This window comes from Mesoplodon densirostris (genome assembly GCF_025265405.1).
Source record: "Mesoplodon densirostris isolate mMesDen1 chromosome Y unlocalized genomic scaffold, mMesDen1 primary haplotype SUPER_Y_unloc_1, whole genome shotgun sequence".
Lineage (NCBI taxonomy): Eukaryota > Metazoa > Chordata > Mammalia > Artiodactyla > Ziphiidae > Mesoplodon > Mesoplodon densirostris.
The window spans coordinates 1191075-1335253 of record NW_026778236.1 but is presented as its reverse complement, the minus strand read 5'-3'; the positions used below and the strand labels follow the sequence as shown (position 1 = coordinate 1335253).

Sequence of the window (144179 nt, the reverse complement as noted above, 5' to 3'; positions counted from 1 at the left end):
ATGGATTATACTCCGCCACATAGAAACTATGCACACGGTTATTATGGACATTTAAGTTCTTGGAATGATCATCCCTCTAGAGGACATAGGTAATAAAAAATTTTGTGTTTATATCAAATAAAAACATTCTTTTAAATTATGTGATCGTGACACATAACTTAAATTTATCACATAATTTATGACATTCTTTTAAATTTAGTGATCGTGATGGCCATGGTGGAAGTTGTGATAGAGATTATTCTGCATATCGAAGTGGAAGCTCTAACAGGGATTCATATGGGAGTAACGGTAGGAGCCCAGCTACACCTTGTAAATCATAGAATTAGACTTAACCAGATCATTGTTTACTGTAATTTTATTTCAGTTCCTTAAAGGTAGAACTATGTTTAGCATAGACTTTTTTATAAGTTAAAAACCATTGAATTGTTTTCTTAATAGCTCACTTAAAATAAAATGCTATGAAGGGTAAATGGGCAGTCTCATCTTTTTTTCTCATTACAGAAAAATTATTTTAACATTATTATTATTATTATTTATTTATTTATTTTGCAGAACTTGTGCCTCTCCCCATAGTGGCCTGTCCAGTTGCGGAGCACAGGCTCCTGTCGCTCAGGCCCAGCGGTCGTGGCCCACGGTCCCAACCTCTCCGCGGCATGTGGGATCTTCCCGGACCGGGGCACGAACCCGTGTCCCATGCATCGGCAGGCGGACTGTCAACCACTGCGCCACCAGGGAAGCCCTACTAAATCTTGTTAAAAGTTGCCACTCTACTGATTATTTAAAAATGCTAAAATAGAGGCTTTTACTGTCCAAGAAACTACTTAGGCTGAAAACTATTGCTCTCTCTTTTAAATAAATATGAAAGCCCTTCACCCTTGCTACATAGTTTATATTTTCATAGCAGAGACAGATAAAGCTTATCTTTTCCAATATTTAGCACTTTGAGTCATGTTATATGATACCAGAAAAATTTGTAATGTTTAAAGTTTGTTTCTCAATCATTAACTTCCCAGTTGACTCCCGTGTTGCACCAGCAGCACGAAGGGTCCCGCTGACATATGGAGGAATCAGTTGCTGTGATAGCAATACGAGAGGTGTATATGGAGGAGGTCCGGAAGGTTACTCAAGCAGCCAAAGTAATATTTATTCAAGTGCTTGTGAGCGTGGAAGACAGGAACAATGAGGGTTTCCACCCTCCGTGAATAGGGAGTACCTTGCTCCCTGTGACTCTCATACAGTAGCTCAGGTTGTGGGGCATCCAGATGAGGTTATGTGGGAAGCCAATCTGAAAGAGAGGGCCGAAGCAGATATTAAAAATAACACTCAGTTATGTACCAAATGTTCTTTACAAAGGAAAAGTTTAAGTTCTTTTCTTTAATTGATGCTTGAATACTACTAAAAGAAAAATGTTGGTTTGTGGGGACGAGGCATATATTACCTTTTCCTCTATGAATTTTCAGACAAAGTGAAAACATGGAATTATTCAAAGTACTTGCATAGTTGTTAATATTAATTGAAATATAGAATTTGTGTTTAAAATGTTCAAAATTTTCAGAATAAAAAAATCAGAATTTTCTTGAAACCTATGTCCTGTGAGAGAATGTTCTGGTCTGTAGACTAGTTTAGCTATGTATATTGGCCACCTGGTTTTTTATTTAATTATTATAAACAATAATTGAAACTTGCCATATGAACTGTAGTTTGTGCTCTTAACTTTTTTAGCAGTTTTCTGATCCTTAATATGGTACAGACTTGAAACAGCCATTATCAAATTGCCATTTTACCTGTAGAATATGAATGAAGCCAAATGTAGCACGATATTGACTTCAAAACACAACAGAAGCTAAGAAGCCTACCCTTTCCATTATTAGATGGTTAGCCTAGTGAACAAACAAGAGAAGAGAGCAAACAAGGTCCTAGTGACCTCCAGGAATGAGGAATAAGAATTAATACATGAAGAGAACATTATTTATGGGAGATAGTTTCATATTTTGGAAGCGGTACAGTGTTTTTCAAATGAGCCCTTTATTGCTAATAAACAAGAGAAGTCACTACTGCTATCATCATACAAGGTCAATAATTAAGGTTGTGCACTTAAAGGAGAGAGCCAACCACTTGGTGATTGAATATGTGACAGTAGTTACCAAAACTTAATGTTTTGCTCCAAGTTTGAGAAGTGTTCCCTACTGCTGGTAATTTAAAGGTTATGCCAAATGTATGGGGAACGGGAGATGTCAGAAAAGACAATGTTCAGTGGTAACATTGAAAGGGAAACGAAAATGTGCGTAAATGGAATTTTAGAAGGAGTAGTTTTTTAAAATGATTTTGGAGAGTGGAAGGATATCAGACTTTGGGATTTTTCTTTGAAACATTACTGTCAATTTTGAGATACTTACATAAGCATTCTTAAATTAAAGGTTCAGTATCACATGGAAGAGAAAATTATGGAGGTCCTCCTCGTAGAGAGCCAGTCTCTTTTCAGAGAGTTGGCTATATGTCACAAAGAGATGGTGGTTATGCTACTAGAGACAGGTAAGGGAAAACACAGTATATGAATTAAGTCATGGTTAATTTTGTTGTTCTTGTTGAAATTTACCTAACACAAAATTGAACCTTTAAAAGTGAACAAGTCAGTAACATTTAGTACACTTAACAGTGTTATGCAACCACCAGCTCTGTTCAGTTCCAAAACATTTCATTACCCCAAAATAAAATTAATAAGCAGTCACTCCCATTTTCTCCCCCCTTGTCCCTGGTAGGTACCCACCTGTGTCCTTATCTATGAATTTATCTAATCCTGACTATACCATACTAATGGAAGCAAACAATATGTGACCTTTATTATCCAGCTTCCCCTTAGCATAAATGTTTTCAAAGATCATTCATGCTCTAGCATGAATCAGTACTTCAGACCTTGTTTTTTTTTTTGGCTGACTAAATATTCCATTTTATGTGCGATTAACATGGTTTGTTTATCCATCTGTGTGAGTTATTCCCATCATTGTGCTGTCATGAATACTCCTGTACAAGCATTTGGGTACCTGTTTTCAATTCTTTTTGAGTGTATATATACTTAGGAGTGGAATTCCTGGGACATATAGTAATTCTTTAATTTTTTAAGGAACTGCTGATCTGTTCCACAGAGCCGGTAGTATTTTACATTTCTGCCACGCACATATACTTGATTTGTTTCTCTGCATCTGCACCAACACTTGATATATTCAGATTGTTTATTTTTAATTATAGCCAGTCTGATAAGTGGAAAGTGGATATTTCCTTTTGGTTTTGAATTTCATTTTCCTAATAAATATGTTGAGCAGCTTTTCATGTCCTTGTTGGTCATTGTATATCTTCTTTGAACAAAAGTATATTCAAGTCCTTTGCCCGTTTAAAATTTTTTGTCTTTTTGCTGTCTGAATTCTTTCTATATTCTGGATATGATAAGTTGCATTTAAAGTTTCATCTGCTTTATTTAATTTATTCAAGGAGAAATTATCCAAGCTCCCGAGCCAGCATGGATTATACTCCGCCACATAGAATCTATGCACACGGTTATTATGGACATTTAAGTTCTTGGAATGATCATCCCTCTAGAGGACATAGGTAATAAAAAATTTTGTGTTTATATCAAATAAAAACATTCTTTTAAATTATGTGATCGTGACACATAACTTAAATTTATCACATAATTTATGACATTCTTTTAAATTTAGTGATCGTGATGGCCATGGTGGAAGTTGTGATAGAGATTATTCTGCATATCGAAGTGGAAGCTCTAACAGGAATACATATGGGAGTAACGGTAGGAGCCCAGTTACACCTTGTAAATCATAGAATTAGACTTAACCAGATCATTGTTTACTCTAATTTTATTTCAGTTCCTTAAAGGTAGAACTATGTTTAGCATAGACTTTTTTATAAGTTAAAGACCTTTGAATTGTTTTCTTAATAGCTCACTTAAAATAAAATGCTATGAAGGGTAAATGGGCAGTCTCATCTTTTTTTCTCATTACAGAAAAATTATTTTAACATTATTATTATTATTTATTTATTTATTTATTTTGCAGAACTTGTGCCTCTCCCCATAGTGGCCTGTCCAGTTGCGGAGCACAGGCTCCTGTCGCTCAGGCCCAGCGGTCGTGGCCCACGGTCCCAACCTCTCCGCGGCATGTGGGATCTTCCCGGACCGGGGCACGAACCCGTGTCCCATGCATCGGCAGGCGGACTGTCAACCACTGCGCCACCAGGGAAGCCCTACTAAATCTTGTTAAAAGTTGCCACTCTACTGATTATTTAAAAATGCTAAAATAGAGGCTTTTACTGTCCAAGAAACTACTTAGGCTGAAAACTATTGCTCTCTCTTTTAAATAAATATGAAAGCCCTTCACCCTTGCTACATAGTTTATATTTTCATAGCAGAGACAGATAAAGCTTATCTTTTCCAATATTTAGCACTTTGAGTCATGTTATATGATACCAGAAAAATTTGTAATGTTTAAAGTTTGTTTCTCAATCATTAACTTCCCAGTTGACTCCCGTGTTGCACCAGCAGCACGAAGGGTCCCGCTGACATATGGAGGAATCAGTTGCTGTGATAGCAATACGAGAGGTGTATATGGAGGAGGTCCGGAAGGTTACTCAAGCAGCCAAAGTAATACTTATTCAAGTGGTTGTGAGCGTGGAAGACAGGAACAATGAGGGTTTCCACCCTCCGTGAATAGGGAGTACCTTGCTCCCTGTGACTCTCATACAGTAGCTCAGGTTGTGGGGCATCCAGATGAGGTTATGTGGGAAGCCAATCTGAAAGAGAGGGCCGAAGCAGATATTAAAAATAACACTCAGTTATGTACCAAATGTTCTTTACAAAGGAAAAGTTTAAGTTCTTTTCTTTAATTGATGCTTGAATACTACTAAAAGAAAAATGTTGGTTTGTGGGGACGAGGCATATATTACCTTTTCCTCTATGAATTTTCAGACAAAGTGAAAACATGGAATTATTCAAAGTACTTGCATAGTTGTTAATATTAATTGAAATATAGAATTTGTGTTTAAAATGTTCAAAATTTTCAGAATAAAAAAATCAGAATTTTCTTGAAACCTATGTCCTGTGAGAGAATGTTCTGGTCTGTAGACTAGTTTAGCTATGTATATTGGCCACCTGGTTTTTTATTTAATTATTATAAACAATAATTGAAACTTGCCATATGAACTGTAGTTTGTGCTCTTAACTTTTTTAGCAGTTTTCTGATCCTTAATATGGTACAGACTTGAAACAGCCATTATCAAATTGCCATTTTACCTGTAGAATATGAATGAAGCCAAATGTAGCACGATATTGACTTCAAAACACAACAGAGGCTAAGAAGCCTACCCTTTCCATTATTAGATGGTTAGCCTAGTGAACAAACAAGAGAAGAGAGCAAACAAGGTCCTAGTGACCTCCAGGAATGAGGAATAAGAATTAACACATGAAGAGAACATTATTTATGGGAGATAGTTTCATATTTTGGAAGCGGTACAGTGTTTTTCAAATGAGCCCTTTATTGCTAATAAACAAGAGAAGTCACTACTGCTATCATCATACAAGGTCAATAATTAAGGTTGTGCACTTAAAGGAGAGAGCCAACCACTTGGTGATTGAATATGTGACAGTAGTTACCAAAAATTAATGTTTTGCTCCAAGTTTGAGAAGTGTTCCCTACTGCTGGTAATTTAAAGGTTATGCCAAATGTATGGGGAACGGGAGATGTCAGAAAAGACAATGTTCAGTGGTAACATTGAAAGGGAAACGAAAATGTGCGTAAATGGAATTTTAGAAGGAGTAGTTTTTTTAAATGATTTTGGAGAGTGGAAGGATATCAGACTTTGGGATTTTTCTTTGAAACATTACTGTCAATTTTGAGATACTTACATAAGCATTCTTAAATTAAAGGTTCAGTATCACATGGAAGAGAAAATTATGGAGGTCCTCCTCGTAGAGAGCCAGTCTCTTTTCAGAGAGTTGGCTATATGTCACAAAGAGATGGTGGTTATGCTACTAGAGACAGGTAAGGGAAAACACAGTATATGAATTAAGTCATGGTTAATTTTGTTGTTCTTGTTGAAATTTACCTAACACAAAATTGAACCTTTAAAAGTGAACAAGTCAGTAACATTTAGTACACTTAACAGTGTTATGCAACCACCAGCTCTGTTCAGTTCCAAAACATTTCATTACCCCAAAATAAAATTAATAAGCAGTCACTCCCATTTTCTCCCCCCTTGTCCCTGGTAGGTACCCACCTGTGTCCTTATCTATGAATTTATCTAATCCTGAATATACCATACTAATGGAAGCAAACAATATGTGACCTTTATTATCCAGCTTCCCCTTAGCATAAATGTTTTCAAAGATCATTCATGCTCTAGCATGAATCAGTACTTCAGACCTTGTTATTTTTTTTGGCTGACTAAATATTCCATTTTATGTGCGATTAACATGGTTTGTTTATCCATCTGTGTGAGTTATTCCCATCATTGTGCTGTCATGAATACTCCTGTACAAGCATTTGGGTACCTGTTTTCAATTCTTTTTGAGTGTATATATACTTAGGAGTGGAATTCCTGGGACATATAGTAATTCTTTAATTTTTTAAGGAACTGCTGATCTGTTCCACAGAGCCGGTACTATTTTACATTTCTGCCACGCACATATACTTGATTTGTTTCTCTGCATCTGCACCAACACTTGATATATTCAGATTGTTTATTTTTAATTATAGCCAGTCTGATAAGTGGAAAGTGGATATTTCCTTTTGGTTTTGAATTTCATTTTCCTAATAAATATGTTGAGCAGCTTTTCATGTCCTTGTTGGTCATTGTATATCTTCTTTGAACAAAAGTATATTCAAGTCCTTTGCCCGTTTAAAATTTTTTGTCTTTTTGCTGTCTGAATTCTTTCTATATTCTGGATATGATAAGTTGCATTTAAAGTTTCATCTGCTTTATTTAATTTATTCAAGGAGAAATTATCCAAGCTCCCGAGCCAGCATGGATTATACTCCGCCACATAGAATCTATGCACACGGTTATTATGGACATTTAAGTTCTTGGAATGATCATCCCTCTAGAGGACATAGGTAATAAAAAATTTTGTGTTTATATCAAATAAAAACATTCTTTTAAATTATGTGATCGTGACACATAACTTAAATTTATCACATAATTTATGACATTCTTTTAAATTTAGTGATCGTGATGGCCATGGTGGAAGTTGTGATAGAGATTATTCTGCATATCGAAGTGGAAGCTCTAACAGGAATACATATGGGAGTAACGGTAGGAGCCCAGTTACACCTTGTAAATCATAGAATTAGACTTAACCAGATCATTGTTTACTCTAATTTTATTTCAGTTCCTTAAAGGTAGAACTATGTTTAGCATAGACTTTTTTATAAGTTAAAGACCTTTGAATTGTTTTCTTAATAGCTCACTTAAAATAAAATGCTATGAAGGGTAAATGGGCAGTCTCATCTTTTTTTCTCATTACAGAAAAATTATTTTAACATTATTATTATTATTTATTTATTTATTTATTTTGCAGAACTTGTGCCTCTCCCCATAGTGGCCTGTCCAGTTGCGGAGCACAGGCTCCTGTCGCTCAGGCCCAGCGGTCGTGGCCCACGGTCCCAACCTCTCCGCGGCATGTGGGATCTTCCCGGACCGGGGCACGAACCCGTGTCCCATGCATCGGCAGGCGGACTGTCAACCACTGCGCCACCAGGGAAGCCCTACTAAATCTTGTTAAAAGTTGCCACTCTACTGATTATTTAAAAATGCTAAAATAGAGGCTTTTACTGTCCAAGAAACTACTTAGGCTGAAAACTATTGCTCTCTCTTTTAAATAAATATGAAAGCCCTTCACCCTTGCTACATAGTTTATATTTTCATAGCAGAGACAGATAAAGCTTATCTTTTCCAATATTTAGCACTTTGAGTCATGTTATATGATACCAGAAAAATTTGTAATGTTTAAAGTTTGTTTCTCAATCATTAACTTCCCAGTTGACTCCCGTGTTGCACCAGCAGCACGAAGGGTCCCGCTGACATATGGAGGAATCAGTTGCTGTGATAGCAATACGAGAGGTGTATATGGAGGAGGTCCGGAAGGTTACTCAAGCAGCCAAAGTAATACTTATTCAAGTGGTTGTGAGCGTGGAAGACAGGAACAATGAGGGTTTCCACCCTCCGTGAATAGGGAGTACCTTGCTCCCTGTGACTCTCATACAGTAGCTCAGGTTGTGGGGCATCCAGATGAGGTTATGTGGGAAGCCAATCTGAAAGAGAGGGCCGAAGCAGATATTAAAAATAACACTCAGTTATGTACCAAATGTTCTTTACAAAGGAAAAGTTTAAGTTCTTTTCTTTAATTGATGCTTGAATACTACTAAAAGAAAAATGTTGGTTTGTGGGGACGAGGCATATATTACCTTTTCCTCTATGAATTTTCAGACAAAGTGAAAACATGGAATTATTCAAAGTACTTGCATAGTTGTTACTATTAATTGAAATATAGAATTTGTGTTTAAAATGTTCAAAATTTTCAGAATAAAAAAATCAGAATTTTCTTGAAACCTATGTCCTGTGAGAGAATGTTCTGGTCTGTAGACTAGTTTAGCTATGTATATTGGCCACCTGGTTTTTTATTTAATTATTATAAACAATAATTGAAACTTGCCATATGAACTGTAGTTTGTGCTCTTAACTTTTTTAGCAGTTTTCTGATCCTTAATATGGTACAGACTTGAAACAGCCATTATCAAATTGCCATTTTACCTGTAGAATATGAATGAAGCCAAATGTAGCACGATATTGACTTCAAAACACAACAGAGGCTAAGAAGCCTACCCTTTCCATTATTAGATGGTTAGCCTAGTGAACAAACAAGAGAAGAGAGCAAACAAGGTCCTAGTGACCTCCAGGAATGAGGAATAAGAATTAACACATGAAGAGAACATTATTTATGGGAGATAGTTTCATATTTTGGAAGCGGTACAGTGTTTTTCAAATGAGCCCTTTATTGCTAATAAACAAGAGAAGTCACTACTGCTATCATCATACAAGGTCAATAATTAAGGTTGTGCACTTAAAGGAGAGAGCCAACCACTTGGTGATTGAATATGTGACAGTAGTTACCAAAAATTAATGTTTTGCTCCAAGTTTGAGAAGTGTTCCCTACTGCTGGTAATTTAAAGGTTATGCCAAATGTATGGGGAACGGGAGATGTCAGAAAATACAATGTTCAGTGGTAACATTGAAAGGGAAACGAAAATGTGCGTAAATGGAATTTTAGAAGGAGTAGTTTTTTTAAATGATTTTGGAGAGTGGAAGGATATCAGACTTTGGGATTTTTCTTTGAAACATTACTGTCAATTTTGAGATACTTACATAAGCATTCTTAAATTAAAGGTTCAGTATCACATGGAAGAGAAAATTATGGAGGTCCTCCTCGTAGAGAGCCAGTCTCTTTTCAGAGAGTTGGCTATATGTCACAAAGAGATGGTGGTTATGCTACTAGAGACAGGTAAGGGAAAACACAGTATATGAATTAAGTCATGGTTAATTTTGTTGTTCTTGTTGAAATTTACCTAACACAAAATTGAACCTTTAAAAGTGAACAAGTCAGTAACATTTAGTACACTTAACAGTGTTATGCAACCACCAGCTCTGTTCAGTTCCAAAACATTTCATTACCCCAAAATAAAATTAATAAGCAGTCACTCCCATTTTCTCCCCCCTTGTCCCTGGTAGGTACCCACCTGTGTCCTTATCTATGAATTTATCTAATCCTGAATATACCATACTAATGGAAGCAAACAATATGTGACCTTTATTATCCAGCTTCCCCTTAGCATAAATGTTTTCAAAGATCATTCATGCTCTAGCATGAATCAGTACTTCAGACCTTGTTATTTTTTTTGGCTGACTAAATATTCCATTTTATGTGCGATTAACATGGTTTGTTTATCCATCTGTGTGAGTTATTCCCATCATTGTGCTGTCATGAATACTCCTGTACAAGCATTTGGGTACCTGTTTTCAATTCTTTTTGAGTGTATATATACTTAGGAGTGGAATTCCTGGGACATATAGTAATTCTTTAATTTTTTAAGGAACTGCTGATCTGTTCCACAGAGCCGGTACTATTTTACATTTCTGCCACGCACATATACTTGATTTGTTTCTCTGCATCTGCACCAACACTTGATATATTCAGATTGTTTATTTTTAATTATAGCCAGTCTGATAAGTGGAAAGTGGATATTTCCTTTTGGTTTTGAATTTCATTTTCCTAATAAATATGTTGAGCAGCTTTTCATGTCCTTGTTGGTCATTGTATATCTTCTTTGAACAAAAGTATATTCAAGTCCTTTGCCCGTTTAAAATTTTTTGTCTTTTTGCTGTCTGAATTCTTTCTATATTCTGGATATGATAAGTTGCATTTAAAGTTTCATCTGCTTTATTTAATTTATTCAAGGAGAAATTATCCAAGCTCCCGAGCCAGCATGGATTATACTCTGCCACATGGAATCTATGCACACGGTTATTATGGACATTTAAGTTCTTGGAATGATCATCCCTCTAGAGGACATAGGTAATAAAAAATTTTGTGTTTATATCAAATAAAAACATTCTTTTAAATTATGTGATCGTGACACATAACTTAAATTTCTCACATAATTTATGACATTCTTTTAAATTTAGTGATCGTGATGGCCATGGTGGAAGTTGTGATAGAGATTATTCTGCATATCGAAGTGGAAGCTCTAACAGGGATTCATATGGGAGTAACGGTAGGAGCCCAGCTACACCTTGTAAATCATAGAATTAGACTTAACCAGATCATTGTTTACTGTAATTTTATTTCAGTTCCTTAAAGGTAGAACTATGTTTAGCATAGACTTTTTTATAAGTTAAAAACCATTGAATTGTTTTCTTAATAGCTCACTTAAAATAAAATGCTATGAAGGGTAAATGGGCAGTCTCATCTTTTTTTCTCATTACAGAAAAATTATTTTAACATTATTATTATTATTATTTATTTATTTATTTTGCAGAACTTGTGCCTCTCCCCATAGTGGCCTGTCCAGTTGCGGAGCACAGGCTCCTGTCGCTCAGGCCCAGCGGTCGTGGCCCACGGTCCCAACCTCTCCGCGGCATGTGGGATCTTCCCGGACCGGGGCACGAACCCGTGTCCCATGCATCGGCAGGCGGACTGTCAACCACTGCGCCACCAGGGAAGCCCTACTAAATCTTGTTAAAAGTTGCCACTCTACTGATTATTTAAAAATGCTAAAATAGAGGCTTTTACTGTCCAAGAAACTACTTAGGCTGAAAACTATTGCTCTCTCTTTTAAATAAATATGAAAGCCCTTCACCCTTGCTACATAGTTTATATTTTCATAGCAGAGACAGATAAAGCTTATCTTTTCCAATATTTAGCACTTTGAGTCATGTTATATGATACCAGAAAAATTTGTAATGTTTAAAGTTTGTTTCTCAATCATTAACTTCCCAGTTGACTCCCGTGTTGCACCAGCAGCACGAAGGGTCCCGCTGACATACGCTGGAAGCAGTTGCTGTGATAGCAATACGAGAGGTGTATATGGAGGAGGTCCGGAAGGTTACTCAAGCAGCCAAAGTAATATTTATTCAAGTGGTTGTGAGCGTGGAAGACAGGAACAATGAGGGTTTCCACCCTCCGTGAATAGGGAGTACCTTGCTCCCTGTGACTCTCATACAGTAGCTCAGGTTGTGGGGCATCCAGATGAGGTTATGTGGGAAGCCAATCTGAAAGAGAGGGCCGAAGCAGATATTAAAAATAACACTCAGTTATGTACCAAATGTTCTTTACAAAGGAAAAGTTTAAGTTCTTTTCTTTAATTGATGCTTGAATACTACTAAAAGAAAAATGTTGGTTTGTGGGGACGAGGCATATATTACCTTTTCCTCTATGAATTTTCAGACAAAGTGAAAACATGGAATTATTCAAAGTACTTGCATAGTTGTTAATATTAATTGAAATATAGAATTTGTGTTTAAAATGTTCAAAATTTTCAGAATAAAAAAATCAGAATTTTCTTGAAACCTATGTCCTGTGAGAGAATGTTCTGGTCTGTAGACTAGTTTAGCTATGTATATTGGCCACCTGGTTTTTTATTTAATTATTATAAACAATAATTGAAACTTGCCATATGAACTGTAGTTTGTGCTCTTAACTTTTTTAGCAGTTTTCTGATCCTTAATATGGTACAGACTTGAAACAGCCATTATCAAATTGCCATTTTACCTGTAGAATATGAATGAAGCCAAATGTAGCACGATATTGACTTCAAAACACAACAGAAGCTAAGAAGCCTACCCTTTCCATTATTAGATGGTTAGCCTAGTGAACAAACAAGAGAAGAGAGCAAACAAGGTCCTAGTGACCTCCAGGAATGAGGAATAAGAATTAACACATGAAGAGAACATTATTTATGGGAGATAGTTTCATATTTTGGAAGCGGTACAGTGTTTTTCAAATGAGCCCTTTATTGCTAATAAACAAGAGAAGTCACTACTGCTATCATCATACAAGGTCAATAATTAAGGTTGTGCACTTAAAGGAGAGAGCCAACCACTTGGTGATTGAATATGTGACAGTAGTTACCAAAAATTAATGTTTTGCTCCAAGTTTGAGAAGTGTTCCCTACTGCTGGTAATTTAAAGGTTATGCCAAATGTATGGGGAACGGGAGATGTCAGAAAAGACAATGTTCAGTGGTAACATTGAAAGGGAAACGAAAATGTGCGTAAATGGAATTTTAGAAGGAGTAGTTTTTTTAAATGATTTTGGAGAGTGGAAGGATATCAGACTTTGGGATTTTTCTTTGAAACATTACTGTCAATTTTGAGATACTTACATAAGCATTCTTAAATTAAAGGTTCAGTATCACATGGAAGAGAAAATTATGGAGGTCCTCCTCGTAGAGAGCCAGTCTCTTTTCAGAGAGTTGGCTATATGTCACAAAGAGATGGTGGTTATGCTACTAGAGACAGGTAAGGGAAAACACAGTATATGAATTAAGTCATGGTTAATTTTGTTGTTCTTGTTGAAATTTACCTAACACAAAATTGAACCTTTAAAAGTGAACAAGTCAGTAACATTTAGTACACTTAACAGTGTTATGCAACCACCAGCTCTGTTCAGTTCCAAAACATTTCATTACCCCAAAATAAAATTAATAAGCAGTCACTCCCATTTTCTCCCCCCTTGTCCCTGGTAGGTACCCACCTGTGTCCTTATCTATGAATTTATCTAATCCTGAATATACCATACTAATGGAAGCAAACAATATGTGACCTTTATTATCCAGCTTCCCCTTAGCATAAATGTTTTCAAAGATCATTCATGCTCTAGCATGAATCAGTACTTCAGACCTTGTTTTTTTTTTTTTTTTGGCTGACTAAATATTCCATTTTATGTGCGATTAACATGGTTTGTTTATCCATCTGTGTGAGTTATTCCCATCATTGTGCTGTCATGAATACTCCTGTACAAGCATTTGGGTACCTGTTTTCAATTCTTTTTGAGTGTATATATACTTAGGAGTGGAATTCCTGGGACATATAGTAATTCTTTAATTTTTTAAGGAACTGCTGATCTGTTCCACAGAGCCGGTACTATTTTACATTTCTGCCACGCACATATACTTGATTTGTTTCTCTGCATCTGCACCAACACTTGATATATTCAGATTGTTTATTTTTAATTATAGCCAGTCTGATAAGTGGAAAGTGGATATTTCCTTTTGGTTTTGAATTTCATTTTCCTAATAAATATGTTGAGCAGCTTTTCATGTCCTTGTTGGTCATTGTATATCTTCTTTGAACAAAAGTATATTCAAGTCCTTTGCCCGTTTAAAATTTTTTGTCTTTTTGCTGTCTGAATTCTTTCTATATTCTGGATATGATAAGTTGCATTTAAAGTTTCATCTGCTTTATTTAATTTATTCAAGGAGAAATTATCCAAGCTCCCGAGCCAGCATGGATTATACTCCGCCACATGGAATCTATGCACACGGTTATTATGGACATTTAAGTTCTTGGAATGATCATCCCTCTAGAGGACATAGGTAATAAAAAATTTTGTGTTTATATCAAATAAAAACATTCTTTTAAATTATGTGATCGTGACACATAACTTAAATTTCTCACATAATTTATGACATTCTTTTAAATTTAGTGATCGTGATGGCCATGGTGGAAGTTGTGATAGAGATTATTCTGCATATCGAAGTGGAAGCTCTAACAGGGATTCATATGGGAGTAACGGTAGGAGCCCAGCTACACCTTGTAAATCATAGAATTAGACTTAACCAGATCATTGTTTACTGTAATTTTATTTCAGTTCCTTAAAGGTAGAACTATGTTTAGCATAGACTTTTTTATAAGTTAAAGACCATTGAATTGTTTTCTTAATACCTCACTTAAAATAAAATGCTATGAAGGGTAAATGGGCAGTCTCATCTTTTTTTCTCATTACAGAAAAATTATTTTAACATTATTATTATTATTATTTATTTATTTATTTTGCAGAACTTGTGCCTCTCCCCATAGTGGCCTGTCCAGTTGCGGAGCACAGGCTCCTGTCGCTCAGGCCCAGCGGTCGTGGCCCACGGTCCCAACCTCTCCGCGGCATGTGGGATCTTCCCGGACCGGGGCACGAACCCGTGTCCCATGCATCGGCAGGCGGACTGTCAACCACTGCGCCACCAGGGAAGCCCTACTAAATCTTGTTAAAAGTTGCCACTCTACTGATTATTTAAAAATGCTAAAATAGAGGCTTTTACTGTCCAAGAAACTACTTAGGCTGAAAACTATTGCTCTCTCTTTTAAATAAATATGAAAGCCCTTCACCCTTGCTACATAGTTTATATTTTCATAGCAGAGACAGATAAAGCTTATCTTTTCCAATATTTAGCACTTTGAGTCATGTTATATGATACCAGAAAAATTTGTAATGTTTAAAGTTTGTTTCTCAATCATTAACTTCCCAGTTGACTCCCGTGTTGCACCAGCAGCACGAAGGGTCCCGCTGACATACGCTGGAAGCAGTTGCTGTGATAGCAATACGAGAGGTGTATATGGAGGAGGTCCGGAAGGTTACTCAAGCAGCCAAAGTAATATTTATTCAAGTGGTTGTGAGCGTGGAAGACAGGAACAATGAGGGTTTCCACCCTCCGTGAATAGGGAGTACCTTGCTCCCTGTGACTCTCATACAGTAGCTCAGGTTGTGGGGCATCCAGATGAGGTTATGTGGGAAGCCAATCTGAAAGAGAGGGCCGAAGCAGATATTAAAAATAACACTCAGTTATGTACCAAATGTTCTTTACAAAGGAAAAGTTTAAGTTCTTTTCTTTAATTGATGCTTGAATACTACTAAAAGAAAAATGTTGGTTTGTGGGGACGAGGCATATATTACCTTTTCCTCTATGAATTTTCAGACAAAGTGAAAACATGGAATTATTCAAAGTACTTGCATAGTTGTTAATATTAATTGAAATATAGAATTTGTGTTTAAAATGTTCAAAATTTTCAGAATAAAAAAATCAGAATTTTCTTGAAACCTATGTCCTGTGAGAGAATGTTCTGGTCTGTAGACTAGTTTAGCTATGTATATTGGCCACCTGGTTTTTTATTTAATTATTATAAACAATAATTGAAACTTGCCATATGAACTGTAGTTTGTGCTCTTAACTTTTTTAGCAGTTTTCTGATCCTTAATATGGTACAGACTTGAAACAGCCATTATCAAATTGCCATTTTACCTGTAGAATATGAATGAAGCCAAATGTAGCACGATATTGACTTCAAAACACAACAGAAGCTAAGAAGCCTACCCTTTCCATTATTAGATGGTTAGCCTAGTGAACAAACAAGAGAAGAGAGCAAACAAGGTCCTAGTGACCTCCAGGAATGAGGAATAAGAATTAACACATGAAGAGAACATTATTTATGGGAGATAGTTTCATATTTTGGAAGCGGTACAGTGTTTTTCAAATGAGCCCTTTATTGCTAATAAACAAGAGAAGTCACTACTGCTATCATCATACAAGGTCAATAATTAAGGTTGTGCACTTAAAGGAGAGAGCCAACCACTTGGTGATTGAATATGTGACAGTAGTTACCAAAAATTAATGTTTTGCTCCAAGTTTGAGAAGTGTTCCCTACTGCTGGTAATTTAAAGGTTATGCCAAATGTATGGGGAACGGGAGATGTCAGAAAAGACAATGTTCAGTGGTAACATTGAAAGGGAAACGAAAATGTGCGTAAATGGAATTTTAGAAGGAGTAGTTTTTTTAAATGATTTTGGAGAGTGGAAGGATATCAGACTTTGGGATTTTTCTTTGAAACATTACTGTCAATTTTGAGATACTTACATAAGCATTCTTAAATTAAAGGTTCAGTATCACATGGAAGAGAAAATTATGGAGGTCCTCCTCGTAGAGAGCCAGTCTCTTTTCAGAGAGTTGGCTATATGTCACAAAGAGATGGTGGTTATGCTACTAGAGACAGGTAAGGGAAAACACAGTATATGAATTAAGTCATGGTTAATTTTGTTGTTCTTGTTGAAATTTACCTAACACAAAATTGAACCTTTAAAAGTGAACAAGTCAGTAACATTTAGTACACTTAACAGTGTTATGCAACCACCAGCTCTGTTCAGTTCCAAAACATTTCATTACCCCAAAATAAAATTAATAAGCAGTCACTCCCATTTTCTCCCCCCTTGTCCCTGGTAGGTACCCACCTGTGTCCTTATCTATGAATTTATCTAATCCTGAATATACCATACTAATGGAAGCAAACAATATGTGACCTTTATTATCCAGCTTCCCCTTAGCATAAATGTTTTCAAAGATCATTCATGCTCTAGCATGAATCAGTACTTCAGACCTTGTTTTTTTTTTTTTTTTGGCTGACTAAATATTCCATTTTATGTGCGATTAACATGGTTTGTTTATCCATCTGTGTGAGTTATTCCCATCATTGTGCTGTCATGAATACTCCTGTACAAGCATTTGGGTACCTGTTTTCAATTCTTTTTGAGTGTATATATACTTAGGAGTGGAATTCCTGGGACATATAGTAATTCTTTAATTTTTTAAGGAACTGCTGATCTGTTCCATAGAGCCGGTACTATTTTACATTTCTGCCACGCACATATACTTGATTTGTTTCTCTGCATCTGCACCAACACTTGATATATTCAGATTGTTTATTTTTAATTATAGCCAGTCTGATAAGTGGAAAGTGGATATTTCCTTTTGGTTTTGAATTTCATTTTCCTAATAAATATGTTGAGCAGCTTTTCATGTCCTTGTTGGTCATTGTATATCTTCTTTGAACAAAAGTATATTCAAGTCCTTTGCCCGTTTAAAATTTTTTGTCTTTTTGCTGTCTGAATTCTTTCTATATTCTGGATATGATAAGTTGCATTTAAAGTTTCATCTGCTTTATTTAATTTATTCAAGGAGAAATTATCCAAGCTCCCGAGCCAGCATGGATTATACTCCGCCACATGGAATCTATGCACACGGTTATTATGGACATTTAAGTTCTTGGAATGATCATCCCTCTAGAGGACATAGGTAATAAAAAATTTTGTGTTTATATCAAATAAAAACATTCTTTTAAATTATGTGATCGTGACACATAACTTAAATTTATCACATAATTTATGACATTCTTTTAAATTTAGTGATCGTGATGGCCATAGTGGAAGTTGTGATAGAGATTATTCTGCATATCGAAGTGGAAGCTCTAACAGGGATTCATATGGGAGTAACGGTAGGAGCCCAGCTACACCTTGTAAATCATAGAATTAGACTTAACCAGATCATTGTTTACTCTAATTTTATTTCAGTTCCTTAAAGGTAGAACTATGTTTAGCATAGACTTTTTTATAAGTTAAAGACCATTGAATTGTTTTCTTAATAGCTCACTTAAAATAAAATGCTATGAAGGGTAAATGGGCAGTCTCATCTTTTTTTCTCATTACAGAAAAATTATTTTAACATTATTATTATTATTATTTATTTATTTATTTTGCAGAACTTGTGCCTCTCCCCATAGTGGCCTGTCCAGTTGCGGAGCACAGGCTCCTGTCGCTCAGGCCCAGCGGTCGTGGCCCACGGTCCCAACCTCTCCGCGGCATGTGGGATCTTCCCGGACCGGGGCACGAACCCGTGTCCCATGCATCGGCAGGCGGACTGTCAACCACTGCGCCACCAGGGAAGCCCTACTAAATCTTGTTAAAAGTTGCCACTCTACTGATTATTTAAAAATGCTAAAATAGAGGCTTTTACTGTCCAAGAAACTACTTAGGCTGAAAACTATTGCTCTCTCTTTTAAATAAATATGAAAGCCCTTCACCCTTGCTACATAGTTTATATTTTCATAGCAGAGACAGATAAAGCTTATCTTTTCCAATATTTAGCACTTTGAGTCATGTTATATGATACCAGAAAAATTTGTAATGTTTAAAGTTTGTTTCTCAATCATTAACTTCCCAGTTGACTCCCGTGTTGCACCAGCAGCACGAAGGGTCCCGCTGACATACGCTGGAAGCAGTTGCTGTGATAGCAATACGAGAGGTGTATATGGAGGAGGTCCGGAAGGTTACTCAAGCAGCCAAAGTAATATTTATTCAAGTGCTTGTGAGCGTGGAAGACAGGAACAATGAGGGTTTCCACCCTCCGTGAATAGGGAGTACCTTGCTCCCTGTGACTCTCATACAGTAGCTCAGGTTGTGGGGCATCCAGATGAGGTTATGTGGGAAGCCAATCTGAAAGAGAGGGCCGAAGCAGATATTAAAAATAACACTCAGTTATGTACCAAATGTTCTTTACAAAGGAAAAGTTTAAGTTCTTTTCTTTAATTGATGCTTGAATACTACTAAAAGAAAAATGTTGGTTTGTGGGGACGAGGCATATATTACCTTTTCCTCTATGAATTTTCAGACAAAGTGAAAACATGGAATTATTCAAAGTACTTGCATAGTTGTTAATATTAATTGAAATATAGAATTTGTGTTTAAAATGTTCAAAATTTTCAGAATAAAAAAATCAGAATTTTCTTGAAACCTATGTCCTGTGAGAGAATGTTCTGGTCTGTAGACTAGTTTAGCTATGTATATTGGCCACCTGGTTTTTTATTTAATTATTATAAACAATAATTGAAACTTGCCATATGAACTGTAGTTTGTGCTCTTAACTTTTTTAGCAGTTTTCTGATCCTTAATATGGTACAGACTTGAAACAGCCATTATCAAATTGCCATTTTACCTGTAGAATATGAATGAAGCCAAATGTAGCACGATATTGACTTCAAAACACAACAGAAGCTAAGAAGCCTACCCTTTCCATTATTAGATGGTTAGCCTAGTGAACAAACAAGAGAAGAGAGCAAACAAGGTCCTAGTGACCTCCAGGAATGAGGAATAAGAATTAACACATGAAGAGAACATTATTTATGGGAGATAGTTTCATATTTTGGAAGCGGTACAGTGTTTTTCAAATGAGCCCTTTATTGCTAATAAACAAGAGAAGTCACTACTGCTATCATCATACAAGGTCAATAATTAAGGTTGTGCACTTAAAGGAGAGAGCCAACCACTTGGTGATTGAATATGTGACAGTAGTTACCAAAAATTAATGTTTTGCTCCAAGTTTGAGAAGTGTTCCCTACTGCTGGTAATTTAAAGGTTATGCCAAATGTATGGGGAACGGGAGATGTCAGAAAAGACAATGTTCAGTGGTAACATTGAAAGGGAAACGAAAATGTGCGTAAATGGAATTTTAGAAGGAGTAGTTTTTTTAAATGATTTTGGAGAGTGGAAGGATATCAGACTTTGGGATTTTTCTTTGAAACATTACTGTCAATTTTGAGATACTTACATAAGCATTCTTAAATTAAAGGTTCAGTATCACATGGAAGAGAAAATTATGGAGGTCCTCCTCGTAGAGAGCCAGTCTCTTTTCAGAGAGTTGGCTATATGTCACAAAGAGATGGTGGTTATGCTACTAGAGACAGGTAAGGGAAAACACAGTATATGAATTAAGTCATGGTTAATTTTGTTGTTCTTGTTGAAATTTACCTAACACAAAATTGAACCTTTAAAAGTGAACAAGTCAGTAACATTTAGTACACTTAACAGTGTTATGCAACCACCAGCTCTGTTCAGTTCCAAAACATTTCATTACCCCAAAATAAAATTAATAAGCAGTCACTCCCATTTTCTCCCCCCTTGTCCCTGGTAGGTACCCACCTGTGTCCTTATCTATGAATTTATCTAATCCTGAATATACCATACTAATGGAAGCAAACAATATGTGACCTTTATTATCCAGCTTCCCCTTAGCATAAATGTTTTCAAAGATCATTCATGCTCTAGCATGAATCAGTACTTCAGACCTTGTTTTTTTTTTTTTTTTGGCTGACTAAATATTCCATTTTATGTGCGATTAACATGGTTTGTTTATCCATCTGTGTGAGTTATTCCCATCATTGTGCTGTCATGAATACTCCTGTACAAGCATTTGGGTACCTGTTTTCAATTCTTTTTGAGTGTATATATACTTAGGAGTGGAATTCCTGGGACATATAGTAATTCTTTAATTTTTTAAGGAACTGCTGATCTGTTCCATAGAGCCGGTACTATTTTACATTTCTGCCACGCACATATACTTGATTTGTTTCTCTGCATCTGCACCAACACTTGATATATTCAGATTGTTTATTTTTAATTATAGCCAGTCTGATAAGTGGAAAGTGGATATTTCCTTTTGGTTTTGAATTTCATTTTCCTAATAAATATGTTGAGCAGCTTTTCATGTCCTTGTTGGTCATTGTATATCTTCTTTGAACAAAAGTATATTCAAGTCCTTTGCCCGTTTAAAATTTTTTGTCTTTTTTCTGTCTGAATTCTTTCTATATTCTGGATATGATAAGTTGCATTTAAAGTTTCATCTGCTTTATTTAATTTATTCAAGGAGAAATTATCCAAGCTCCCGAGCCAGCATGGATTATACTCCGCCACATGGAATCTATGCACACGGTTATTATGGACATTTAAGTTCTTGGAATGATCATCCCTCTAGAGGACATAGGTAATAAAAAATTTTGTGTTTATATCAAATAAAAACATTCTTTTAAATTATGTGATCGTGACACATAACTTAAATTTATCACATAATTTATGACATTCTTTTAAATTTAGTGATCGTGATGGCCATGGTGGAAGTTGTGATAGAGATTATTCTGCATATCGAAGTGGAAGCTCTAACAGGAATACATATGGGAGTAACGGTAGGAGCCCAGTTACACCTTGTAAATCATAGAATTAGACTTAACCAGATCATTGTTTACTCTAATTTTATTTCAGTTCCTTAAAGGTAGAACTATGTTTAGCATAGACTTTTTTATAAGTTAAAGACCTTTGAATTGTTTTCTTAATAGCTCACTTAAAATAAAATGCTATGAAGGGTAAATGGGCAGTCTCATCTTTTTTTCTCATTACAGAAAAATTATTTTAACATTATTATTATTATTTATTTATTTATTTATTTTGCAGAACTTGTGCCTCTCCCCATAGTGGCCTGTCCAGTTGCGGAGCACAGGCTCCTGTCGCTCAGGCCCAGCGGTCGTGGCCCACGGTCCCAACCTCTCCGCGGCATGTGGGATCTTCCCGGACCGGGGCACGAACCCGTGTCCCATGCATCGGCAGGCGGACTGTCAACCACTGCGCCACCAGGGAAGCCCTACTAAATCTTGTTAAAAGTTGCCACTCTACTGATTATTTAAAAATGCTAAAATAGAGGCTTTTACTGTCCAAGAAACTACTTAGGCTGAAAACTATTGCTCTCTCTTTTAAATAAATATGAAAGCCCTTCACCCTTGCTACATAGTTTATATTTTCATAGCAGAGACAGATAAAGCTTATCTTTTCCAATATTTAGCACTTTGAGTCATGTTATATGATACCAGAAAAATTTGTAATGTTTAAAGTTTGTTTCTCAATCATTAACTTCCCAGTTGACTCCCGTGTTGCACCAGCAGCACGAAGGGTCCCGCTGACATATGGAGGAATCAGTTGCTGTGATAGCAATACGAGAGGTGTATATGGAGGAGGTCCGGAAGGTTACTCAAGCAGCCAAAGTAATACTTATTCAAGTGGTTGTGAGCGTGGAAGACAGGAACAATGAGGGTTTCCACCCTCCGTGAATAGGGAGTACCTTGCTCCCTGTGACTCTCATACAGTAGCTCAGGTTGTGGGGCATCCAGATGAGGTTATGTGGGAAGCCAATCTGAAAGAGAGGGCCGAAGCAGATATTAAAAATAACACTCAGTTATGTACCAAATGTTCTTTACAAAGGAAAAGTTTAAGTTCTTTTCTTTAATTGATGCTTGAATACTACTAAAAGAAAAATGTTGGTTTGTGGGGACGAGGCATATATTACCTTTTCCTCTATGAATTTTCAGACAAAGTGAAAACATGGAATTATTCAAAGTACTTGCATAGTTGTTAATATTAATTGAAATATAGAATTTGTGTTTAAAATGTTCAAAATTTTCAGAATAAAAAAATCAGAATTTTCTTGAAACCTATGTCCTGTGAGAGAATGTTCTGGTCTGTAGACTAGTTTAGCTATGTATATTGGCCACCTGGTTTTTTATTTAATTATTATAAACAATAATTGAAACTTGCCATATGAACTGTAGTTTGTGCTCTTAACTTTTTTAGCAGTTTTCTGATCCTTAATATGGTACAGACTTGAAACAGCCATTATCAAATTGCCATTTTACCTGTAGAATATGAATGAAGCCAAATGTAGCACGATATTGACTTCAAAACACAACAGAGGCTAAGAAGCCTACCCTTTCCATTATTAGATGGTTAGCCTAGTGAACAAACAAGAGAAGAGAGCAAACAAGGTCCTAGTGACCTCCAGGAATGAGGAATAAGAATTAACACATGAAGAGAACATTATTTATGGGAGATAGTTTCATATTTTGGAAGCGGTACAGTGTTTTTCAAATGAGCCCTTTATTGCTAATAAACAAGAGAAGTCACTACTGCTATCATCATACAAGGTCAATAATTAAGGTTGTGCACTTAAAGGAGAGAGCCAACCACTTGGTGATTGAATATGTGACAGTAGTTACCAAAAATTAATGTTTTGCTCCAAGTTTGAGAAGTGTTCCCTACTGCTGGTAATTTAAAGGTTATGCCAAATGTATGGGGAACGGGAGATGTCAGAAAAGACAATGTTCAGTGGTAACATTGAAAGGGAAACGAAAATGTGCGTAAATGGAATTTTAGAAGGAGTAGTTTTTTTAAATGATTTTGGAGAGTGGAAGGATATCAGACTTTGGGATTTTTCTTTGAAACATTACTGTCAATTTTGAGATACTTACATAAGCATTCTTAAATTAAAGGTTCAGTATCACATGGAAGAGAAAATTATGGAGGTCCTCCTCGTAGAGAGCCAGTCTCTTTTCAGAGAGTTGGCTATATGTCACAAAGAGATGGTGGTTATGCTACTAGAGACAGGTAAGGGAAAACACAGTATATGAATTAAGTCATGGTTAATTTTGTTGTTCTTGTTGAAATTTACCTAACACAAAATTGAACCTTTAAAAGTGAACAAGTCAGTAACATTTAGTACACTTAACAGTGTTATGCAACCACCAGCTCTGTTCAGTTCCAAAACATTTCATTACCCCAAAATAAAATTAATAAGCAGTCACTCCCATTTTCTCCCCCCTTGTCCCTGGTAGGTACCCACCTGTGTCCTTATCTATGAATTTATCTAATCCTGAATATACCATACTAATGGAAGCAAACAATATGTGACCTTTATTATCCAGCTTCCCCTTAGCATAAATGTTTTCAAAGATCATTCATGCTCTAGCATGAATCAGTACTTCAGACCTTGTTTTTTTTTTTTTTTTGGCTGACTAAATATTCCATTTTATGTGCGATTAACATGGTTTGTTTATCCATCTGTGTGAGTTATTCCCATCATTGTGCTGTCATGAATACTCCTGTACAAGCATTTGGGTACCTGTTTTCAATTCTTTTTGAGTGTATATATACTTAGGAGTGGAATTCCTGGGACATATAGTAATTCTTTAATTTTTTAAGGAACTGCTGATCTGTTCCATAGAGCCGGTACTATTTTACATTTCTGCCACGCACATATACTTGATTTGTTTCTCTGCATCTGCACCAACACTTGATATATTCAGATTGTTTATTTTTAATTATAGCCAGTCTGATAAGTGGAAAGTGGATATTTCCTTTTGGTTTTGAATTTCATTTTCCTAATAAATATGTTGAGCAGCTTTTCATGTCCTTGTTGGTCATTGTATATCTTCTTTGAACAAAAGTATATTCAAGTCCTTTGCCCGTTTAAAATTTTTTGTCTTTTTTCTGTCTGAATTCTTTCTATATTCTGGATATGATAAGTTGCATTTAAAGTTTCATCTGCTTTATTTAATTTATTCAAGGAGAAATTATCCAAGCTCCCGAGCCAGCATGGATTATACTCCGCCACATGGAATCTATGCACACGGTTATTATGGACATTTAAGTTCTTGGAATGATCATCCCTCTAGAGGACATAGGTAATAAAAAATTTTGTGTTTATATCAAATAAAAACATTCTTTTAAATTATGTGATCGTGACACATAACTTAAATTTATCACATAATTTATGACATTCTTTTAAATTTAGTGATCGTGATGGCCATGGTGGAAGTTGTGATAGAGATTATTCTGCATATCGAAGTGGAAGCTCTAACAGGAATACATATGGGAGTAACGGTAGGAGCCCAGTTACACCTTGTAAATCATAGAATTAGACTTAACCAGATCATTGTTTACTCTAATTTTATTTCAGTTCCTTAAAGGTAGAACTATGTTTAGCATAGACTTTTTTATAAGTTAAAGACCTTTGAATTGTTTTCTTAATAGCTCACTTAAAATAAAATGCTATGAAGGGTAAATGGGCAGTCTCATCTTTTTTTCTCATTACAGAAAAATTATTTTAACATTATTATTATTATTTATTTATTTATTTATTTTGCAGAACTTGTGCCTCTCCCCATAGTGGCCTGTCCAGTTGCGGAGCACAGGCTCCTGTCGCTCAGGCCCAGCGGTCGTGGCCCACGGTCCCAACCTCTCCGCGGCATGTGGGATCTTCCCGGACCGGGGCACGAACCCGTGTCCCATGCATCGGCAGGCGGACTGTCAACCACTGCGCCACCAGGGAAGCCCTACTAAATCTTGTTAAAAGTTGCCACTCTACTGATTATTTAAAAATGCTAAAATAGAGGCTTTTACTGTCCAAGAAACTACTTAGGCTGAAAACTATTGCTCTCTCTTTTAAATAAATATGAAAGCCCTTCACCCTTGCTACATAGTTTATATTTTCATAGCAGAGACAGATAAAGCTTATCTTTTCCAATATTTAGCACTTTGAGTCATGTTATATGATACCAGAAAAATTTGTAATGTTTAAAGTTTGTTTCTCAATCATTAACTTCCCAGTTGACTCCCGTGTTGCACCAGCAGCACGAAGGGTCCCGCTGACATATGGAGGAATCAGTTGCTGTGATAGCAATACGAGAGGTGTATATGGAGGAGGTCCGGAAGGTTACTCAAGCAGCCAAAGTAATACTTATTCAAGTGGTTGTGAGCGTGGAAGACAGGAACAATGAGGGTTTCCACCCTCCGTGAATAGGGAGTACCTTGCTCCCTGTGACTCTCATACAGTAGCTCAGGTTGTGGGGCATCCAGATGAGGTTATGTGGGAAGCCAATCTGAAAGAGAGGGCCGAAGCAGATATTAAAAATAACACTCAGTTATGTACCAAATGTTCTTTACAAAGGAAAAGTTTAAGTTCTTTTCTTTAATTGATGCTTGAATACTACTAAAAGAAAAATGTTGGTTTGTGGGGACGAGGCATATATTACCTTTTCCTCTATGAATTTTCAGACAAAGTGAAAACATGGAATTATTCAAAGTACTTGCATAGTTGTTAATATTAATTGAAATATAGAATTTGTGTTTAAAATGTTCAAAATTTTCAGAATAAAAAAATCAGAATTTTCTTGAAACCTATGTCCTGTGAGAGAATGTTCTGGTCTGTAGACTAGTTTAGCTATGTATATTGGCCACCTGGTTTTTTATTTAATTATTATAAACAATAATTGAAACTTGCCATATGAACTGTAGTTTGTGCTCTTAACTTTTTTAGCAGTTTTCTGATCCTTAATATGGTACAGACTTGAAACAGCCATTATCAAATTGCCATTTTACCTGTAGAATATGAATGAAGCCAAATGTAGCACGATATTGACTTCAAAACACAACAGAGGCTAAGAAGCCTACCCTTTCCATTATTAGATGGTTAGCCTAGTGAACAAACAAGAGAAGAGAGCAAACAAGGTCCTAGTGACCTCCAGGAATGAGGAATAAGAATTAACACATGAAGAGAACATTATTTATGGGAGATAGTTTCATATTTTGGAAGCGGTACAGTGTTTTTCAAATGAGCCCTTTATTGCTAATAAACAAGAGAAGTCACTACTGCTATCATCATACAAGGTCAATAATTAAGGTTGTGCACTTAAAGGAGAGAGCCAACCACTTGGTGATTGAATATGTGACAGTAGTTACCAAAAATTAATGTTTTGCTCCAAGTTTGAGAAGTGTTCCCTACTGCTGGTAATTTAAAGGTTATGCCAAATGTATGGGGAACGGGAGATGTCAGAAAAGACAATGTTCAGTGGTAACATTGAAAGGGAAACGAAAATGTGCGTAAATGGAATTTTAGAAGGAGTAGTTTTTTTAAATGATTTTGGAGAGTGGAAGGATATCAGACTTTGGGATTTTTCTTTGAAACATTACTGTCAATTTTGAGATACTTACATAAGCATTCTTAAATTAAAGGTTCAGTATCACATGGAAGAGAAAATTATGGAGGTCCTCCTCGTAGAGAGCCAGTCTCTTTTCAGAGAGTTGGCTATATGTCACAAAGAGATGGTGGTTATGCTACTAGAGACAGGTAAGGGAAAACACAGTATATGAATTAAGTCATGGTTAATTTTGTTGTTCTTGTTGAAATTTACCTAACACAAAATTGAACCTTTAAAAGTGAACAAGTCAGTAACATTTAGTACACTTAACAGTGTTATGCAACCACCAGCTCTGTTCAGTTCCAAAACATTTCATTACCCCAAAATAAAATTAATAAGCAGTCACTCCCATTTTCTCCCCACTTGTCCCTGGTAGGTACCCACCTGTGTCCTTATCTATGAATTTATCTAATCCTGAATATACCATACTAATGGAAGCAAACAATATGTGACCTTTATTATCCAGCTTCCCCTTAGCATAAATGTTTTCAAAGATCATTCATGCTCTAGCATGAATCAGTACTTCAGACCTTGTTATTTTTTTTGGCTGACTAAATATTCCATTTTATGTGCGATTAACATGGTTTGTTTATCCATCTGTGTGAGTTATTCCCATCATTGTGCTGTCATGAATACTCCTGTACAAGCATTTGGGTACCTGTTTTCAATTCTTTTTGAGTGTATATATACTTAGGAGTGGAATTCCTGGGACATATAGTAATTCTTTAATTTTTTAAGGAACTGCTGATCTGTTCCATAGAGCCGGTACTATTTTACATTTCTGCCACGCACATATACTTGATTTGTTTCTCTGCATCTGCACCAACACTTGATATATTCAGATTGTTTATTTTTAATTATAGCCAGTCTGATAAGTGGAAAGTGGATATTTCCTTTTGGTTTTGAATTTCATTTTCCTAATAAATATGTTGAGCAGCTTTTCATGTCCTTGTTGGTCATTGTATATCTTCTTTGAACAAAAGTATATTCAAGTCCTTTGCCCGTTTAAAATTTTTTGTCTTTTTGCTGTCTGAATTCTTTCTATATTCTGGATATGATAAGTTGCATTTAAAGTTTCATCTGCTTTATTTAATTTATTCAAGGAGAAATTATCCAAGCTCCCGAGCCAGCATGGATTATACTCCGCCACATAGAATCTATGCACACGGTTATTATGGACATTTAAGTTCTTGGAATGATCATCCCTCTAGAGGACATAGGTAATAAAAAATTTTGTGTTTATATCAAATAAAAACATTCTTTTAAATTATGTGATCGTGACACATAACTTAAATTTATCACATAATTTATGACATTCTTTTAAATTTAGTGATCGTGATGGCCATGGTGGAAGTTGTGATAGAGATTATTCTGCATATCGAAGTGGAAGCTCTAACAGGAATACATATGGGAGTAACGGTAGGAGCCCAGTTACACCTTGTAAATCATAGAATTAGACTTAACCAGATCATTGTTTACTCTAATTTTATTTCAGTTCCTTAAAGGTAGAACTATGTTTAGCATAGACTTTTTTATAAGTTAAAGACCTTTGAATTGTTTTCTTAATAGCTCACTTAAAATAAAATGCTATGAAGGGTAAATGGGCAGTCTCATCTTTTTTTCTCATTACAGAAAAATTATTTTAACATTATTATTATTATTTATTTATTTATTTATTTTGCAGAACTTGTGCCTCTCCCCATAGTGGCCTGTCCAGTTGCGGAGCACAGGCTCCTGTCGCTCAGGCCCAGCGGTCGTGGCCCACGGTCCCAACCTCTCCGCGGCATGTGGGATCTTCCCGGACCGGGGCACGAACCCGTGTCCCATGCATCGGCAGGCGGACTGTCAACCACTGCGCCACCAGGGAAGCCCTACTAAATCTTGTTAAAAGTTGCCACTCTACTGATTATTTAAAAATGCTAAAATAGAGGCTTTTACTGTCCAAGAAACTACTTAGGCTGAAAACTATTGCTCTCTCTTTTAAATAAATATGAAAGCCCTTCACCCTTGCTACATAGTTTATATTTTCATAGCAGAGACAGATAAAGCTTATCTTTTCCAATATTTAGCACTTTGAGTCATGTTATATGATACCAGAAAAATTTGTAATGTTTAAAGTTTGTTTCTCAATCATTAACTTCCCAGTTGACTCCCGTGTTGCACCAGCAGCACGAAGGGTCCCGCTGACATATGGAGGAATCAGTTGCTGTGATAGCAATACGAGAGGTGTATATGGAGGAGGTCCGGAAGGTTACTCAAGCAGCCAAAGTAATACTTATTCAAGTGGTTGTGAGCGTGGAAGACAGGAACAATGAGGGTTTCCACCCTCCGTGAATAGGGAGTACCTTGCTCCCTGTGACTCTCATACAGTAGCTCAGGTTGTGGGGCATCCAGATGAGGTTATGTGGGAAGCCAATCTGAAAGAGAGGGCCGAAGCAGATATTAAAAATAACACTCAGTTATGTACCAAATGTTCTTTACAAAGGAAAAGTTTAAGTTCTTTTCTTTAATTGATGCTTGAATACTACTAAAAGAAAAATGTTGGTTTGTGGGGACGAGGCATATATTACCTTTTCCTCTATGAATTTTCAGACAAAGTGAAAACATGGAATTATTCAAAGTACTTGCATAGTTGTTAATATTAATTGAAATATAGAATTTGTGTTTAAAATGTTCAAAATTTTCAGAATAAAAAAATCAGAATTTTCTTGAAACCTATGTCCTGTGAGAGAATGTTCTGGTCTGTAGACTAGTTTAGCTATGTATATTGGCCACCTGGTTTTTTATTTAATTATTATAAACAATAATTGAAACTTGCCATATGAACTGTAGTTTGTGCTCTTAACTTTTTTAGCAGTTTTCTGATCCTTAATATGGTACAGACTTGAAACAGCCATTATCAAATTGCCATTTTACCTGTAGAATATGAATGAAGCCAAATGTAGCACGATATTGACTTCAAAACACAACAGAGGCTAAGAAGCCTACCCTTTCCATTATTAGATGGTTAGCCTAGTGAACAAACAAGAGAAGAGAGCAAACAAGGTCCTAGTGACCTCCAGGAATGAGGAATAAGAATTAACACATGAAGAGAACATTATTTATGGGAGATAGTTTCATATTTTGGAAGCGGTACAGTGTTTTTCAAATGAGCCCTTTATTGCTAATAAACAAGAGAAGTCACTACTGCTATCATCATACAAGGTCAATAATTAAGGTTGTGCACTTAAAGGAGAGAGCCAACCACTTGGTGATTGAATATGTGACAGTAGTTACCAAAAATTAATGTTTTGCTCCAAGTTTGAGAAGTGTTCCCTACTGCTGGTAATTTAAAGGTTATGCCAAATGTATGGGGAACGGGAGATGTCAGAAAATACAATGTTCAGTGGTAACATTGAAAGGGAAACGAAAATGTGCGTAAATGGAATTTTAGAAGGAGTAGTTTTTTTAAATGATTTTGGAGAGTGGAAGGATATCAGACTTTGGGATTTTTCTTTGAAACATTACTGTCAATTTTGAGATACTTACATAAGCATTCTTAAATTAAAGGTTCAGTATCACATGGAAGAGAAAATTATGGAGGTCCTCCTCGTAGAGAGCCAGTCTCTTTTCAGAGAGTTGGCTATATGTCACAAAGAGATGGTGGTTATGCTACTAGAGACAGGTAAGGGAAAACACAGTATATGAATTAAGTCATGGTTAATTTTGTTGTTCTTGTTGAAATTTACCTAACACAAAATTGAACCTTTAAAAGTGAACAAGTCAGTAACATTTAGTACACTTAACAGTGTTATGCAACCACCAGCTCTGTTCAGTTCCAAAACATTTCATTACCCCAAAATAAAATTAATAAGCAGTCACTCCCATTTTCTCCCCCCTTGTCCCTGGTAGGTACCCACCTGTGTCCTTATCTATGAATTTATCTAATCCTGACTATACCATACTAATGGAAGCAAACAATATGTGACCTTTATTATCCAGCTTCCCCTTAGCATAAATGTTTTCAAAGATCATTCATGCTCTAGCATGAATCAGTACTTCAGACCTTGTTTTTTTTTTTGGCTGACTAAATATTCCATTTTATGTGCGATTAACATGGTTTGTTTATCCATCTGTGTGAGTTATTCCCATCATTGTGCTGTCATGAATACTCCTGTACAAGCATTTGGGTACCTGTTTTCAATTCTTTTTGAGTGTATATATACTTAGGAGTGGAATTCCTGGGACATATAGTAATTCTTTAATTTTTTAAGGAACTGCTGATCTGTTCCATAGAGCCGGTACTATTTTACATTTCTGCCACGCACATATACTTGATTTGTTTCTCTGCATCTGCACCAACACTTGATATATTCAGATTGTTTATTTTTAATTATAGCCAGTCTGATAAGTGGAAAGTGGATATTTCCTTTTGGTTTTGAATTTCATTTTCCTAATAAATATGTTGAGCAGCTTTTCATGTCCTTGTTGGTCATTGTATATCTTCTTTGAACAAAAGTATATTCAAGTCCTTTGCCCGTTTAAAATTTTTTGTCTTTTTGCTGTCTGAATTCTTTCTATATTCTGGATATGATAAGTTGCATTTAAAGTTTCATCTGCTTTATTTAATTTATTCAAGGAGAAATTATCCAAGCTCCCGAGCCAGCATGGATTATACTCCGCCACATAGAATCTATGCACACGGTTATTATGGACATTTAAGTTCTTGGAATGATCATCCCTCTAGAGGACATAGGTAATATAAAATTTTGTGTTTATATCAAATAAAAACATTCTTTTAAATTATGTGATCGTGACACATAACTTAAATTTATCACATAATTTATGACATTCTTTTAAATTTAGTGATCGTGATGGCCATGGTGGAAGTCGTGATAGAGATTATTCTGCATATCGAAGTGGAAGCTCTAACAGGGATTCATATGGGAGTAACGGTAGGAGCCCAGTTACACCTTGTAAATCATAGAATTAGACTTAACCAGATCATTGTTTACTCTAATTTTATTTCAGTTCCTTAAAGGTAGAACTATGTTTAGCATAGACTTTTTTATAAGTTAAAGACCTTTGAATTGTTTTCTTAATAGCTCACTTAAAATAAAATGCTATGAAGGGTAAATGGGCAGTCTCATCTTTTTTTCTCATTACAGAAAAATTATTTTAACATTATTATTATTATTTATTTATTTATTTATTTTGCAGAACTTGTGCCTCTCCCCATAGTGGCCTGTCCAGTTGCGGAGCACAGGCTCCTGTCGCTCAGGCCCAGCGGTCGTGGCCCACGGTCCCAACCTCTCCGCGGCATGTGGGATCTTCCCGGACCGGGGCACGAACCCGTGTCCCATGCATCGGCAGGCGGACTGTCAACCACTGCGCCACCAGGGAAGCCCTACTAAATCTTGTTAAAAGTTGCCACTCTACTGATTATTTAAAAATGCTAAAATAGAGGCTTTTACTGTCCAAGAAACTACTTAGGCTGAAAACTATTGCTCTCTCTTTTAAATAAATATGAAAGCCCTTCACCCTTGCTACATAGTTTATATTTTCATAGCAGAGACAGATAAAGCTTATCTTTTCCAATATTTAGCACTTTGAGTCATGTTATATGATACCAGAAAAATTTGTAATGTTTAAAGTTTGTTTCTCAATCATTAACTTCCCAGTTGACTCCCGTGTTGCACCAGCAGCACGAAGGGTCCCGCTGACATATGGAGGAATCAGTTGCTGTGATAGCAATACGAGAGGTGTATATGGAGGAGGTCCGGAAGGTTACTCAAGCAGCCAAAGTAATACTTATTCAAGTGGTTGTGAGCGTGGAAGACAGGAACAATGAGGGTTTCCACCCTCCGTGAATAGGGAGTACCTTGCTCCCTGTGACTCTCATACAGTAGCTCAGGTTGTGGGGCATCCAGATGAGGTTATGTGGGAAGCCAATCTGAAAGAGAGGGCCGAAGCAGATATTAAAAATAACACTCAGTTATGTACCAAATGTTCTTTACAAAGGAAAAGTTTAAGTTCTTTTCTTTAATTGATGCTTGAATACTACTAAAAGAAAAATGTTGGTTTGTGGGGACGAGGCATATATTACCTTTTCCTCTATGAATTTTCAGACAAAGTGAAAACATGGAATTATTCAAAGTACTTGCATAGTTGTTAATATTAATTGAAATATAGAATTTGTGTTTAAAATGTTCAAAATTTTCAGAATAAAAAAATCAGAATTTTCTTGAAACCTATGTCCTGTGAGAGAATGTTCTGGTCTGTAGACTAGTTTAGCTATGTATATTGGCCACCTGGTTTTTTATTTAATTATTATAAACAATAATTGAAACTTGCCATATGAACTGTAGTTTGTGCTCTTAACTTTTTTAGCAGTTTTCTGATCCTTAATATGGTACAGACTTGAAACAGCCATTATCAAATTGCCATTTTACCTGTAGAATATGAATGAAGCCAAATGTAGCACGATATTGACTTCAAAACACAACAGAAGCTAAGAAGCCTACCCTTTCCATTATTAGATGGTTAGCCTAGTGAACAAACAAGAGAAGAGAGCAAACAAGGTCCTAGTGACCTCCAGGAATGAGGAATAAGAATTAACACATGAAGAGAACATTATTTATGGGAGATAGTTTCATATTTTGGAAGCGGTACAGTGTTTTTCAAATGAGCCCTTTATTGCTAATAAACAAGAGAAGTCACTACTGCTATCATCATACAAGGTCAATAATTAAGGTTGTGCACTTAAAGGAGAGAGCCAACCACTTGGTGATTGAATATGTGACAGTAGTTACCAAAACTTAATGTTTTGCTCCAAGTTTGAGAAGTGTTCCCTACTGCTGGTAATTTAAAGGTTATGCCAAATGTATGGGGAACGGGAGATGTCAGAAAATACAATGTTCAGTGGTAACATTGAAAGGGAAACGAAAATGTGCGTAAATGGAATTTTAGAAGGAGTAGTTTTTTTAAATGATTTTGGAGAGTGGAAGGATATCAGACTTTGGGATTTTTCTTTGAAACATTACTGTCAATTTTGAGATACTTACATAAGCATTCTTAAATTAAAGGTTCAGTATCACATGGAAGAGAAAATTATGGAGGTCCTCCTCGTAGAGAGCCAGTCTCTTTTCAGAGAGTTGGCTATATGTCACAAAGAGATGGTGGTTATGCTACTAGAGACAGGTAAGGGAAAACACAGTATATGAATTAAGTCATGGTTAATTTTGTTGTTCTTGTTGAAATTTACCTAACACAAAATTGAACCTTTAAAAGTGAACAAGTCAGTAACATTTAGTACACTTAACAGTGTTATGCAACCACCAGCTCTGTTCAGTTCCAAAACATTTCATTACCCCAAAATAAAATTAATAAGCAGTCACTCCCATTTTCTCCCCACTTGTCCCTGGTAGGTACCCACCTGTGTCCTTATCTATGAATTTATCTAATCCTGAATATACCATACTAATGGAAGCAAACAATATGTGACCTTTATTATCCAGCTTCCCCTTAGCATAAATGTTTTCAAAGATCATTCATGCTCTAGCATGAATCAGTACTTCAGACCTTGTTTTTTTTTTTTTTTTGGCTGACTAAATATTCCATTTTATGTGCGATTAACATGGTTTGTTTATCCATCTGTGTGAGTTATTCCCATCATTGTGCTGTCATGAATACTCCTGTACAAGCATTTGGGTACCTGTTTTCAATTCTTTTTGAGTGTATATATACTTAGGAGTGGAATTCCTGGGACATATAGTAATTGTTTAATTTTTTAAGGAACTGCTGATCTGTTCCACAGAGCCGGTACTATTTTACATTTCTGCCACGCACATATACTTGATTTGTTTCTCTGCATCTGCACCAACACTTGATATATTCAGATTGTTTATTTTTAATTATAGCCAGTCTGATAAGTGGAAAGTGGATATTTCCTTTTGGTTTTGAATTTCATTTTCCTAATAAATATGTTGAGCAGCTTTTCATGTCCTTGTTGGTCATTGTATATCTTCTTTGAACAAAAGTATATTCAAGTCCTTTGCCCGTTTAAAATTTTTTGTCTTTTTGCTGTCTGAATTCTTTCTATATTCTGGATATGATAAGTTGCATTTATTGTTTTTTTTGTTTTTGTTTTTGTTTTTTTTTTTTTTTTTTTTTTTTTGCGGTATGCGGGCCTCTCACTGTTGTGGCCTCCCCCGTCGCGGAGCGCAGGCTCCGGACGCGCAGGCTCCGGACGCGCAGGCTCAGCGGCCATGGCTCACGGGCCCAGCCGCTCCGCGGCATATGGGATCCTCCCAGACCGGGGCACGAACCCGTATCCCCTGCATCGGCAGGCGGACTCTCAACCACTTGCGCCACCAGGGAGGCCCGATAAGTTGCATTTAAAGTTTCATCTGCTTTATTTAATTTATTCAAGGAGAAATTATCCAAGCTCCCGAGCCAGCATGGATTATACTCCGCCACATAGAATCTATGCACACGGTTATTATGGACATTTAAGTTCTTGGAATGATCATCCCTCTAGAGGACATAGGTAATATAAAATTTTGTGTTTATATCAAATAAAAACATTCTTTTAAATTATGTGATCGTGACACATAACTTAAATTTATCACATAATTTATGACATTCTTTTAAATTTAGTGATCGTTATGGCCATGGTGGAAGTCGTGATAGAGATTATTCTGCATATCGAAGTGGAAGCTCTAACAGGGATTCATATGGGAGTAACGGTAGGAGCCCAGTTACACCTTGTAAATCATAGAATTAGACTTAACCAGATCATTGTTTACTCTAATTTTATTTCAGTTCCTTAAAGGTAGAACTATGTTTAGCATAGACTTTTTTATAAGTTAAAGACCTTTGAATTGTTTTCTTAATAGCTCACTTAAAATAAAATGCTATGAAGGGTAAATGGGCAGTCTCATCTTTTTTTCTCATTACAGAAAAATTATTTTAACATTATTATTATTATTTATTTATTTATTTATTTTGCAGAACTTGTGCCTCTCCCCATAGTGGCCTGTCCAGTTGCGGAGCACAGGCTCCTGTCGCTCAGGCCCAGCGGTCGTGGCCCACGGTCCCAACCTCTCCGCGGCATGTGGGATCTTCCCGGACCGGGGCACGAACCCGTGTCCCATGCATCGGCAGGCGGACTGTCAACCACTGCGCCACCAGGGAAGCCCTACTAAATCTTGTTAAAAGTTGCCACTCTACTGATTATTTAAAAATGCTAAAATAGAGGCTTTTACTGTCCAAGAAACTACTTAGGCTGAAAACTATTGCTCTCTCTTTTAAATAAATATGAAAGCCCTTCACCCTTGCTACATAGTTTATATTTTCATAGCAGAGACAGATAAAGCTTATCTTTTCCAATATTTAGCACTTTGAGTCATGTTATATGATACCAGAAAAATTTGTAATGTTTAAAGTTTGTTTCTCAATCATTAACTTCCCAGTTGACTCCCGTGTTGCACCAGCAGCACGAAGGGTCCCGCTGACATATGGAGGAATCAGTTGCTGTGATAGCAATACGAGAGGTGTATATGGAGGAGGTCCGGAAGGTTACTCAAGCAGCCAAAGTAATACTTATTCAAGTGGTTGTGAGCGTGGAAGACAGGAACAATGAGGGTTTCCACCCTCCGTGAATAGGGAGTACCTTGCTCCCTGTGACTCTCATACAGTAGCTCAGGTTGTGGGGCATCCAGATGAGGTTATGTGGGAAGCCAATCTGAAAGAGAGGGCCGAAGCAGATATTAAAAATAACACTCAGTTATGTACCAAATGTTCTTTACAAAGGAAAAGTTTAAGTTCTTTTCTTTAATTGATGCTTGAATACTACTAAAAGAAAAATGTTGGTTTGTGGGGACGAGGCATATATTACCTTTTCCTCTATGAATTTTCAGACAAAGTGAAAACATGGAATTATTCAAAGTACTTGCATAGTTGTTAATATTAATTGAAATATAGAATTTGTGTTTAAAATGTTCAAAATTTTCAGAATAAAAAAATCAGAATTTTCTTGAAACCTATGTCCTGTGAGAGAATGTTCTGGTCTGTAGACTAGTTTAGCTATGTATATTGGCCACCTGGTTTTTTATTTAATTATTATAAACAATAATTGAAACTTGCCATATGAACTGTAGTTTGTGCTCTTAACTTTTTTAGCAGTTTTCTGATCCTTAATATGGTACAGACTTGAAACAGCCATTATCAAATTGCCATTTTACCTGTAGAATATGAATGAAGCCAAATGTAGCACGATATTGACTTCAAAACACAACAGAAGCTAAGAAGCCTACCCTTTCCATTATTAGATGGTTAGCCTAGTGAACAAACAAGAGAAGAGAGCAAACAAGGTCCTAGTGACCTCCAGGAATGAGGAATAAGAATTAACACATGAAGAGAACATTATTTATGGGAGATAGTTTCATATTTTGGAAGCGGTACAGTGTTTTTCAAATGAGCCCTTTATTGCTAATAAACAAGAGAAGTCACTACTGCTATCATCATACAAGGTCAATAATTAAGGTTGTGCACTTAAAGGAGAGAGCCAACCACTTGGTGATTGAATATGTGACAGTAGTTACCAAAACTTAATGTTTTGCTCCAAGTTTGAGAAGTGTTCCCTACTGCTGGTAATTTAAAGGTTATGCCAAATGTATGGGGAACGGGAGATGTCAGAAAATACAATGTTCAGTGGTAACATTGAAAGGGAAACGAAAATGTGCGTAAATGGAATTTTAGAAGGAGTAGTTTTTTTAAATGATTTTGGAGAGTGGAAGGATATCAGACTTTGGGATTTTTCTTTGAAACATTACTGTCAATTTTGAGATACTTACATAAGCATTCTTAAATTAAAGGTTCAGTATCACATGGAAGAGAAAATTATGGAAGTCCTCCTCATAGAGAGCCAGTCTCTTTTCAGAGAGTTGGCTATATGTCACAAAGAGATGGTGGTTATGCTACTAGAGACAGGTAAGGGAAAACACAGTATATGAATTAAGTCATGGTTAATTTTGTTGTTCTTGTTGAAATTTACCTAACACAAAATTGAACCTTTAAAAGTGAACAAGTCAGTAACATTTAGTACACTTAACAGTGTTATGCAACCACCAGCTCTGTTCAGTTCCAAAACATTTCATTACCCCAAAATAAAATTAATAAGCAGTCACTCCCATTTTCTCCCCCCTTGTCCCTGGTAGGTACCCACCTGTGTCCTTATCTATGAATTTATCTAATCCTGAATATACCATACTAATGGAAGCAAACAATATGTGACCTTTATTATCCAGCTTCCCCTTAGCATAAATGTTTTCAAAGATCATTCATGCTCTAGCATGAATCAGTACTTCAGACCTTGTTTTTTTTTTTTTGGCTGACTAAATATTCCATTTTATGTGCGATTAACATGGTTTGTTTATCCATCTGTGTGAGTTATTCCCATCATGGTGCTGTTATGAATACTCCTGTACAAGCATTTGGGTACCTGTTTTCAATTCTTTTTGAGTGTATATATACTTAGGAGTGGAATTCCTGGGACATATAGTAATTCTTTAATTTTTTAAGGAACTGCTGATCTGTTCCATAGAGCCGGTACTATTTTACATTTCTGCCACGCACATATACTTGATTTGTTTCTCTGCATCTGTACCAACACTTGATATATTCAGTTTGTTTATTTTTAATTATAGCCAGTCTGAGAGGTGCAAAGTAGATATTCCATTTTGGTTTTGAATTTCATTTCCCTAATAAATATGTTGAGCATCTTTTCATGTCCTTGTTGGTCCTTGTATATCTTCTTTGAACAAAAGTATATTCAAGTCCTTTGCCCGTTTAAAATTTTTTGTCTTTTTGCTGTCTGAATTCTTTATATATTCTGGATATGATAAGTTGCCTTTAAAACTTTATCTGCTTTATTTAAGTTATTCACGGAGAAATTATCCAAGCTTCCGAGCCAGCAAGGATTATATTCCGCCACGTAGAGTCTATGCACACGGTTATTATGGACATTCAAGTTCTCGGATTGATCATCCCTCTAGAGGATATAGGTAATATAAAATTTTGTGTTTATATCAAATAAAAACATTCTTTTAAATTATGTGACCATGACACATAATTTAAATTGATGACATAATTTATATCATTCTTTTATATTTAGTGATCGTGATGGCTATGGTGGAAATCCTGATACAGATTATTCTGCATATCGAAGTGGAAGCTCTAACAGGGATTCATATGGGAGTAACGGTAAGAGTCCAGTTACAACTTGTAAATCATAGAATTAGACTTAAGCAAATCGTTGTTTACTCTACTTTTACTTCAGTTCCTTAAAGGTAAAACTATGATTAGCATAGCCTTTTTTATAAGTTAAAGACCTTTGAATTGTTTTCTTAATAGCTCACTTAAAATAAAATGCTATGAAGGGTAAGTGGGCAGTCTCATCTTTTTTTCTCATTACCGACAAACTATTTTAACATTAGTATTATTATTTTATTTATTTATTTTTTTGCAGCTCATGGGCCTCTCACCGTTGTACCCTCTCCCATTGCAGAGCACAGGCTCCTGACGCGCAGGTCCAGTGACCGTGGCCCATGGTCCCAACCGCTCCCTGGCATGTGGGATCCTCCCGGACAAGGTCACGAACCCGTGTCCTCTGCATCGGCAGGCGGACTGTCAACTACTGCGCCACCAGGGAAGCCCCACTAAATCTTGTTAAACTTTGCCACTCTACTGATTATTTAAAAATGCTAAAATAGGGGCTTTTACTTTCAAAGAAACTACTTAGGCTGAAAACTATTGCTCGCTCTTTTAAATAAATGTGAAAGCCCTGCACCGTTGCTACATACTTTATATTTTCATAGCAGAGACAGATAAAGCTTATCTTTTCAAATATTTAGCACTTTGAGTCATGTTATATGATACCAGAAAAATTTGTAATGTGTAAAGTTTGTTTATCAATCATTAACTTTCCTTTTTTTTTTTTTTTTTTTGTTACGTGGGCCTCTCACTGTTGTGGCCTCTCCCCTTTCAGAGCACAGGCTCCGCGGCCATGGCTCACAGGGCCTAGCCACTCCGCGGCATATGGGATCCTCCCAGACCGGGGCACGAACCCGTGTCCCCCGCATCGGCAGGCGGACTCTCAACCACTGCGCCACCAGGGAAGCCCTACTAAATCTTGTTAAAAGTTGCCACTCTACTGATTATTTAAAAATGCTAAAATAGAGGCTTTTACTGTCAAAGAAACTACTTAGGCTGAAAACTATTGCTCTCTCTTTTAAATAAATGTGAAAGACCTGCACCGTTGCTACATACTTTATATTTTCATAGCAGAGACAGATAAAGCTTATCTTTTCAAATATTTAGCACTTCAAGTCATGTTATATGATACCAGAAAAATTTGTAATGTGTAAAGTTTGTTTATCAATCATTAACATTCCTGTTGACTCTCGTGTTAAACCAGCAGCACGAAGGGTCCCGCTGACATACGCTGGAAGCAGTTGCTGTGAGAGCAATACGAGAGATGGATATGGAGGAGGTCCGGAAGGTTTCTCAAGCAGCCAAAGTAATACTTATTCAAGTGGTCGTGAGCATGGAAGACAGGAACAACGAGGGTTTCCACCCTCTGTGAATAGGGAGTACCTTGCTCCCTGTGACTCTCATACAGTAGCTCAGGTTGTGGGGCTTCCAGACAAGGTTATGCGGGAAGCCAATCTGAAAGAGAGGGCCGAAGCAGATACTAAAAATATCACTCAGTTATGTACCAAATGTTCCTTGCAAAGGAAAAGTTTACTTTGTTTTCTTTAATTGATGCTTGAATACTAGTAAAAGAAAAATGTTGGTTTGTGGGGAAGAGGCATATATTAAGTTTTCCTCTATGAATTTTCAGGCAAAATGAAAACATGGAATTATTCAAGGTACTTGCATATTTGTTAATATTATTTGAAACGTAGAATTTGTGTTTAAAATGTTCAGAATTTTCAGAGTAAAAAAGTTTCATGAAATATGTCTTGTTAATTATACTGCTGAGTTAAACAAGCATAAAACTTTTGTTTGGAGGGTGAATTGTGCTGTTTGCCTAAACTTTTCCTTTGTACATGTATGTATTCAAAATTAAGCAATCTGTTATTTCTCCATCGCAAGCTGTGACTGCTTTCCAGTTAAGCTAAAGAAATTATATGTTCCTCTTTGAAAGCTTAAACATATAAAAGGTTTGAGAAGTCTCCAAAAGGGCTGAGAAACAATGCTTGCATTATTAGTGAAATTCTATGTGTCTTTATCCCTTTAAAGCAATAGTATAGATGAAAGGCAAATTTAGACATGTGACTGTAAAGAGTTAAGAAATCTTGAGGTTAAGTATCTATTTTCTGATCCATATTCAAGTGGCAGATGACCAACGTGGGAATAATGGTTATAAAACCAATTTTCCACTAAATGTAAATGGAACCAGTTAACTTTTCTGAGTATATATCTTAGTGAAAGTTAGTACCCGTAGATTTTAAAACATTGGGAAACATTTTAAGTAATACTGATTTTAACTTTATTTTGGTGTGCTTGATGTAACACAAAGGGTTTCGTAATATACTCATAAGTATAGAGTTATCTGGAGGGTTAAGGGTTTTTTGTCAGTGACTTCAGGTGACATTTAATTAGTAATGCTTAAAATTTGGGAAGAAACTTGAGTGTAAAAACTTTAAGCCAAATTGGAATCTGCAAAACTAGTACAGAAATCTGCAATATCTTTTTAAGGGAACAGCAAAAATGAAGTTAAGGGGAAGGAGAGTATTATTTGAGCCAAACTGAGGATTATAACTCAGGAGACAGACTCAGAAAGTTCTGAGGACTGTTCTACCTGTTAGAAGTCAAAGGCATGGTTACATCCATTTTGAAGAGAAAGGACAGTATATCACATCAAAGTGACATACAGATATTTTACATGAAGATCAGCAGGGATACGTAGTCTGGGTAAGCAGGTGCAAAGTGAGCAGCAAGTCAACATGATCCCAGTACAGAGCTGGGAAAGAACAGTATTCTTTTTAAGAAGTTGCAGCATAAGTGTCAGAGGAAGGTAAAATAATTGACCTTTATGATCAGGAAGGCAATCTGTCTTTGAGGAACTCTGGTTAATGTGTAGTGCAGATATTAGGGAGGGAGCGAGGATGTCTCAATGACCACAGAATTTTATGTTTAATTTTTCTTGGCTGGCCTTAAAGTACTGTATTTCATAAAATCCTACGGGACATCAAAGGTTTGCTTTTAGTATCTAACATATCAGATTGATGAGTCAAATCCTTAAAAGGAAGGGTAAAGCAAACGAAGTTTCGAACCCAAAACTGAACCGATTACTTTTTCCTGAGTACATGTTCATGAAAAACCCATAAAACTCTTAAGAGTTTAACAGTTGGGTGATCTTCAAAATACAGGGATACTGTGGGTTTGGTTCCAGAACAGTAAAGCAAGTCATGGTTTTTCTCAATTTCACGGCTTCTTATGTAACCCAGTCTTTCCTGTTAACAGAAAACATGCATTTCTCCACTAGTTTTTAAGAGAACTGTGTTTGTTCCTTTCTTCCTCATGTGTAAATTCTCATTGTGTTCCCAGTGAATTGAAGGTGCTTGCTCTTCATGCCAAGAGTTGGGCATGAGACAGGCGGTTAAGCAAGTAAAGTGAGGATTTATTTAAGCAAGAATATGCCCTCAGGGAGAGCAGGCAGTTAGGTGAGGAGCTGCTGCCCTGGGTTCCACTGGCAAGCCGGTTATGAGGGGCATACAGAGGAAGGGGTGGCATACTCATTGGGGAAGCAGGAGTGTGGGGGTCACATTCCCTGCTTCTTTGCAGCTCCAGAAGGGATTTTTGTCCTTATTTAGCTTAGTCAGAAGTGTCATGGCCTCACTGCATGGTGTGTGCTGCTTGTCTGCAAGGCTAATTTTATTGTAAGGAGAGCATAATGAGCAACAGGTTACATTTGGAAGTAGGAGATTCCTGTCTTTCCTCATCTCTCTTTGTCTGCCTTCAGGACACTTACCACCGAAAATGTGCAGTTTCCTGTCAGTCTGGAGGTTCTTGTTTTTCTTTGTCTGCCCATGGACCTCTGCTCTTTACCAGGTGCTTCATTTCCTGCCACCTGGCCCCTCTTCCATTACTCTGCTCATATCTAGCTACTCGCCTGCTGTAACAATTACAGTAATCTTAACCTCACAGTCCTTTAATTGCATTGCAGTCACTGAAAAACATGCTTAACATCCAGATTTAATTTTGTTCATGAATGAGTGATATCCAAACCTCTGTAAGATGATTTTCTCAGACACCATCTGAGATTTAATATCAATTGTTTTTCCTCTCGTGTTTCTTTCCTGTCAAGCAGAGGACTAAAATAGTAAACAATCATTATTGAAATACCAACAATTCTTTGATTTCCTACTATATACTGAACTTGTCCCTTCCAGTAGACTTGCTTGGAAGCTGCCGGTTGGCCTACATATTAGGTAGAAACCATAAAACCCCTAAATTAGGGAACAGTTATAACTTTGCCTGAATTAAAGATCAGCTTTTGTATAATGCATACAGCTGTTATCTATCTAGACTATGGAAAGTGTCCCAAGAAATACTAACTGATCACCATCAACTGATCAACTGGTGTTTACATGAACACATTTCATTGCAGTTTTCTCAAGTGCTCAATAATAATGGTTAATATACGATTAAGACACTACCAATGCAAAGCATTAACACCACAGGTCTGGGCTTCCCTAGTGGCACAGTGGTTGAGAGACCGCCTGCCGATACACGGGACACAGGTTCGTGCCCCGGTCCGGGAGGATCCCACATGCCGCGGAGCAGCTGGCCCCGTGAGCCATGGCCGCTGAGACTCGCTTCTGGAGCCTGTGCTTTGCAACGGGAGGGGCCACAACGGTGAGAGGCCGGCATACCGCAAAAAAAAAAACCCAAAAACCAAAACAGTTTCATGATTTTGACCAGTCTCCAAAAAAGGCAGGATTACAAATTAACCTCAGGCTCCCACTTAATATAAAAGTAATTACAATATTTTGTTTTGAACCCTGAATTATGTTTTCGGCGTTGTGCTCAATGTATGTGCTCAGTACATCATTTAACCTCACAATAACCCTATCTGATAATTCTTTATCATCTTGTTTTCGTAGACTGGGTAAATTTAAGAGTTTAGGTAGCTTACCCAGTTTCATATAACTACTAAATTTTGAAGTTTAGATTATTTTCTGTCTGCCTGACTTCGTATCATATGAAATCACCAGATGCATTATATCTACTAGACATTCATCTTTCTGTTTCAGATTATTCTAACAGTTTCACTAAAAAAAATTAAGTAAGTAGCATATCTGCATAGCAAGCAAAATGCTTCATGATCTGGTCCTCCCCATTTTTCATCTATCAAGAAATCCCTGCACTCTCCCTACTGACTACCTGGAGCTTCACGTTATTACCCCAAAATGCCTTTCCTTTTTTTTTTTTTTACGGTACGCGGGCATCTCACCGTTGTGGCCTCTCCCGTTGTGGAGCAGAAGCTCCAGACGCGCAGGCTCAGCGGCTATGGCTCAGGGGCCCAGCAGCTCAGGGGCATGTGGGATCCTCCCGGACCAGGGCACGAACCCGCGTCCCCTGCATGGGCAGGGGTACTCTCAACCATTGCGCCACCTGGGAAGCCCTTCTCCTTTATATTGATTAAATTAAAGCAACTGGGGAAAGTATGCAGTAAAAAGTAGAGAACACATTCTGCTGTTGCAGTTTTCTTTAGAGTTTCTCCCGCGAGTTCTCCCGCGAGATTCTCTCGCGACTTTCTCTGTTCACCCCTCCCTCACCTCCACATCTTCCATCTTCCCTACCTCCCCTGCGGCTCATCCCTTCCCCCACCCACCTCTACATCTGGTTCCTTAGCCTCTTTCTAGAAGTAGAGCGCTTGCTCTCGAGCCTTAGTTTAGTTAACGGTCGTCTGAAGAGACGCGGAAGGAGGACTTCTGAAGAGGAGGACAAAATAAGGTAAGAAATTCGGCATTTTAGGGAGGAGAGAATAATTTATACCTCAGGAGAAAGAGTTGACACCTATATGTTCTCCTGTTACCAGAGAAAGCATGGTAATTCAGATTTTGATTTTTCTCTCAGGCTTTTTCTGTAAGAGATAAGAGCCGAGTAAGTGGTTTTTGTATAAATATGTCTGAATAGACAGTGTCTCGAGAAGTCTATCAGTTGTTCTTGAACAGTACGTTTAATGTTTGTTCTCCTGGAGAATCAGTTGCCAAGGCAGCGATGAAAAGCCAGTGAAGTTCCTGGAATTTGTCCGTGAATTGAGAAGTTGGGGGTGGGGGTGGAGCTAGGTTTGAAATGCTGCGGGAGGGAATATTGAGTAGATAACTTAACTGTGATTAGCGGCGTACCCTCTTTGCTGTTGACTCTCACTTGCGGGTAGTGGAGCGTATGCCGGGCGCCAGTTTGTTCCGCTTGCACTTTTGTTTTTTGCGGTATGCGGGCCTCTCACTGCTGTGGCCCCTCCCACCGCGGAGCACGGGCTCGGTACCCAGAGGCTCCAGACGCGCAGGCCCAGCGGCCATGGCTCACGGGCCCAGCCGCTCCGTGGCTCGTGGGATCCTCCCGGAGCGGTGCCGAACCCGTGTCCCCTGGATAGGCAGGCGGACTGTCAACCACTGCGCCACCAGGGAAGCCCTCTCGTGCAGTTTTGACTTTTTCTTTTTTGTTTCCTCGGGTTTTCTTTGTGAAAGCAGAGGTTCTGAGCAATACAAGCAAGATACCTATTTTAGCTTAAATGATTTAAAACTTGTAATTTTAGTTATCAAATGTCAAAATGTTGATTCACTTGACAAACAGCGTCTGATTTAATTTGGCATATAAAGAATGGTACTCTCTTTTGACCAGTGTTTCTTAAAGTCTCTCAATCTAAGTAAACACACTTTACATTTTCCTCAATAAAGGAAGTAACTCCCTCCTTTTCCTTTATGACTTACCACTTTTAAAGTTTGTGGAAAAAAATTATTTTAAACATTATTTGACGCATAGACAAGAAAAATGTGAGTAGATGTGAACAATTTAAAAATATGTTTAAGGTATATTCTGCACAGTTCATAAAACATATTAACTGTTAGATGTGTAGAATCCAGGACCATTTATTATTGCTTATTTTTTTGTTGTGTTTTGGAAAAGAAGCCTTGAACCCTGCAGGTAAAATAATTTACAGTTGCCTTCTAATCTAGTTTTTACATACAGGTTTTTGTAAGATATCTATAAAGAATGGAGCATTTGTTACGCCAGTGCTTGTTTGGCTTTGTGTTACAAGTTTCCTCTCTTTTAAGTAAGAAACGGCAAATATTTTCACTGCTATAGGGTACTTCAGTTGAGTTATAAACAGGTGTAATAGTTTTTGCTTATAATTTATTTTTTGCTATATGTATAAAGATATATTTTTAATTACTTACAGAAAAATGGCGGAAGCAGATCAGGCTGGGAAATTGTTCATAGGAGCCCTCCATGCTGACACCAATGAAAATTCTCTTGAAGTGGTATTTGGGAAATATGGTCACATTATGGAAGGTAGTTTTTAGAACCTATATATATATATATATATATATATATATATATATATATACACATATGCACAGATATATATATATATATATATATATATATATATATATGTATATGTTCGAAGCAAATGTGTATTAAACACACACCATTGAACAGCTAAGTTAAAGTGCTTTTTCTATTTGTAACACATGAGCACTTTTTTTTAAAGTTTCTGTTTTTTATTAGGAAAGCACTGGGCAATGAGGGAAAGTGTACACCTTAGGGGCTCCTACTACTGAGAAGGGCAAAAAGCAGCGTTTCTTTCTTCACCCTAGCCACGCTTTGCAGCATGCTGGGTTTTACTTACCTGACCAGGGATCAAGCCCACGCACAGTGGCATGCAGCATGTGGATCTTAGTTGCCTGACGAGGGATCAGACCCATGTCCCCTTCATTGGGAACGTGGAGTCTTATCCACTGGACCACCAGGGAAGTCCCAGGGCTTTTTAAACATACTGTGGTCATAGGACATGAAATGGGATGAGATATGCTAGCTGTAGAACGGTTGAAATTATTGACTCGATTTTTAAAATACTAGAAATGATATAAAATGGAAAGGGTTTTTTTGCTTTATTTGTTTTTGGTTTTTGTTTTGTTTTTAAGTAACTTCCGGGAGGCTGTTACTGCACTGTGTCCATAACATGAAATTAAGGAGGCCTTATGAGAAAGTGTCAAAGGATTGATTATTTTGAAAATATGAAACGTTCAATTTTATGTGAAATTTAAATTAAAAATATTTATGTATATTACAGTTACGTTGATGAAGGATCAGAAAAAAAAAAAGTCTAGAGGCTTTGCTTTTATTACTTTTGAGAATCCTGCAGATGCAAAGGATGCTGTCCAAGATATGAATGGAAAAGTAAGAGACTTTAATAATATTTTGGGGCCTCCCTGGTGGCGCAGTGATTGAGAGTCCGCCTGCCGATGCAGGGGATGCGGGTTCGTGCCCCGGTCTGGGAGGATCCCATATGCCGCGGAGCGGCTGGGCCCGTGAGCCATGGCCGCTGGGCCTGCGCGTCCGGAGCCTGCGCATCCGGAGCCTGAGCTCCGCAACGGGGGAGGCCACAACAGTGAGAGGCCCGCGTACTACAAAAAATAATAATAATAATAATAATAATAATAATATTTTGTGTTCTCCATTTATTACTATTTCAAGATTTTTTTTCTAATTTTTTAAAGTAACATGTTGCCATATAAGCCTTCACTCTCCATTTTGTCACATAAGTATTGGATTGTCCGGTTGGAAGGAGATTGACATTAACATTAGCTTTAACAATATATTTTAAACCTGTTTTAGCATTCAAATGTAAAAGTAAATGAGTTTTAGCCTGTAGAGCTCTCCCCAATATCCCGTACTGTTATTTTTAAGTCTCGACTTTTTTGTACTTCAGAGTCACTCTTCCTTGTGTCACTGTTACAAATAATCACTTGTCCCTTACAACTGTACTTTTTATTGCATATTTGCTCAAAGAATTTTTTTATATTGTAGGTAGTATTTTTCCCATTTTATATTGCAGGTCATATCTTTTTATATTCATCATCCTGTGAATTGTTCATTGTTAAAAGTACTTCCAGCGCATCTCAGTTCTCATAGTGTGGAACACATACATTAATTCCCTTTGTCCTATAGCTTGGTTTCTGGTATGCTGCAGGCACTTGGCACATGTTGACCCTTTTACTTTACTTTCATATTTTAAGGTATGGTAGTACCTAAAAGTTGATCTTGACTCATGCATGATTTTATTTTGGGTGCAGAGGTAAATTTGTGTCATGAAGGATAGTAGACCCCCATTATCTGTTTGTTTTCAAGCACAAGAACGTGTAGTCTGTGTAGACATTATTCTTCAATTCTTTATTCAACAGATATTTTATTGCCAGGCATTGCTTTAGCAATTGATTAATGGTTGTGGGGAATACAAAATACCTATTTTCTTGGACACTTGTGTTCTAGGGTGAAAGATGAGAAACGTACAAGTAAAACTAAATACAATTTCATATGAAAAACACTAAGGAAAATAAAGTAGGTAATTTCATTAGAGCTTAAGGGGAGTGGCTTTCTATACATATAGATCTAAGAATGTTAAATCCTGAATGTTGGAAGGGAGGCAGCCCTTCATAAGTCTGTGGGAAATATTTTGGACCCAGAAACAGAAAAGGAGGCCCTAACGTGGGACACATGGCTGTTGAGGCTGTTTGTATTGCGCCAGGGCCCATCCATATCCACCAGAAGTCTTAGTAGGAATTCAGCATTTAAAATTGTCTTCCAAGGATAACATGAAACAGCTAGGTTGTTTTACGTAGAGCAATTATATTATGATTTGAATACAGTTTTCAAAAACACTTTGGCATCTATAGAAGGTTAATGTAGGAAGTTGTTGGAAGATTAAGAAGTGTAAGCATTTCTGAAACATAAGAATATGAAGTACTATTATAAGAAGTTACTCTTGGGGGACATGTTTAAACAATTGAATAAGGCAAGAAATGTTGAGGACCAAATAAGTGCTCTATTTAAAAATAAATCAAGGAGATTATTAGAAGTAAATACAGAAGAGCAATCATCTTGGAAAATTTTCTTTCCCTTAATATTTAATAAATGCTAAAAACGATTAGAGTAGGGATAACCATTTTGAATAAATAACTGAATAATTTTATTTTTTTAAATGACACGTATACTTTTATTTACCCTTGGGACACTGAAAACTTTGAATGGTAGAAGTAGAGAAATGAAGTGAGTTTAGTTCTCCATTATAGAAAATAAAAGGGTATATTCTCTCATGATAAGTGAGAGGTATTAATCTTCTTTTAATACCAGAGGACATTTCAGGGAGCTCCAATTGCCAATACGTACACTTTGTGTTGGATGACTTAATGAAAGGCAGTTACTAATTAAGTCTCATTTATCTGGCATGGTGAAGGACACCATCATTTCAGAAGAAAATGTTTGCTTTGGGGAAAAAAGACTGATCTTGGACCAGTGCAGTAGTAAATAAATTTGATGTGATGTTATTAATGTTATACTTAATCTGTTTAGTCTTTGGATGGAAAGGCAATTAAAGTAGAGCAAGCCAACAAACCATCTTTTGAAAGCGGTGGTACACAGAGACCACAACCTCCTGCAAGAAACAGGGGCCATCTGAGAAATCCGAGACATGGAAGAGGAAGAAATCGAAGAGGAGGAAATGGAAGAGGAGGAAATGGAAGAGGAGGAAGTGGGAGCGCAAGAGAGCATCCCTCACCTGGAGGACACCTGGGTAATGTTTTCAAATACAAGGCTGCAACCAGAGGACCGAAAAATAGTAGGTTTAACTGTATAGAAACCTCTCAGTTTTTATTCCATCCTTTATGAGCAACGTAGTGTGTAAGAACTATCAGATGATGAATCACATTGATAGTCAGAAGTATTTCTAAGTGGTGAAGAATTAATGTAGTTATAAAATGACTTAACTAGGTAATGTGCAAAAAGTTAATCACCTTACAGGGGAATAGCATAAATTTTAAAGTAAATTCAGTCTCTTTTACCATTATTACTAATTGCCTCTTTTCTTCGAGAATTTTTCTACAGAGTTTCCTACTGTCGATCATACATTAGAAGTTTTCACTTTAGGAACAATATCTTGATATGAGTTTAAATCAATGATTCATTCATAATCTATTAAAAATACATTGGTTAATTTTATTCTGAGAGTAGCCTTATTGCATCATAAAAATACTAGAGAATCTTGAAAACTCCACAACATTAAATAAAAGTCACTCAGAATATCCACAATTCAGGGCTAAACACTTCATATTTTAGGTTTCACCTTGCAGTATTTGTCTTAAGTATATGTGTTCAGACATCTAAGCAAATCTCCATTGTCATTTTGATATGAGGCTTTTCTACCTGGGTCTGTGGTTTGCATTTGGGAAAATACCTGAGGGAAATAAATAGAGCTTTAGATTCTAAAAGGTGTCTTTGATCCAGGAAAAGAGTAAAAAGCTCTGCTTCAGAAATATGTATGTTTTCTTTGTGTGTGTGTATTAGAGGAGAAAGTCGTTGAAAATGCCTTTTTTTGGATTTTTTCAGAGAAGTTTTCTACTTAGTAAGAAAAGGAGGAAAAGCACTTTGCATTTCAAAAACTTGCATATATTTAACAACCTTTGCTTCATCTATTAACCATAACCAGTCTTCAGAAATAAAACATTTAGTTTCTTTTTGTGATAATTACATGTGTGAATTTTAGGAAATGTTTTTGGAAAGTTCAGTTAAAGGGTGTGCCCATTTTAAGATAACACAGTTTTGTTCTTTTCCCACTATCCTGATCTTGAGAAAAGTTGACCAGTTCATATTCTGCCATGTGTAAGAATACTCACTTTTTTCTTGCCTGTGGCAATACAGGGGAAGTGGAATATACCTAAACATCTTTCTGGTTAGAAAGGTAACACATAAATTTTCAGTATTTAGTGTGCCTTTCTTAAATACTATTAAAATTGAACAGAACATATCCCTTTTCAGTGAGAAGTTAACATGGCAAGCATGAGATAAAGAGGATCTAGATACCAGAATCTTGAAGGGGACGTGCTAAGAAGATTCTACTACAAAATGTGTGTGTGCCGGGGGTTGTGGGGGAGGCAGGCAGGCGCTTTGAAAAGCATGACCTTGGAGTTGAAGTTTGAGAAGAATAGGAGACTCAGAATCAGATGTTAATTAACACAAGAGATCAACATCTCTGAATAAGTTTCTCTCTCAGAAAATAGTAAAATAATGCCAGTAGGTGAGTGAAGTTTTATGTCAGTTCTAAAATGGAATTATCTCCTTGGGAGCTTGGCGTTAACCTTTCAAATTAGAATACACGGTTATTGTTCACAGCATTGCTTCCATTCTGTACTTACTTTTCACAGTTTTGGGACTTCGGTTTTGGTAGCTCTGGAAATGAATTTAAACAATTTGTCTTTCGTTTTGCTTTTATCCTATTTTGAAAACTGGCTGTGTGTTTATGGCTTAGACTTTCAATCTGTCATTTCTCAAATAAAATTTGTACAGTGACACTGATGCCAGGTATCAAATCCAGCTATCTCTAAAATGCCACTGTTCAAACCAGCTGTCTAAACACAGGAGTCATAAAACTTTATTGCTCTGGGGGATTAAAAAATATCCTAGAGTGTTGGCGGGGCTTTTGAGGTCTTGCCATGAATTTGTTGTGATAGCCAAAACAAAGGGGGGATATTTCTGAAGAGTGGCACTTTAAAAAGTCTTTTCCTTGCTCTGCTGCATTTTGGATAGACAATGAAAATGTTTCCTGGGATGCCTTTTTCCAGATCTTACTGGAAAACCTTTCAGTGTTTCGTTGTGGAATATGATATCCGCTGTAGGCTTTTCGTATATGACCTTTGGTATGTTGAGGTAATTACTGTCTATTCCTACTTTCTTGAGAGTTTTTATCATGAAATGGAATTGAATTCTCCCAAATGCTTTTTCTGCATCTACTGAGATAAGCATATGACTTTCACCTTCCATTCTGTCCATGTGGTTTGTCATATTAATTGGTTTTCATATGTTTATGCATATGATTTTCATATGCATCTCAGGGGTAAAATGCACTATATCATGGTGTAGGATCCTTTTACTGTGTTGCTGAATTCAGTTTGCTAGTGTTGTGTTGAGAACTTGTGCACCTATGTTCATCAAGGATATTGCCTGTAGTTTTCTTTTCTCGTGGTGTCTGACTTTGGTATCAGGGTAAGGCTGGCCTCATAAAATGAGTTTGGAAGTGTTCCCTTCTTCAATTTTTTGGAATAGTTGTGGAGTTAATTCTTCTTTAAATATGTGATGGAATTCATATATATACATATATACATGAAAAATGTCACAGTGTGTTATCTGATTTCTGCGGAAACTTTGGATATTCTAATCAAGTTTCTAGGACCTCTTTAAAAATAGCTTGCCGAATGTAAGATCAAGCTTCTGGCATCACCCAGACTTGGTCTTGAGCAAATTATTAATAACTGAAGATAGAAATGTGTGGGATTAAAAGTAAAACTTTCTGTAAACAGAGTATCCGAAGGGCATCTGCAATTATTTGAAAACAGCTTAACATTCCACAGCGAGGGCTGAGCTGTGCTGACCATGGGCAGGAGGTCTGAGCAGTAACAGAGGGCAGCATGAATAAGATACCAGCCACCTGCCGGCTGTATAGTGAAAACACATGAAGGCTGCTGTGGGGATTTAGCAGAAGTCACTCAGTGCTGAAAGAGTTCCAGGCTTCAGCGTGTGCTTCACATTAAACTGTGTGCCAGAGGAGACTCTCAATCCCTAAGATCAGCCAAGTAAGAATAAAGTGAAATTGTCAATAGGATGCTGAATACCTGAACACATTTACTACATTTCAGGTATGTAAGAGAATCCAAAGGAATATATTGTATAAATCCTCAGAGAAATGACAGTAGAGAACAATGTAAGCAATAGCATGTTAAATTAGATTTTAATTTGAGGCTGAATGTCAAGAAAAACTTATATGATTACCAAATTGAGCCTGATTTGCATAGTACCTTAAAATTATATATATATGTATATATATATATATATATATATATATATATATATAGAGAGAGAGAGAGAGAGAGAGAGAGAGAGAGAGAGAGAGAGGCAGGGAGAGGGGGCAGAGAGAGTATGTAATCAACTTAGCTGAGTTAAATTTATAAATATATATATATATATAAATTTTATTCAGCTAGAACTTGATTAAATTTTTTAAAGTTGTAGCAGGCTTTGGGAAAATGCTAAAGTTTGAAGTTCAGCATGTTGTTGCATATATAAAATGGAAACAGACATTAAAAGCCCTGATATAGATGTGTATCCCTGTGTTAGCTTCTTTTTTTTTTTTTTTTTTTTTTTTGTGGTACGCGGGCCTCTCACTGTTGTGGCCTCTCCCGTTGTGGAGCACAGGCTCCGGACGCACAGGCTCAGCGGCCATGGCCCACGGGACCAGCCGCTCTGCGGCATGTGGGATCCTCCCGGACCGGGGCACAAACCCACGTCCCCTGCATCGGCAGGCGGACGCTCAACCACTGCGCCACCAGGGAAGCCCTGTGTTAGCTTCTTAATGTGAGACTCACCTGCATTATGAAACAGGGATTATAATCATTTTTCTCTTTTACAAAACTGTCCTGAGAAGCAGACATGGTAATATATATTCAAATCCTTGGAAAAGTTGTGTGCAGTTGTAGAGGATCACTGAAATGACCCATGATCTTATGTTAAATTATAGTTCTGAAATTTGCCATTTTTGGCCACCCTTTTTTTAAATCAAAGTGCTTGGCCCTTCAGCAGTACCATAAGCTTTGTGAGGGAGAGCCCCGCCCCTATGAAGCCACAGTGATGGGGAAGGTGACCCGAGGCCTTGTCATCACTGATCGGTTCAGGACCCCTCTCTCCAGGGGATAAAACAGTGGCTTCTTCTGGGACTCACCCCGCTGAAGCTGTCAGACATGCAATGTTGTTGGGCTCAGAAGCTGGGCTTGAAGCTGCCGCTGACCCTCTTCCCTCATGTGAGTAAAACACGTGTTAAGTTTTAGCCTAACGGGTGCGGCCAGAGCTGACAGCTCGGCACAGGCCTCTGAGTCTGGTGTCTAACTCTACAAATGAACTGCAGAAAACGGCCAACACTTTCTTGTCTTTTGAGTTGAAAAACAGGATCTTGACACTTTCAGGTGAGACAGTGTGGTCTTGAATCATGTTTTTAATCCTCAAGTGTCCTGTCTTGAGTGTCAGAAGGCCCAGCCCTGGAAATTTGACATGAACAAGGAAAGGGGAAAAGCTGAAATGAAGGCCTACGCTGTCCTCAAATTAAATAGACGGGAGGAGGGGATCCCCAGAAGGTTCAAGGCACCGAGGCCTCGTGGTCATCTGGGAGATGTCAGAAGGAGCCCCAAAGCAGGAGAGACTCCTCCAGGGGATGTTCTGGGAAACTCCACACTTAGAAGAGGTGAGGCAGGGGTAGAGCAGGATCCTGTAGCTCCATGGAAAGGCTTGGGAAAGAATCCACAAAGGCACCCAAGCCTGCTGAGGTCCAGAAGATGTGTCAGGTAGCGTTAACAGCACTGCCCACAGATTCTCAAGAGGAAGGTGGGAGGGTGAGGAGAGGGGTGACGTGCCCCGAGGACGCTCCCAGACTTGGTGAAGGTGCCCGGTGAATTTTCACTGACTAAAAGTCAAGGCTTAACAGCAACCATAGGAATGATGTCATGGGGGGTATAAAACTGATATGCTGAAAAGTGTGGAAAGTGTTTTACCTTGTTGACTACGTGGCATCTGCTATAAGGCAGAAACAAATGCTGTAGAAAAAAGTGTGTATAGTTATAGAAAGATGAGGTTATATTTTGCATTATATGTGGCTTATAAAATTATATATGCTGGGATCAGAAAGTATGGTGGTCTGGTATTGCCTTATTTTTTTTAAGTGTTAAAGTTATGTTTTCACTGTGTTTTCTTTAAAGTTTTAGGCACCAAATTTGAGGCACTTCTAAATTTAAAGAAGAGAACCAAAATAAATACACTGTCTTCACCAAGTGTCCAGATATCGTAGTGCCAAGGTTTCATTTTTTGTTCATTTCTAACACATTTATTTTGACATTCTTTTGAAGAATCCCTGGAGAAACTGATAATTGATCATGTTAGTTTCCAAGTGCCCTTGTTCTCAGTACATTAAATGTATCTGAAAGAATGGTTTGCTTAGCATCCCCCTCAAAGAACCGCCCCCCCCCCAAAAAAATGTGTTTGCATTTTTATGTCTGCCCCATGGTGAGGAGAGGGAGGATGAGGGAGTACTGTCTGCTGACCATGTAATTCAGTGAATAATAAACTATTAGGGACACAAACTAGTTGAATCAAAATTAAGATGTAAAAAGTGAATTAAATGATGGGAGAGAGCAGGAGAGTGGGAAAGTCAGATGGAGCAGGACACAGAGGCACTCAAACCAGCATGTGACACTTCCTGTGTGACCGGGTCGGTCAGCACAGAGAAGCCGCGTCAGCCTGGACACTGGAAAGCTGGGATTCCAGTTTGTTCTTGAAATGACTTGCTAGTTCAGATTTCCCTGTGCATCCTTCCCACGTACATTTGAGGCTTTTTCTCTTGTTCCTCTGTGTCCTTGTAAGTGAGAGCTCAGCGTACACGTGGCTGTGTTCGTCCTAGTAGCGTCTGTGTGCCCTCCTTTCCTAGGGGGTCTGGAGGGCCCTTCCCGGGCAGCCCTAAGACTCATGGATGCTTCTCTTGCAACAGTGCTTGTCGGGAGCACTGAGTTCACCAAAGGGGGTGACATTTCTCAGGGTGATATAACCCTTCCTCTGTGCTTTGACCCCACATTCTGTTCTCTTCTCCTGTAATGTAAGCTTCTCCTGTGATTCCACCAGAGTTAATGTGCATGCTACTCTGAATGCTCCCCCTCCTCCAACAAGGAGACCTGAGCTGCTGCTGGGGGCAACTCGAGGACGGGCTGTACCTCGACTGGATGCGTGTCCAGCAGTGTCCAAGATTAGTCTTTTATATACAAGCACAGAAGAGAATGAGTCAGAGACAGAGAGACAGGCAGAAAGAGGGACCAGGAGACAAAGAGAGATGGAGAGAGAGAGACCAGAGATGCAGAGAGATGCAGAGAGACAGACAGAGCCTGCACAGTAAGCCTTCTTAACACCCCGGATGCCCCCTTTCCCCACACACTGGAAAATCCTCTTCCCTTTAGGTTTCATGTAGAGTTTAATTCCCAAAGGGGAAACAAACATTACCAATACCATCTGGTGTATATATTAGTAAAGGTGTTAAGATGCTCTTTTTTACCTTGTTAAGAAAACATAATTGTATACTTGTGGTTTTGTTCTGCGGTTCCCAAGTGGGACTGGGAACCCTGGAGAGAAGTTAAGCGTGTGACAACGCGAGGCTTGTCAAGAGTCTTTCTCATGAACACCTGGAGGAGGCCCAAGGGAAAGGGCTTGAGGGGTGCATCGACTTCCCTTGTGTCTTCAGCGCTCAGTGATTCTAAACCAGATGAGCAAGCCACCTATGACTGCTAAAAAATTGTCCAACTCTTCCCCTCCTTCACGGCAGCCCCCCTGCCCCCATGCTCTAGGAAGGTGGAGGGATCCACATACCAGCTCTTTGGAGAGCTTGTTCCTGTGTGGAGTCCGTGCATTTGAACTTCTTGAAATCTCAGCTCTCCGATGGGCTCCAGTACAACTAAGGCTTCTGTAGATCATTCAGCATTTTCTGTTTGTTTGTATGGGAGTGATGTTCTTCTGAAACATTTCACCTCGTGAATCCAAGGGCAACTCTGGGTTGGTTTTGAATTGGCAGCACATTTTGAATTTTGTCAACCTCCCTCTGTCCAACCTTTGGTGGCCCCTGACCTCAGTGTTTCAGGCCACGACCCACGAGTCTGAGGGAAGACGCCCTTGGCACCTCAGCGCACCAGCCACCGTTTCCAATTTCAACGTCCTCAGAACTAGGGAAACCTCCACTGCAGGTTTGCTTTGCTGGGGCTCGATCCTGTCCTTGATGTTGGCCACATAGAACTTCAGTACCTCCCCTGTTATCATCAAGCAGATTTTTTTAAACATAGTTTGTCCATTTTTTCTACTTTATTCACTGGAGGATTTTGTCTAAGTTAGCCCACCGTGACTGGCAACAGATCATTTTCTTTATTTTCTCATATAAACGTTGCCGTTTTATGGGGTCCTGTTACGTATACAGATGAATTTAGGAATCAGTTGCCAAGTGTGGTATTGAGACTTCCTGCCAAAAAATGTGTCTTTTTCAGCAGTGGATGGGGAAATAAGCAAATTTTCCAGTTGCTTTTTCTTTTCTTGTCAGAAGTCATCATTTGCAAAATTTAAGATACATTCAAAAGAAGAAATAAATAAAAGTTAAAAAAAAGTAAAAAAGTAAAAGTAAAAAAAATGTAAAAGCTGATAAGGAAAAAAAGTAAAAATAAAAAAATGTTTTTTAAGTGTCTTCTTTTCTAAATTTCTTTCAGGGATTCAGGCATAAGGGCATTGTACCGTCAGTATTGTTCGTTGATACCCTAAGTAAACTCAGCTGCTGGAGATCACAGTGAGGTGCCCCCTTTCTTCACCTTTCCAGACTTGCTGTAATGAGAGTGGATGTCAAATCGATTCATACATTTACAATTAATATTTATATGCAGTACATTTTAGTATTGGGCTAAATGACATGTAAAGCTTCTGCATAGTCGTAGTGGTATTGAATATTTGATCACCACCAAATGGAAACTTTGGATTGTTTATCAAATCAGTCACTAAAGTGAGAGTAAAGATTCGAGGTAAAGGAACAGGCCTGGCATGGCAGAAACAACCTATAAATAGCACTTAGATGCGCACACTAAATTTAGAGAACAGTTATCTTACATACTTGTGTTCAGTACTTACAATGGTATAACCTGCAACTGACAGAAAATGAATTTCTGCTGCAAAGGAAGAAATAAACTCTCCTTGTGGCTAACAAATTGTATGTTAACAGTGAAACAAATATTGAGTTTACATTTTATTCTATAAGTCCCACAGTCTTAAGATCCTTATGTTTTAATTACATTTAATATTTCAAAGGTACTTAAAAACTTTATGGTGACAGTTTACATACTTCTCAGGTGGCAAAAAAAGGGAAAACTTTGAAGCTGTTTTATTGTCATATTCAAATGGGAAAACTTTAAGAAAAAAGTGTCTGGGTTTTAATTAAAGTCAACAGCAATAAAATTGAGGGAGAGAACAATTGTTCTTCATTTTTCTCTACTATGCAAAATGTATTTTTAACTCCAAGCAGGCTTTTATTTTAAAAGAGATTCCTTTGAAGTGCATCTGCTGAACAGACATTATGAACCTCAAAGCTGTCTTCATTTGTGCTGCATACAAGTGACAGGGAGTATGCGGTGCTACACACTATCCAGGGCTTCACGGTGACCAGACCGACGTGAGGCTGTCGGAAGTTCATTTGGAGAAGCGCGGCTTGCAGGCAGGGGCTGTAGGGAACCCAGAGTGCTGAAGGAGACGGCTGGGTGAGTTTCAGTTTCACCCTGAAATCCACCCCCCCCCCCCAAGAGATCTTCCCCTTCACCAGGGCGGAAGGCCCCTAAACCCATGGAAAGCCCACCAAAAATACAGCACTGGAACCAAAAACTGCAGGAGACTTGCCTGCTATATTATTAATTCTCCTGCAGGGCATAAGAGGTCGGAGGACAACCCTAATCCCAAACACAATTCTCTTCGCCTGGGGGATGTCAGGCTGAAAAACAAAGCACAGCCTTCCTTTACCACCCTGATAGCTGTCTCACAGGAACCACCCCCTCTCATAGGTAGGCTCTTGTGTGTCTCTGTTTCTGTATTTCTCTCCTCTGTTTTTCCATCGTTGCAGGTCATAGATGGATGTTCCTCCTTGTCTTCTGGTCTGAGATTGAGTTATTGCAAAAATCCTGTCTCCAGGAGCCGCGGGAAACAGTAGAGCCCAGGTGCAAATCTCCTGTCACTATTTGAATATTGTGCAAAGAACAGTCCAAAATGCCCATAAAAATGTGGCAGCTACCATAGGGCTCAGCTTTCAGGGTCCCAGATAGAGAATGTAAGATGCTTCCAGCAAAAGGTATTTCCAAAGCTATTTTAGGAGAAAAGTAAAACCCAAACTTTGGAGTGTATTAAGTGCTCTCTGAAAAGCACACCACCACTTGGAGTACAGCAATGAGTGTTCCTCTGTGGGACCATCCTGTGCTCATTAAAAAAACAATGCATATTCATCACTGTGCTTAGCCCAGCTGGGCTACACGTAGTCCCTCCCCACTCCTCACCTCTTTTTTTTTCCTAGTATACGTTTTATTTTTAAAAAATCTTTATTTACTTATTTATTTTGGCTGCATTGGTTCTTAGGGCCCTTCATTGCAGTGCGTGGGCTTCTCTCTAGTTGTGGCGCGGGGGCTTAGTTACCCTGCGGCATGTGGGATCTTAGTTCCCTGACCTGGGATTGAACTGGTGTCCCCTGAATTGCAAAGCGGATTCTTAAGTCCTGGACCACCAGGGAAGTTCCCCCACTCCTCACCTCTTTAGGGGCAAACACCCTGGGATGCTTTCCGTGTCAGACCTCGCGTCTCTTTTATGATTGTATCTTATTCTTCATTGAATCTCCAGCCCCAAGGACATTGCTGGCCCACAGCTAATCAGCATTCAATTTTTTCCAATAAAGGGAAGCCACCTAGGAGACAGTGGATTTGGAAATGCTTTGAAAATGTGAAGTTACTTTATCTCTGTTCACTTCATCAAATGTTTAATGAGTGACTAACACATGTTAGACTGTCAGCAGATATCTGAACATAGTTACAAAGATAGAGAAATGCTTTCTACATAGTGTGTCTATAACAAAACTGGGGCTACATTAAAAAACTCATAAAGGACATATCCCAGTATTATAGGATAACAAATCTTAAATTTGAAATAGAGCTCAGAGTACACTGAATTCAAATTCCACCTCATACAGTTTCTCCCTTCTACAACGTTTTGACATATTACTGTTGAAATTCTGGTTAAATACTGTACGTGAAATATTCTGTATTTCTGAATAGCCCCGTAATTGGTCTAAGGCTTTGAATGTTTTAAAGAGGAACTCACCTGAGGGCTGGAAAGTTACACAAGTGACAAACAGATTGTTCTCTACCAGCTTCAGATCCAGAAGTCACAGTGTCCACGTTTACTTAAAAGACGAAGTGATGTTCGAGGGGATGGTGTCAATTCTTCTCTCCTTCAGGCACTGAGCTGAAACGGAGTGTTTTTGAAAGACATCCCCGATTTTCTTTAGGTCTTTAAGGTCAGTTCCTCCCAGAACTGAAGTGACCACGTGTCAGAGGAGAGTTGCTGTTGGAAGTCTTTGTTTCCACACAAGCCTGTCAACCTTGCCATCTGGTTTCTAGAGTGTACAGATATCTCCTTGCCGTTAGGAGTGCTTATTTGCCAGGCTTTCAACAGAGAATGCAGCTTTGAACCATATGCTCTTACTGAAAACTTAAAACTTACTGAAAAAATATGATTGAGGTTTAAAAGTGAGCCCAGCCAGTTGTATTTGTCCAAGTCAAGAGTGAGGATCGGAGAGGGATGGGGACTTTCTGTCACAATGTACCCTCTTCAGCATCTCGGTCACACTGAGCCCGGGTCCCTCCTCTTGGAGTGCTGATCAGGTTCAGAATACCCCCAAATGCTCGACGTTCTCTAGAGAAACAGCCAGGAGTCAGGTGGCCACACTCCCTTTGAGGATTGGAGTGTGTTATTTTGGTGTGTGCTTCTAGAAATTACATCTTTTCCTTCTCACCTCGGAAGTGGCTGGATCCCTGCAGTAGTAAGCCCATGTGTGGTGGCTCTGGCTCCTTTCTTGTCTCGCGGATGCGAGTGGGGCTCCACGTCTCTAACTGACGGAGGTCGCCGTGCAAAGCCCAGCCTCTGGGAAGGAGCCCACATCCGTGTTCCAGGATAACAGCCTCAGAAGCTCTCCCTTCAACCCCTGGAGAACATTCAGCCTCCTCCCAGTTCCCTGCTTGTTTCACGCCTGGTGTGGGGAGGCGATCTGGCTTCTGGTCAGAATCAGCTTTATTGACCTGGATCCGGCTGAGTGGAAAAGCTGCAGAGGTGACAAAAGATCAGGCGAATCGAGCACAACTTGACCCGACCTCTTACAAATGTTGGGGCAGAGATTCTGCTCAAAGAGGGATACCTATCACCGATTTGGTTTTCTCCCTCTGTCCTCTGCAGAGTCATCCCGCTGATAACAGATCTAGTTCAAACCTAGGATAACACAATGCAGCTGCATTGCCTTAAACAGAAATAGAGTGTATTGTTGTGATTTCTTCCAGAACGGTGGCATTAACCCTGAGTGTCGTTTGGCCATGCTCTCAGCTTTGGGGTTGCTGTACTCTGAGTAAAGCACTGGCAGCTGGGTGCTCTATTCGGGGTGGTAGTGGCCAGGGGAAATCCACCCCAAAACGCTCTGCAGCCACTCCAGCCTAAGGAGCGAGTTTTGGGGACAACCTAGGAACTCTCCTTGTCTATCCGAAACCCCTGTGTCACTCACATGCTTTTCATGTCAGTTACTCCTAATGCTCCATAGTTTGTTAACAAGATACTCTTTCCATGTGCGTGAGGAGGAGAGAGGTGGTGGGGGGGGGGAGGCTCAGAGAGGAGGATGGATGGAGGGGAAGGAAAGAAAGTGGAAGGAGAATAAAAGAGAAGAAGGGAATCCCGCCTTTCCTAGCTTTCCCCGGACCACACAGCACCTTCCTACTGTTACAGAGAAAGAATATTCATGACGCACCTTAAAGATAATGAGGCAGGCTTCATTTAGAACCCGAGCGATTGGTGTAGGGACCAGGGTGATGGGATTTTACAAAGGATATGACTCAACTCTGGATGCCGTGTGGGCCAGTGGGGGTCACAGCCAAGGGGCAGGGACGGGGCATGGGTGGGACATTCCTGAGAGGGAACGTCAGGGCTTGGACGGGTTCTGGCTGAACCCACCTACCAGTGGCGGGTGGGGATGAGAAACTGGATCAGATGTTGAGGCTGGAGGGTTCTTGTAGGGTGACTTACCAGGGTGCTTGCTGAAGTCGGCTTTTACAAGGAGGTGCACAGGTGGACTTGAGAGGAGTGTCAGGACCCGGATTAAAGTTTGGTCAGGCAAAGAACCTTTGTCACTCCCCAGCCTTCAACTCACGAAGGACTGAAAATTCCTCTAACTTCCTTCCCCACTTGGAAGCCCTCTGGTACTGAAATTTATCTGACACCCTGTTTGCCAGTGACCTTACATATCAGAGTCCTCACATCAATACTATTTTCCTCCCCTTAAGTGTTGATGTTCACCCCAGTTTTGTCTTTGGGCCCTTTCTTTCCTTGCTGTACACACTCTTCACGGGCGAGCTCAGCCACCTGTTGGGTTTCAGCCTCCATCTGTAATCTAGTTTTTCCTAAATCTGCTCCGTCTGCAGGATGTCCCTCCCCTGAGCTCTGGACTTCTGTGTTTAACTGAGTATGCGACAGTTTCCCCTAGACATCAGTTCAGACATAACTCAAATGGACATTTTCTGAAATTGAACTTATTTTCTGATAGCAGTCCTTCCTTTGGAATTTCACAGATAGTTCAGGAATCTTGGCCTGTCACTGGAGATCCTTCCATCCTTTTCTTTGCTACCCATTTTCTATAAGGTTACAGAACTTATATTAATTCCAAGTGTCTCTTCCTTTCTTATGGCTTTTATTTGGAAATAGAATAAATAGGTAAATAACATAAAATATCAATAAGAAAAATAAGTAAAAGAAATAAATGGAGAAATCATACCTGGGGAAATACCTTTTGACAATTTTATATTTGAACTATTACTTATGTTATCCACAACTGTTAAGAAAAATTAATGAGTTGAAGAAAACTCTTACCAAATAGAATATATATAAGTGGAAAAAATCCCAATAATGTTTGCATTCAGTGCTGTCAATCACTTGACAATAAACTAATTTTGAATGGAGTACTTTTATTATTATTTTTTTTTTTTTTTTTACTGGAGTATATTTGATTTACAATGGTGTGTTAATTTTTTCTGTACAGCATAGTGACCCGGTTATACATATACATATGTATTCTTCTGTATATTCTTTTCCATTCTGGTTTATCCCAGGACGTTGAATAGTGTTCCCTGTGCTATACCGTGGGACTCTGTTGTTTATCCACGAATGTGGTACTTTTATAGAAGACAAGCTCTCCAGCGTGTTTTTGTTGGTTTTGCTTGTTTTTCAGCAGGCCTCTCTCTGCAGCTGCCCGGATCCCATCGTGAACGGCCACATCAGCGGCGACGGCTTCAGTTACAGGGACTCCATGGTTTATCAGTGCCACCCTGGTTTCCGGCTCGTGGGGACTTCCATCCGGATATGCTTGCAAGACCCCAAGTGGTCCGGACACACCCCAGTCTGTGTCCGTAAGTACAGCCTGTGAACTAAGTCAGCGGGTGCTTCCCTTCGTGGTGTTTTCTTTTGTCATTAGGTCATAACACAGACCCGTTTAAGCTCAGAGAAAGGATGGAGAGCTGTCAGAAGAGAGAGAACATGGGCGCTCCTCCCCTTCCGTCTCTGGTCTTCCTCCCATTCCATGTCCTTCCGACGCCTCCTGCAGGCTCCCTCCACATTTAATTTGCTCACCAACTCATCTCAGATGGGTCCCAGGATGAGGGATGTCAGGCACGCATTCCCCCAACGTTATCCCAGGACGACAAGGTGGAAACAGCATCCGACCAGAAGAGGAGAGAGGTGCTGGGTCCGAGTCTGCAGGTTGGCTGTGCAGGGGCCCCACGGTAGCCAGCCCCCCAATCTTTGCTGTTTTGTGTTTTTGTCATTGCTTCATCAAGAGCACAGAGAGTTTGTACGCAATCCTTCCTTTAGTAAAGAGGTGAAATTGTATGTAACCATTGTCCTCAAACTTTATAACTTGAGAGACGAATGCTGACTCCTATTTTCTCTCTCTCTTTTTTTTAAACATCTTTATTGGAGTATAATTGCTTTACAATGGTGTGTTAGTTTCTGCTTTATAACAAAGTGAATCAGCTATGCATATGCATATATCCCCATATCCCCTCCCTCTTGCATCTCCCTCCCTCCCACCCTTCCTATCCCACCCCTCTAGGTGGTCACAAAGCACCGAGCTGATCTCCCTGGGCTATGTGGCTGCTTCCCACTAGCTATCGGTTTTACATTTGGTAGTCTATGTCCATGCCACTCTCTCCCTTTGTCCCAGCTTACCCTTCGCCCTCCCTGTGTCCTCAAGTCCATTCTCTAGTAGGTCTGCGTCTTTATTCCCATCCTGCCTGCAGGTTCTTTGTGACCTTTTTTTGTTTTGTTTTTTAGATTCCATATATATGTGTTAGTATACGGTATTTGTTTTTCTCTTTCTGACTTACTTCACTCTGTGTGACAGACTCTGGGTCCATCCACCTCACTACAGATAACTCAGTTTCGTTTCATGTTATGGCTGAGTACTATTCCATTGTATATATGTGCCACATCTTCTTTATCCATTCATCTGTTGATGGACACTTAGGTTGCTTCCACGTCCTGGCTATTGTAAAAAGAGCTGCAGTGAACATTGTGGTACATGACTCTTTTGAATTATGGTTTTCTCAGGGTATATGCCCAGTAGTGGGATTGCGGGGTCATATGGTAGTTCTGTTTTTAGTTTTTTAAGGAACCTCCATACTGTTCTCCACAGTGGCTGTATCAATTTACATTCCCACCAACAGTGCAAGAGGGTTCCCTTTTTTCCACACCCTCTCCAGCATTTTTTTTTTGTAGATTTTTTGATGATGGCCATTATGACTGGTGTGAGATGATATCTCATTGTAGTTTTGATTTGCATTTCTCTACTGATTAATGATGTTAAGCATCCTTTCATGTGTTTGTTGGCAATCTGTATATCTTTTTTGGAGAAATGTCTGTTTAGGTCTTCTGCCCATTTTTGGATTGAGTTTTTTGTTTTTTTTGATATTGAGCTGCCTGAGCTGCTTGTACATTTTGGACATTAATCCTTTGTCAGTTGCTTCATTTGCAAATATTTTCTCCCAGAGAAATGGAAATAAAAAGAAAAATAAACAAGTGGGACCTAATGAAACTTAAAAGCTTTTGCACAGCAAAGGAAACCATAAACAAGACAAAAAGACAACCCTCAGAATGGAAGAAAATATTTGCAAATGAAGCAACTGACAAAGGATTAATCTCCAGAATTTATAAGCAGCCCATGCAGCTTAATATCATAGTAGTCTCTTATGATTTTTTTGTATTTCTGTGGTTATTAGTTATGTCTGCTAACTCTTTTATTAGTTTAATTATTTGTGATATTTCTGATTTTAATTATTTTAAGTGTTTTTTTTCTTGGTGAGCCTGGCTAAAGGTTTGTCAGTTTTGTTTATCTTTTCAAAGAACTTGCTTTCAGTTTCATTGATAATTTCTACTGTCTTTTTAGCTTCTATTTCATTTATTTCTGCTCTCATCTTCATTATTTCCTCCTTGGGCTAACTTAAGGTTTCATTTGTTCTTCTTTTTCTAATTCCTTGCGGTTCAAATTTAGGTTGTGTATTTGAAGTTTTTCTTATATCTTGTAGTAGGAATTATCACTAAAAACATTGCTCTTAGAACTGCTGTGTAGCATTCCAGAAGTTTGATGTGTGTATTTGATGTGTACAGGTATAGGAGTGTAATTTTCTTTTTCTTGTCGTGTCCTTGTCAGGTTTTGGTAACAGGGTAATGCTGGCATGATAAGTTAGGAAGCATCCCTCATCTTCAACTTTTTCAGCAAGTTTGAGAAAGACAGGTATTAAATCTTCTTTGACTGTTCGGTAAAACTGACCAGCGAAGCCTGCTGGTCCTGAACTTTTTTTGGTGGGAAGTGTTGGATTACTGATTCAGTGATCTTACTAGTTATTGGTATGTTCAGTTTTCTATTTCTTCATAATTCAGTCCTGCCTTGTATGTTTCTAGGATGCATCCATTTCTTTTGTGTTGTTCAATTTGCTGGCATATAATTGTTTATAGCAGCCTCTCATAATGCTTTGTTTTTCCATGGTGTCAGTTATAACGTCTCCACTTTTATTTCTGATTTTATTTATTTAAGCCCTATCCTTTTCTTGATGAGTCTAGCTGAACTTTTGTCAATTTGTCTATCTTTTAAAAGAAAAAAAGCCTCTTAATTTCATTCATCTCTTCTTCATCTATTGTCTCTCGAGTCTTTGTTACATTTATTTCCATCCCGATCTTTGTTATTTCTTTCCTAACAGTACCTTTGGGCTTCATTTGTTCTTCTTTTTCTGTTTTCTTCCTGTGTAAACTTAGTTTGTTTCTTGAGTTAGGCATTTTATCACCAAGAACCTACCTCTTATTTTATCACCAAGAACCTACCTCTTACAACTGCTTTTGCTGCATTCCATAAATCTGTTATGTTGTATTCTCATTTTCTGGAGGTTGTTTTTCTTTAAATTTCTCTTTTGATTTCTTCATTGACCCATGGACAGTTCACTACATGTTGATTGATCTCACACATCTGTGAACTTTCCAGTTTTGTTTCATAATTGATCTTTACTTTTACACGTGTTGCCGAATACACTTGAATCTTCCTTTACTCATTAAGTCTTGTTTTGTAGCCTAAAAAGTAATTTCTTCTCCATAATGTTCCATGTGCTCTTCAGAAAAATGTATGATTCTGCTGATTTTTTGTTTGATGGAATATTCTGTATATATCTGATAAATCTATGTGATCTCACATGTTCTTTAAGGCCAAAGTTTTCTTACTGATTTTCTGTCTGGATGATCTGTATGGTTGATGTAAGTGGAGTATTAGAATCTGCTACTATTATTGTATTAATGTCTATTTCTCCCATTTGGACTGTTAATATTTGCTTATATATTTAGATGGTTCTGTGCTGGGTGCATAAATGTTTACATATGTTATATCCTCTTATTGGATTGACCCCTTTATCATTATGTAATCCCCCTCTTTGTCTCTTAGTACAGTCTTTGTTCATAAACTCTATTTTGCCTGATATATATATATATATATACAATCATTTTGATTTGTAAATGGGTCTTTTGTTATAAAGGCAAGATTAATCAGTCCCCACTGTTCAACAATTATTTATTATATGTGCAGGGCTCTACTCTCGGCAGTAGGCTTACTACAGTAGGAGAAAAATATTCTAGAAAATTATGAAGTAGAAGAAGGCAGAAGGAAGAAGAAATATATACTTCCAACCCATATCAACCCATGACAGTTGATATTTTGTTTTATTTGATTTTGATCTTTTATTCTCTAGATACTAGAATTGCATTTATTTTTTGCCTGGAAGAGGGCCTAGGATGAGGGAATCAGATTTATTCCAAGGAAATCCAGTAGATTTCTATGAGCTCTGCCTTTGAACCCATCTGTGGGATTCCCATCCACCTGTCTATTTACCTGCCTGTCCACCCACTCATCCTCCCATCCGTCCATCTTATCTCTTTATCCACACATTTGTTCCATCACACATGCAACTTCTAGTGTGGATCACTCGCACTGTTCAGGATTCTAGAGGTACAGTGTGAAATAAAACAAAAACAGTTACCTTGGAACTTGTGACATAGGTGTGCTTTTAGAACTGATAGTCATTGATCTGTTTTGGCGGAATATATAGTTGAATTTCTTGTTAGGAAAATATACTTGGCATCTTTGAAATCCACCAGTGGACTGTTTTTGTACCTACAGGATTCTACTTCAGGAAAAAAGAAACTGTCTCCTGATGCAGCTGGAAGAAGCCACCTGCCTAATGTCCTATCTCCAGTCCGAGTTACAAAGGTAGGTAACATGATTATCATGTTATAACATAGTGGCCGTGAACTTCACGATTCATTTAGCCTGGCTTTCTCTCCCAGAACTTAGAACCTGCAGTGGTTGTAAGTACAGGACAGGAAAGTGAAGACAGGATATTTTTAAGATGAGCTGCTTATATGTGACCCAAGGAATATGAGGAGAACCAAGTGTGACTTCAGAATAATGAATCTTAAGTCAGATTTATCGAAGGATTTTGTAACTCACAGCATCAGGAGTGTATATGTCCATCTACATAGATGCACACGTACACTTTTAATTATTTCTCTTTAAGATACTCATTTTAATTAGGCATGAATGTCTTTAAAATCCGAGTTGGATGCTCAGTAAGAGCTCCAGTTCTCAAGCACTTACCGTATCGTGAAGTGTAGTGTTAAGGGCTTTCTGTGTATTATTTTCTCAGTTCTCCCCCCCACAGCGCCTTGAGGCAGGAACCGCTCTCATCCCAGCGCCGGGTGAGAAGGTGGGAGGCTCGGAAAGGGCAAAGCCCTTGACCAAATCAGCTGCATACAGCTAGTCTTGAGTGTGAGCTGGAACTTGAGCTCGAGCAAGAGCCCTTGACGTTAACTACTGCTCTCGACTGACATTCAAAGAAACAAAGGAAATATTTACGAAGGGGCGGGGGCGGGGGTGGGGGTGGGTGTCTTAAAACGCTCAGAGGTGTTGAAGAGGCGCCGGGGTGAACGGGCCCGAGGCAGAGGTTTGCTCCTCGTGGAGCTCGGCTCGCGGTGGGGACGGGCGGGCTCCAGGCTGCTCTTGTCGTTTCAGCCTGTCCGCCAGCACCCTGACCGTCTCCTCGGGGAGCAGCCGCGGCTCCCTGGCCTCGAGCCGGGGCTCCCCGAGCTCCGTCAGCTTCACCGACATCTACGGCCTCCCGCAGTACGCGAGAAGCCCGACGCCGAGGGCGGCCCGCTCCTGCGCTTCGACCTCGTCCCCTTCGACTCCCTGGGCCGGGACGTCCCCTTGGCGGACGCCCCGGGCCCCACAGACCTCCACAAACAGAGGCGCTCCCTGGACACGCCACAGTCCCTGGCGTCCCTGTCCTCGCGCTCCTCGCTGTCCTCGCTGTACCCACCCAGCTCGCCCTTGGACACGCCCTTCCTCCCGGCCTCGCGAGACTCGCCCCTGGCCCAGCTCGGGGACGCCTTCGAGGTGGCGGGCCTGGGCCCCCCTGGACAGGCTGCGTGCTCAGGCCTCCGCCGTGGGGGACGAGGACCCGCCGGGCGCGGCGTCCCTGCCGCCGCACGGGTGCCCCAGGGACGGGGAAGGACCTCGCGAGCGAGGACCCCAAGCCGCTGCCGCTCCCATGGCTGCAAGTACGTACTGATGGGTCCGGTGGGTGCCCCGGGGCCGGGGAGGAAAGGTCTCGAGTTCAGCTGGCTCTGCTGTGGCCTAGTGAGCCCTCAGCTTAGGACCCTCCAGGGCAAGAGGAGGCCCGCCCGCACGCACGCACGCTCGCCCGCCCGCTCCCTTGCTCGTTCCGCGTGCTTTTGCCCTGGGTCCTTGAAATGTCATGGAAAGTAGTCTTTCCCAGCCATTTGGCTTGTTTTCAGAATATACTTAATTGTCGAAAATGAGACAGTTCCTCCGCATTCGGAGGCTGCTAAAGAAGTACTCGGGCCTTAACGAACTCTCCAGGGCGTGTGCCCACATGCAACGTTCTGTGTGTTCCCGCCTCAGACCAGCACTGGCACTGCTGTCTGGCTGTGGCCCGGCAGAAATCTCTACTAACGTTGGCCCTGTGACTTCATCTCTTCATCCTTTGTTCCTGGAATTTTCAAAGACTTAATTCTGTCAAACAGGAAATGACAGTATTTTGGATGATTTCAGAAGTTGTCGCAGTAAGCATTAGTCATTTCTACCAAATTACTTTCTCTGGTGCTCTTCAAATCCTTGCCTACTCAACTCTAACTGCATATCCTTGGGCACACCCTTAGACCTGGTTGACTCTCGGCTTCATTGCTCTTCAACAAATACACCATTTTGTTACCCATGGGTTATAGACACAGTCCTAGTTTCTCTCAGCATTTACATATCTATTGACCAGCTATGTTCTGAATCAGTCCCTTGGCTAATTGGCACCTCCATTGTTTTCCTATCTTTTTTGTTTGCAAATGCTGCTCATACATTATTTCAACATCCCAATATAAATTATTTCCATAGTTCATATGCATATGTAAGCTGTATTTACTTTGTTCTTTTTTATACACATATTCTCTTGTTCATCTTCACTTATTGTCTAACTTTACTCTTTCCTTTTCCCTTTGCAAACGTTCCTTAAAACGTTTCCATTTTCACTTATTGTCTAGCCTTTACTCTTCTTTTCCCTGTGCAAACTTTTCTTTTCCCTATGCAAACAGTCCGAAATATAGAAGTATCAGTCCAGTTATACACAAAGTCAGCAAAAGATTTAAGGACCCCTTTCGGTCCACGGGAGAGACTGGGTGGGAAGGAGAAGAGCTGACTTAATTTCTTTATTTTTCATCCACCACTTGGTGGTGGATGTTAATAGCGCTTCAAGCTTCTTAGACTGGGAGGTCTTTGCTATCGGTACGGTCAGATACTGCCACCTGGTGGTGCATTCACATATGAGTAGAATTGGGCCCTTACAAACTAGAGGTACTTGACTCAGTGAATGGGTCCTGATAGGTGCTTGCGCAGGGCTGGGTGAGCAGCTTCAGGCATGGACGCAGGGTGACTCCTTGCCTCCCTTGATGCTTGTGGGAATGCCTGAGCCTAGAGTCATCGCAGCTTCATAAAATTGGCAAGGATCGCAGTACTCATTACAATAACCCCACCCCTCATTTATGACGCCCGAGGTCATGTAGTTCCCTCCACTCTCCAGTCTAAGAACAGTACAGTCTAAGTTTGACTCAAGCAAGCTTTAGTGAGAAAAATTTTAGTAACATAAAATTCAGAGTTGCCCATTGTGTTTTAAATCAGTCTGAGGGGACAGAGGTGGGGCAGGGGAGTGGGGAAATAAACTGTCATCTTTAACCGTTTTTACATGTTTACTACAGTTTTATCGTCCCCACACTTTAAAAGTCAAATGTGGCACGATTCTGAAATCTGTTTCTGTTTTCATTTCGCACTGGTGTTTGCTAATATAAGTCCATAAATATTTTGACTTTGTTCATCTGTTTATTGATGTTTTTATTACATTCATACCCTGTTTAACATTGTTGGCTTAAATTCTACAGTTTTTTCACTTTGTGCTTTTTTTTTTTTTTTTTTTAAATCTCTTTTCTCATGTGGCTCGACAGAAACGTTCACTGTAAGTGACCTTGGACTTCCACTTCGCCTTGCTGGTCAGGCTGTGCCACATGCTTGTGCAGTGAATCAATGTATTTAGGATGGTCGGGGTGTGGTCAGGAAGGGCATAGCTCATGGCTGTGCTTTAGCTCAACAGTTGCTCTTATTATTGTTGTCGTTTGAATGGTATTCATCCTGGCTCTGAAAGTTGTGTAAGAACTTTTCTAAGAGCTTGACGTATTTTTTCCTTCTTGCGTTTTTTCCCCAGACTTTAGCGCTTTCATTATTTTAATAGGCCAGCTGGCAGCTTTGCCCACGATGTGATTTTCCTTATACTTTCCTCCCTTTTGTCAGGCAGCGTTGCTGTCCTTAGGTCTCAGTGTCTGTTTGTCTGTGTTTCATGATGGAAAGATCAGAGATTTATAACATGAATGTGTGGAAGCTTGTTTATTCCTTAACTCACTGGCGTTGCTCCCCACTTTCCGTCTCGTTGACTAGAAGCCCAAGTGCAGACGGTTGCGGTGTGTACTGTGGGGTGTGCCGTGTGCTTTCTTCCTCACCCAGGGCAAACGCTGAACGTACCTCCTTCTGTCAACTCCTGCATCCAGTTGCTCCGTGAATGTGCTAAGCCCAGGATCACTGAGGATTGATTCCCCCATTTCCTTTCTCTCTTCATCCACTTTCACTGCAATGAGAGAGAAATTGTGTCAGTTACACCATTGGGTTGCCTGGAAGTTAACTGGATCATTGTGCAGTGTTACTTCCTTAAAGGCATGTAAGGCCGAGTGTCAGGGCTGGGAATGGAAGTAGTGAGCCGATGTGTTTGCTGGCGTTCCATGCAGCAAACTGAGCGGTTCTATCTGCAGTTTAGAGCTGGAGGCTCTGGGTCCTTCCGTGGGGCCGGGGTGACGAGCAGAGCTGGACTTGGGAGTCGTCATCTACGATCTGAGAGTCGGTGCCTCCGGCCACCCTAGGAAGAAGCCAGCTTCTGCCGCTGACTGAGCCGGAGCCAGTGGCCCCCACGCTGGGCGCTGCAGACCTTTGAAAGGTCGGCTTTTGTCTGCAGTTAACATTGTGAGACCAAAGGCCACAGCCCTATCTCTTTTTGTTGTTGTTGTTGTTGTTACGCGGGCCTCTCACTGTTGTGGCCTCTCCCCTTGCGGAGCACAGGCTCCGGACGCACAGGCTCAGCGGCCATGGCTCACGGGCCCAGCCGCTCCGCGGCATGTGGGATCTTCCCGGACCAGGGCACGAACTCGTGTCCCCTGCATCGGCAGGCGGACTCTCAACCACTGCGCCACCAGGGAAGCCCGCCCTGTCTGTTTTGTACCCCGATGAATATATCTAGGTTTAATTGTTGCTGTGAATAATAATTTGGCTGAAAAGAGAGATGGTTGGGGACTTCCCTGGTGGCGCAGTGGTTAAGAATCCGCCTTCCAATGCAGGGGACACGGGTTCGAATCCTGGTCCAGGAAGATGCCACGTGCCACGGAGCAACTAAGCCCGTGTGCCACAACTACTGAGCCTGCACTCTAGAGCCCGCGAGCCACAACTACTGAGCCCAGAGCTGCAACTAGTGAAGCCTGCACGCTCTAGGGCCTGTGTGCCACAACTACTGAGCCCATGTGCTGTAACTGTTGAAGCCTGCATGCCTAGAGCCCATGCTCCGCAACAAGAGAAGCCACCGCCCTGAGAAGCCCGTGCACTGGAATGAAGAGTAGCCCCCACTCGCCACAACTAGAGAAGGCCCAGTGCAGCAACGAAGACCCAACGCAGGCAAAAGAAAAAAAAAAAAAAGAAAAGAGATGGTTATTGGTGTCAGGGGTGCACAGATGTCTAGATTTTTAGTTTCTAGAGCTTAGATGGCCAGAGAACAGAGAGAGACAAGAGGGACCTGCATTATTAACAAGAGGCATCATGATGCTGGAGTGAGGCTCACTTTGGGGCTTTACGGCTTAAGCCTGTGTTCTGACTGTGTGTGCCTCTCTCAGAAGCGTTGAGGTTCCTGTGTCCGTCACCACATTTTGCAGCGGGAGACGGCATGCCTGTTTCTGTTGCTTTTGTTAAAAGAAACTTGTTGCTGTGAGGGAAGGAATAGAAAGAGTTGATGAAATGGTAAAAGGGAAAGTGTCAGTGGTTGTCTTTGGCTCTTGGTTAAAACAGATACGAGACAAAAATTAGCTGCCCAGTGAAGGTCCTTTCTAATCCCAGGAGACAGTTCTGGAAGCCAGTCTGGCCCCAGGGCTGCTGAGGAGGACGCTGGGGTTAGAGCGGCAGAGGGGTCACGGAGACGTTGGCAAAGGCCGAGTCTGGGTGCATCTGTGTCCTCTGACTTGAAAGTCCCTCCATTTTGTTGGAGGTTATTTGATGATTTTTAAAAACTCTGTTTTCTGATTATAAAGCAGTGTAGCCTGTGTTCCTTGTATAAAGTGTGGAGAATACCAAGCAGCGTCAAGGAGGAAACAACCCCCTTCCACTTCTCGGAGAGCGCGCTGCCATCCGCGTGCCGGCGAAATCTCTCTCCAGGTCTTCCCGTGTGACACTCTCTCAAAGGGCCACGCCAAGGGCCTTCCCGCCACCTTCTGACCTGTGCACTCATTAAGGAGGTGAAGGGAGATTGATGATCATTTAAAGAGCTTTTAAAGAAGTAGCCAGAAGCCTGTTTCTTCCATTTTCCAATATAAGAAAAGACTCGAGCAGAGTGCATGTAAACACACATCTGCACACGTGCTGGCCTGTCTCTGCCACTTCGTGCCTTTGTCTCTGCTCTGCCCTGGGCTCCCGCGCTGTCGCCTCCTGAGCCCGGCCGTGTCTCTCGTCTGCAGCAGCGACCCCCCGAGAAGACAGCGCCCAGAGGCTGGAGCGGAGAGCGCGCTGCGTGTCCACCTGCCTGTCCGATTACTCGCTGGCCAGCGACAGCGGCGTGTTTGAACCTCCCACCAAAAGGTTAGAAGCTGACCTTCTGGCCTCCCTGGGCTGACTTCCCAGAAGGCACCCCTGCTGAGACCTGTCTGGCTTGACACCCTGTGTGTCTCTGGGGTGCAGCTCTTCTGGCTTCTCTCCATGTGGGAGGGGCCCTGAGCATCCCCACGGACCCCCTCTGGTCCCAGGTGGCGTCTGGGGACTGGCCTGGCTTCGGGCACCTAGGATGACTGCCTTCTCTCCGGCCCCGGGGGTTGGAAGGCGTGAGCCCAGTAGAGCCGGAAAAGGAGAACCAGTGTGCGAGGGAGACCTGCTTTTCTAGAAAGGACGTTCACTAGAAATGGATGTTCCCCCCGTCCCCTTTCCTTAGCTGGAGGAATCACTTTGCAAGGACAAAACCCCTTGTGGGCTTTATTTTGTTTGAGACCTTTAATGTCATTTTTTCAGCTCAGATATCTGTATATGTTTCACTTATTGCCAACTTTTTTTTTTTTTTTTGGCTGTGCCGCTCAGCTTGCGGGATCTTAGTTCCCTGACCGGGGATCGCACCCGCGCCCTCTGCAGTGGAAGCGCGGAGTCTTAACCACTGGACCGCCAGGGAAGTCCCCCCTGCAAAGCTTTTAAGAGTGTATGTTTTTGAACTTTATCGTGAATATCATGTGGTTTTGAGAGGTATTTTCTCAAAAAGGCCACTTTGTCAGCAGGTACCCTGGGAGGTGACGTCATGGATCCTGGGGACCTGCTGTGCCCTGTCAGTCACTTAAAGCATTTATTTATGTCGCAACTTAATAAAGCCCTTCTCAGTAAGAAGCACCCCTAGTGTGAAAGAGCTTCTGCCGAGCCCAAGGTAACCAGGCCCCCTCGGAGTAACACGGTGCCTTTCCGACTGTGTTCAGGAGTGAGGATGCTGACGACCCTGCGCGTGGAGACGCTTCTGGTAACGAGGGCCCCCAGATCCATGTTGGATTTTTGTGAGTACAGAAGACTCCTTCCCTGTTGGTCATAAAGACGATGGGTAGATTGGGGCCCGCCCGGTGACTCACGCCTCCACACACAGGCCAGGAGGGATGGAGGGACCCGCGTGATCTGGGTGCTGCTCCCTGGCCTGGGTACCCCCGGGCCCATCTCGGCGGTCTCAGGTGAAGGGACAGCGGTGGCGGGAAGGAGAGATGGGCAAGAGCGGCTCCACTGCCGTCCTCCAACACCAAGTCACGGCCGGGGACACTCACCCCGTGGGCACAGTCAGGCCCTCAGGAAAGTTCCCGCCGGAGCTGGGGTAGCCAGGTGCTGTGCAACACTAAGCATTTTGGTTTCTAGCTACAGTGTCTAGAAAGGCAGTAACCAGCAGTGTTCAGACGAACAAGGCAGGATGTTCATATCCCAGCAGCTTTCTTTTGCTCACTCTTGTCATCCTAGCGTTTCTCGGCACTCGTGACATTCGGGCTGGGTCATTCTGGTTTGGGGGCTGTCCTGAGCCCCATGGGGTGTTGAGCAGCAGCCTTGGCCTCCACCCACTACATGCAGTAGCCCCCCTCCACTCAGTGTGACAGTAAGGAAAGCCTCTAGACTTTGCACAGGTCCCCTGGGGTGGGGTGAGGACCGCTGCAGTAGTTCAAGCAGGATTTCTGCACTGTGGGGCGTTTGCAGTCTGTGAACGTGCATTTTCTTTTCTAGGCACGACAGTGCCAGCGAGTGTCTCCTCGTGAACGTGCTCCAACTGAAGAACTTTGCCGGGCTGGTGGTGAAGGAAGACTGCAAAATGTAAGGTCCCGTGCCGGTGGGGGCCGTGTCCTCCCCCCGGGCCCTCCTCCACACGGCACCACTGGCCGACCTGCTGCACGTGGCAGTTTGGGGAGGGAAAAGACTGTCGTGGAACCTGAATTTAGAATAAAACGCCAGGGAATGTCTGTCTGAAATCTAAAGGATTGTAAGTTTTAAGAAGAGGCTGGTTTATTATTTGAGGCAGGTGGAGTTACTGGAGCCAGGCTGGTTATGTGCCGTGGCCATGCTCACAAAGTGCCGGGTGCCCAGCATCGGCAGCGTTGGGGCTGAAAACGTCCATCCTGGTCACAAGGCTGGTGGCGACACAGCCACACTCAGCTCTTGCGATCTGATGAGTTGCCTGAAGAGGCCTCAGGCTGGGCTCAGGCATCTTTGTCCGAGCAGGGAGAAGGAAATCTGTATTGTCCCCAGTGGGGAGATGGGTGCCCGATGGGGATGTGAGGTCCCACTCACCCTGGCGGGTGAACCCACCTGTGATGGGTGTTCAGGCCCGACGGTGCCCTCCCTTTCTGTGAGTCGTCTTTGTAAACTGGTCTCCCGAAGGCCTTGGTAGCAGCCTGGTTTTCAGCGGCTGAGGGTTCGCCCTGATGCTGTACTTCACTCCACCGATGCTGGAGCTTCTCCTGGGTGCTGGCTTCCACGCTGGGGGTGGATAGGGCCGGGAGCCCAGCACGGCGGGTGCCTGGGTGGGCAAGTGCTCTGAGAGGCAAGGCGGGCAGAGCTTGGAGAGGGAGCCAAGGGGCTGTGCAGAGATCAGTGCAGATGTTTTGCCACAAAGATGGTGAAAGCAGAAAGTCTGTTTGACTCCCCCTGAAGTTATAATTGCTGATTTTTATGTTTTCTTTTTGCTAATTTTTTCTTTTCTTTTCCTTTCCTTTTTTTTTTTTTTTTTTTTTTTTTTCTCTCCAAAGGTAGGTCTGTTCTTTGGACTTTCTTTTGGTTGAGAAAAGGACTTTTTCCAAAGGACTTTGCAGTTTTACCTATTCACATCCAAAGGGTAACATACAGGGGTGTTCGTGTATGTGGTCCATGCTTTTTTCTCCCTGTCTTGATTCCAGACACGTCTGCATCTGTTTGCCTCTGCTTGACCCCGACACACCAAACACGTTCTGCTCTAAGGCTCTGGAATTGAAAGCCCCCTTGGCGTTTAATGAAGTTTTCAGAATCCCTGTGCATTCAAACATGGTGATGTTGAAGTCCCTTCAGTTATACATGTGCTCAGTGAATCCTCAGTTGCAGGGAGAACTGTTGGTATGGTACCCTCCTCACCCTCTCCTTCCTACCTTCTACCCCTCTCTCCCCCTCTCTTTTTGTCAGTCTCTGACATCAGTCTTTCTGTCCTGTCTTCTCCCTCAATCCTGCTTTTCTTCCTGTCTCTCTTCCTCAGTTTCTGTCTGTTTTTCTGTTTGGTTACAGTTTGTTTCAGAGTAACATACAGATTAAAATCATCAAGAGAGGAAACATATAGGCCAGAGTCTGGGTGAGATCCAATCCTGAAGTGTCCATTTCCTTCACTGTGAGTTACCTTTTGTTCTCTGTCCTTCTTCCCTTCCTAGCAGTTTCTATTAGAGCTGAATAAGCAACATGAGAGCCATCCTCCCTAGGATCCTCCAACACCACTTTAACACTACTTTCATTTTACCTTAGTCCTGTTAGTAAGAATGAAATACTTTCCGTTCTTTCTGCTTAAGATTAAAGGGTAACCTTGATGCCCATTGGTTGTTAAGGTGCAGTCATTCAGGGCCTGTTACGCCTTTTTTTTTTTTTTTTTAAACACTGCACAGGGCATTGGTCAGATTAACTTGGCAGATTACGATGGTTCGAGCGAGATGCAGCTGCGCTGGTACTCGGTGCAGGTGTTCACCGGCCCCGAGCCCCACCGGCGGGACGACGAGTGGCTGGGACACAACGACTCCCGGGACCCTGTGCCCGCCACCTCTCGGAAGTCAGTAGGTGGCCTGGCTTTAAGAGGGGCTTTTCCTGGGGACATTGTTTCTAAGAAACGCGTGTAGACTTAGTCTTAAATAGAACACAGTGGCGACGAAGAAACAGGGTTTCAAGGGAAGTAATAAAAACGGACTGTAGTGATGTATGTGGCCATTCATGGTAATATTCTTTAATGCAACTTGTTCATGATGATGAGTGATGCGTTGGTTGCTTAAAATTTGAGTCCTCAGAGCCACATGGAAAGGCCAAGTTACTGTCTTGCTGCCAGCCCGGGGGGTGAGCTGCTTCCCGCTGGAGAGCAGCCGGGGATGGCCACCAGCCCGGCAGCAGGGATGCTCCCCACGGGCCGTGCAGGCGCCCGCTTTCCGCTTCTTAGCAGCGTCTCTTTGGTCCTGTAGGACGCGGTGACGGTGCTGTTGGCGAGAACCATGGCCCAGCTGCAGGCGGTGGAGAGAGAGCTGGCTGAGGAGCGGGTGAAGCTGGAGTACACGGAGGAGGAGGTCGTGGAGATGGAGCGCAGGGCGGAGCAGGCCGAGGCTGTGTCCAAGAGGTGAGCGCGGCCAGCAGCCCCTCGGGCGAGAGGCCGCCGGGGTGTTGGTCAGACGCCACGCTGCGTGGAATGTGTGCGGCGGCTCTTTGGTACCTTTGCCCAGAAGTCGGGATCCTCACGGGGGATCGTATGCCAGTCTGCACGAGGGCAGTACACTGACCCCAGCTCTACGCGTAGGCTTTTCACCTTTCCTTCTGTTCCCCGAATTTCTCTTAAAGGGGGGGACTGTTGAGGGACTCCCTCAGCCCAGATTGAATACAATAGGGCCCTTTAAGTTTTGTTTTTTTCTTTATTAACTGCTTTATTGGGATATAATCTCCCTACCATACAGTTCACCCATTAAGTGGACAACTAAACGGGGTGGATTTTTACTCCTTCGTGTGCCATCTTCAGGGCCGCGTGTGGCTCAGGGTATTTTGTGGTCCCTAACGTTTGGACGCTTGTCAGTTTTCTCCGTTTCTGACATTAAGAGCAGTGAAGCATCCATTTGGCCCTTCTGTTCACCAGACCCTAGTTGTGCCCATTACCGTATCTCTAGTGAGGAGATCTTTGTTCCGAAACTATTTAGCACATAACAAATGCGGACATGCAGTCCCTCCCTTGGCATTTTCTAAAGTGGATTAAAGTGCATTACATCAGGAATAATTATTTTGGATTAGGCTGCCAATAATTGTGATTGTTCTACTTTATAACATTTTTATTTACAGTCATTGACCCAAATCAGAGTAAGCAGCCATGGGATACAGTTTTGGTATTTCCCCCTCCCCCAACGTTTAAATTATGCCCTAATCACTTTTGTTAATACTTCACATTTCCATTCTTTGTGTGTATACATGTGGGATGTGCACCCAGCTTCTTTTTCCTTCTGAATCATTTGAAAACTAATCCAAGATCATGACACATTCCTCCTAAACAATTCAGTAGAAATCTAAGAACAAGCACATTTTCTTACTTAACAGTAGAGTTATACTCAGAAAATATAACAATGACATCGAGTATAAAGTCCACGTACAAAATTCCTCCATTGTTCCGCTGTGCTTTGTTGACTGCAAAAAAAAAAAAAAAAAAAAAAGCACACTCTAAAAGCTGAGAATTCTGTTTTATTTGGCAGACTTTCTGAGGACTATAGCCTGGGAGACACCCTCTCAGGTACCTCTGAGAGACTGCTCCAAAGAGGTAAGGGAGGAGCCAGGATATATAGGGGTTTTGCAACAAAAACCATGTAGTTGGAACATTGAAAGATTATAGTTAATCGAAGGAAACTAGGCACCTCAAGTTAATGAATTTATAACACCACTTTTCTCATCATAGAGACTTCAGAATTCAGTAGGCTAATAGCATGGTTGCTATCATTTAAGGCCTTTTGACTGAATTCTGTTAAGCCTTCGATGTGGGAAACTATATCTTCCAGACCTACTGAAGGCACAAAAATAGCTGCTAAGTAATCATACCCGTGAGATACAGATCTCTTGGCCCATTGGGCTCATACTGATGGCAAATTTGCTGGACTTATGTCTAAATTTTTATGTAAGTGGCCTTGAGCCCAAGGGAATCCTAAAGTACACCTTTCTAGCCATCCTGGTGGAAGCCAGGGCCGTATATTGGACCCACAAAGCCATTGAGTTCCATTAACGTGCGATCCACTGTATTCTCGTCGCCTGACCCAGTCTGTTCCATACCTATCACTATCTTTAAGGGAAATGATATATTGCCATTTTTCATAATGTACTAGTGTCGTCAGGCTGATGATTTTTAGTGTGATTGAACTGTTCCCAACGTAAGGAAGTCTTTAAACTTAGATGACCATAGCGTATTTGATGACCATTTTCAGCCGTAAAAATCCATCCCGTAGCTGAGGGAGGGTCCCTCCTAATAATTAAAAAGTTACACCTTTTGATTGAAATTCAGTTCATTGTTCTGACTGAGCTTGACTGACCTCAATGGAAAACTCATATTTATGGCTAGTGTCAGAATAAGTATGCTTGATGGGCCAAGTGAGGGGGTCCCATCTAGTAATATCAGGAGTGGCCTGACAGAACTATAATTTCTTTCTTCTAAAATAAATTTCCTGAGGGCCATCCAATTAGACCCTTGGAGTGGAGAAACCCAGCAAGATAACCCAGAAGTACCGGATGCAGGTGATTGACCATAGTCCCAACATTTGGAGTGATTTCTCAAATTTGCACAGAATTGTGCCCATTATAGGAAAACATTTGGTTTGTGTGCAGAAGGCCAAGAAACCAAGAAGAAAATGTTGTAAATAACTGTATGGGTCAGGTCCAGCCTGTTGGGATAGCTGTCTATTTCTGATGTCACCTTCTCATCCTGGTGTTGGTGTTTCTTTCCTATTGGAGCATCACTTTAAGGTGAGTTTGAGGTCATCAGCCCTGTCTATAGACCAGTCTGGTGCAGGAGCCCTTTTTAGGTGGGAAACATGAATCCTAGAGTCAGTTCCCTTCAGTTTTGCTGCACATGAGTTAGTTAAAAGCACCTGATAAGGGACCTTGCATCTAGGGTGGAGGTAGTCTTTTAAATACTGCCTTTTCCAATGTACGTAATCTCCTGGTTGTAAGTCATGGGGCATCTGATCTTCACTTGAGGATAGATTACTATGATATGCTTCAGAAACAAGCTTAGAATATCCTTTGAAAAATGCAGTTAAACCTATGCCATGATGTAATATGTCTCCTTTTAATAATATAAGTTAATATAGTCCATCATTCAATCTCATTGTTCTCCCTGTGATCATCTCAAAGAGAGAGAAGTGATGTTTGCCAAGAGGGGTGGATATGAGGTTGAGAACCAATGGAAGGGCCTTAGGCCAGGTGAGGAATAAGCATCCATAATTTTAGCCAGTTGTTTTTTAATTGTTCCATTTGTTCTTTCTACTAACCAGAAGACTAGGGATTATAAACACAATTAAGTGCTGCGTAGTTGGAAAAATCTTGCAAATTTTCTTAATAATTTGTCCACTAAAATGAGTTCCTTTATCACTATGTATTTCTGAGGGGATTGTCCAAAGAGGTATCACCCTTTCTAAAATTGATTTCTCTACTTACTGCACTGTGGCCTTTCTGCACGGGAATGCCTTAACCCAATGTGAAAACATTCAAATTATAACAAGAATGTATTGATAACCTTCTGAGCGAGACATTTGTATAAAATCAACATACCAAATTTCAAAAAGACCTGCAGGTAATGGGAAATTTCTTTGAGAACTGTGTAAATGCTTCCCTGGGTTATATTTTGGACAGTTGCACATCTTGAGTAAACCTTCTGGGCTATTGTAAAATAGGCTTCGAAAATATTATTTACCTCGTAATACCACCTTATCTGGGTTCCAGTGAGTTAACTCATAAATATATTGTGAAATAGGATATTGAGCTCCAAACAGAAAGATAGGCTTTCCCTTTGGACCTGTCCACAGCTCTTTGTTAGTTGACTCTTCCACCATTCTGTGTTTAGGTGTCTTTTTCCTTTTTCTGAAAGCTTTAACCATTTTCAGAAAACACCATTCCCTGAAACTTCAGCAGTATATCAGTAAGGTTACTGGGTGGCTGAAAGGGAAAGACAGTGGTTGGTTGGTTGTTGTCGTTTTTCAGAGCTGCTATCTTGGGAGCATGATCGACTAGAGAGCTTCCTTTTGCTTCTGCAGTGTCAGCCTTTGAATGGCCCCATGCCTTAGTAACAGCAAGTGCACATGGCAACAGAAATGCATCTAGTAATTCTGCTACTTGTTTCCCAGTTTTGGTAGGCTGTCCTGAGGATGTTAAAAATCCCACCTCTTTTTTTCCAAAAGCATACCAAAATCATGTGCCACCCCAAAAGTATAGTGGCTGTCTGTGTAAATGTTAGCAGATTTTCCTTTTGCCAAATGACAGACAGGCTCTTGTTCGTGCTGTTAGTTCAGCCTGTTGGGCAGAAAAGACATTAGAAAGGGCCCATTTTCAAGGATACACAGTGGAGAAATGACAGCGTTACTAGCCTGGTACATTCCATGAGGTCCTCTTAAATATGAACCATGAGTGCATAGTATAAAGTCAGGATTATCCATTGGGCTTTCTTGACGGTCAATCCTAGAAGATAAAAAGCTGTCAGTTAAAACAATGCAATCATACTTTTCATTATTGCCATTTGATACTTAAGATAAAATACTGTCAGTTAAAACAATGCAATCATACTTTTCATTATTGCTCTTTGATTCTTCTGGGAGCAAGGTCACTGGACTAAGTTCATTACACCTGTGGAGAATTATGTTTGGTGAGAGGAATACAGTCTCATGATTACAATCTCAAGTTAAATGCCTCGCTGAATAAGGTTGTGTGTGAAGAGAGTTTAGTAGAGTTTTCATGGAGTGGGGAACAAAGACGGTGAGAGGGTGACTCATGACTGTCTCCTATGTTGTCTGACAAACAACAGCTATTGCTGTGACAGCTCGGAGGCAAGGGGAAGGCCCTTAGCTACTGGATCTAGCTGCTGGCAGTAATATCCTATTGGTCATTAGTGACTGCCTTACAGTTGAGTTAATATTCCTAGTGTGTCACCCTTGTTTTTATGCACAAAGAGAAAAAAGGGAAAATCATAATCTGGATGCCCCAAGGCTGGGGCCTTTGCCAGGAAGCCCTTTAGAGAAACTAAAGGCTTCGCAATGGTCTGTTCCCCAACCAAGAGGTTCAGGTTCGTATTGTGTAGGCAGATTATTTATGGTCGAGACACTAAAGAAAAATTTGGAATCCAGCTCTGTTGGTAGCCTGCAAGGCCTAGAAGTCCCCTTACTTGCCTTCTTGTTTTAGGAGCAGGGAAAGCCAAATTGCTTCTAGAGCAATTGAAACCCCTTCTTTAGATACCAAACATCCTAAGTATTTTACATTAGCCTCACAAAATTGTAATTACTCTTTGGGTGCTTTATGTCCCTTTGAGGCTAAGTTCTGAAAGAAGTACAGGGTGTCTTGCTGATTATCTATCAAGGGTTTGAACACAACAGCAAATAGTCCACATATTGTATGAAAATTGACTTATGAGGAAAAGCTGGATCACGTTAAGTCCACTTTTTAAAAAAATTATTATTTTTTTAACATCTTTTTTGGAGTATAATTGCTTTACATTGGTGTGTTAGTTTCTGCTGTATAACAAAGTGAGTCAGCTGTAAATATACATATATCCCCATATCTCCTCCCTCTTACGTCTCCCTCCCACCCTCCCTATCCCACCCCTCTAGGTAGACACAGAGCACTGAGCTGATCTCCCTGTGCTATGTGACTGCTTCCCATAGCTATCTGTTTTACATTTGGTAGTGTATGTATGTCCATATCACTCTCTCACTTCGTCCCAGCTTACCCTTCGCCCTCCCTGTGTCCTCAAGTCCATTCTCTACATCTGCATCTTTATTCCTGTCCTGCCCCTAGATTCTTCAGAACCAGTTTTTTTTAATTCCATATATATATGCTAGCATATGGTATTTGTTTTTCTCTTTCTGACTTACTTCACTCTGCATGACAGATTCTAGGTTCATCCACCTCACTACAAATAACTCAAGTTTCGTATATTTTTATGGCTGAGTAATATTCCATTGTATATATGTGCCGCATCTTTATACATTCATCTGTTGATGGACACTTAGGTTGCTTCCATGTCCTGGCTATTGTAAATAGAGCTGCAGTGAACATTATGGTACATGACTCTTTTTGAATTATGGTTTTCTCAGGGTATATGCCCAGTAGTGGGATGGCTGGGTTGTATGCTAGTTCTATTTTTAGTTTTTTAACGAATCTCCATACTGTTCTCCATATTGGGTGTATCAATTTACATTCCCACCAACAGTGCAAGAGAGTTCCCTTTTCTCCACACCCTCTCCAGCATTTATTGTTTGTAGACTTTTTGATGATGGCCATTCTGACCAGTGTGAGGTGATACCTCATTGTAGTTTTCATTTGCATTTCTCTAATGACTAGTGACATTGAGCATCCTTTCATGTGTTTGTTGGCAATCCATATATCTTCTTTGGAGAAATGTCTGTTTAGGTCTTCTACCCATTTTTTGGATTGGGCTGTTTGTTTTTTTGATATGGAGCTGCTTGTAAATTTTGGAGATTAATCATTTGTCAGTTGCTTCATTTGCAAATATTTTCTCCCATTCTGAGGGTTGTCTTTTGGTCTTGTTTATGGTTTCCTTTGCTGTGCAAAAGCTTTTAAGTTTCATTAGGTCCCATTTGTTTGTTGTTGTTTTTATTTCCATTTCTCTAGGAGGTGGGTCAAAAAGTATCTTGCTGTGATTTATGTTATAGAGAGTTCTGCCTATGTTTTCCTCTAAGAGTTTGTCAGTGTCTGGTCTTACATTTAGGTCTTTAATCCATTTTGAGTTTATTTTTGTGTATGGTGTTAGGGAGTGTTCTAATTTCATTCTTTTACATGTAGCTGTCCAGTTTTCCCAACACCACTTAGTGAAGAGGCTGTCTTTTCTCCATTGTATATTCTTGCCTCTTTTAACAAAAATAAGGTGACCATGTGTGCGTGGGTTTATCTTTGGGCTATCTTGTTCCATTGATCTGTATTTGTGTTTTTGTGCCAGAACCATACTGTCTTGATTACTGTAGCTTTGTAGTATAGTCTGAAGTCAGGGAGCCTGATGATTCCTCCAGCTCAGTTTTTCTTTCTCAAGATTGCTTTGGCTATTCGGTATCTTTGGTTGTTCCATACAAACTGTGCAATTCTTTATGCTTGTTCTGTGAAAAATGCCCTTGGTAGTTTGACAGGGATTGCATTGAATCTGTGGCTTGCTTTAGGTAGTAGAGTCATTTTCGCAGTGTTGGTTCTTCCAATCCAAGAACATGGTATATCTCTCCATCTGTTTGTATCATCTTTAATTTCTTTCATCAGTGTCTTACAGTTTTCTGCATACACGTCTTTCATCTCCTTAGGTAGGTTTATTCCAAGGTATTTTATTCTTTCTGTTGCAGTGGTACATGGGAGTGTTTCCTTAAATTCTGTTTTAGATTTTGCATCATTAGTGTATAAGACTGCAAGAGATTTCTGTGCATTAATTGTGTATTGTACTACTTTACCATATGCACTGATTAGCTCCAGTAGTTTTCTTGTAACATCTGTAGGATTCTCTATGTATAGTATCATGTCATCTGCAAAGAGTGACAGCTTAATGTCTTCTTTTCCTATTTGGATTCCATTTATTTATTTTTCTTCTCTGATTGCTGTGGCTAAAACTTCCAAAGTATGATGAATAATAATCGTGAGAGTGGACAACCTTGTCTTGTTCCTGATCTTACAGGAAATGGTTTCATTTTTTCACCATTGAGAACGATGTTGGCTGTGGGTTTGTCATATATGGTCTTTATTATGGTGAGGTAAGTTCCTCTATGCCTACTTCTGGAGTGTTTTTATCATAAATCGGTGTTGAATTTTGTGAAAAGCTTTTTCTGTATCTGTTGAGATGATCATATGGCTTTTCTCCTTCAATTTGTTAATATGGCTTATCACATTGATTGATTTGCATATGTTGGGATAAACCCCAGTTGATCATGGTGTATGCTCCCTTTAATGCGCTGTTGGATGATCTTTGCTAGTATTTTGTGGAGGATTTTTTCATATGTTCATCAGTGATATTGGCCTGTAGTTTTCTTTCTTTGTGACATCTTTGTCTGGTTTTGGTATCAGGATGATGGTTGCCTGGTAGAATGAGTTTGGGAGTGTTTGTCCCTCTGCTGTATTTTGGAAGAGTTTGAGAAGGATAGGTGTTAGTTCTTCTCTAAATGGTAGAATTCGCCTGTTAAGCCATCTGGTCCTGTGAAGCCACCTGAAGCCATCTGTTCTGTGCTTTTGTTTGTTGGAAGATTTTTAATCACACTTTCAATTTCAGTGCTTGTGAGTGGTCTGTTTATATTTTCTGTTTCTTCCTGGTTCAGTCTCAGAAGGTTGTGCTTTTCTAAGAATTTGTCCGTTTCTTCCTGTTTGTCCATTTTATTGGCATATAGTTGCTTATAGTGATTTCTCATGATCCTTTGAATTTCTGCAGTGTCAGTTGTTACTTCTCCTTTTGTCATTTCTAATTCTATTGATTGGAGTCTTCTGTCTTTTATTCTTGATGAGTCTGGCTAATGGTTTATCAATTTTGTGCATCTTCTCAAAGAACCAGCTTTTAGTTTTTTTGATCTTTGCTATTGTTTCTCATTCATTTCTTTTTCATTTATTTCTGATCTGATCTTTATGATTTCCTCCCTCCTGCTAACTTTGGCGTTTTTTTGTTCTTCTCTCTCTAATTGCTTTTGGTGTAAGCTTAGGTTGTTTATTTGGGGTGTTTCTTATTTCTTGACGTAGGATTGAATTGTTATAAACTTCCCTCTTAGAACTGCTTTTGCTGCATCCCATAGGTTTTGGATCGTCGTGTTTTCATTGTTATTTGTTTCTAGGTATTTTTTAACTTCCTCTTTGATTTCTTCAGTGATCTCTGTCTATTAAGTAGTGTATTGTTTAGCCTCCATGTGTTTCTATTTTCTACATATTTTTTTCCTGTAATTGATATCTAGTCTCCTAGCATTGTGGTCAGAAAATATTCTTAATATGATTTCAGTTTTCTTAAATTTACCAAGGCTTGATTTGTGACCCAAGATATGATCTATCCAGGAGAATGTTCCATGAGCACTAGAGAAGAAAGTGTATTCTATTGTTTTTGGATGGAATGTCCTATAAATATCAATTAAGTCCATCTCTGAATTCTTACTCAGGTAGACTGCCTCTTTCCTTTTCATTTGTTCGGTCTGGTGGGTTTTTTACTTTGCTCCTTCATCTGCTGTGTGTTTCTCTGTCTTCTCATTTTGCTTAACTCACTGTGTTTGGGGTCTCCTTTTCTCAGGCTGCAGGTTCATAGTTGCTGTTGTTTTTCGTATCTGCCCACACTGGGTACGGTTGGTTCAGTGGGCTGTGTAGGCTTCCTGGTGTAGGGGACTGGTACCTGTGTTCTGGTGGATGAGGCTGGATCTTGTCTTTCTGGTGGGCAGGTCCACGTCTGCTGGTGTGTTTTGGGTTGTGTGTGAACTTAGTATGATTGTAGGCAGCCTCTCTGCTAATGGGTGGGGTTGTGTTCCTGTCTTGCTAGTTGTTTGGCATGGGGTGTCCAGCACTGTAGCTTGTTGGCCACTGAGTGGAGCTGGGTCTTAGCATTGAGATGGAGATCTCTGGGAGAGCTTTCACCGTTTGATATTACATGGAGCCGGGAGGTCTCTGGTGGACCAGTGTACTAAACTCAGCTCTCCCACCTCAGAGGCACAGGCCTTACACGCGGCCAGAGCACCAAGGCCCTGTCAGCCACACAGCTCAGGAGAAAAAAAAGAAAGAAAGAAAAGAGAGAGAGAGAGAGAGAGACAGAGAGGGAGGGAGGGAGGGAAAGTTATTAAAATTAAAAAAATATTAAAAATTGAAAAAATTATAAAGTAATTAAAAAGAGAAAAATCAAAAAAGAAAGAAAGAAAAGCATAACCAAACCAAAAAAACACATCCACCAATGATAGCAAGTGCTAAAACCGATACTAAAAGACAGACAGAACCCTAGGACAAATGATAAAAGTAAAGCTATACAGAGAAAATCACACCAAGAAGCATTCACGTACACACTCACAAAAAGAGAAAAAGGAAAAAAATATATATCTATATATAAAAAAAGGAAGAGAGCAACCAAATAAATAAATCTACCAATTATAATAAACTCTAAGTACTAAACTAAGATAAACATAAAACCAGAAAGAAATTAGGTGCAGAAAGCACACCCCAAGTCTACAGTTGCTCTCCAAGTCCACCGCCTCAATTTGGGATGATTCATTGCCTATTCAGTTATTCCACAGATGCAGGTACATCAAGTTGACTGGAGATTTAATCCTCTGCTCCTGAGGCTGCGGGGAGAGATTTCCCTTTCTCTTCTTTGTTTGCACAGCTCCTGGGGTTCGGCTTTGGCCCTGCATCTGCACGTAGTCGCCCTCTGGCGTCTGTTCTTCGCTCAGACAGGACGGGGTTAAAGGAGCAGCTGATTCGGGGGCTCTGGCTCCCTCAGGCCAGTGCGGGGAGGGAGGGGTACGGATGCGGGGCGAGCCTGCGGCGGCAGAGGCCGGCGTGACGTTGCAGCAGCCTGAGGCGCGCCATGCATTCTCCCGGGGAAGTTGTCCCTGGATCACGGGACCCTGCCAGTGGCGGGCTGCACAGGCTCCCGGAGGATAGTGACCTGTGCTCGTACACAGGCTTCTTGGTGGCGGCCGCAGCAGCCTTAGCGTCTCATGCCCGTCCCTGGGGTCTGCGCTATTAGCTGAGCCTCGTGCCCATCTCTGGAGCTCGTTTAGCCGGTGCTCTGAATCCCCTCTCCTCGCACGCCCCAAAACAATGGTCACTTGCCTCTTATGCAGGTCCAGACTTTTCCCCAGACTCCCTCCCGGCTAGCTGTGGCACACTAGCCCACTGCAGGCTGTGTTCACGCAGCCAACCCCTGCCCTCTCCCTGGGACCTGCCCTCCGAAGCCAGAGCCTCAGCTCCCAGCCCTCACTGGCCCCCGTGGGTGAGCAGACAAGCCTCTCGGGCTGGTGAGTGCTGCTCGGCGCCGATCCTCTGTGCGGGAATCTCTCTGCTTTGCCCTCTGCACCCCTATTACTGCACTCTCCTTCATGGCTCCGAAGCTTCACCCCACTGCCCACCCGCATCTCCGCCAGTGAAGGGGCTTCCTAGGGTGTGGATGGAAACTTTTCCTCCTTCACAGCTCTCTCACCGAGGTTCAGGTCCCACCCCTATCCTTTTGTCTCTGTTTTTTCTTTTTTCTTTTTCCCCACCCAGGTATGTGGGGTGTTTCTTGCCATTTGGGAAGTCTGAGTTCTTCTGCCAGCGTTCAGTAGGTGTTCTGTAGGAGCTGTTCCACAGGTAGATGTATTTTTGATGTATCTCTGGGGAGGAAGGTGATCTCCGCGTCTTACTCCTCCGCCGTCTTGAAGGTCTTCCCTGTAAGTACACTTTTAATATCTGGGGAAAGTAAGTGGGGCTTTCAGTGTAGCCCTGTGGCATCATAGTCCATGTATATTATAGTTCATTCCAAGCAAAGGCAAAAAGATACTGGGCGTCAGGATGTACAGGGATACTAAAGAATGCACTGCAGAAATCTTTCACAGTAAAGAAGTCACTCTTTTTTTTTTTTTTTTTTTGCGGTATGCGGGCCTCTCACTGTTGTGGCCTCCCCCGTTGCGGAGCACAGGCTCCGGACGCGCAGGCTCCGGATGCGCAGGCTCAGCGGCCATGGCTCACGGGCCCAGCCGCTCCGCGGCATATGGGATCCTCCCAGACCGGGGCACGAACCCATATCCCCTGCATCGGCAGGCGGACTCTCAACCACTTGCGCCACCAGGGAGGCCCAAGAAGTCACTCTTTTAGGGATATAAGACAGTAAGGTATGGGTATTTGGCACTGCAGAATAGCAAGGAAGATAGTAGCACTGATAGATCTCAGATCTTGTACAAAACTCCAACTCTTGCCATTAGATTTTTAACTGGCAGAATGGGAGTGTCACAACCACTAGTGTAAGGCACAATAAGCCCTTTCTTAATCAAGCTGATATCAAAAGTTCTGTTTCTTCTGTGGCTTCCCGCCTTGATAGGTATTGACTAATATTGGACAGGGGTTTATTTTGGTCTGTGGTAATTTTAATGGCTGCTGCAGAATGTATTTTCCCTATGTCAATAGGATCAAGTGACCCCAATTCTTCAGGTACTAAGCCTGGCAGTTTTTCTTGTTCAGCATCACTCTCAGTCACAAACTTTATATGATGAAGAAATCTGAGCAATCTTTTAGGGCTAAAACCATTTCTCCCTTAACAGTAAAAGAAATATGAGCATCATAAGTTTCTAATAAATCTATACCTATCAGGTGCATAGGGGTATTTTCTACTAGGAAAAAGGAGTGCCTTCGTTTAAGTTCTCCTAATTATATTTCTAAAGGTAATGATTTAAGGGTCTTAATATTTGCATTAGAAACGCCTACCATCTGTACCGAGGTATTAGAGAGAGAGAGCCTTTAATTTTGATAGGGTTCAAAATGTAAAAGGTAGCCCCTGTATCTATTACTGCTTTAATTATTTTCTCCTCATATAATAATTTCTATTTCTTCCAGGGTGTTTGAGAGGAGAAGGGGAAAGACTTCCCATGTTCCCTCAGATCAGGCTTCCTCTTGTTTAACTTGAAATTACAGTCTATATCTGGTTTCCCTTCTAGGTCCCTCTTTTCTTTTCTTGCAGTTTCCCCAGTAATGACCCGGTTGTTTTCAGTAAAAGCAAATTTCAGAATTTACCAGTCGCGGATTGAATAGGGTTGGGTTAACTTCAGACTGACATTGATTATTTAATTGTTGCAACTGAATGTTCATAATTTTTATAGAGGCACCTTTTTCTTTTTAATACTTTTGAAAAGTTGGTCAGCCAACATGACAGGGGCATTTGTATGTGATACAGACAAACCATGTCTAAATGATTAACATGCCTAAATCATGTCGTTTAGAGTAGCCGATTCCTCATCCAGACCTTCTAAAAAGATGGAGTTAAGCAAAGAATCATCTTGGTGGTTAAAGAATGATTCATGTGTCATGCTGGAATATTGTTTAAAAGTTTCCTTGAACCTCTCATAGTAATCCAGGATTGAGTCATCTCGTGTTTGTTTACATTGCTGAATCTTTGACCAGTCAGCAGTTTTTGGAAAAAGCTCTGTGATAATTCTGAGTAATTTATGAGCTAACTCCTTGCATTCACCTTGAGCCTGTGGGCTGTATAAATCAAAATTTGTTAAGGGGTCTCTCCATCCTGCTTTCTCTACTTATTCCTTTGTTTGACTTTTAGAAACTAATAGCTGTATTAATTGATATAAATCTGAAAACGTGGGCTCATAGGTTTGGACGATTAGCTCAAATTCCTTAGCAAATCCCAATGGATCTTGACTAGATTCGAGAAAGTCCTTAGCTAAAACTAAGTTCTGCTCGGGTCCAGGATGTGTACGTAAGCGCAGAGTACAGTTCACCTCTTCCTGTAATAGGTTTCTCCTTCAAGGGAGCTATGAATACTTCTGATCTTATGTCTTCCTTTCCTGGGGAAGGGGAAGCAGCAGGAGAATGGGCTGGTGGAAGAGAGAGAGAGCGCGTCTGGGTTAGGCAGTTCGGATAAAGGAGGATATAAAGAAGGAACAGAGTGAGAGACAAGGTCAACGCTAGTGGCTTTTAAAAATTCTAGTATCATTTTGAGCAACCTTTTGTTGATTTTTTGCGAAGAAGTTACTTTATCATTTCCCCTTTTAGAAGCTTCTAAATAGCAATTGAAACAAGCATTCCATTTCTGTTTGATCTTTTTCTACCTGCATATGCACCCCCCCCCCCCCCCCAGTTTTCAAATGTCAAAACAGACCCAATTTGGCCATTTAAGGTTGAGATCTTTTAGTGTAATTTCCCTAATTCTGTTGGTCCTTGTAAGTGTGAGCTCCAAACATATTGTACATGAATCTGGCTAGGGTGTTAGTGTGGAGGCTGGCTTTCTGACACTCCATGTTTCTCTGTTTGAGGGTGTCTGTTTCCCATTTTAAAGTTGAATTTATTGGGGATAAAATTTTCTAGTGAAATTGTGGGGTGGGCCAGTGTGCTGCTTGTGAGTCTAAATCCTCCGGGATTTTGCCCGAAAGTCGTTTTAGCTCCTTTTACGTGTCTTGGGTTTTCCCTCTGGTAGTGTAAAACCACCACAATGCTCAGAACTTATTCGTGTTCCCAGCAGAGCAAGCTTTCATTGAAATGAGTGGGTTTCTGTATAGGGATGGTTGCACAGTACAAGGACTTGCCTCCACCACTCCTGCAAGTTAATTATAGAAAACCGGACATCTCAAGTGAATGAATTTAGCACTTTTCTACATATGGGAAGATACAAGAGTCTGGGCTCGCTGAAAGCATTCCTTTGATGTGCACCTTAGCTATCTAGGGTCAGAATCATGTTCTTTCCCATCCTGAGTCCCCTCTGGGTGCACCACTGGGGGCGGCTGTAGTGGCTGAGGGCTTGATGGTGGGCTTCCTGTTTTTATCTTGAGCTCTCTCTCAGGGCTGAGCATTGGGGGCAGCTGTAGTGGCTGATGGCTGTTGTTCACTGATATGGCAGGTGGCATCCTTAGTCCACAGCTTCATAAGTATTTTTGAAGAGTTAGGTATTTCCTTTGAAGTCCTCTTTGTTTATTATTTAGTTGCATTTTGATTTGTTTCTTTTGTTGTTTATTTGGGATCCAGTTAACAATCAAGTGTTCCATTTACTTAACATGATATAATTTCTTTTCTGATTTGTTTGAGAATACATTATAGATATCATACCCTTTTCTAGTAAAATTCTTCAGTGTAGTTTCCTAAAAACAATGATTCTGCCTCATTACCATATGAGTAATCAAAACCAGAAAATTAACTAATTAGTACTATTATCAAATCTATAGATATATTTAAATTTAACCAATTGAAACACAAATATGGTTTAAAGAAAAAGAAAAAAATGTTTATCAAGGTTCCAGTAAAGGTTTATGCTTTGCTTTTATCTCTCAAGTCCCTTTATCCTCATTATTCTGGAGCATTTTTGTCTTTTATGACCTTAACATGTTTGCCAAATTCAGGCCCATTATTTTGTAGGATGTCCCTCCATGTGGCTTTGTCTGATTCTTCCTCATTAGATTCAGGTTTGTGTTTTTGGCAGAAATATCTAGAAGTGGCATTGAGTTATATGTATACTATCAGGAGACACATGTTGTGAATTTGCTATACTGCTAAAGAAGTCAGCTTTATTCATGTTGTTAAAATGATGTCTGTCAACGTTTCTCCACAATAAAATTAATAGTTTTCCCTTGTAGTTAATAAGTGTCTTGGGGGGAGATCATCCCCCTTAATTTTTAAAAGTAAATTTTTTGTTACAAGTTTGGAATCACAGCTTTGTTTTCCTCTCCTTTGTATCATAATCCAACACTGTCATTTATTTTGATGCTAGTTTTATGGTTTTAAAAGAAAACATGAAGTTGTGAATTTAGTCTTTGCTAAAAATCCTGAAGCAGTCCTAGGATACCATGTCCCTAGAGAGAAAACAGTTTATAGATCTAAAAATCAAAATATCGGTCAGTTTTAGTCCTATTTGATTTATGTGAATGGATCCTTAGTAAAAGTGTCTGATTTTAAGGGTTTTTTTACATTACTTTATTGTAAACTCCAAGATTTAATCATGCCATTTTGTGTTCACAGCCAATTCTTTAGCCTCGGTCTGAGGTCCTCAACCTGATAATCATATGCCAAAGTATATGTATTTTTTTCTTGGGGAGAGGATCCATAGGCTTCAGTATATCTTTAACGGATCATTATGCATAAGTTGCCTTTATTTTCCACCCACATTAGTTTATTTTTCATTTCAGCCTCAGATTGATTCCCTTAAACATCTTTTCCTTAGGTCATCACTTTGCTTAGGATGCTGTATCTTTTTTCTGACTCATCAGTGCAAACCTAGGTACTTTATCCTAACTTTCAGACCTGCTATTAGCTAAATAGATCTAATAGCCTTTTTATGGCTTCCCCTAACCCCCTAGTCTTTTTGGTGCCACTTTAAACTTTTCTCCTGAATTTATACATTTGCTTTGTGCCCACTGTATGCCATTTCAGACTGCATTCTTTTTCCTTTTATGTCACACATTACTCAGATTTTCTTCATGATGATTTTCCCATAGTAATTCATCCTGAATTCCATGAGTATTTACATATCACAGTCAATACTACACTGTTGCATATTGTTTTTATGTTTCTTTGGAATTCTTTAGGTATTTAATGTGTGTAACTGATCTGCTCAATGGATCATACATTTATTGATAGCAGGGACAATATATAGATTTCTTTAATTTTTATAGATACCAGTACCTACTCTCCATATTTATTCTTTCCTCAAGTATTTATTGAACACCTGTTATGTACCACTGATTGCACATGCAACAGCACAGGAAAGAAACAGCCCTGCTTTCAAGAGCATGCATGCAATAGACCAAAAAAATCAGTAAAGTATAATACGGATTCTTTTGAGCTTTTAAAGCTTTATTAAGTTTTTTATGGTGGCAAATATATAACATAAAATTTACCTATTTAACCCTTTCAGGTGTATAATTTAGTGGCATTAAATAAGTGCGTTCATAATGTTGTACAATCATTGCCATTACCTTTCCAGAACTTTTCCATCATCTCAAACTGAAACTCTGTACCCATTGAATAGTAACTCCCAGTTCTTCCCAAACCAGGTCTTAGTAAACACTGTTGTACTTTCCGTTTCTATGAGATTGCCTAGTTTGGCTACCTCATATAAATGCAGTCATACAATATTTATCCTTTTGTGTCTGAATTATTTCACTTAGCATATGTCTTCAGCGTTCATCCATGTTGGTAGCATCAGAATTTCCTTTCTTTTTAAGGCTGAACAATATTCCTCTGTACATATGTAGCACATTTTGTTTATACATTCATCTGTCGATATACACTTGAGTTGCATCCATCTTTTGGCTATCATGAATAATGTTGCTAGAAAATTGTTATACAAATACCTGTTTCAGTCCCTGCTTTCATTTATTTTGGGTATATACGTAGAGATAGAAATGGTTCATCATATGGTAATTCAACAGTAAATTTTTAAAGAATCCATCATATTTTCTTCTACAGTAGCTGCACAATTTTGCATTCCTGTGAGCAGTGCACTTGAAGTTCCATTTTCTCCCAGTCTTTGCCAAAACTTGTTGTTTTCTGTTTCTTTCACAATAATTATCCTAATGGATGTAAAGTAGTATTCATTGTGGATTCATAGTGTGATCATATTTTCATGTAGCTTAATGGCTATTTGTATATCTTCTTTAAGTTCTTTGCCAGTTTTAAAATCAGATTTGTTTGTTTTTGACTTGTAGGAGTTCTTCAGATACTTTGGATATTAATTCTTTACTGGATACCTGGTTTGGGTATACTTTCTCCCATTCAGTGGGCTGTCTTTGAGGTCTGTTGATTGTTCCCTTTTTACTTCTGTGGCCTGTGCTTTTGGTGTCATATCTAGAACATCATTGCCACGTTGTGGCAAGTTTTCCTCCTATGTACTAAGAGAGAAATTAATGGCTATAAGCTCTTACCTTAAAAAGGAAGAAATATCTCAAATCAACAAACCAAAACCTTACAACTTAAAAAACTAGAAAAGAGGAGCAAATAAATGAGAACTAGCAGAAGGAAGGAAATAATGATTAAACCAGACCTAAATAAAATAGAAATCAACCCTGCTAACAACCCTCCTGACCTAGGACTTGAGCTTCCATAACTGTGAAAAAATACTTTTCTGTTGTTTAATCTCCCTAGTCTGTGGTATTTTTTAAATAGATCTTTATTGGAGTATAATTGCTTTACATTGTTGTGTTAGCTTCTGCTGTATAACAAAGTGAATCAGCTCTACATATACATATGTCCCCACATCTCCTCCCTCTTGCGTCTCCCTCCCACCCTCCCTATCCCCCCCCAGGTGGTCACAAAGCACCGAGCTGATCTCCCTGTGCTATGTGGCTGCTTCACACTAGCTATCTATTTTACGTTTGGTAGTGTATATATGTCCATGCCATTCTCTCACTTCGTCCCAGTTTACCCTTCCCCCTCCCCGTGTCCTCAAGTCCATTCTCTACGTCTGTGTCTTTATTCCTGTCCTGCCCCTAGGTTCTTCAGAGGCTTTTTTTTTTTTTTAGATTCCATATATATGTGTTAGCATACAGTATTTGTTTTCCTCTTTCTGACTTACTTTACTTTGTATGACAGACTCTAGGTCCATCCACCTCACTACAAGTAACTCAGTTTCATTTCTTTTTATGGCTGAGTAATATTCCACTGTATATATGTGCCATACCTGTCTTTATCCTTTCATCTGTCAATGGACACTTAGGTGGTTTCCGTGTCCTGGCTATTGTAAACAGAGCTGCAGTGAACATTGTGGTACATGACTCTTTTTGAATTACGGTTTTCTCACAGTATATGCCCAGTAGTGGGATTGTTGGGTCGTATGTTGTTCTATTTTTAGTTTTTTAAGGAACTTACATATTGTTCTCCATAGTGGTTGTATCAATTTACATTCCCGCCAACAGAGAACCTCAGACCCCAGGGAATATTCATCAGAGTGAGGCCTCATGGAGTTCCTCATCTCAGCACCAAGACAGCTCTACCCAATAGCCTACAAACTCCAGTGTTGGAAGCCTCAGGCCAAACAACCAGTAAGACAGGAACACAATCCCACTCATTAAAAAAAAAAAAATGGCAAAAAAATATGTCACAGATGAAGGAACAGGGTAAGAACCTACAAGACCAAATAAATGAAGAGGAAATAGGCAATCTACCCAAAAATGTAACAGCAGACACTGTGGTACTTTTTAAGTGCAGCTGTGGCAAAGTAACACATGAAGAAAAAATGATTTGACCACCATCATGGCCAAAACACTCAAGTACTTAAGTAGAAATAAAATCCCTCAACATATTAAAGTCCATGTATTGAAAATCCATAGCAAACCTCATATCAATGTTTACTTCACATATTATAGAGCTCTTATGTTTGGTTCAAATGTATTTATAATTGTTAAATTTTTCTGAGGAATTGACATTTTTATCAATAGACTTTGCATCAATATGTCAATATTAAATTTACATATATATCAATCTTTGTATTTTGTGATGGTTTTTGGCTTGTATAGTCTCCCTTCTCTCTTCTGGTTACTATTTCCACAGAATATTTTTTCTTTTACTTTCAAGCTATCTGTGTCTTTAGATCAAAAATGGGTCTCCTGAACAATATGTTGTTGGTTTTTGTTATCCGTTCTGTCAGTGCATGTCTTTGGGGAGTTTAGTCTCTTTACATTTAAAGTAATTTCTTACAAGGATGCTTTCTGTTGCTGTTTTGTTACTTGTTTTCTCTGTATCTTACAGGTATTTTTGCCCATCATTTCCTCTTTCTTTTACATTTAGTTGATTTTTTGGCTGTTTGACATGTTTTGTACCCCTTCTCATTTCCCTTTATGTATATCTAATAGGTTTTTTTTGTGTGTATGGTTATCATGGGGATTACATATAAGATCCTAAAGTTTTAACAACCTAATTTGAATTGCTACCAACTTCACTTCAGTCATGTACCAGAGCCACTGATAATAATCCTCAGAGTGAGAAATCAGCAAGATGGCAGATGAGGAAACTCTAGGCTCTCTTCCCCCATGGAAACATCAAGTATATAATATACAGATCAAAGTAGTTTATAAGAACTTTAGAAATGAGTTAAGAACCAAGTACATGTCTAATCAAGAAAAGCTGCATTCAAAACAGAAGGAAATTTCATGCCATTTTGCTCACCTTTATCCCAGACCCTTTCCAATGTAGCACAGCGTGTTTGGGAAGAAAATGCCAATTCTCGTTTCTTCTCTCAGGCAAAGGTAATGAGTGGAACCTGCTTACAGTGTTCTGGCTTATCTGGGGACTACCCTAAGGGCTGGTTCTTGTCTTGCCAGACTCACATCACTAATGGTATAATTTGGATATCAGCTTTGAGGCCACATATATCAGGGCTGGTGCCACAGTATGTTAGAGCTGCAGGGGGTCTGCAGTCCTGCTGTCAGCCAGGAATAAGAGGTTATAGGCAGATGAATATAACAGAAAATATGGTCCAGAAAAGAACCAGGGTGAGACTTTAGTTATATTAAGATATTTAAAGGCAGCTGTATATACTGGTAACAGGAATCAAAGCAAGCACAGTCCTAGGAAAGAAACGTCCTCAGACAACTTTTCTAATTGCCTGTATCCTCCACGCTTCTGCTTATCATCTTACTGTGGTTTCCTTAAATGTGTCCAGGAATTTCTCTCTTGCTGCTTTCAGTTTTACATCATTATCTTTGTTCAGTTTGATAATAATGTGTCTTGTTGTGGGTCACCCTGAGTTTATCCTACTTGTAGTTGTTAAACTTTTTGTATTTATATGTCTATTTTGTCAAATGTGGAAAGTCTTCCTATATCTTCAAACAAATCTTTCTACTACTCTATCTTTTTTCCTTATAAGGATCCCACAGTGGTCCACTGACACAGTGTCCTATAGATCCTATGGGCTGTGTTCACTTTCCTTCAATCTTTTTTCTTTGTTTGTTGGATTCCTTATTTTCAATTGTCCTGTCTTCCAGTTTGCCTCTTGTTTTTACATCTAGTTAAATATGTCATTTTACCTCTTCAGTGAATTTCTTCACTTATTTTATTTTTTCACCTCCTGCTTTGCTTTTTTAAAAAGTAATTTATATCTTTTACTCATTATCATCATTATTACTATATTCTTATATTGTTTCCTGATTTCCTTATTTTTTTGTCCATGTTTTTTTTCCTTTTGCTCTTTGGACATATCTAATACAATTATTTGACATTGTAGATTTGTTGTCTGTGCTTGCTTTGCGATGATTTCTGTTGATTTATTTGCTTCCTTTGAATGGGCCATCTTTCCATGTTTCTTTCTATGCCTTGTGATTTTTTTTTGTTGTTGTTGAAAATTGTGCACTTTTCCCAGATTTTGCAGACTGTGAGCCTCGACATCACCTTGAAGCGAAAGCTTATGACCTCCCCAGTTTTTTCCTTCAGTGTGTGTTGAGTCTTTCCTTCAGCGTGTGTTGACTGACCCTGCTTTCTGCTTTCTCAATTCCCCTATAAAAATAGCTCAATTTTTGAATGTTCAATTTCCCAGATTGTGTGTACCCAGCTTATTCTAGGGCTTTTTGTGGTCTATTGTATGTTTATACCAGTAGGTCAGTCCAGCAGCAGCTTTCAGGAGTACCGCCTGCTGCTTCTGCTCCTTTTCTATGACTAAGATGGGCCATGCTGCTTCTCCTGCACCTGAGATTCAAGTGAGGCAAAACTAGTCCAAACCTTTAGCTCCCTAACATGTTAAAATGTTACAAGTAAGGTCTACCCTACTTTTTCTAGTTTAAGGGAGGGAATTGGGAACTAGGCTGCTGTCTCCTCTAAGCTAAAAGACCATGGTCAAGGGCTAGTAAAAACAAATGCTGTAAAATTTCCTACCACCTGAATATTTTTTCATTTTGAATATTTTATCATTTTTCTTCATTCATTTGCTTACTAAAGACTGCGATTGTTTGCAGAGCTCCTGTCAGTCTATTTCAGCAGTGTATTGTTTTGTTTTGTTTTGAGGTATAGTTGAGTGTTTTTTGATGTTTCCATGAAGAAACAAGGACTTAGAGCTTCCTAGTTCACCATTTTCGCAAAATCACCCTGTTTAAGAAAGCATTTTAACAGAGAGGCTAACGAACAAATAATATCATAAGGGTGTAGATTTTTAGGAATGGTGGTCATTTTAAGGCATCTCTGAGAAGGTGAATTTTGAGTAGAGACCTTAAGGAAGGAAGAGCAGGAGCTGGGGAAGAGCATGAGGCACTGAGGCACTGAGGCACTGAGGAGGAAGGCCTAATATGGTGAGAGAATAGCAAGGAGCATGGTCTGGGGCGATGAGCAGAAGCAGTTGTCACAGCTGAGAGCAGAGTTAGTGAAGGGGCCAAATTATGTAGGGTCCACTCAGGACTCTTGTTTTTTTCTGAAAGGGGTGGGAAATTGAGGAGTAGTTTTGAGCCCAGGGGTGACGTGATTGTATTTCAGTTTTACTGGGATCTCCATTATTGCACTAGAAATAGATTCAAGAGAAGGGTAGGCATGGAATCAGGCAGGGCAATGAGAAGTGTATAGCACTAACGTGCTGAGTAGGAGATTATGGTGACTTGGATGAAGGGTTGGTGACAAGGGGTCAAAAAACGCCTAATTTTTTCTCTCTTCATTTTATTGAGATATAATTGACATAAACACGGTGTAGGTTTAAAGTATATATCATAATGGTTGGACTTACATATACATGTTAGAATGATACCAGAGTAAGTTTAGTGACCATCCATCATCTCACATAGATACAAAATTACAGAAGTAGAAAAAAATTTTTTTCTGTAATGAGAACTCTTAGAAGTTACCCTCTTGACAACTTTCATATATAACATACAGCAGTGTTCATTATATTTATCATGCTGTACAAACATGCTTAGTAGTTGTTTATCTTGTAACTGGAAGTTTGTACCTTTTGACTGCCTTCATTGAATTCCGCCTCCCCCAGTCCCTACCTCTGGTAACCACAGATCTTGTCTGTTTTCAGTGAGCTTGTTGGTTTTTGAAATATAACTGACCTACAACACTTTGTTAGTTCCTGTTATACAACATACTTCTATACATGTCAGAATGATCTCCACAGTAAGTCGAGTTAACATCTGTCACGACACAAAGACAGTGCACAGGTATTGGCTCTGTTCCCCACCCTGTATATGCATACCTATGATTCATTTGTTTTGTGATTGTAAGTTTGTACCTCTTAATCTCCCTCACCTATTTCTTCCCTCCCATCACCTGTCTCCCCTCTGACAATCCCCTGTTTGTTCTCTGGACTTATGACTCTGCTGCTTGTTTTGTTATGTTTGTTCAGTTATTTTGTTTTTTTAGATTCCACATATAAGTGAATTCGTACAGCATTTGTCTTTCTCTGTGTGACTTATTTCACTAAGCCTAATATGCTCTAGGTTCATGCGTGTGCAAAATACTTGTAATTCTGAAAATTGAGCCAACGCAGTTTCTCTTGGTCTAGATAATGGAGTGTGAGAGAAAGACAGGAGTCCAGGATGACACTGAGATTTTTTTGCATGAACAGATGAAAAACTTTTGGTAGAGTACAGAAATTCACGTTTAGACTCATTAAATGTGAAATGCCAGTTAGACCTCCAGTGGAAATGGCAAGGTTGTTTGGTGACTACACTAATTTAATGCTTGTGTTCTAGAAAGAGTCGTGGTAAACCATAAATTACTATCTAGGTTGATAAGGAAACCAACACAGAAGATCTCTTCCCAGAAGAGGTGGCGAGTCTGCCAAAGGAGGGGCCCGGCCGCAGGGCCCGCGGCTCGCCCTTCACGCGGAGCAGCACCATTGTCCGTTCCCAGACTTTCTCGCCCGGAGCACGAAGCCAGTACGTTTGCAGCGTAGGTCGGGAGTCCTTTGCCACCTACCTGGAAGGATTCTTCATCGGTCGCGGGCGGGGCTGGGCAGCAGAGGGTTGGAGCTCCCGGCTGACCCTCACCTGCACGCAGGGTTGAGAACTCTGAGACAAGTGGAGGGGGAGACCCCACCTGCTGTGGTCCGTGGAGACAGGACAGCAGGTTGGAGGTCGGCCGGCCGTGGCCGTGTGACAGTAACAGCACGGACTAGCAGAGACGAGGCGCTGTTGAGGATTAGTGCTCACGGCGCAGCACACTGGGGCGCCATTTGGCTCGAGGAGAGCTTCGACCCTCCCGCTCCTCTGACGGGGCTCGTTGGGAAAAGCATCTTCCCTTGAAGGGGCTACCGTGGAGCCGCTGCATTAGGGCGGAGCCAGAGTTTGATCATATGAGAGAGGCAGACCGTCAGGCCCACGTGGGAGATACTGAGGGGTCGCCAGGCCCACCCTCAGGCTCAGAAACTGGCTAGGACTCACGGAACTCAGAAAAACCGTCGTATCCACGGTGATGGTGCGCCGCAGGGAAGGGGTGCAGGCCGACGCGCAGGGGGAAGAGGCATCGGGCAGCGCTCCGGAGAGACCGGGCGGAGCTTCCAGCCCTTCTCCCGCAGCGGAGTTGTGCGGCAGCTCTCACCTCTCGGCGCAGTGGTAGCGTGCCCGGGGCACAGCCGACCAGGGACGCTCACCCGAGGCTTGGTGCCCAGGGCTTTTGTGGGGGTTGTCACGGGGCACAGCTGGTGGCCGACGTGGCCGACCTTCGTCTGAGCCCCTCCAGGGTCAAGCTGATGGCCCAGGGCCCCCCTCACATTGTCAGCAGAGACTGTGTGGCCGGGCCAAGGTCCCCAGGTAAACAGAGACACTTAGAACGTTCTAGGGACTTACAGGTCACTGCCCAGGAGCTGAGCAGGGAGCCCACCTTCCTTGGGGAGGGAATCCTTTACTCACAGGAGGGAGCAACAGGGGCTGGGCCCCGGGTGGCCACGTTTGTGAGGCCTTCAGCTCCTCTCCCCGCGCAGTGAGGTGTCCCGGTCGTGCTGCCCCGGGCAGCCCAGGGTCAGGCGGGGCACTCCTGCCCCATCAGGCTGCAGCTCTGCGGGGCCTGATGCTTCATCACGCGGCTGGAGGTGCCTGATCGAGGGCCGTCCTTCCTTATCCTAGACTCCTGCCGAACCCCTGAGGAGCAGCCTCCAGCCTGCTTGCTGAGGAGGACGGGGTGGTTAAGGAGGAAGCCCTTCACCTCCCCAGAGACAGGCCTCCAGCCCCTGCCCTGTGCTTTGCGCCCTGCACAAAGGCACGCACTGACCGGCGATGCGTCTAGAGGCCTCTTTGTTTTTATATATGTTTGTGATGATTGGGAGGCACGTAAGTGCAGTGCTGTGACATTCCCTGATATCTGGGGTTCATTGGTATGGCAAGTAAGGCCGTGAAGGCCAAGACTTTGCTTTCACACAGATATACGTTGATCCTGAAATGAAAACCTGCCACCAAATGAAATACGTAATGTCTTGGCTCCCATGAAGTCGGCATTATTTATTTTTCTTTTTAAAGACAGGCCTTTTCCCTTGATGGGCAGGGTGGGTGTTAGTGGTGTGCGCTTGTCCTCCTGCCAGGAACGAGGCTCTTATCTGGAACGCCACTCTTCCAAGCTCTTGCGAAAGCTAGAAACACAGCAAATGAGAATGATTGATAAAAGTAAAAAGCCCTGAGGAGAGTGCGGGTTTTCATGATCGTCACACCATATCAAGAGGCAGTTGGCATTGACAGGACTGAAATTGTGTTGCTCGATTAGCTTGGAAAACCTCAGCTGGTTCAGTTGATGGACCTGAAGGAGGGGTGGGGCTGGGGGTTGGTCTGCTTATTTGGTTTGTCTTTGTTTGGCCTGAAACTCTTTTGTAGGGTTTTCTTGTAAGCGAAACCCAAAGTCTTGGTAAAAGCTTTAAGCGGCATATGTGTTTGAGTACTTGCGCGAGAAACAAAATAATCCAGTTCAGAGTACACAGAGAATGAATGTTGAATTCTTGAGGAAGTGTTTCTGAACCTCAGTCTTTTTGGTGTAGCTTTATCGTAGTGACAGCGACAGTTCAACGCTGTCCCGGAAGTCTCCCTTTGTCTGAAACACTTTGGAAAGACGAACCCTTCGCTATAAGCAGGTATGTGCCACGTAGACTAATATGCCATCCCTACATACCCTGGGAGTTACTTCTACAAACCTGAAGAGGTAATATTTTAGGTAAGATTAATTGAAAGGTAATATGTTTATTTCCTTGTTTACTTAGATATAATTTTTAAAAGTGTATATAATGTCAATGTTACCAATATTTGTTAATTTCCTAAGATAATGTCATAATCTAAGATAATATATGATCTTTACATTTTAAAATATAATAAACAGCCATTCTGTATAAGAGATTCTTCTTTCTTTTTTGACAAGGGAGTATATACAGTTTAGAAATTTTGAGTCTTTCAATGTGGCGCATTCTCCTACATAGGACTTCTACAGTTTTCCTTTATATACACTGAATTTTTTCTCCACATCACGCCAGTTTACACAGTTTTGCTACTTTTAATTTGTAAGGTAGTGGTTCCCTGACTTTGCTGGGCAAGAATTCTTTGAAAGAAAAAGAAATTGCCAGATCTCCTTGTGGTGGTTGTATTTAGAGTAGCCGCTGACTGAGAATGATAAGAAAATACATAACTCAGCAACAAAAGTATTTCTCAGCAGCCATGCTGTTGGCATTTTGGCCTAGGTCTGTCTTTGTTGGAGGCCGTCCTGTGCACTGTGGGCCGTTGTGCTACATCCCTGGCCTTGACCCACTAGTTGCCAGTGTCACCCCCTCCCCCAGTTGTGACAACCAAAAATGTCCCCTGAGGGCCCAAGTCACCCCTGGTTGGGAACCAGTGAGCTCTACCATGAATTCAGCAGAACTTTTAAGTGAGTTTGTGTTTATTAAGTCACTTACAGATGCAGTTAACTTCTGTATATGTGCAAAATAGTGTTATGGGTGTGTAAGACGCATACAGTTACTCAGTCCTCCCGACAACGCTGATAGGCTCGTGGATTTGTGATTTTGTTGCACTAACTACCTTCTCCAGCGTTGTTTGCCATGGGGTGGGAAGTACTGCTCTCAGCTCCGTGTACAAAATTCTATTCTCGTCTTAGAACTTTCTTGAAAACAGGAGACTTGCTTACTTCAGGCTTATATGGGGAGGAATGTTTTTTGTTGTTGTTGTGTTTTGGCCTCGCTGCGCGGCTTGCAGTCATAGTTCTCAGACCAGGGATTGAACTTGCACCCCAGCATTGGAAGCGGGGAGTCCTAACCTTTGGACTACCAGGGAATTCCCTGGGGAGGAACGTTTTTGACAGCTTGTGTGTGTTTAACCAGAAAGCCCTCAACGTGGTTTATAACGTGCTTTTTTCCCGTTACGCAGTAGGTCATTAAGGTTTTGCCGTGTCGGTATATTTTTCATCTTTTTACAATACCTGCATGTTCTGCTGGCCTTATAATGTAGTTGATCACTTTTCTCTTGTTAGGTATTTAGGATTTTTTCTGTCATAAACCTTTTGCTGTGCCTTTCAGATGCAAGTCAAATGAAATTTCAGACCCAAAGAAAACACAACATTTTGTGGCTCTTGCTTATATTGTCAAGTAGCACTTGAGAAAGATGACGCCCTCCTGCCCCGGGTGAGAGGGTCTGTTTCTCTGCGCTTTAGCCAAAGCCTAGGTCGTCATTACAGCGGACAGTTTGCTGTCACTGGCTCGTTACCGGAGTGGAGGTTTGAACCCGTGTCGCCCACATCCGTGTTGTGTTGGCGTCGGGCCACGCTGCGGGTGTCTCCCTCCAGTGGGGTCGGTCACTCGGGGAAGAAGCTGCAGGCAGGGCGCGGGCGGGGTGGGCGCGCTCACGGCCGCGGTCTCGCAGCCCTGCAGGTCCTCCCTGGCGGCGCTGGCGGCGCGCACGTCCCTGGACCTGGAGCTGGACCTGCAGGCGACGCGGACGCGGCAGCGGCAACTGAACGAGGAGCTGTGCGCCCTGCGCGAGCTGCGCCAGCGCCTGGAGGACGCCCAGCTCCGCGGCCACGCCGAGCCCCTGGCCTGGCTGCTGCGCAACGAGCGCTTCCGGAGCCTGCTGCGGGAGGCCGAGAGGCAGGTGAGGCCCCGGCCCGCCAACGGGGGGAGGGGGCAGGCGGGCGAGCCTTTCTCACCTCCCGGTGCCCGGATCTGGCAGGGGCTTCTATCACTCTTCACTACAAATAGAACTACCATATGACCCAGCAATCCCACTACTGGTCATATACCCTGAGAAAACCATAATTCAAAAACAGTCATGTACCAGAATGTTCATTGCAGCTCTATTTACAGTAACCAGGAGATAGGAACAACCTAAGTGTCCATCATCGGATGAATGGATAAAGAAGATGTGGCACATATATACAATGGAATATTACTCAGCCATAAAAAGAAACGAAATTGAGTTATTTGTAGTGAGGTGGATGGACCTAGAGTCTGTCATACAGAGTGAAGTAAGTCAGAAAGAGAAAAGCAATTCTCGTATGCTAACACATATATATGTGTCATGAAGAACCTAGGGATAAGATGGGAATGGACTAGAGAATGGACTTGAGGATATGGGGAGGGGGAAGGGTAAGCTGTGACAAAGAGAGTGGCATGGACATATGTACACTACCAAATGTAAAATAGATAGCTAGTGGGAAGCAGCCGCATATCACAGGGAGATCAGCTCAGTGCTTTGTGACCACCTGGATGGGTGGGATAGGGAGGGTGGGAGGGAGGGAGACACAAGAGGGAAGGGATATGGGAACATATGTATATGTATAACTGATTCACTTTGTTCTAAAGCAGAAACTAACACACCAAGTGAACCTGAGCCCGTGCAGACTCGGAAAACTCCGGCGAACCTAAGAATGGCGGGTACGGGTTTGGTGGCTGGAGAGGTGGTGGTGGATGCGCTGCCGTATTTTGACCAAGGTTATGAAGCGCCTGGTGTGCGGGAAGCGGCTGCTTGGTGGAGGAGGAAACACGCAGATACCGACCTACCAAGAACTACCTGAGCTACCTGACAGCCCCGGATTATTCCACTTTTGAAACCGACATAATGAGAAATGAATTTGAAAGATTGGCTGCTTGACAACCAATTGAATTGCTCAGTATGAAACGATATGAACTTCCAGCCCCTTCCTCGGGTCAGAAAAATGACATTGCTGCGTGGCAAGAATGCGTAAACAACTCTATGGCCCAGTTAGAGCATCAGGTCGTTCGAATTGAGAATCTGGAACTAATGTCACAGCATGGATGCAATGTCTGGAGAGTGTATAATGAAAATCTAGTTCATATGATTGAACATGCACAGAAAGAGCTCCAGAAGTTAAGGAAACATATTCAGGACTTAAACTTGAAAGCAGCGAAAGAACATGCAACTCACAGCTGGATCTAAATTAAGAGAAATGGAGTCAACTTGGGTATCCCTGGTCAGTAAGAATTATGAGATTGAAAGGACTATTGTACAATTAGAAAATGAACTCTTTCAAATGAAGTAGCAACATGGAGAGGCAAACAAAGAAAACATACGGCAAGACTTCTGAAAAAGACTAATCTGGTGGGTAAAAAGGAAGGCATGTTGGGCTTTCACAGAAGATCAAACATCTGAACTGTGAAGAACAACAGCATCTTACGGAAATCATCAGTGGTTAAATGTTTAGAAAGCATAGAATGTGGACTGTTATATTCTGTTTGTACATTTCAGCAAAATAAAAAAATTCAACATAAAAAAAAACCTAACACACCATTGTAAAGCAAATATACTCCAACAAAGATGTAAAAAAAACCCCCCAAAACTGGAAGCAAACCTGTCTGGTTCACCCCGCATTGCTGTTCCAGAGGAGACAGACCAAACTTGACTTCCATCAAGAACAGGCAGCTGAGAAGATGCTGAAGAAGGCCTCCAAAGGGGTGTGCCAGCTGCGCAGGCAGAACTTCAAAGAGCCCATCCAGGTGCAGGCGTTCAGGTGGGGAGAAGCCCAGGCCTCACTCTCCAGCTTGCTTTTTACTGTCATACCTTTGTCATTATAAAGAGTAAAGTAAGTATTGAGAAAGACCCACAAGGAAGTCGAGAACAAAGCTGGAATCCCCACTGCTGTTAGCATTGTGCGATTTTTCTCCTGATTTATTTTCTGTGTAGCTTTAATTAAGGCCAATTATGATCATTTTTGTTTAATTTTGCATTCAGCTTATTAAGAATTAAAATACCACATGTTACTACCTAACCTGTTATTTTTTTCATGACTAATTTCATCTAATAAACATAATTCACTTACTGGCTCTTGTAACATCTTTTATGTTTATGATCATAAATAACAGCAATTTACATATGTACAGTATGTGTTATCTTTGCTTTTTAAAATTTAGATTGAAGCATACTCTATATATAGGAAAATGTTCTTTTCTATGAATATAGTTTAGTGAGTTCTCATAAACTGAACATTACAGAAATCAAAACATTATCAGCATTTCCAGATTACCCTGCAAATTTCCTTAAACACTGTGTTGAATTCTAATGACATAAATTAGTTTTGCATGGTTTTGTTCTTTTATACAGCCGCAGTTAACACAGTTCTATCCATACTACTTTGTGCCTGCCTTTTAGCTTTGTTTTTCTCTATACCTGTAACTTTTATGACCTTATCATAAAATAACACAAGATATTATAACCACTTCCTTCAGTTTGGATTTAGAATTCATATATTGATATATTTTAAAAATGTATTCATTTGTTGATAGAACAAGAATTAACCCTTACTATGTAGCAGGCACTCTTCCAGCCACTGGAGATAAATCCCTGCCCTCCTAGGAGTATCATAACTTCTATTAAAATTTTGAAAATTTGTGTACAAACATATGGGAATTCAAATTCTGGTTGTTCTGTGAACAAGGAAAGCCATCACTGATATGAGAGCTTCCTGCCAGCTTTCAGTGTCTGCATATCACCTTCTAACATAATTTTTTCCATGCCCACCCATAGAGAAGATAACATTTTTCACGAGACCAAGGACCAACATACCTCCGCTGCTGGTTGATGATATTTGATGAAGTATTTATCTGCCTATTTTATTTCCACGAAGTTCTAAAATTGTCTAGCTAAAATTGTCTTTCAAATATTTGTGCAAAGTTATTAATATACACATTTTGTTTTCAAAAGTCTATAAATATGTATTTTTTGATAGTGACAGGAACAAGGCTTGGCTTTTCCTTGTTGTTAAATTAACATCTCAAGCAGGTTATTTTATAAAAGAGTAGCTATTGTGTTAAGATTCGACAGTTTCCGTGCTGTTTTTCTTTGACTTGAAGGGTGGAAGACAGAAACTCAGGCAAATTCACTCTATTGTCATTTATTTATAGTTCTTTTTTCCCTCCTTGAAGGAAAATACTGACTTTAAGGTGTATTTTAAGACTGAAATTTAGTTCTTCAGTATTTGCCATGTGGTAGAATGGATCTTTGGGGCCGGTTTTGTGTCTGACATCGGAAATGCAAACACTATGTGCTGAACTCGTCACTCGTCCCGTTTCTCCTGTATGCATTTATCACGTATATTGTACACTTTCGCACCCTTTATGTTCTGTTAAGATGCCACCTTAGGGGCTCAGTCCTAAGTCAGTGCGGGGTGCGCGTTGTGGAGCTCGGTCTCCCACGCGGGCTGGGCACCCATAGCCCCTGGTTTCCGTGCACCTTTCCGTGCCCACCCCGGGTCTGAGGCTGGTCACGGAGCCCCTGGCAGCCACACAGCCCACCCTCACCCAGCCTCGGCAGCCCCGCCTGCCTTTCCAGTCCGCCCCGTCTGATCCTGACCGACAAGGAAGGAGGTGGTGGAGCTTCTGCTCTGCTGCTCTGCACTGCAGGAAAGTGAAAAGAGAAGAAGGAAGGTGTGTTTTCACTGAGTCACTGGATCCGCTGATGGATAGAGCAGTCACGACGTGGACGCGATAACCTTTGAAGGCGCTTTCTTGAGGAAGCCAGCTTCCGTGGGAACTACAACTGCCTGGCGAGTCACTCACAGGAGAGCATGTGCTTTCGATCAGAAAGCCCCCACCCCATACTGGAGTCTTCCCAACATTTCTTAAGAAGTCGTAGAACTAGCTCATGAGGAAAAATATGTTTATTCAATAAAAGGATACAACTATTCTTTTGAATTTCCAAGTGATATAAATATTTTGCCTAATATATACTTATTATATTTAAAATGCAGTCTTCTTCGTGAAGCTTTGGATGAGTAAACAAGATCAATCAAAATGTGAAAGAAAGAAAATACAACTCTTCCTGTAGCTTTCTTCTCCCTCTTTTCCGTTGAAAATATCTGTTAATCATGGTCTCCTCATTAGTCTGAAGCCTCTTCCCTAGTATAACCTGCCTTTCTTTTAAATTGAGTTAAAAATTATTTTGTGAAAGCCTTTCATTGACACTCCACATAATATGGACAATAGAGTTTGTAAGTAGTACTAAGACTGAAAACTTCATGCTATTCACAGTTGTCATCTGTTGCTATGCGTTTGTGCTTCTAATCTTTCTTTTTTTTTTTCCCTCATCAATTTCTTAGTGTATATACTGGCAGTGGAAGCAGAGACTCACAAAACATTCCTTATTAGAATTAGCAGCCAAGCAGACAGCATGGATAAGCAAGTGAGGACAGTTAGGCCCTCTCTAACTTCCCTGAGCTATTTGAAACTTTAAAATCAAACAAAGAACTGTTTACCACTGGACTCTAGAGCATGCAAATGGCAAGTTATTTATGTCTGAGGTACAGTCTCCATTCATGTGGGGAGACTTGCAGAATGCATTTTCTCTGTGCTGCTTTTTAGCAGCTGTGCCAGCATAGAAATGCCCCAAACAAGTGCTTTTGAATAACACTGCTTAACATACCCCTCTCCACCCTCTACCCCCAGCTCAAGCAGATTTCCATTTGGAAGTGTTTCCCTGCTAGAGAGCTGGGTTTTTTTTGTTGTTTTAAATCCCATCTTAGCCAAATGCAGCTTCTATGGCAATGCACTGGCCTCTTACATTTGCCACTTCTCTGTTTTACTTCTCCATGCTCTGCCCTGCATGTGATTGCTTTTATAAGATCATAGTAAGGACGTAAAATCAAGACAAATGAAGAAAAGTTCTGTGCTGCCTGTGGAGGACCCCTTTTTGAGTGTTCATTGTTCATGCTGGAAAGGACAAATGGTCTGTGTTAGAGGCTCTGGTGGAGCAGATGGTGGGCTTGATTTTGCAACTTCTGATCAATTAAGACTGTCAAGAGCATATCCCACATGAACGAAAACTTAAGTCCTGTTGCTTTATGTTTATCTTTGTTTATCCTTAAGTGTTGTGTCCCCATGATGAAGTGATATAAAATACTATATCTTCCTCAATTAAAATTTAGAACTCAGTCATTCGTATGTTTTTTCATGTATTCATTACTTTATTAATAAAACATATTTACTGAACACCTGCTACTTACCTGGCACTATTGTAGGCCCTAGAATAAATTCCTGACATCATGGGAGCATCAGAAACTGTATGACATAATATGTCTACATGTTTCATTTGTCATTAAGAAAACTGCCCTATTTTATTGGCAGTCCTGCTCGGGGTAGTCAGAGGTAGATTGCAAATGCTGATATCCCTTTTCAAGAAACTGTTAAAATGCTGCCACTAAGCTCTTCAATATTCCTCTCTTTGCTTATGTCACCATTTCCTCCGATTTGTATTGTTTGAAAGTATTTCTTAAAATTAGAGTTCTTAAAACAGAGTGGAAATATGTTTTAAAATTCCTTTTAAGTTTTGGAGAACTATAAATGTATAAAAATAGTAAAATAAACCCCTATGGTCCTCTGACCAAATTTCAGCATGGATCAGTCATGGGCAAATTTGTTTCTTTTACACTTTCATTCACTTCTCATATTTTGAAGGAAATCCCACACAAAATATCATTTTGTCTGTAAATATTTCAGCTCCCATCCTATAGTAATCTAGGGTTTTCCAAAAGTCTCCTCATTAAAATAAACTCATGGTTGAAAGAAGCTTGTTAGGAATAAAAAAAAGACATTGATTTCACCTTTTCACTGATTTCTGTGTTAGGAAGAACCTTGGATGAAGACCAAAATACATATTTCTTATTTTAAATCAAAATTTCATAGTGTTCTATTGACCTTACTTTATTTTATCTTATTTTATTATTTTTAAATTTTTATATATCCTGAGTCTTTCATACGCGTGAGATTTCCTTTGTCTCACTGTTGGGCTGCAGGCCAGAGGCCTGCAAGCCCTAGGCCTGCAAACCCTGCACTTGCCCAGATTTAAGACCAAAGAAAGAGCCTGGGGTCAGCAACATAGACGTCAGTGGTTTAATGGCTGGGGGTGGGGTGGGGGTGCTTACACATCTAAGCAAGATCCTGGAGCAACACCCCATCATGTGCAGCTCACAGCAGGCAGGACTCCTGGGGTAGGGGGGAAGGTTACCAGTTATAGGTGTAATTGACACCAGGTTGGCTCATTAGTTACCAGGGAAACTAGTAGAGGGGCACACCCCTCACTGCCCCTTTGTTAAGCTATCCTGGTAAAGGTGTTCTGATCTAAAGCTACAACAATCACTAGCTGGGGCAGGGGCAGGTAAGTAGGAGAAAGTCAATCATGTGAGTAAGGTGTAGGTGAAGCAGGCACTGGTCCAGCAGGGGATGTACAGAGAGCAAGCGGACAGCCATCTGGGGGGTCTGATCATGCAGATAGGATAATAATTAGGTGATTGTTTCAGTTGACTTTGCTTTTACCTTTTATATTGGTTTTCTTTGCTGTGTGAGATAGTACGCGAAGTGAGGAAGTTAACTGTGGGTACAAAGGGAATCCTGCACTTGGTAACTCATATGCTTGTACCATTCAATACCCAGGTTGTCTCATCAAGGTGAACGACACAGTACTGATTGATTTAGGGACTGGCAAGATACCAGCTTTATCAATCTGAGGGTGCATACATGGGGACTCATTACTGCTATTTTCTCAACTTTTGCAAATCTTTGAAAATAATTTTTGAAGTTGAATTATATTTCCTATTTCCAATTAAAGTAAATGTTATTTATTAAATTAAATTTCCAATTAAAATTTAACTTTACAGATTTTCCCCCCAACTTAACTTTGTTTTACATATATCTGTATCTCTTTCTCTTATGATGAAACTCCTGGTATTAATTAATTAATTAATTAATTAAGTTACTTAGTTTTATAAACAATACACATAAAATAACATCAAAATTGCAAAGCCAGTATTCCTAGGGACAAGAAATCCACTGAGTGGAGACAAAGGTGTTTTTGTAGTTCTTTTTGACCCAGGAATTATATTCCTGGTATTACTAATGTGGTATTGATAGATTACTAGCAGTGGCAGTGTTAGATTGTCATCCTCAATACCACACCCTGATATCTGATACCACTTGCAAGTTTGTGGGTGGGTGGGGTCCCCAAACCACACCCGGATTTAATAACACTTTAGAACAACTTGCAATACCCACTGAAGGCTGTTACACTCACGGTTACAATTTATCATAGGGAAAGGATACCGATTAAAGTCAGCCAAGGGAAGAGGTGCAGTAGGGCAGGGTCTAGGAAAGCTACACACACAAACCCTCCAATTGTCTTCTCCCAGTGAAGTCATGGATATTGCTAAGTATTCCTGGCTGTGATGTGTGACAACGGACACGGAGTATGGTCAACCAGACAGACCCACCCAAGCCTTAATGTCCAGAGTTTTTATTGGGAGTCAGCCATGTGGCTGACCACCCCTGTGGCTGATCCTAGCCTCTAGTCCCTTGAGTGGTAGAGCTAATACCCAGTGGCTCCAAGTCCCTACCATATATCACATTGTTAGACAGTCAAGTGTAGCCGGAAGCCCCCAGGTAAACAGAAACACTGTTATCAGGCTGGATGTTCTAAGAGCTAAGAGGTCACCTCTTGGGGATGAGGAAGGCAAAGACTAGATGTCTCTTTACTACTCACCATTTTCTCTATGCTTCGTTAACAGCGTTGGGTAGATTTGTTTGTTGGGTAGGTTTGTTTGCTTCTGTTTGCAGTATGAGGTTGTGTTCCTCTGTTTTTTTTCCTGTTCATCCACATCCTTTTAATATGTAAGACCAATTTGATTGGATCAGAAGTGAAGAAAACAGTATGGAAAAGTATAATCAAAAAAGTTTCAGGGGGCCTCCCTGGTGGCGCAGTGGTTAAGAGTCCGCCTGCCGATGCAGGGGATACGGGTTCGTGCCCCGGTCTGGGAGGATCCCATATACCGCGGAGCGGCTGGGCCCGTGAGCCATGGCCGCTGGGCCTGCGCATCCGGAGCCTGTGCTCCGCAACGGGAGAGGCCACAACAGTGAGAGGCCCACATACCGCAAAAAAAAAAAAAAAAAAAAAAGTTTCAGGACTTCCCTGGTGGCACAGCGGTTAAGGATATGCCTGACAATGCAGGGGACACAGGTTCGATCCCTGGGCTGGGAAGATGCCACATGCCCTGGAGTAACTAAGCACATGCGCCACAACTACTGAAGCCTGTGTGCTCTAGGGCCCATGTGTTATAACTACTGAGCTGGTGTGCTGCAACTACTGAAGCCTGCAGGCCTAGAGCCCATGCTCCGCAACAAGAGAAGCCACTGCAATGAGAAGCCCGCACACCACAGCGAAGAGTAGCCCCCACTCACCACAACTAGAGAAAGTCTGTGCACAGCAACAAAGATCCAATTAAATTTATTATTAATATAATAAATTAAATTTATTTAATTTTAATAATAAAATAAAAATTTAAAATAGTTTTCATCTAAGGAAGTGGGTTCTTGATCCTGATCTGCCATTCTTTCATCCATACTGTATTTCCAGTAATTTATTTCATGATAGTAGAAGCAAGTTCAAAACTCATGCTTGACCCACTAGAAGGTTGGCATGGTGGAGACAGTCTTGGTACTTAATTAACTATAGTGTCCAGGAATTTTGGGTGTGATATTCTGTATATGTCCTTTTATATTTGTCAGTTTTGCAGTATTACTTAAAGCTTGTTAGAACACACAAGTTAAAAATACAGTATCTTCCTGGTAGTTCACCTCTTATAGCATCCTTTTGTTTAGTATTCATGCAGCATATCAGTTTCTTTCCAGATATTTGATATCTGCAGATCATAGGTAAACCTGATAAACCTGATCTGTATTTTATTTTTTGATGCTGGCTTTTTGTGTGACCCATTTAAGGCTGGAGATATATATTTATATGTATACATACATACATACATACATACATACATATATATATATATATATATATATATATATATATATATCACTTTTTGTGGTGCTTTCTGCTTGTCCAGCCTCTTCTGTGTACAGCTATTTCCCCCACCCCCTTTCCCTTTCATAGCTTTCCTGGATTGATTATTTTGTAATGTTCCAACATTTAATTTATGTTTCCTCAATGATTTTAAATGTTAGCCATTTCTGATACAGCTATTTTAAAGGTAACTGTAGAAATTATAGCGTGCATACCGAAACCACCAAAGTTCAAAATTGTTTATCCTGTTCTGGGAAAATAGGTATTGAGAATACCACACCCCTCTCCTCTTTAACTTCTTGGAGCTTGAATGGTTTCTGGCCATGTTCTGGAAAATTAGGTTTTCCTTCCTCTCTCCTCTCTTTTCTGGGACTTGGATTTAACCTGTGTTAGGTCTTTTCACATTAGTCAGGTTCATCCATACTTCTGTTTTTCACCTTTTTGTCTTTCCATGGTGAGTTTGGAGCAACTTTTTCTCATCACCCACCATTTTTCTAATTTGCTCTTCAACTGAATGTAAATACATTCTGTAAACCCATTCTATTTGCTTTTTAATTTCAGTTACTGCATTTTTCATTCCTAAAAGTTCTTCTTGTATGTTTTACAAATCTGCTTGGTCACTTTGCCAGATTGTCTTTTATCCTTGTAGATACTTTCAGAGCAGATCCAAATTCTGAAGTCTGTTTGAGCCTGACTTCTGCGGGTGCTGGTTCTTTATCATACTGTCTTATTTCCGTCTGTGCTGGACAGTGTATGCAAAATATAATTAGTAAGAATATTAAGAGGCCTAGGACAATAGCTTCCTTCTTAGATAATGTTCATTTTGATCTCTCTGGTCTCTGGGGTGTCTGTCAGCCTGAGATCCCCTTGGTCAAGGCTTGAGACTCCCTGTGCTGACCAGGCAGTGTGAAATTCATTTGTTTTTAAGTTCTTAGGAAGATGGGATTGTTTTCAGCTCAGCTGTTTGTGAGGCTATGGCCCTTTGGGGCCCAGCTAATTGTGGGCAGGGTCTCCTATAGACTGAAATTTACCCTGAGACTTAACGTTGGGCTTTGATTTCTATTCCTGTTTCCTAAGGAGGTCATGAAAAAAGAAAGCTGAAAAGGATTCTCTGGTGGCGCAGTGGTTGAGAGTCCGCCTGCCGAGGCGGGGGACGTGGGTTTGTGCCCCGGTCCGGGAGGGTCCCTCATGCCACGGAGCAGCTAGGCCCGTAGGCCATGGCTGCTGGGCCTGCGCGTCCGGAGCCTGTGCTCCGCAGTGGGAGGGGCCACAGCAGTGAGAGGTCCACGTGCCACAAAAAAAAAAGAAGAAAAAAAAGAAAGCTGAGAGCCTTTATGAAAGAAGGAAAAATTAATTACCTTGCTCTGAGTTCTTTTTGCTCCTAGTTTTAAGTCTGGAATTTCCTTTCTGTCTTCTCACCCCTTAGGTCCTTTTAGGAGGATTTGTAAGTAATTTTTTTTTCTTTTTGTCCACACCCCTTCGCGGGATCTTAGTTTTTCCACCAGGGATTGAACCTGTGCCTATAGGCCCAGAAAGTGTGAAAGTGTCGGTTCCTAAACACTAGACCGCCAGGGACCTCACTCATAAGAAATATTTTTATACACTATTTAAAGTTGTTTTCTTTTTTTCTTATCTTTTTTTGACATCTTTATTGGAGTATAATTGCTTTACAAAGTGTGTTAGTTTCTGCTTCATAACAAAGTGAATCAGTTATACATATACATATGTTCCCATATCTCTTCCCTCTTGTGTCTGCCTCCCTCCAACCCTCCCTATCCCAACTCTCCCGGCAGTCACAAAGCACCGAGCTGATCTCCCTGTGCTATGCCGCTGCTTCCCACTAGCTATCTATTTTACTTTTGGTAGTGTATATATGTCCATGCCACTCTCTCGCTTTGTCACAGCTTACCCTTCCCCCTCCCCATATCCTCAAGTCCATTCTCAAGTAGGTCTGTGTCTTTATTCCTGTTTTACCTCTACGTTCTTCATGACATTATTTTTTCTTAAATTCCATATATACGTGTTAGCATACGATATTTGTCTTTCTCTTTCTGACTTACGTCACTCTGTATGGCAACTCTAGGTCTATCCTCCTCATTAAAAATAGCTCAATTTCGTTTCTTTTTATGGCAGAGTAATATTCCATTGTATATATATGCCACATCTTCTTTATCAATTAATCTGATGATGGACACTTAGGTTGTTTCCATCTCTGGGCTATTGTAAATAGAGCTGCGATGAATATTTTGACACATGACTCTTTTTGAATTATGGATTTCTCAGGGTATATGCCCAGTAGTGAGACTGCTGGGTCATATGGTAGTTCTACTTGTAGATTTTTAAAAAAGAAACTCCATACTGTTCTCCATAGGGGCTGTACCAATTCACATTCCAGCCAGCAGTGCAAGAGTGTTCCCTTTTCTCTACAACCTCTCCAGCATTTATTGTTTCTAGATTTTTAATGATGGCCATTCTGACTGGTATGTGATGATATCTCATTGTAGTTTTGAGTTGCATTTCTCAAATGATTAATGATGTTGAGCATTCTTTCATTTGTTTGTTGGCAGTCTGTATATCTTCTTTGGAGAAATGTCTATTTAGGTCTTCTGCCCATTTTTTGGATGGGGTTGTTTGTTTTTTTGTTATTGAGCTGCATGAGCTGCTTACAAAGTTTGAAGATTAATCCTTTGTCAGTTGCTTCATTTGCAAATAATTTCTAACATTCTGAGGGTTGTCTTTTGGTGTGGTTTATGGTTTCCTTTCCTGTGCAAAAGCTTTGAAGTTTCATTAGGTGCCATTTTAAAAATTTTGTTTTATTTCCATTTCTCTAGGAGGTGGGTCAAAAAGGATCCTTCTGTGATTTATGTCATAGAGTGTTCTGCCTATGTTTTCCTCTAAGGATTTGATAGTTTCTGGCCTTATATTTAGGTCTTTAATCCATTTTGAGCTTATTTTTGTGTATAAGCTTGGTTTTAGGGAGTGATCCAATCTCATACTCTTACATGTCCCTGTCCAGTTTTCAAAGCACCATTTATTGAAGAGGCTGTCCTTTCTCCATTGTACACTCCTGCTTCCTTTATCAGAGATAAGTTGACCATATGTGCATGAGTTTATCTCTGGGCTTTCTATCCTGTTCCATTGGTCTATCTTTCTGTTTTTATGCCAGTATCATACTGTCTTGATTACGGTAGCTTTGTAGTATAGTCTGAAGTCAGGGAGCCTGATTCCTCCAGCTCTGTTTTTCTTTCTCAAGATTGCTTTGGCTGTTCGGCGTCTTTTGTGTTTCCATGCAAATTGTGAAATTTTTTGTTCTAGTTCTGTGACAAATGCCAGTGATAGTTTGATACGGATTACATTGAATCTTTAGATTGCTTTGAGTAGTAGAGTGGTTTTCACAATGTTGATTCTTCCAATCCAAGGACATGGTATATCTCTCCATCAATTTGTGTCATCTTTCATTTCTTTCATCAGTGTCTTATAATTTTCTGCATACACATCTTTTTTCTGCTTAGGTAGGTTTATTCCTAGATATTTTATTCTTTATGTTGCAGTGGTAAATGGGAATGTTTTCTTGATTTCAGTTTCAGATTTTTCATCATTGCTGTATATGTATGTGAGAGATTTCTGTGCATTAATTTTGTATCCTGCTACCTTACCAAATTCATTGATTAGCTCTAGTAGTTTTCTGGTAGCATCTTTAGAATTTCTATGTATAGTATCAGGTCATCTGCAAACAGTGACAGCTTTACTTCTTCTTTTCTGATTTAGATTCCTTTTATTTCCTTTTCTTCTCTGATTGCTGTGGCTAAAACTTCCAAAACTATGTTGAATAAGAGTGGTGAGAGTGAGCAACCTTGTCTTGTCCCTGATCTTATTGGAAATGGTTTCAGTTTTTCACCATTAAGGACGATGTTGGCCGTGAGTTTGTCATCTATGGCCTTTATTATGTTGAAGAAATTTCCCTCTATGCTTACTTTTTGCAGGGTTTTTATCATAAATGGGTGTTGAATTTTGTCGAAAGAGTTCTCTGCATCTCTTGAGATGATCATATGGTTTTTCTCCTTCAATTTGTTAATATGGTGTATCACGTTGATTTATTTGCATATATTGAAGAATCCTTGCATTCCTGGAATAAACCCCACTTGATCATGGTGTATGATCCTTTTAATGTGCTGTTGGATTCTATTTGCTAGTATTTTGTTGAGGATTTTTGCATCTATGTTCATCAGTGATATTGGCCTGTAGTTTTCTTTCTTTTTGACATCCTTTTCTGGTTTTTGTATCAAGGTGATGGTGGCCTCGTAGAATGAGTTTAGGAGTGTTCCTCCCTATGCTATACTTTGGAAGTATTTGAGAAGGATAAGTATTAGTTCTTCTCTAAATGTTTGATAGAATTCGCCTGTGAAGCCATCTGGTCCTGAGCTTTTGTTTGTTGGAAACTTTTTAATCACAGTTTCAATTTCAGTGCTTGTGATTGGTTGGTTCGTATTTTCTGTTTCTTCCTGATTCAGTCTTGGCAAGTTGTGCATTACTAAGAATTTGTCCATTTCTTCCAGGTTGTCCATTCTTTGGCATAGATTTGCTTGTAGTAATCTCTCATTATCTTTTGTATTTCAGTGTCAGTTTTTACTTCTCCTTTTTCAATTTTAATTCTATTGATTTTTCTCCCTTTTTTCTTGATGAGTCTGGCTAATGGTTTATTAATTTTGTTTACCTTCTCAAAGAAACAGTTTTTAGTTCTATTGATCTTTGCTATCATTTACTTCATTTCTTTTTCATTTCTTTCTCATCTGATCTTCATAATTTCTTTCCTTCTGCTAACTTTGGGGTTTTTTTGTTCTTCTTTCTCTAATTGCTTTAAGTGCAAGGTTAGATTGTTTATTTGAGATGTTTCCTGTTTCTTAAGGTAGGATTGTATTGCTTTCTTCTTTCTTTCTCTTTCTTTCTTTCTCTTCTTTCTTTTTCTTTTTCTCCCTTTTATTCTGAGCCGTGTGGGTGAAAAGATCTTGGTGCTGCAGCCAGGACTAAGTGCTGTTCCTCTGAGGTGGGAGAACCAACTTCAGGACACTGGTCCACAGGAGAACTCCCAGCTCCACATAATATCAAAGAGCGAAGATCTCCCAGAGATCTATATCTCAACATCAGCACCCAGCTTCAGCCAACGACCAGCAAGCTACAGTGCCGAACACACTATGCCAAACAACTAGCAAGGGAGGAACACAACCTCAACCATTAGCAGAGAGGCTGAATAAAATCATAATAAGTCCACAGACACCCCAAAACAAAACACCAGATTTGGACCAGCCCACCAGAAAGACAAGATTCAGCCTCATCCACCAGAACACAGGCACTAGTCCCCTCATCCAGGAAGCCAACACAACCCACTGAAACAACTTTACCAAAGGGGACAGACACCAAAAACAATGGGAACTACGAACCTGCAGCCTGCAAAAAAGAGACCCCAAACACAGTAAGATAAATAAAATCAGAAGGCAGAAAAACACACAGCAAATGAAGAAGCAAGATAAAACCCCACCAGACCTAACAGATGAAGAGGAAATAGTCAGTGTACCTGAAAAATAATTCTGAATAATGATAGTAAACATGATACAAAATATTGCGAATAGAATAAATACAAGAAACATTTAACAAGGACCTAGAAGAACAGAATGTGAAATAAGCAATGATGAACAACACACTAAATGAAATTAAAAATACTCTAGAGGCATCAATAGCAGAAAAACTGAGGCAGAAAAATGTATAAGTGACTTGGAAGATAAAATAGTGGAAGTAACTATTGCAGAGCAGAATAAAGAAAAAAGGATGAAAAAAACCTGAGGACAGTCTCAGATACCTGTGGGACAACATTAAATGCACCAAATTCGAATTATAGGGGTTCCAAAAGAAGAAGAGAAAAAGAACAGGACTGAGAAAGTATTTGAAGAGATTATAGTTAAAAACTTCCCTAATATGGGAAATGAAATAGTTAACAAGTCCAGGAAGCACAGAGAGTCCCATACAGGATAAATCCAAGGAGAAATATGCCAAGACACATATTAATCAAACTGTCAAAAGTTAAATACAAAGAAAACATATTAAAAGTAGCAAGGGAAAAAACAATAACACACAAGGGAATACCCATAAGAGTAACAGATGAACTATCAGCAGAAACTCTGCAAGCCAGAAGGGACTGACAGGACATATTTAAAGTGAGGAAGGAGAAAAACCTAAAACCAAGATTACTCTACCCAGAAAGGATCTCATTCAGATTTGATGGAGAAATTAAAACCTTTACAGACAAGCAAAAGCTGAGAGAGTTTAGCACCACCAAACCAGCTTTACAACAAATGCTAAAGGATCTTCTCAAGGCAAGAAACACAAGAGAAGGAAAACACCTATAATAACAAACCCAAAACAATTAAGAAAATGGAAATAGGAACATACATATTGATAATTACCTTAAATGTAAATGGATTATATGCTCCCACCAAAAGACACAGGCTGGCTGAATGGATACACAAAGAAGACTCATATATATGATGTCTAGAAGAGACCCACTTCAGACCTAGGGACACATACAGACTGAAAGTAAGGGGATGGAAAAATATATTCCATGCAAATGGAAACCAAAAGAAGGCTGGAGTAGCAATTCTCATATCAGAAAAAAATAGATGTTAAAATAAAGACTATTAGAAGAGACAAAGAAGGACACCACATAATGATCAAGGGACTGATCCATGAAGAAGATATAACAATTGTAAATATTTATGCACCCAACATAGGAGCACCTCAATATATAAGGCAAATACTAAGAGCCATAAAAGGGGAAATCAACAGTAACACATTCATACTACTGGACTTTAACACACCACTTTCTCCAATGGAGAGATCATCCAAAATAAAAGTAAATAAGGAAACACAAGCTTTAAATGATACATTAAACAAGATGGACTCAATTGATATTTATAGGACATTCCATCCAAAAACAGCAGAATACACATTTTTCTCAAGTGCTCATGGAACATTCTCCAAGATAGATCTTATCTTGTGTCACAAAGCAAGCCTTGGTAAACTTAAGAAAATTGAAATTTTATCAAGTATATTTTTTGAACACAATGTTATGAGACTAGATACCAATTACAGGAAAAGATTTGTAAAAAAATACAAACACATGGAGGCGAAACAATACACTACTTAATAACCAAGTGATCACTGAAGCAATGAAAGAGGAAATCAAAAAATACCTAGAAACAAATGACAATAGAGACACGATGACCAAAAACCCATGGGATGCAGCAAAGCAGTTGTAAGAGGGAAGTTTATAGCAATACAATCCTACTTTAAGAAACAGGAAACATCTCGAATAAACAACCTAAACTTGCACCTAAAGCAGTTAGAGAAAGAAGGACAAAAAACCCCCAAAGTTAGCAGAAGAAAAGAAATCATAAAGATCAGATCAGAAATATATGAAAAAGAAATGAAGGAAACGATAGCAAAGATCAATAAAACTAACAGCTTGTTCTTTGAGAAGATAATCAAAATTGATAAACCATTAGCCAGACTCATCAAGAAAAAAAGGGAGAAGACTCAAATCAATAGAATTAGAAATGAAGAAGGAGAAGTAAAAACTGACACTGCAGAAATACAAAAGACCATGAGAGATTACTACAAGAAACTCTATGCCAATAAAATGGACAACCTGGAAGAAATGGACAAATTCTTAGAAATGTACAACTGTGAAGTCTGAATCAGGAAGAATTAGAAAATATGAACAGACCAATCAAAAGCACTGATATTGAAACTGTGATAAAAATCTCCCAAAAAACAAAAGCCCAGGAACAGATGGCTTAACAGGTGAATTCTATGAAACATTTATAGAAGAGCTAACACCTATCCTTCTCAAACTTTTCCAAAATATAGTGTAGGGCGGAACACTCTCAAACTCATTGTATGAGAACAACATCACCTTGATACCAAAACCAGACAAGGATGTCACAAAGAAAGAAAACTAGAGTCCAATATCACTGATGAACATAGATGCAAAAATTCTCAACAAAATACTAGCAAACAGAATCCAACAGCCCGTTAAAAGGATTATACACCATCATCAAGTGGGGTTTATTCCAGTAATGCAAGGATTCTTCAATATACGCATATCAAACAATGTGATACAGCATATTTAAAAATTGAAGTAGAAAAACCATATGGTCATCTCAACTAATGCAGAGAAAGATTTCGACAAAATTCAACACCCATTTATGATAAAAACCCTGAAGAAAGTAGGTATAGAGGGAACTTTCCTCAACATAATAAAGACCATATATGACAAACCCACAGCCAATATCATCCTCAATGGTGAAAAACTGAAACCATTTCCACTAAGATCAGGAACAAGATAAGGTTGCCTACTCTTACCACTCTTATTCAACATAGTTTTTGAAGTTTTAGCCACAGCAATCAGAGAAGAAAAGGAAATAAAAGGAATCCAAATCGGAAAAGAAGAAATAAAGCTGTCACTCTTTGCAGATACCATGATACTATATATAGCCAATCCTAAAGATACTACCAGAAAACTACTAAAGCTAATCAATGAATTTGGTAAAATAGCAGGATACAAAATTAATGCAGAGAAATCTCTGGCAGTCCTATACATTAATGATGAAAAATCTGAAAGTGAAATCAATAAAACACTCCCATTTACCACTGCAAAAAAAAGAATAAAATATCTATGAATAAACGTACCTAAAGAGAATATAGACCTTTATGCAGAAAATTATAAGACACTGATGAAAGAAAATAAAGATGATACAAAAAGATGGATAGGTATACTGTGTTCTTGGATTGGAAGAATCAACATTGTGAAAATGACTCTACTACCCAAAACAATCTAAAGATTCAATGCAATCCCTATCAAATTACCACTGGCATTTTTCACAGAACTAGAACAAAAAATTTCACAATTTACATGGAAACCAAAAGACCCCGAATAGCCAAAGCAATCTTGAGAGTGAAAAATGGAGCTGGAGGAATCAGGTTCCCTGACTTCAGACTATACTACAAGTCTACAGTGGTCAAGACAGTATGGTACTGGCACAAAAACAGCAATATAGATCAATGGAAGAGGATAGAAAGCCCAGAGAAAAACCTATGCACATATGGTCACCTGATCTTTGATAAAGGAGGCAGAAGTGTACAGTGGAGAAAGGACAACCTCTTCAAAAAGTGGTTTTCGGAAAACTAGACAGGGACATGTAAAAGTATGACATAAGATCCCTCCCTAAAACCATACACAAAAATAAGCTCAAAATGGATTAAAGACCTAAATATAAGGCCAGAAACTATCAAATTCTTAGAGGAAAACATAGGCAGAACACTCTATGACATAAATCACAGAAGGATCCTTTTTGACCCACCTTCTAGAGATATGGAAATAAAAACAAAATTAAAAAATGGGACCTAATGTAACTTCAAAGTTTTGCACAGCAAAGGAAACCATAAACCACATCAAAAGACAACCCTCAGAATGTTAGAAAATATTTGCAAAGGAAGCAATTGACAAAGGATTAATCTGCAAAATTTACAAGCAGCTCAATAACCAAAAAACAAAAAACTCAATCCAAAAATGGGCAGAAGACCTAAATAGACATTTTTCCAAAGAAGATATACAGACTGCCAACAAACACATGAAAGAATGCTCAACATCATTAATTAGTAGAGAAATGCAAATCAAAACTACAATGAGATATCATCTCACACCAGTCAGAATGGACATCATCAAAAAATCTAGAAACAATAAATGCTGCAGAGGGTGTGGAGAAAAGGGAACACTCTTGCACTGCTGGTGGGAATGTGAATTGGTACAGCCACTATGGAGAACAGTATGGAGGTTCCTTAAAAAACTACAAGTAGAACTACCATATGACCCAGCAATCCCACTACTGGGCATAAACCCTGAGAAAATCATAATTCAAAAAGAGTCATGTACGAAAATGTTCCTTTTAGCTGTATTTAGAATAGCCAGGAGATGGAAACAAACTAAGTGTCCATCATCGGATGAATGGATAAAGAAGATGTGCCACACATAAACAATGGAATATTACTCAGCCAAAAAAAAAAGAAATGAAATTGAGCTATTTGTAGTGATGTGGATGGACCTAGAGTCTGTCATACAGAGTGAAGTATGTCAGAAAGAGAAAGACAAATATCATATGCTAACACATATATATGGAATTTAAGAAAATAATGTCATGAAGAACCTAGGGTTAGACAGGAATAAAGACACAGACCTAGTAGAGAATGGACTTGAGGATATGGGGAGGGGGAATGGTAAGCTATGACAAAGTGAGAGGGTGGCATGGACATATATACACTGCCAAACGTAAAATAGATAGCTAGTGGGAAACAGCCTCATAGCACAGGGAGATCAGCTCGGTTCTTTGTGACCACATAGAGGTGTGGGATAAGGAGGGCGCAATGGAGGGAGACAGAAGAGGGAAGAGATATGGGAAGGTATGTATATGTATAACTGATTCACCTTGTTATAAAGCAGAAACTAACACACCATTGTAAAGCAATTATACTCCAATAAAGATGTAAAAAAATAAGTAAATATGTAAAAAAAATAATGTTGTACACTTTAAACTTATACAGTGCAGTATGTCAATTATATCTCAAAAGAAATGGGAGAAAAATATATGAAACATTTAAGAGAATTTTGTGACCACAGGCATAAGATTGATTTATCGCTATTAGATTTACAAGAGTTATGTAAGTGCTTATAAAATTTCACTGCCAAGATGTTACATATATTACATTTGTAATTGTAGTTTAAGATATCTAAGAAAATTTAATTAATGGAGTATGCAAGTGATGTTAAATATTCAAGAAATATGTAGTCTTTTATGCTTACGAATTAATTAAATCATAGCGAATAAGTGAAAGTGATTGTCCATATTTTTATGTGAAGTTTATTAGATGTATAAATAGACTAATAAGATTTATAAATTGAGCTTTGTAGAGGATTAAGAAAGTTTACAATTTTAATGTCTTTGCATATTAAAAAAAGAAATTAGTCATGTCAAAAGAAAAAGAAAAAAAAAAGAAAAAAACAGTTTATGTGGAGGGGCTTCCCTGGTGGCTCAGTGGTTGAGAGTCTGCCTGCCGATAAAAGGACACGGGTTCGTGTCCCTGTCTGGAAAGATCCCACGTGCCGCGGAGCGGCTGGGCCCGCCAGCCATGGCCACTGAGCCTGCGCATCTGGAGCCTGTGCTCTGCAATGGGAGAGGCCACAACAGTGAGAGGCCCGCGTACCGCAAAAAAAAAAAAAAAAAAAATTATGTGGAATAATCTTTTGTCCAACAACATAGAGGTATCATTATAAAACAGGATTTCTGTGAAACAATCTTAGTGTTGAGTAAAAAGTTTCTTCTTTGTTTGGAAAACACTCCATTATCAGTAAGAATTTCTCTTTGTGCATGTCTGAAAGAATTATTATAATAACAATGTGACTATTTGACTACTCTGGCTTTGGTAAGTGTTTAATATGTACACAAAGAGTTAGTAATAACTTTTATATTTATTATATTTTAGGAGGCAGTTTTTCAAACCTAGAAAGAGTGTCATTATTAGGAGCATGTCTTTGTATAATACGGTTTTTAATTCAGAATTTTGTGTATTTACAGTAAATAATAAAATTTCACATCATTAAACATTTTGTGAAGATAAAACAGATACTCTCATGAGATACAGGTTCATGAATTATGACAATTACTTCATTCAAAAATTTTTTGCACAATTGTAAAGATTTTTTAATTCACTTTTCAGGGAACTTTCTTAATTTTTGGCAGTTTTCCACATACAGCTTTTGTGGGGGACTAGTGATTACTTATGGCTGCAAACAATGGTAGGTACCTGTGTAGAAAACAGGGAGTTAATGGGAGGAACAGAAAGCAGAAATTCTTTAAAGGTAAAAATGTCTCATCAAAATTGTGGCTGAGAATTTTGGGGAGCTAGAATGGGTGGATCATGTAGGAAAGAAGAAGGCTTTATGGATTTCAGAGGAAGATGGCCTAATTCAGTTTTCTCGTGGCTCCAAATTACAAACTTTACCTTGAGTCATAATGATAGGAGAAAATGAACAGTTTTATTTTGAAAACATGACTGTAATATGTTGTATCTACTTAACTATATAAAGAGTAAAATTTCTCTTCCTGTCTTTGCAATCTCTAGCAGATAGCATGTGATGCATATCACATTCCATCTAGTCAAGTACTCACTCCATGTTAAAACTGTTTTCTTTTCCTTCTCTCTTTATGAGAAGGTTTTCTAGATTGGATGGAGATGTTGTTTTTACTCATATTTCTGCAATATGTGTAAATTTTAACCTTCAGACAGCATGTGGATGGGAAGGGGAAACCACAGGGGAGATGGTAAGTTAGCAAGCTGAAAATAGGAGACCAGAATGGTGGTGCTTAAGGGAGATAAGTAAAGCCCCTCATTTCAGTAAAAGTTCTAGGAAGTTTCCGGTTGAGAGTAAAATCACATTTACCATGTTCCAAAAACATGGAGCAGCAAATAAACAAGGTGTGTCTTCCTGTAAACATGCAAGAGCCACACCTTTACTTTTCTTGAGTCAGCTACTTCTACCTCTCCCATTCTCTCTCTGCCTAAACCCAGATATTTCACAGTAGTTGAGTCTGGCATAAATCTGGTGACTTAAGGGATTGCTTTTTGGAAGCTTGAGACCTCAATTCTGATTTCAAGAGAAGTAAGAAGGTTAGTGAGTAGTGGAGTTGGAGAAAGGTGAAGTGTTAATTTATTACAAATTTCAGAGTTAAATATCAAGCTAAGTCTCAATCAAAGCAGTAAATGAACCATATTCTGAATTATTCAAATGTACTAAGTCATGGGCTATATCAGAGTAAACAAGTACTATTACCATGTACATCTGAAGTCCATTGCTCTGTGACTTGACTTCTCTTCAGTGATCCACCGTAAATTTTTGACTATTGATAACCCACTCCTAACCTCCAAGGTTCTTCTGTATGTAGATGTTTTCATGAGTGTTTTCCAAAAATAAACTTTAGAGGCTAGCTTGTGTGTTCTGAGGATAATGGAGTGGGTGGAGTAGACAGAAAGGTATAATCTACATTAACATTACTTTGATTTATGGATGGCTGGGGAGAGAAAGTGTTTCATTTCTTTTTTTTCTTCCATAAATTTATTTATTTATTTATTTATGGCTGCATTGGGTCTTTGTTGCTGCACGTGGGCTTTTTTCTTTTTTCAAGTTGTGATGAACAGGGGCTACTCTTCATTGTGGTGTGTGGGCTTCTCATTGTGCTGTCTTCTCTTGTTGGAGAGCACGGGCTCTAGGCACCTGGGCTTCAGTAATTGTGGCACACAAGCTCAGTAGTTGTTTCACATGGGCTTATTGTGGCATGTGGGATCTTCCAGGACCAGGTCTCAAACCCAGGTCCCCTGCATTGGCAGGCAGATTATTAACCACTGTGCCACCAGAGAAGTCCCTTCATTTCTTCTCATACTGATTTCTCTCTTCTCTGAAGCTCAGAAAGACTTTTGTATGATTTACTTGCAGCTTACATTGTGCTCTCCATCTACTTTAATAATGTCTATCTCTCCCTCTCTCCACCCACTCTTCTCTGTTCTCTTCTCTCTTCCCATACTGTTTTTTTTTTTCTTTTCTGTTTTTCTTATTTACTTAGTCACTAGGTATTTAATAGACATTTAAAAAGTTACTTTAAAAAAGACTCTTCTTTTGCTAACATGTATCCTTAGCTTGCATTATTTGGAAAGAACGTTTTTATGATATCTTTGGGTGAGTAATTACATCATCTGCAAATGACTACTATGTTTCCATATTTATACTACTTTGTAGGTGGATGTGGATGTTTCATTTGTCTTCTCTCTTCTCTACTTGTAGCTATAGTGTACTTTCAGTTTCATCCCTTTAGGAGATACATTATTTTCTCTCTTTTGTGATAGTCTAATTGATTAGTTCAGATGTTACCTTTCTGATCTATTAGTTGCAAAGATACATTCCATTTGTATTTCTTGTAGGTCAGGCTGGCTAGCAAGCAATTATCTCCATCCTTTTTTTAATCTGGGCATATCTATCTAATCAGTCCAAGAGGAAAATATTGTTGCTCACAATTATTGTTTCTCCTCAGAATTTCTCACCCACTAGTTTTAGCAGACTTTGATGATCCTGCTCTGGATCTATATTTCATCAAAATTGCTAAAAGCTAATATGTTAATTCTGATACTCATCTATTAGTTGAAAATTTTATATTTTAGAAAAAGAACTTTCTTTCATTTACTATTTGAGCAACCTGCTTATTTTTATAAATTTTTGAGAGACTTCTTATCGATGGAAGGAACTAGGCAATGCTTAGTTTTCTTCATTTTGCAATCTGTATTTTCTAAATGTTTCAAAGTAAAAGTTTACAACTCTGTTGTAATGAAAACATCAATCAATAAATTTTAAAGGAACAAGGTTCACCTTTCTTTTTTTCTTCGTCAGCAGACATCTCAAAACTAAGATGTTTCTCCTTTTTTCTTTCTTTTTTTTTAAGATTCCATATATACGTGTTAGCATATGGTATTTGTTTTTCTCTTTCTGACTTACTTCACTCTGTATGACAGACTCTAGGTCCATCCACCTCACTACAAATAACTCAATTTCCTTTCTTTTTATGGCTGAGTAATAGTCCATTATATATATGTGCCACATCTTCTTTATCCATTCATCTGCTGATGGACACTTAGGTTGCTTCCATGTCCTGGCTATTGTAAATAGAGCTGCAATGAACATTTTGGTGCATGACTCTTTTTGAATTATGTTTTTCTTAGGGTATATGCTCAGTAGTGGGAGAGAGGGAGATGCAAGAGGGAAGAGATATTGGAACATAAGTATACATTTAACTGATTCACTCTGTTATAAAGCAGAAACTAACACACCATTGTAAAGCAATAATACTCCAATAAAGATGTTAAAAAATAAAATAAAATATTATCTCTTAAAAAAAAACTAAGATGTTCACACCTACTTTTTATTTTTCTCCCCACATGCTGCTTCAAAGAACATTCTGTCAAGCTTCACCAATGAGATACCCGGTGTCAGTTAAGACAATTCCTTCTCCCTCATCCCACTGCCAGATACTATTAATCAGTCAGTCCCATCCATTCTGTTTGATAAAGAGATGACGAGATGGTGATGATGGTGATGGTGATGTCACTATGTCCCCAAAACTTCTACATGCCGTTCGTGTATTGTTTATTTACACCACTTTCTCAGCTTTTTCAGGTAGGTTCTCGTATCATAGTAATTTTATAGGTGTGGACACCGTAGCTTCGTGAGGTTAAGTAACCCAAAGAAGTGACAAAGCCATTCTAATCCAGAAGATTGCACTTCTTACCAGAGCTGATTTGGGAGCATCAGTTGATCTCTTTTATTAGTAATTGACATCCTTTACTCTCAGTTTTTTTTGCTCTGGAATCTACTTTGATATTAATATAACCACCCAGCTCTTTAATGACTAGGACTAGGAGGACATGCTTTGCCTTCCATGCCTTTATTATTAATCCGTGTTTCTTTCTTTCTTTTTTTTTACTTAATCTTTACTAATTATCCATGTTTTTATATGTATTGTATGTTTCTTGCAGGCAGTATATATTTTGATTTCTTTTAAAAAATCCAGTCCAACAAGCTCTGCCTTTTTATTAGGGCATTTAGACCATTTACAGTTAATGTGCTCATTCATATACTTTTCTGTTTTCTCCTTTTGTTATTTTCCCCATTTTCCTCATGATCTCTCTTCTTTTAAAATGAAGCAAGTATGTTTTATTCCATTTATTCTCTTTTGCTGTTTTATTAGCTGTAACTCTGTGTTTAATTATGCTAGCCCTTGCTTTGAGGTTTGTAGTATACATCTTTAACTTATCACAAGTTCCCTTCAGGAGATATTTTATCTTTTCATATACTATATTAAAAAAACTTAAAATTGTATATTTAGTTTTCCACTCAGTCTGTACTGTTGTCTTGCATTTTACTTTTTCTATGTTATGTATACACAATACATTGTTACTATATTTGCTTCAATAGTCAATTCTGTGAGATTTAGACAAAAGGAAAAATATCTCACAAATTTATCCTTGCAATTACCATTTTCAGTGTTTTTTTTTGTGAAGATTCACCATATATTTGTACCACATGTAATATCCATTTTATAAACTAATTTGTAGGTAGACTGAAAATACCAGATATTTGTTAAAATTTTTAATATTTTAGCTTGTAAATTTCTTATGATGACAATTATTCAGTAATTTTTTAAATGAAAATAAATAGCCAGAGTCACTGTTATATAAAATTGAATTTTCATGTCCTTATTAAACTATATAATCACTTATAACAGCTATAGCACACTTTGATTGAAGCTTACACAAAATAGATACCTTGAAGTCTAAAAATTTACAGTTTTTATATACATTTTTATAGAAAATTGTAATGCTAGGTTTCCTACATAACTGTCACCTCCTGAACTAGAATCAAATTATCTCGATGATTATTCTTGTTATAAGAACTTTTGAAATTCTAAATTCTGAGGGAGAATGTGTCAGTGAAATGTATACTACTGTTGTCTCGTGCATTAGTATCTATGAACAGAGAAAAATAGGGTAAAAATATCTGTTGTGTTTTTCCTTATTTACCAAATCTTGCTTAGTATTCAAAATCAACACTTGAAAAAAATTCTTGATCCATTGTACCAGATAACTGTCAATATACCTGGTAAGCAAATACATTTAGTTTATTTGCTACTATTTTCTGTTACTTACAAAATTAGTCAATATCAATAAAACTTATAACAGGCTCAAGTTATTTGAGATAGTTTATATATTACAATAGTGTTTAGATAAAGTTGGAGTTGCTTTAAATATTCTTTTATTGATAGTTTTCTCAAATTTAGTTGCATTTTCATAAAGGTAGCTTTCTAGAAAGGAAAGAAGTAAGGTTGTTTAACAGAGTTCCTCCCACCACTCCAGATTAAGCCAATGATATAGTAGATACATACACGCTAACCAATCTCTTACTCTTAAAACATTTTCATAGCAGTTATTAGCCTTGACGTATAAAACTTTATTTAATATTTTAATTTTATTAAATTCACTCCTTTCACATATTTTATTGTTTTGTTTTAGTTATAACTATTTTATGAATTATTTCCTTCCATTTTATTTTAGGGGGTATAACTATGATCCATGTATGAAGTAACTATTCTATTTCTAGTGTGCAGTTTATTTTCTAATCTGTATGTATGAATGACATTTCCTGATCATTTAGTTATTTCCTGGATATTATCTAATTAAATTTTTGGTTCTAAAATAGGCATAGTAAGCGATTTAATGAAATAATCTTCTCTCAATATTATGTGCTGAAAGGTGACATCAGCAAGCTGGTAGGGTAGGAATATATGGGTTCTTGTTTCCCCACTGAGACAGTGAGTTAACAACAATGTACGAAAAATAATAACTTTATGAAAGCTCTGGAGACCACTTGAGAAGCTATAGTACCTAAACGAGTGTAAAATCAAGAAGAAATTCCAGCTAAAGAGGTAGAAAATTAGTCCTCTTTTGCATGGACTAATCCACCTAGGTGGTGCATAGCATGGTGCAACTGGGAGAAAACTACTCATACTAAGGCTTTTCCATCAGAAAGGAAACAACAAAGTAGACCTTGTATCCAACATTCTGATGGAGTGTTAAGCAGGGATTGATTTCTGTCTCACCTGACTGGGAACATTGGGAGGTCAACTGACCACGTGGGAAACATAGTTGTGAAGACAAATGAAAATAGAGACAAGCACCACCCCCTTTTAAAACCACAGTTCCACAGGCAGACATCAGAAGAGGATCAAGAAATCAGAAAAGACATCCTAGAACCTCTGGTGACATTGGTGAAAGTTTTCATTTGCACAAAGTCAGGAGAAGGGGTTGAGTTTTCAAATGCCCAAAGTCAACAAAAGATTACACTGAACACAAAGAAACAGGGTAATGTGGTCCAGTCACTGTAACAAAATGAAACTCTGGAAACTAAATCTAAAGAAACTCAGACCCCAAATTACCTCACACAAAAAATTTTAAAACAACTGCCTTAAAATACTCAGTGAGCTAGTAGAATACACAGGTAGATAACAAAATGAAATCAGGAAAATGGTGCTCAAATGAAATGAGAATATCAACAAAGTGATGAAAAAGAACCAAACAAATTCTGGAGCTAAAAAATTCACTAGAGGGATCGACAGCAGATTTGATCAGGTAAATGAATCACTGAACTTGAGATAGATCATTTAAAGTAATTAAATCAGAGGTGCAAAACAAAAAATAATGAAGAAAACTAAAAAGGGCTGATGCAACCTTATCAAGTGGACAAAAATATATGCACTATTTGAATCCCATAAGGAAAGAGAGAAAGGAAATTACAGCTTATTTGCAGAAATGATAGCTGAAAATATCCCAAATCTGAAGAAAGAAATGGAGACACAAATCTAGGAGGCTTAATGCACCATAAGTAGGATATATCCAAAGAGATTCCTACCAAACACAGTGTAATCAAAGTGCTGGAAGTTAAAGAGATAATCTTAAAAGCAGAAAGAAAAAAATTGATCTATCACTTACAAAGGAGATTCCATAAAATTATCAGTGAATTTCTTAGCAGAAACTTTGCCATGCTGAGTGGGTAGGATGGTCTATTCAATGTACTGAAAGAAAAATCTGTAAACAGAGAATATTATTTAGGGCAAAACTGCCCTTAAAAAATGAAGTAGAAATTAAGACTTTCACCACATAAACAAAATCTGATGGTGTCATTACATTAGAGCTCCTCTACAAAATATATCAAAGAGAGTCCTTCAAGGTGAAATAAAAGGATAGTATATAGCAACTCAGTATAAATATCAATATAAGGTTCTTCAGTAAAAGTGAACACATGGACAAATATTGTAAGCTGAATTGTAATTTTGCTGCATAGAATGATAAAATGATAGAAATATTTTTAAAATGATAAATATGTTGATAGTTATATATATAAAGATGTAATATATGACATCAATAACACAAAGAGGTTAGTGGTAGAAATGAAAAGGATTAGAGTTTTTGTCTGTGATTGAAATTGCTATCAGTTTAAAATAAATGTTATCCATTTAAAATTGTTATCAGTATAACTTCAAGATTTTCTTTGTAATTGTGATTAACACAAAGAAAATATTTACAGAATACACACAAAAGTGAATAAGCTAATCAAATCATTCACTATAAAAAATCAGTGGAACACAAAGGAAGGCAGTAAGAGGAAAAGGGGGGATAAAAAAGCTACAAAACAATTAGGAAACAACAAAATGGCAATTGTAGTTCTTCTCTTTCAGTAATTACTTGAAATGGAAATGGATTAAACTCCACAATCAAAAGACTCTTAGAAGTAAACAACAAAAAATCAAATTACCCAATTAAAGGATGGGCAAAAAACTTGTATAGATAGCCATTCAAAGATGATATAAAATGTCAGCAAGCTTAAGGAAAGATGCTCAACACCTGATAATCAGAGAACTGCATGTGAAAACTGCAATGAAATAGTACCTAACAACCACTAGGATGGCTCCTATAAAACAAAACAAAACAAAGCAAAACAGTAAATAAGTGTTGTTGAGGATGTGGAGAAATTGGAGCCCTTGTACACTGTTCTTGGGCTTACAAAATGATGCAATTTCTGTGGAAGAGGGCATGGAGATTCCTCAAAAATCTTTAAAATATGACTACTTTAGATCAACATTATATTCTTAACGAACTGGATGTGCTTTTTTAAATTTCTGATATGTTTATCTTGGTAATTACTGAAATCTACAGTATTCAAGACATATTTTTAATACAAAGAACGGAGTAAAAGAGTGATTCCTAAATGTCTTTCAGGTTATAATACTATTCTGGGAAGGGGTAATTTCTAACCTATTGATCTTTCTAATCTAGTAGTTCATATTTGACCGGGTAATGCAATTAAAAATTTTTAATGTAATGAGAGTAAAGTGGTTCACATGGCAGCTGTCATACTGCCATGGCTAATTAGAACAAACTACATAACAAAGGAATTACTAAAGAAAGAGAATTCCACTTGTAGTTAGAGTTAAGAAAAAAGTTGTCAAAACTGAGTGAACTCAGAGAAGACATTGAAAAGATGGCGGAAGAGTAAGACGTGGAGATCACCTTCATCCACACAAATATCAGAAATACATTTACACGTGGAACAGCTCTTACAGAACACCTACTGAACGCTTACAAAGAACTCAGACCTCCCAAAAGGCAAGAAGCTCCCCCATGTACCTGGGTAGGGCAAAAGAAAAAAGAATAAACAGAGACAAAAGAATAGGGACGAGACCTGCACCAGTGGGAGGGAGCCATGAAGGAGGAAAGGTTTCCACACACTAGAAGCCCCTTCGCGGGTGGAGACTGGGTGGCGGAGGGGGGAAGCTTCGGAGCCGTGGAGGAGAGCGCAGCCACAGGGGTGTGGAGGGCAAAGTGGAGAGATTCCCGCAGAGAGGATTGGTGCCAACCAGCACTCACCAGCCCGAGAGGCTTGTCTGCTCACCCGCGGGGTGGGCGGGGCTGGGAGCTGAGGCTCGGGTATCGGGTTTCAGTCGGAGCGCAGGGAGAGGACTGGGGTTGGCGGTGTGAACACAGCCTGAAGTGGTTAGTGCACCACGGCTGGCCGGGAGGGAGTCCGGGAAAAAGTCTGGAACTGCCTAAGGGGCAAGAGACTTTTCCTTCCCTCTTTGTTTCCTGGTGCACAAGGAGAGGGGATTAAGAGCGCTGCTTAAAGGAGCTCGACCCCAGAGACGGGCATGAGATGCTAAGGCTGCTGCTGCCGCCGCCAAGAGGCCTGTGTGCAAGCACAGGTCACACCCCACACCTCCCTTCCCGGAAGGCTGTGCAGCCCGCCACTGCCAGGGTCCCGTGATCCAGGGACAACTTCCCCAGGAGAACTCATTGCGCGCCTCAGGCTGCTGCAACGTCACGCCGGCCTCTGCTGCCGCAGGCTCGGCCCGCACTCCGTACCCCTCCCTCCCCCCGGCCTGAGTGAGGCAGAGCCCCCGAGTCAGCGGCTCCTTTAACCCCGTCCTGTCTGAGCAAAGAACAGACGCCCTCCCGCGACCTACAAGCAGAGGCGGGGCCAAATCCAAAACTGAAACACAGGAGCTGTGCGGACAAAGAAGAGAAAGGGGGGCTTCCCTGGTGGTGCAGTGGTTGAGAATCTGCCTGCTAACGCAGGGGACACGGGTTTGAGCCCTGTTCTGGGAAGATCCCACATGCCACGCGTAGCAACTAAGCCCATGAGCCACAACTACTGAGCCTGCACGTCTGGAGCCTATGCTCCACAATAAGAGAGGCAGTGATAGTGAGAGGCCCGTGCACCATGATGAAGAGTGGCCCCCACTTGCCACAACTAGATAAAGCCCTCACACAGAAATGAAAACCCAACACAGCTAAAAATAAATAAATGAATAAATGAAAGTACCTTTAATTAAAAAAAAGAAAAAAATGTATTTCACACAAGGGTCAAAAATTAAAACAAAAAACAAAAACAAAAAAAGTGAAAGGGAAATCTCTCCCAGCAGCCTCAGGAGCAGTGGACTAAATCTCCACAGTCAACCTGATGTACCCTGCATCGGTGGAATACCTGAATAGACAATGATTCATACCACATTGAGGAGGTGGACTTTGAGAGGAAGATATATTCTTTTTTCCCCTTTTCCTCTTTTTGTGAGTGTGTATGTGTATGCTTCTGGGTGAGATTTTGTCTGTATAGCTTTGCTTTCACCATTTGCCCTATGGTTCTGTCCGTCCATTTTTTTTTTTTTTTTTTACTTAAAATTTTTTTCCTTAATAATTATTTTTTTATTTTTTATTTTAATAACTTTATTTTATTTTATCTTACTTTATTTTATCTTTTGCTTTCTTTCTTTCCCTTTCTTTCTTTCTTTCTTTCTCTCTACTTTTTCTCCTTTTTATTCTGAGCCATGTGGATGAAAGGCTCTTGGTTCTCCAGCCAGGAATCAGTGCTGTGTCTCTGAAGTGGTAGAGCCAACTGCAGGGCACTGGTCCACAAGTGACCTCCGAGCTCCCCGTGATATCTAATGGCAAAAATCTCCCAGAGATCTCCATCTCAACACCAAGACCTAGCTTCACTCAGCGACCAGAAAACTACAGTGTTGGACACCCTATGCCAAACAACTAGCAAGACAGGAACACAACTCCACCCCTTAGCAGAGAGGCTACCTAAAATCATAACAAGGCCACAGACAGCCCAACACACACCACAAGACATGGAACTGCCCACCAGAAAGACAAGATGCAGCCTCATTCACCAGAACACAGGAACTAGTCACCTACAACAGGAAGCCTACACAACCCACTGAATGAACTATAGCCACTGGGGACAGACAACAAAAACATCGGGAACTAAGAACCTGCAGCCTGAAAAAAGGAGACCCCAAACACAGTAACATAAGCAAACTTAGAAGACAGAAAAACACACAGCAGATGAAGGAGTGAGGTAAAAACCCACCAGACCTAACAGATGAAGAGGAAATAGGCAGTCTACCTGAAAAAGAATTCAGAATAATGATAGTAAAGATGATGAAAAATCTGTGAAATAGAATAGAGAAAATGCAAGAAACATTTAACAAGGACCTAGAAGAACTAAAGATGAAACAAGCAATGATGAACAACACAATAAATGGAATTAAACATACTCTAGATGGGATCAATACCAGAATAACTGAGGCAGAAGAACGGATACGTGACCTGGAAGATAAAATAATGGAAGTAACTACTGCAAAGCAGAATAAAGAAAAAAGAATGAAAAGAACTGAGGACAGTCTCAGAGACCTCTGGGACAACATTAAATGCACCAACATTCAAATTGCAGGGGTCCCAGAAGAAGAAGAGAAAAAGAAAGGGGCTGAGAAAATATTTGAAGAGATTATAGTTGAAAACTTCCCTAATATGGGAAAGCAAATAGTTAATGGGGTCCAGTAAGCACCGAGTTTCCCATACAGGATAAATCGAAGGAGAAACAAGCCAAGACACATATTAATCAAGCTATAAAAAATTAAATACAAAGAAAACATATTAAAAGAAGCAAGGGGAAAAAAAAGCAAATAACACACAAGGAAATCACCATAAGGTTAACAGCTGATTTTTCAGCAGACACTCTACAAGCCAGAAGGGAGTGACAGGACATATTTAAAGTGATGAAGGAGAAAAAACTACAACCAAGATTTCTCTACCTAGCAAGGATCTCATTCAGATTTGATGGAGAAATTAAAAACTTTACAGACAAGCAAAAGCTGAGAGAGTTTAGCACCACCAAACCAGCTTTACAACAAATGCTAAAGGAAATTCTCTAGGCAAGAAACACAAGAGGAGGAAAAGACCAACAATAACAAACCCAAAACAATTAAGAAAATGGGAATAGGAACATACATATTGATAATTACCTTAAATGTAAATGGATTATATGCTCCCACCAAAGGACACAGACTGGCTGAATGGATACAAAAACAAGACCCATATATATGCTGTCTACAAGAGACCCACTTCAGACCTAGGGACACATACAGACTGTAAATGAGGGGATGGAAAAAGATATTCCATGCAAATGGAGACCAAAAGAAAGCTGGAGTAGCAATTCTCATATCAGACAAAATAGACTTTAAAATAAAGACTATTACAAGAGACAAAGTAGGACACTACATAATGATCAAGGGATTGACCCAAGAAGAAGATATAACAATTGTAAATATTTATGCACCCAACAAAGGAGAACCTCAATACCTAAGGTGAATACTAACAACCATAAGAGGGGAAATTGACAGTAACACAATTATAGTAGGGGACTTTAACACCCCACTTTCACCAATGGACAGATCATCCAAAATGAACTTAAATATGGAAACACAAGCTTTATATGATACATTAAACAAGATGGACTTAATTGATATTTATAAGACATTCCATCCAAAAACACAGAATACACATTTTTCTCAAGTGCTCACAGAACATTCTCCAGGATAGATCATATCTTTTTTCACAAATCAAGCCTTGGTAAATTTAAAAAAATTGAAATTTTATCAAGTATCTTTTCCGACCACAACACTATGAGACTAGATATCATTTACAGGAAAAATTTGTAAAAAATATAAACACAGGAATGGTAAACAATACATTACTTAATAATGGAGTGATCACTGAAGAAATTAAAGGAAAATAAAAAAATACCTAGAAAGAAGTGACAATGGAGAGACAGAGACCCAAAACCTATGGGATGCAGCAAAAGCCATTCTAAGAGGGAATTTTATAGCAATACAATTCTACCTTAAGAAATAGGAAACATCTCAAATAAACAACCTAACCTTTCACCTAAAGCAATTTGAGAAAGAAGAACAAAGAAATGCCAAAATTAGCAGAAGGAAAGAAATCATAAAGATCAGATAACATATAAATGAAAAACACATGAAGGAAATGATAGCAAAGATCAATAAAAACTGAAAACTGGTTCTTTGAGAAGATAAACAAAACTGATAAACCATTAAGCAGACTCATTAAGAAATAAAGGGAGAACTCTCAAATCAATAGAATTAGAAATGAAAAAGGAAAAGTAACAACTGACACTGCAGAAATAGAAAGGAGTATGAGCAATTACTACAAGCAAGTATATGCCAAAAAAAATGGACATGCTTTAAGAAATGGACAAATTCTTAGAAAAGCACAACATTCTTAGACTGAACCAGGAAGAAATAGAAAATATAAACAGACCAATCACAAGCACTGAAATTGACATTTTGTTTCAAAATCTTCCAACAAAAAAACTCAGGACCAGATGGATTCACAAGTAAATTCTATCAGATATTTAGAGAAGAGCAGACACCTATCCCTCTCAACATCTTGCAAAATATAGCAGAGGGACGAACACTCACAAACTCATTCTCCAAGGCCACCATCACCCTGATGCCAAAACCAGATAGAGATGTCACAAAAAAAGGAATCTACAGATGAATTTCACTGATGAACATAGATGCAAAAGTCCTCAACAAGATAGTAGCAAACAGAATCCAAAGTACATTAAAAGCGTCATACACCATGTTCAAGTGGGGTTTATCCCAGGAATGCAAGGATTATTCAATATAGGTAAATCAATCAATATGATACACCATATTAACAAACTGAAGGAGAAAAACCACATGATCATCTGAACAGATGCAGAGAAAGCTTTCGACAAAATTCAACACCCACTTACGATAACAACCCTCCAGAAAGTAGGCATAGAGGGAACTTTCCTCAACATAATAAAGGCCATATATGACAAACCCACAAGCAACATCATCCTCAATGGTGAAAAACTGAAACCATTTCCACTAAGATCAGGAACAAGACAATGTTGCCCACTCTCACAACTATTATTCAACATAGTTTTGGATGTTTTAGCCACAGCAATCAGAGAAGAAAGAGAAATAAAAGGAATCCAAATCGGAAAAGGAGAAGTAAAGCTGTCACTGTTTGTAAATGACATGATACTATACATAGGGAATCATAAAGATGCTACCTGAAGACTACTAGAGCTAATCAATGAATTTGGTAAAGTAGCAGGATACAAAATTAATGCACAGAAATCTCTGGCATTCCTATACACTAATGATGAAGAATCTGAAAGTGAAATTAAGAAAACACTCCCATTTACCACTGCAATAAAAAGAATACAATACCCAGGAATAAACCTACCTAAGGAGACAAAAGACCTGTATGCAGAAAATTATAAAACACTGATGAAAGAAATTAAAGATAATACAAAGAGATGGAGAGATATACCATGTTCTTGGATTGGAAGAATCAACATTGTGAAAATAACTCTACTACCCAAGGCAATGTACAGATCAAATGCTATCCCTATCCAACTACCACTGGCATTTTTCACAGAATTAGAATAAAAAATTTCAAAACTTGTATGGAAACACAAAGTCCCCGAATAGTCAAAACAATCTTGAGAACGAAAAACGGAGCTGGAGGAATCAGGTCCCTGAACTTCAGACTATACTACAAAGCTACAGCAATGAAGACAGTACGGTACTGGCACAAAAACAGAAATATAGATCAATGGTACAGGATAGAAAGACCAGACACAAACCCATACACATATGGTCACCTTGTCTTTGATAAAGGAGGCAAGAATATACAATGGAGAAAAACCATCTTCTTCAATAAGTGGTGCTGGGAAAACTGGACAGCTACAGGTTAAAGAATGAAATTAGAACACTTCCTAACACCATAAACTAAAATGGGTTAAAGACCTAAATGTAAGGCCAGACACTATCAAACTCTTAGAGGAAAACATAGGCAGAACCCCCTATGACATAAATCACTGCAAGATCCTTTTTGACCCACCCCCTAGAGAAATGGTAATAAAACCAAAAATGAATAAATGGGACATAATGAACTTAAAAGGTTTTTCACAACAAGGAACCATAAAGAAGACCAAAAGACAACCCTCAGAATCGGAGAAAATATTTGCAAATGAAGCAAATGACAAAGGATTAATCTCCAAAGTTTACAAGCAGATCATGCATCTCAGTATAAAAACAAACAAACAAAAACAAATCCAAAAGTGGGCAGAAATCCTATACAGACATTTCTCCAGAGAATATGTACAGATTTCTAACAAACACATGAAAAAATGCTCTATGTCATTAATCTTTAGAGAAATGTATATCAAAACTACAATGCAAAACACATGAAAAAATGCTCTATGTCATTAATCTTTAGAGAAATGTATATCAAAACTACAATGCAATATCATCCCACATGGGTCAGAATGGTCATCATTAAAAATCTATAAAAATAAATTCTGGAGAGGGTGTGAAGAAAAGGGAAACCTCATAAACTGTTGGTTAGAATGTAAATTGATACAGCCACTATGGAGAACAGTGTGGACGTTCCTTAAAAAACTAAAAATAGAACTATCATACGAGCCAGCAATCCCACTACTGGGCATGTACAATAAAAAAACCATAACTCAAAAAAGGTCATGAACCACAATGTTCATTGCAGCTCTATTTACAATAACCAGGACATGGCAGCATCCTAAATGTTTATCATCGGATAAATGGGTAAAGAATATGTGGCACATATATACAATGGAATATTATTCACCCATAAAAAGAAACAAAACTAAGTTATTTTTAGTGAGGTGGATGGACCTAGAGTCTGTCATACAGAGTGAAGTAAGTCAGAAAGAGAAAAACAAATACCATTTTCTAACACATATATATGGAATTTGAAAAAAAAATGGTCATGAAGAATGTAGGGGCAAGACGGGAATAAACACAGAGACCTACTAGAGAATACGGGGAAGGGTAAGGGTAAGCTGGGACTAAGTAAGAGAGTGGTAATGTATATGTGGAGACATATACACTACCAAATGTAAAATAGATAGCTAGTGGAAAGCAGTTCCATAGCACAGGGAGGTCATCTCCGTGATTTTTGACCAGCTAGAAGGGTGGGATAGGGAGGCTGGGAGGGAGGGAGAAGCAAGAGGTAAGAGATATGGGGATATATGTATATGAATAACTGATTCACTTTGTTATAAAGCAGAAACTAACACACCATTTAAAGCAATTATAATCCAAAAAAATCTAAAAAAAATATTGTTAATTATTCACACTCAACATCTAAAAACAGTAACCATAGGGATGTCAGCAATATGGCAATAGAAGACATTTGTCCTTTTTCTCCCCCCTTTTAATCCACATACTAGACATTCATTCATTATTTATATATCTTCATGTCTGTTATTTCTCCTTAAAACTTATTCGAAGTAATTCAAGGGGAATCTCTTTCACCAGTACACACAGTAAGAAACAGACACACCTTCATAAAGGAGGTAGAACAAGTATACCCAGAAAAAGAAGCTTAGATTCCACTGGTTACTGTGGAAAAAAAATTGGGGGAGTGCTGATTTAAACAGGCACACACCCATGAGGAGGATCTTGTAGAATTCCAGTGTTCCCAAAGGGAGATACCAAGACACCATTTTAGAAAAGATGAAAATAATATATACAAGATTGTCTGCAGAAGAGAACATTTTTTCCAGCAACACCCTTTCACCAAGAAACACTGAAGAAGGTCGATTTACTTGGCACAGGTAATATCTCCCCAGGGGAAAATTAAAGTGGTGAGTATACTGTCGGTATGCCAGCCAGGCAAGGTACAGCTGGAGGAGTCACATTTTTCTCCAGCATCCCTTGGTGGTAGTCTATGACTGGTGGGAGGGAGAACATTGGGAAAGAGGCTGATAAGAGTTTCAAAAAGTATCAAAAGAATTGTTTTCATCAAAAAGTTCACCCACAAGCCACTGAGAGTATTAACCCTGTTAATCTCTACTGGATCTGCAGGCATTCCTAAAGAACCTAGTGCTAAATGCATACATCTCTTCACTCTGCAATTGTTTCCTTATTCATACTCTTGGGTACATTTTAGATAGTGAGATAGGTAGACAGGGAGCATGCTCAGAAAAGAGGCCATACATGGTATGTGAACTAGAAAAAACAACAACAACTACAAACTTGAACTATAGCACCAATTTTTTGAATACAAGAAAAAAAGGGGGGGGAGGTTTTCCAATAGCCAGTCAAAACCAGAGAAAACATAGAAGCTGAAACAATTAAGCTACAAGACAGAGCAAGAAGAAGAAAGCAGGTTCACATTTTAAAACAGAATAAAAACTCAGATGCTAGCAACTAAACACCTCATCTAAACTAAACACCTCATCTGATGAAAATAATACACAGCATTAAGGAGTTGGCAGCTACTTCAAATGGGAAAACACCAAGGCATAACTGAAAGAAATATTTAAAAATATGAAAAAGTAAGGACTTATTACATTACAAAAAGAAAACTAAATTCTAGAATTTAGTTTAGATAAACATTCAAAATACTGGTTATGGACAAGCACATCAAGTAGTTAGAGAGCTCAGAAAAGCAATTTGTGAAATCAGGAAGAGAGTATATGACAAAAGAGTTATTATCCAAAGAGACCAAAATAATAAAGGAACCAAATACAAATTCTGGAGCTCAAGAATTTAAAAAATGGGATAAATGTTGCAATAAAAAGCAGATGTA

The 144179-nt window shown here is 39.5% G+C and overlaps 1 protein-coding gene and 1 pseudogene across 1 annotated transcript; both read left to right on the top strand.

The window, feature by feature from the left end:
• The first annotated feature begins 67891 nt into the window (after nucleotides 1-67891).
• On the top strand, nucleotides 67892-108694 carry LOC132482960 (protein WWC3-like). The gene is given in 17 exon segments (XM_060088236.1): nucleotides 67892-67977; nucleotides 68779-68893; nucleotides 68896-69177; nucleotides 69179-69326; nucleotides 74088-74208; nucleotides 75081-75155; nucleotides 75859-75945; nucleotides 77025-77217; nucleotides 77751-77915; nucleotides 78312-78463; nucleotides 90364-90490; nucleotides 97884-97952; nucleotides 101413-101577; nucleotides 103649-103741; nucleotides 105513-105740; nucleotides 107489-107626; nucleotides 108632-108694. Coding segments are annotated over 17 exon segments (2277 nt in total). The 5' UTR covers nucleotides 67892-67921.
• On the top strand, nucleotides 106474-107321 carry LOC132482939 (pre-mRNA-splicing factor SPF27-like; annotated as a pseudogene).
• Nucleotides 108695-144179: the final 35485 nt, after the last annotated feature.